Source organism: Peromyscus leucopus, chromosome 4, assembly GCF_004664715.2.
Source record: "Peromyscus leucopus breed LL Stock chromosome 4, UCI_PerLeu_2.1, whole genome shotgun sequence".
In the NCBI taxonomy this organism is placed as follows: domain Eukaryota; kingdom Metazoa; phylum Chordata; class Mammalia; order Rodentia; family Cricetidae; genus Peromyscus; species Peromyscus leucopus.
The window spans coordinates 103,448,666-103,569,833 of NC_051066.1; the positions used below are offsets into that span (position 1 = coordinate 103,448,666).

Below are 121,168 nucleotides of genomic sequence, written 5' to 3' on the forward strand. Positions count from 1 at the left end.
TCCTGAACCTCCACTCCCCATCATGGGCCTCTAACCCACCAGTGTGGACTGGAAAGGGGAGAGGTCCCCCATGGTCAGCCTGCCCGGGGAAGACTTACTTTAGGTGATGCCCTACCTGCATTTTCTGGGGACTTTATCTAAATGACCAACGAGTCAGGCACCATGATAGATTACTGCTGTGGGAGGAGGGGACTTGGCCATCTGAGTAAGTGTCAGGTAGCAGAAGTAGGAGCCCTATGGGTGTGGGTGCCCCCCTTCCCTGGCCCCTTTGCTCTCTACGCCTCTAGTGGCAAGAAGCTCTGAGAATCCCTGGCCAATTTAACATTTAAAATCACAGAAGGAATTAGTCTGTCTAAAATCTCAGGGATGAGTTCTGCAAAGCCGCCAGATGGCTGTGGCTGTGGCATGACTGGGGAGATGGGAGACTTGGGGGGAGGCTTTCTTTGGGGGGGTGCCAGGACCAGTCCCAGTGAAGGCTCAGGAAGGCCACTGCCTCGCTCAAGCAGGCTTTGCGCGAGCGGACACGATAGAATGGGTGTGCTTTGCCAGATGCAGGCCCGGCTCCTACGCTGGCCCTAGCTGGAGCCCAGGTGGGGAGGGGCTCAGGAGGAGCCTGTGACTTCCGCCCTTGGCCTGCTGCTAGGACCCTTCAGGGCTGGGGAGGTGGGTGGCCTGTCTTCAGCTGCCTCCTCTCGTTCTGTGGAGCCTCTCTCGGCTACTTGGCTGACGAGGGAAACAATGGCTGTGGAGCTTGTGGGTGCACATGATCACGTGGGCTGTGTGATTTTCCTGGACAGGCAGGGCTGGGAGAGAGAGGCAGACACAACCATTCTGTCTAAAAATCTCAGAGATGAGTTCTTCTGAAAAGCTGCCAGGGTGGCTGTGGCATCACTGGAGTGTCAGGAGACTTGGGGGGCATTCTTTCGGGGTGCCAGGGCCAGTCCCAGTGAAGGCGTCAGGAAGGCCACTGCCTTGCTAAGGTGAGCTTTGTGCTAGCCCAGGTGTTGCCTGGCACAGAGAACCACAACAGCCGGACACACAAGAATTCAGTGCAGCTGGCAGGCAGACGTTGCAACCAGTGCAGCAGACAGATGGGGAACCCAAACTCTGAGATGTCAGCTGACCTGCTCCGGACACAGTCACGTGGTGTTAGAGCTCTTCATGGCATCGGTTCCTCCATGCCCACATGGGAGTCACACTGCTGTAGATGAAGCTGGGCAGGGCTATCAAAGCAAATGGGCTGGGGTCTAGGTTGAGAACCAGCCAAGTCCCATCTCCCACGCCCCTCCCTCCTAGGCATTTAAAGTCTCCATCAAACTAGATCAGTGAACAACTGGGTATAAAGAACCTTCCTGTGGACTCATAGTGCATGTGTTGTATATGAAAGAAATTAATACTCTTATTGTCGGCCACTGAGATTCAGGAGATGTTTGTTACTACAGTTTAGCCTAGTCTATACTGACGGATGCACTCACAAGGATGGCCAATAAAATCCTCGCCTAAAACTTCAGAATAAGGCGTTCTCTGGCAGCTGGGCAGTTATTGTTTCCACAGTAGGGATACAGATACAGGCAAGTCATATTTCAGAAAAATGAATGAAGAGGAAGGTGAGTATAATGAAAACTGTGGAGAATTCCTGAACATTCATTCTCTTTCCACTGAAAGATCCGGACGGCTAAAAGCTCTTGTTCGATTCTATGAGCCATTGTCTCTTTTCTCATCCATGATGGGGCCAGTGGGGGCTGTTTTCATCTCTGTTCTGCTACAGGGTAAAGGGGACATTATCTCATGTCACTGGTGAGGTGTGTGGTTCATGGGTCATTGTGCTGACTAGTATTACGTCAATTTGACACAAGCTAGAGTCACTGGAGAGGAGGGAGCCTTCACAACATTGGGCTGAACACATCTCTGTTCTGCTACAGGGTAAAGGGGACATTATCTCATGTCACAGGTGAGGTGTGGGTTATGGGTCATTGTGCTGACTAGTATTACGTCAATTGGACACAAGCTAGAGTCACTGGAGAGGAGGGAGCCTTCACAACATTGGGCTGAACACATATCTGTTCTGCTACAGGGTAAAGGGGACATTATCTCATGTCACAGGTGAGGTGTGTGGTTCATGGGTCATTGTGCTGACTAGTTTTACATCAACTTGACACAAGCTAGAGTCACTGGAGAGGAGGGAGCCTTCATAACATTGGGCTGTAGGCAAGCCTGTAGAGCATTTTCTTAATAAGCGATTGATGGGGGAAGCCCCAGCCCATGGTGGGCGGTGTCATCCCTAGGCTGGTGGTCCTGAGTTCTATAAGAAAGCAGGCTGAAGCCGGGCGGTGGTGGCACATGCCTTTAATCCCAGCACTTGGGAGGCAGAGGCAGGCGGATCTCTGTGAGTTCGAGGCCAGCCTGGTCTCCAAAGCGAGTTCCAGGAAAGGTGCAAAGCTACACAGAGAAACCCTGTCTCAAAAAAACCAAAAAAAAAAAAAAAAAAAAAAAAAAAGAAAGCAAGCTGAGCAAGCCATGGGGAGCAAGTCAGGAAGCAGCACCCCCCCCATGGCCTCTGCATCAGCTCCTGCCTCCAGGATCCTGCCCTGTTTCCCATCCCGACTCCCATCAATGATGAACAGTGATGTGGAAGCACAGGCCTGATAAACCCTTTCCTTCCCAAGTTCCTTGGCTCCTGGTGTCTCCTCACAGCAATAGTAACCCTAAGACAGCCATCAAAGGACAAGTGTTCTCTTGTTCCCTGTCCTGGTAAGGTGTAGCTCTTTTCTTCCTCTCCCAGTTACATCTTCCCATACCAAGTGTTCTCACCACAGAGAAGCTGCTATGATCCAAAGGTCTGTGAACCCCCAGAAGTCACACGATACAGTCCAACTCCTTGGGTGGTAGTGTTAAGAGGTGGGACCAGGGGCTGGGGAAGTAACTCAGTGGTCGCAGCACTTGTCTGGCATGTGTGAGGCCTTGGGCTCAGTCTCCCGAACTATGAGACCAAACAGGAAGCACCCCAAGAACCGTCTGTGAGTATGTGGTGTGCACATACCGCTGTGCTCTTAGAAGAATGACATCGTGTTGTACCTACTTCCCCTAACATGTCCCTAGTCACACAGTGCTTTATTTGTTTAGACAGGGGCTTATACAGCTCAAGCTGACTATGTAGGTAAGGATGACTTGGAACTGCTGATCCTCTTGTCTCCACCTTCTGGAAGCTGTGATGAGAGGTATGCACCACTGTACCTGATTTAACCGTGCCAGTGAATGAACCGGCAGCCTTGAGCATGTTAGGCAAAAACTCGACCAGCTGTCAATCATCAAAATTTTTTTTTTAAGACAGGGTACATAGCCCTGGCTGGCACAGAACTTGTTACGTAGCCCAGTCTGGCCTGGAATCTACAGAGATCCACCTGCTTTCGTCTCCTGAGTGCTAGGATTATGATGATGTACATTAGCACACCCGGCCTAATTCTGTTTGTACCCAGCCTGGAGGAGAAGCGGTGAGGGAGAGCAGGGGCCACGCAGAGCCTTTATGTTCCCAGACTCAGAGTTAAGACCAAAGTCCAGCGGGCATGATTGAGTCTCAGCATTCAGGGAGGAAACTTCCAGCACACTACGAGACATCCAGCAGCCCTTCCAAGCAGCCGGTCCTAAGACCCTGTCTTAGATTTTTTCTCGTTGCTGTGATAAAAATACCCTGACAAAGGCACTTTAAGGAAGAAGGGTTTATTTGGCTTATAATTACAGGTCACAGTTCACAGCGGAGGGAAGTCAAGGCAGGAACTTAAAGCCGCTGGCTGGACTGCATCCACATTCAAGAACAGAGAGAGGGCAACGCATCAATGAATGCATGCCAGTGCTTAGCGGGTTCTCTCCTTAGTAATTCCAGGGCCCAGACCATTCAATAGCACTGCCCACGTTCAAGTTGGGTCTTCCTACTTCAATTACCCAGCTAAGAAAATCCCTCACAGACCAAGCCAATCCAGGCGATTCCTCACTGAGACCGCCTTTCCAGGTGATTCTACACTGTTCCAAGTCAAAAGCCACCTTCACAGGAGCCTTGGGGATAGCTCCAAGTGCCAGAGTGCTTGCCACCGAGCTCCAGGATATGATTTTGATCCCTGGGACCCACATGATAGAAGGGAGAACTGAGTCTTACAAAGTTGTTCTCTGCCCTCTCCCTCCTCCACAAAATAAAGGAATAAAAGTGTAATTACAAAGTAATAATAACAAAATCAGATCTCCTTCTTAGCTGGGCTAAGGCAACTGTGTTTTTGGCTTCAGCAGGCCTTGGGTGGAGTCTTCCCACAGGCTGTTAGCTCTGGGAGAATAGCTCTGACTGCATTCCTGCCTTCCATAGCAGAGCAGAGCAGAGTGGAGTCCCCTGCAAGCTGTGTGTGTGGCAAAGGATGAGACCCAGACTCTCAGGAGTCCTCACCCAGGCTGCAGCAGCCCTAACAGGCATCTCTGCAGAGGGTGAAGCAAACGTTACCCAACAGAGAGAAATCAGTGACCCCAAGACGGAGGACCCAGGGCTGGGGAAGGCAGGGAGCAGGGACTGAGTTTTCAATTAACAGCCTCCAGTGCTAGAAAGCAGCTGATTAATGGATCATCCGTGCTGGTGGCGTGACTGCCACCGCCCAGGGCTGGGATCTGGGGATACACAAGTTCTGGATTCCACTGGGAGAAGGAATCTTCTGGCTTCTGAACCTGAGGGAGCTGGAGAGCCCAGGAGTCGGCAGGAACATGGTGTGCAGGATGGAGGATGGGGGTGGGGTGAGCCAACTGTGCCCTTTTGGCGGAGATCTCTGCTCGGGGATGAGCTAGGGAGATGCTGGGGACATCACGTAGACAGTGATTTGTGTTTCACTTACAACTTGCACCTAGTTCCATGGTTGAAAATGCAAGTACAGAGGTGAGGGCAGGGACTTCGTGGGGACTTTAAAATTCAAATCTGCATCCCACTTCCCCCCCACCCCCCCCCCCCGTTTCTTCCTGTGCCAGGGAATGGAGAAGGGGACTGTCCTAGACGGCACTTTTGCCCAGCGAGTCCCAAGCCACTCCAGGGGACAGAATGTGTGCAGGTAGTCATTGATGAAGGTATGGATTGAGAGCTCTCATTTGCTATCTGAGGCTCTCCCCCAGCCTCAGTTTCTATATCCATAAAATGGGTAGGAATGATGCCCACCTTGAATGATGGTTCTGAGGTTGGATGATATATGAGTTGGCTGAAGGGTATTATGGGAGGAGGAGGAAGAGGAGGAAGAAAGAAGAAAAAGGAAGAGGGGAAAAAATAAGAAATGAGGAAGGAAAGAAGGGGCATAGAAGGAGCCACCACGGCCATCACACCTGTAGTTCCGGCACTAAGGAGGCTGAGGCAAAAGGGCTGCCGTGAGTTAGAGACCAGGCTGGGCTGCATGGCGAGAATTTTAGACCAGCCTGGACTGTAGAATGAGATGGTCTTAAAAAATGAAAAGAACAACAAGTAAAGAATGTTGCCCTGGGCAGAGGTCAAGAGCCACATCATTTGATACACCCCCATGAGCTGGCAGAGCTCTTGGAATGCTGAGTAAAGGTTCTCGGTTGTGCCCCTTGCCTTCGCGGATGGGCAAGGTCCACGGGCTGCTGGAGGTCTGTGCCTCACCAGGCAGGGTGAGCTGAGCCCGCGAGGGTTTCTTGGGGTTTGCTGGACTTCCAAAGGCCTTCCTTCCCCTGGCTCTCTGCAGCTCCAGGGGCAGAAGTACCCCATGTGGTCCATCCGCACACAGACTTCCTTTCTGTGGCCATCTTTCAGCAGCCTGACAGAGTGATTTCCTGCTGCTGCTGTGGGGTACCACAGGTGGAGTCATTTATAAAGACTAAAGGGTTCTGGGGCTCACAGTTCTCAAGACTGGGGAGTTCAAGACCAGTGGCCATCGCTGGTGAGGGCCTTCTCACTGGTACGGATTCTGCCATGTCCTAGCATCTCATCACAGGGTGAGGCAGAAATCCTGGTTCAGGTTCCTCTACAGAGCTTCAGTCCCACTGGATAAAACCCCAGCCTTGAAGTCTCCTTAAGACTTAATTTCGTCCCACCTGAAATGTCACATTTGGGTTACTTTTTCACCTTGTTGATGTCTATCAAGGGTTCCACTGCAAACGGAGGTGTTTTATTTTGTATGTGCTGGGGTGGGGTGGGGGGGTTGTTCACTGCTCTGCCCCCTTCCTGTTTCCTCACCCCCACCAATCCAGCCATAAACTGTCAGCCGGCTGCCTAAGAGGTCTGCTGTCTCCAAGTCCCAGGGCACAAGAGTCCCCCGGGGCACAGCTGCAGGAGCGGCTGTCCATTCTCACCTCTTTTGTTAGCCTGTCCCCTGCAGCTCCTGCTGGCTCTGCAGATCAAGCCTTTCCTTCCCCCCAGGTGATCTCATTTCTCCTGGAGTCTCTCTGCTCTGGTCCAAAGCTCAAGCCACTATTTCCTGCTCATTTTCCAAAGAGACAGCTCTCTCGCCCATTTTCTGTAGTCAGCACCCTGCTCTGCGTCCATCTGAGTCTTTAGAGGCAGAATGTTCCAGAAACAGCCTTTTAAATTCCCTTCTTGGAGTGTGCATATTCCACAGGGGCTCTTCCCCCCTCAACCAAGCAAGATCCCACCTTTCCCCCAAAACCAACACCCTAAGATCTTCCTGCCCACTGTGGCTAAGCTCTGGGCTTCTTTGGGAGTGGCCTTGTGCCCACAGAGGAGTCTGATTAGAACTCAGTTCTCAGGATCAGCAGGAGTCACAGATGTACCCCTGCTGATACCCCACAGCCAGAGGTTCAGACACTGTGCTACTGGCCACTGGGATACTCAGTGACTCTACAGGGTCATGAGAACAGGGAACACCCTGGGTGTAAAATGAGCAGCCGCTGCCTCCCAAGTCCAAGGCCAAGCTAACAGGACATAGCTTGACTCTATTGCAAAAAACAAAAGCAACGATTGCAAATGATTCACTGGTGTCTTTCTATCGCCCCCTGACTCCCTCCTCGTGCATGAGTCCACTGGCTGCCTGCCTCTCTTCACAGTCAAAAGAGCCTTGGGGTTGCTGCGGTCCCGTGGTTGATCCAGGATAACCTACCTCTGGGTCTGCACTGTGCATGTGTGAAGCTGCCATCCTGCTCCCACACTAGAACATCCCCCCACATCTGTTTTGTTGTCCTGTTCATCCTGTTCGGATCTTGGAGGTGACTGGTTTGGAGACATTGCTTGTTCTCCCTTCCCTTGCCCTATAGCATCCTGGAATTCGGATGAGGGTCGTGTTAGCAGGAATGGCACAGAGGCCTGATGGAAAAGGGTGCACTCAAGACCTCACCAAGCCAGTCCAAAACCTGCCCTCAAGGTCCCACACTGCAGAAAGTGATTTTTTCCCTTGAGAGACCAGGTGACAAACACCCGCCAATCAGAACAAGCAGAAGCTTGGGACTTCACGGGCATCTTGGAATGAAAGGGCTCCTTCTGGGGTACATGTTGAAGGCTCTAGAAACAGTGGGGGCTACTTTTGACACCCAGGGACAACCATCCTGAAATAGCTGACTTGCAGAGGAGTGGAGATTAAAACAAACCTGACTAGCTGAGAACATACTGCAGAGAAACAGTGCCAGCTCCCTCTGCAGTTCTGGGGTCTGGGTAGGCCTACCAGTTCCAGTTCCCTTTATGGGCCAACCCATTTGAACTGGACTTTTTGCTACTTAGAAAACCGAGATCTGAGAGGTCCCAGGGTGAATTTACAATAGTATTTGATCAGAGCACGGAACACTCAACATCCGTTCCAGCTGGCCACCCCTTGCCTCCAGTTCCGAGGAGCAGGCCTACAAAGGCCGACACCATCCTGATTCCAAAGAGGCCTCCTGCCTCAGCCCTCCCAGTGAGGAGCTGATATCTAGGCCGGCAACAGTCCCAGCTAACCCTTTTACCTAAGGTCTAATTGACTATCCAAGACAGTACTAGGACACATACCTCTCTTAGGAATCTAGGAAAGCACTTTGCCTCCAGAGGGAAGGAAGCTCAGGTGTGGAGAGGATAGAAGCCAGGGGAACCGGAAGGAGCATACATCTCCCAGGCCTGGGGTGGAGGCCTCCTGAGGGACCGCTTCCTTCTTGCTCAGTGGAACTGAAACAAAGAAATCCATCCAGTCTTTGTTTCCCTAGAGATAACTTGGTGATGTGTTGTAGAATATTATTTTAAGATGTGTTACATTTGTTTATGCTGTGGAACATTTGTTTGATGATGCAAAGATGTGTTGCATTTGATTATGTTGCATTTGTTTAACTCTGTGAAGCTGTGTTGCTTTGCCTGTCTGAAACACCTGATGGTCTAATTAAAGAACTGAATGGCTAATAGTGAGGTGAGAGAAAGGATAGGTGGGGCTGGCAGACAGAGAGAATACATAGAAGGAGAAATCTGGGAGGAAAAGAAGAGCAAGAGAACAAAGAGAAGAGGATATTAGGGGACAGCCACCCAGCCACACAGCCACACAGCCAGCCATGGAGTAAGAGTGAAAGTAAGACTTACAGAAGTAAGAAAAGGAAAAACCCCAGAGGCAAAAGGTAGACGAGATAAGTTAACAAAGCTGGCTAGAAACAAGCCAAGCTAAGGCTGGGCATTTATAATTAAGAATAAGCTTCCTTCTGTGATTTATTTGGAAGCTGGGTGGCGGGCCCTCCAAAAGAGCAAGAACAACCAACAACAGTGATGTCCTATCACCTGAGATCAAAGGAGGCTGAAATAAATCCCAGATCCCACAATACCACAGAGCACGCTGCCTCTAATGGACTTTGCACATTTCAAGTCCCCAAAGCTTTGATCCTCAGGGCAGCACCATTGAGATGCAGAGGGACATTAAGAGGCAGGGTCTGGTCTCTTTGGGTCACTGAGGATGTGTCCTTGAAAGGAGTTGGGATTCTGGTTTCTCCCCTTTCCTCTTTTCCTCCCCCTGCCCACGAAGGGGGTGGCTTGGGGCTCCTACTTTGCAGACTTGGCTCCAGAGTCTCAAAGATGGAAAGTTTGTCCCATTAGCAACTGGGATCTTGAAAACCAAGGCCAAGGACCTTCTCCCTCCTCTAAGCCACCTCAGGGGTTTGTTATGACAGAGGGAGAGGCCATATCGTCACCTGGCATTCCTGGGACCCTCATGCAGGGGTTCTATTCTCATCCTGGCCCCAGTAAGACATGGCAGAAAAGAAGTATCCAGAAAGAAGTAGTGTCTGCTAGCTGGTGACTCGACCTGAGGCAGCCATCCTATAATCATGAGGGAAATTGGTCTGAGCTGGTCCACTCGGGAGGGCAACATGGACCCCTGCTGATGTCCCTGCAGCACTGGACCAGCCCTGGGCCATCCTACCTCTGGACTGCCTGATGCAGGAGACACATCTCCTTTCATGTTTAAGCATCTTTGAGTTCAGCTTTCCTGCAGCAGGAAGCGTTGTATCCAATCCCCCGATTTCTGCTCTGCTGAGCCCCGCTCCAGTACACCAGCATGGACCAGCACCCCAACTCTGGGGAAAAGCAACACTCCAGCTCCCTTTCACAAGCCCTCAGGAGCTCAGCCTCGTGTGGCTGGCTGTTGGTTACATAACCACTGCAGCCCTAGAGAAGCCGAGGGCTGTGTTCAAAACCCCAGGTTGCAGGGGGCTGGGGAAGCTGTTATGAAAACTGCCCAGACCAGTGGTTCTCAACCTTCCTAATGCTGTGACCCCTTTAATACAGGTCCTCATGTTGTGGACCCCCAACCCATAAAATTATTGTTGTTGCTACTGTAATTTTGCTACTGCTTATGAATTGTAATGTAAACATCTGTGTTTTCCGATGGTCTTAGATGACCCCTGTGAAAAATTCATTGTGACCCCAGGTTGGGAACTGCTGGCCTAGAGGAGGGTCATTCCCACACCCTCAGAGCCAGTACCCCCTCCCTGCCGATGCCCAGCTTGCCTAGTGTTCTAACAATGCAGGCATGGGATGGAGGCAGGGCCTGGGCTGGGCCAGAAGGCCCTCATGGAGGGAGTAGGCTGTTCTGTGCTACTGCTCACATGCCCACTGTGGGGCAAAAGCAACAACTGATTATAGATATTTGCTTCTGAGCAAGTGCTCTCTTGTAATGCCCAGGGCCCCATGAGGGCCCTCTCCAGAGTTATTGTGTTTAAAACACACTGCTTTGATCCTGGGTGTTACTAAGGACAAAAACCAAACCAAAAGAACTCCCAGGACCCAAACAATTGAACCCACCCACCCTGCAAGCTTGTTGCTTTCTGGGAAAGGACTCGGGGTCAGGAGAAGGGCCTGGAAGGGGACATTAGGGACCTATATCACTGGACCCTAACCACCTTCCACAATGCTAGGTGGAGGGTCCTGAAAGTCCTTAGGACTGTCTTTCCTGAGCTAAGCAGACAAGGAACGTCCTTTGTGTCCTGTCCCACTTCCCCACCCAGAGCTCTTAACTCTGAGTGACTCTCCCAGTGTTGAGTCCTCTGGCTATGACCCATGTAGAAATGCTGGGCATGGTGACATGCACTCATAACCCCAGTGAAGGGAAGTAGAGATCAGTGGAGCCTTGGGGCTCACTGGCCAGTCATCCTGGCTAACTGGCTAAGCTCCAGCCTAGAGATCCTGTCTCAAAATACAAGGAGGGCCTCTCTAGAGGAGCAACACATGAGGTGGATGTTAGGATTCTGCTGCGCTCCAGCTGCGTGACCGCACATGCGCAGTTCAGGAGTTAAGCAAAGGGCCTTGTATCTCATGTCATCAGTGCGCACAGGCGACTATGTGCGTGCAGTGTGGTCACACAATCAGCACATGTGTGGTGTAGCTCAGTAAGCCCGCCTGTGCACGTTCACCGGGAACCCTGAAAAGGTCAGACACACACCCCACCTTCTCTCTCTGTTCTGCTCTCTCTCCCCACCCTACCACCGTTCTCTCTGCTCTCCACACGGCTCCTTCCCAGGCCTGGTTCTCTTGTACCCCACCCCCCACTCCTCTTCCTCCTAATAAAGCTCTGAAACTGATACTGGGTTCTGTCATGACCGTGACTTTCCCCGTGGTAACCAGCACCATTTATCATTCATTTCAGTGGACTGCTAGCCTACACACACACTCATACACATCCACACTTGCACTCACATATGCAGCCACATGAACATGCACAGAACACACACACACACACAACACACACACACACACGCACACGCACACGCACACACACACACTCCTTTCCTGCCCCAGCCTCTAAAGAACGAAGTGTGACCAGGAGAAAGTGGTCAGGGTGGTAGACACTATGAGCTGCTCTTCTTGACATTAATTCTCCCACCCTTTCCCACCAACACCCAAACTGCTGAGCCCTTCCTTCATTCTCAGCTATGGATTGCCACAGTGTTTAACAAGACCATATGGAAGGTTCTGGAATGAAGGAAGGGGTCTAGCCCAAGCAATGGCTACCCCATCAGGGTGGCTGTCCTTAGAGCTCCTGGCATAGGAGCAGAGGAATACGTCATATTGTTAATGAGGTGACGGTAGGTATACTGATTTAAGACCAGACGGCTGATAAATCCACCCTGCCTCTACCTCGTCTCAACCCTTGGAGGGTCCGGTGGTCTGTGTACATGGGTGAGAGCAACTGTTCTTCTATCTGCTCACACAATGCTCATCTCTTCTAGAAACACCCAGAGGTCAGATGTGAATGTGTGCCCCACCACAGGGAGGGAGGACCTTTGTTCTTTTGAGCCCTAGGAGTCAGGACCTTTGGGGCAGTATCTTTGTCCAGAGAGAGGTCTCCTAAGTTCATTCATGGTTGGGTGACCCCTAGGGTCCTGTCAGGCCATCATGGCACTTGGCCTGCAGGTCTCACCACCCTGGTGTAGCTCTGGATCTGCTACAGACCACTGACAGGATCTTCGGCACCAAACCCTGGTCCATGTCTACAGTGTATGCATCCTTCTATGCCCAAATTACAGCGCACAGCCATAGCCACCATGGCCATCCAACCTATTTATTCCTTCTAAAGCGGCAGTGCAGCTGAGGCCAGAACAAGGACAGAATTCTGCTAGATACAGCCCTGGACCTCTGCTGTCCCTACCTGAGGAACTTTCCAGTCCGGAGCAGCTGCCCTGGGCTCCTCCTCAGCATGAGGTCTCTCTGAGAGGGTGAGGGGATGCCTGCAAACAACCATAAAACTCACCTTTCTGTCTGGGTGGTGACTCTGGAAGACATCCAGACCTGCGCCTGGGGCAACTTGTTACTTCTAAATAAAGGGGCTCCCTTTGCTTGCTTTTTTCTTGTTTGTTTTAGAGTCTTGGAGTCGTCCTGCTGTGGCTTGTGCACTTTGATACAAAACAAGTTCACACGGGAGCCAGGTACAACAACTCAAGCTGGTAATCCTAGCACTGAGGAGGCAGAGACAAAAGGATCAGGGGTTCAAGGCCATCCTCTGCTACGGCAGCAGATTTGAGGACAGCCTGAGGAGGGGCAGAGCACAAATGGGACCCCTGTGTACTAGAAGAACATCCATAACCTGGTCGAAGTGAGTGGACACGGACTTAGGCCGCGGAGGACACTAAGTGGCACAAAGGAGGAGGCACAGTGCCTATGTCCTCAAGGACAGATGGACAGACGGAGAAGCAGGAATGAGAGCCAGCTCTCGGGGCCCAGCTGGGCTTCTATGTGGCTTTGCTTCTGTGGCATCCCAGGTTCTGCAACTGGAACCCAGTGAGCCGTCATGTGAGCTGGGGGCTGGGGCAGGGAACACCTTCCCCCCATTTATTTCAATATTGTACCACCTTTTAAAGTTATTTTAAAATTACGTGTATGTGTGTGGGTAAGTGCCTGTGAGTACAGTCACCTGAGAAGACCAGAAGAGGGTGTTGGATCCCGTGGGGTTGGAGTTATGGGCAGCTGTGAGCGACCTGAGGCAGGTGCTGAGCATTGAACTCCGGTTCTCTGGAACTGCTGAGTCACCTTTCCAGTCCTGTGTAGACCTTCCAGCTGCTGGTCTCTTTCTGGGTTGCTGGCGACAATGAAATGATGAAGGAACCCATATGGTCTCTGTGCCTTGAGTGCTCAGAGTTGACCCCAAAGCCAGGAATTACACAGCTGGCCTCATGATGAAGACAGTGGTCACAGGCTGCGGTCTTTCTATCTTTGCCTGTTGCTGCATCCACACACCTGACAGAAAGCAACTTAAGGAGGTTTGTTTGGGCTCACAGTTGGGGGGGACTGGGAAGGCGTGGCACCGGGAGCCTGAGGCAGCTGGCCACACCACACCCAGGAAACAGAGACTCGTAAGTGTTGGTGCTCAGCTCGATTTCTCCTTTAAAAACGCTACCTCTGTTTATTTTGTGCGTGTATGTGGAGGTCAGGGGACAAGTTCGGGGAGTTGGTTCTTGCCTTTTATCATGGGTCTGGCATTTGGTGCCCAGCACCCATGAGTGGCCACTTGGGGCTGTAACTCTGGCTCCAGGGGACACGATGCTCTCTTCTGGCATGTATATATATATGTCTCACTATGTAATTTGGGCTGATTTGGAACTTGCTATGTAGACCAGGCTGGCCTTGAACTCAAAGAGATCCACCTGCTTCTGCCTCTGAGCACTGGGAGAAGAGTGTGTGCCACCTCGCCCTTCCCCATTTTTTTTAAAGACTCCCCCTCCGGCCCTTGGGTCCTCTGCATCCTTCGCTTCCAGACCGGGAGGTCAAGAGGGACCCCCAGCACCGCCAGAAAGGCCTCTCCCCAGATCCCCTGAAACACTGGCACGGGCAGCAGGGATACGTGGTACAGGCAGGGAGGCCACGCTGCGCGTGCCCGACGTCCAGGGGATGGGGCTTCCGGCCCAGAGTAGCATGATTGGCAGTCAAGGCAGCGTCTGAGGCGCCTGCGCTGGCCGGCTCTTCCGGCTTCGCTGGCCCCGACACGCGCCTGTTTTGGCGGGAGTAGGCGGCGGGTGTGAGGTGAGCTTCGTGGGACCCGTGTGCTGGGCCGGGTCAAGCCCGCTGGGCTGTGCGGGGCTTTGGGTCAGGCGGGGACTGTTATCCGGCGTGGGGAACGCGGGCGGGCGGTCCTGTTGCTGGGCCTGTCACCCAGGCCGAGCCTCCCTCCCGGGCACGCGGCCTGGCTGGTGGCTCCGGAGAGGCCCTGTCGCCCTCTGCCTGGCTTCCGGCGCCTGAGACCCAGAGGACAGCGGCAGGGATGGACTTCCGGTGCTGCGGCTGAGACAGGCCTTGCTGTCCATCTTGGGTTTGGCCAGGGCCTTCCTTGCGGGCTCCGTAGGGGTAATTGGCCCCAGGAGTGAAGTTCTGTGATGCTTAGGATCGCCTACATTGTGGGGGCGGGTTTGCATTTTAGCCTTTGGGCAGAAGCTACACGGGAGCCAGGCACCAAGTGTCACCTGTGCAGGGCGGGTACAGTGGCCTCTGGGCTCCCTCCCCGCAGCTGAGGCCCTGTGGGGTATTTGCTCCGAGATGCCACCTCTCGAGGTTATTTTTACAGCAGCAGCTGGAAACCCCCGCTCCTTATATAACGAGCTCTCTGCTTTTAAATGTTGGCCTTAACGCTTAACATTTTAGCACATCATATAGCCAGTGGGAAGGTATATATGTGAGCTGTGTTTGGCCCCGGGGAAGGGTGCTCATCTATGCAGACCCGCCAGCGGCCCGCACTTAGGGAAGCTGGGTGCCAGACACATCTGTATCCTGGTGCTGGAGACACTGAGGAGGGGGATTGGAGAATTCAAAGCCAGTCTGGGCAACATAGCCAGACACTGCTCTAATGCAAGTGAGACATGTCCCCACACTGACCTGCATTGTGCGAGCTGAGTATTTGACTTAACTGGCTGGTGAGGACGGCTCCTTGCCTTGTGTTTTACTCTGTTCTTTAGGGCTAGTATCGGGGTCAGAATTTGAGGTTAGGAGTGGTCTGGGGCGGAGGAGTACCAGACAACTTCCTTGCAAACGAGGCAGGACCCGTTACCTTGCAGCCTTGATTTGGGGGCCTCCCTATGCTTAGGGTCTGAATGGGGCTGTGAGAACATTTTTCAAAGTAGGGAATGTATTTGAAGTGAAGTCTCCAGAGCCTGTGTGTACATGAATCAGGATCCGTTTACTGCTTGGCCTCCTGGTGCTAAAAAGCACCAAGGGGAGAGAAGGAGAACCCGAGGAATTCCTGGGAACTACTAAGTCATAGGCATCTGGCTCTCCAGATCTTCTCCATGCCCATGAATATTTGGCAGCTCTTGCCCTCAGGACAACTCTCAGATGATACAGAGGAAGTGAAATGGGAACCCTGGAGGCCTTCATGAGGCTGCTTTTCTGGCAGCCTTGGGCTCTGGAACTCACAGAAAAAAGTAATCTAGATGCATCATGACTTACAGCCCCAGCAGACTTTCTGGTCTCAAGACTCAATTAAGAAGGCACTCTCAGGCTGGCATGCAGCTAGTGTGACTGAGTGGGAAAAAGAATGTAAATAATTAGGCCAGTCTGCTCATCATGGACATGGTGGGAGATCAGGGTAGGGGGACCTTCTTGGGCAGGAGTCCCTCTTCCATAGACAGATAATAATCTGGTCTTCTGTAAGAGAGCAGCTGAACAGGACCTGGAGGTATGTAGAGAGAGTGTCCTGCTTCTTGTGGCTCCTCTTGCTGGTATAATCCAGTCCAACCAGGCTTTTCCTTCTGCACCGAGAGTCTTAAATTGCCATTACAACCCCAGTTGGTGTTAGGAGACATTTGGATGTGTGGATGGAAGATAGTTACTCCTCCTCTTGTCAGCCAGCCTCAGGGAGCCCCTGGTGAAGCTGCTGGTGTCAGGAACAGGGACTTGATGGGACTGAGCCTCCAGTTTCCTGTCAGTTGTCCTCATTGCTGCTGGCCTGGCTATTGTCTGTCTTGGGGTGGACTGTGGGTCACCTCACAAGCCCTTGGATTATGGCTCGATTCCATGTAGTTCCACCTTTTACTCTTTTTTAGGTCAGGTTCATGTGGAGAGAGGCAGAGTGCTTAGTTCACAGATCTCACAGACTTCATGGATACCATGTTGAAATCCAATCCCCAAACCCAGCAGAGGAGTAACCACAGTGATCAGGAGGTAGTGTGGGAATTCTCACACCCTTTGTCCTCCTACTTGCCCTCTTGGGACCGCCACTCCTGATGTGCCCCTCCCTCTGTCAATGGCCCTGTGTTCCCTCACCTCTCCTGTGGCCCTTTTCCAGACCAGCCTTTGGTCCTCAGGCTTTGGGATGAAGTTGGAGGCCATCACCCCATTCCTGGGGAAGTATCGCCCCTTTATGGGCCGCTGCTGCCAGACCTGTACTCCTAAGAGCTGGGTAAGCGATGGTAGGGATGGGCTCTCCCTTGCAAAGCTTAGGTTAGCTTAGTTCTGGGAGTGAGGATACTGGGAAGCTGCCTCCTTCATGGCTTTCCAAGTTTGAGCCTTCACCTGCACCATGCCTTTGCCCTTCAGAGGAATGGATGCATGGGGGTCTGTTGTTGGGATGTGGCTTGGGAGAACTGGGTAGGAAGCCTCAGGAGAGCGAGGCTGGAATCTACCTGGGTCTGCACTAGTTCTGTTCAGTTTGGGGACGATGTCCATTCAGACTTCACAGCACTCAGCATCTCTTACGTGTCCATATCACGTGCGGCTGCCGAGAGGGCTCAGCATTCTAATTGAGATTCAGGTTACAGATTCTCTGCTCTTGACAAGTGAAAACCCCTACTCAGAGGATTTTAATGTGCTTATCTCTAAGAGGGCAACTCCAAACAGGGGCAGTGGTTTCATTTTAAGCATGAAGCTTTTTTCTTTCTGAGCCAACATTGCGATCTGGGGTCAGACATCTGGGAGATGTACTCCATACTTTCCTTCTGGTAGACTCAAAGGGCCATCAGGCGGAGGCTAGATGGGCAGGGTACAGACTTGGCTTGCAAAGGCCCCCAGGACATGCTGTCCTTTCCCTCCTGGGTAGGAGTCCCTCTTCCACAGAAGCATAATGGATCTGGGCTTCTGCAATGTGATCCTCGTGAAGGAAGAGAACACCAGGTAGCCAGAGCTAGGGGTGCAGGGTGGTGGGTTACAGGGGCCCTTTGTGGTATCATTTTCTTTCTGCAATGGTAAAAAGAAGGACCCCGTCCTCTCCTGCAAAACCACAGCAAACGGAGGCAAGCTTTACTCTCCTCAAACTTCCCCCCACGAGCATGTACGGGTTGCCCACTGGCTGTCAAACCACTGTGCCCCCTCAGTGGGGAAGAGGGGTGGGACTAGGGTCCAGATAAGCAAGTGGTCCCTCCCTTTTTTTATTCTCTTTGGTGGAGCTTGGTCCTGGGGCATGAGATGGATGCAAGCCCTTCCTGATGAATAGACCTCTGTAGACCCTGAGGAGGCCTTTCTGAACTATCTTCCCCCAGGTTTCGGGGCTGGCTGGTTCGCAGGCTCTGCTATTTCCTGTGGTCCCTGGAGCAGCACATACCCACCAGCTCTGATGCATCCCAGAAGATCATGGAAAACACTGGGTGAGGAGGCAGGATCAGAGTCTGGCACTTGGAGGATACTTTAAAGGGTGACAAAGGCTCTGGGTCAGGATGGCCAAGGCTGGCTGAGGCAAGGCTTCTGGAATGTTATCTATGCTTGGGCCCATATCGGACTCCTGGCTATGCACTGGGAAGTGACTGGAGAGACCATTGGCATCTAGCCCAACACTGTTCTCCTAACCCCAACAGGGTGCAGAACCTCCTCGCAGGGAGGGTTCCAGGAGGGTCTGGAGAAGGCCAGGCACCTGACCTAGTGATGAAAGAGGTGCAGCGCATCCTGGGCCACATTCAGGCCACACTGTGCCCCTTCCTGCTCAGGTAACGACCAGATCTAAGTAGTTCAGGCTGCTCTGAGGGCAGTAAAACCAGTAGTCAAGTTTCAAGTGTGAAGTGGCAGCCTGATGAGCTGTGATCAGGAGCAGAGACAGCGTATCTGCAGAGCTGTTTGTGCCATTGAGAGATGATTGGCAGGCACTGAGAGGAGATCGGGAGGTTGAGGTGGTAATACTGGGACTCGTGAACAGATTGGGTGTTGGGAGGAAAAGAGAAAAACACAGGAAATCTCTGTTTCTGGCCTGGTATCTGGGGATGTATACAGAGAGGGACAGGCTTGGTCAGAAGGGAATTGGCTCTGGAAAGATGTTTGGATTGAGAGTTCCAGTAACTGACTTGAGGACTTGGTTGTCTGTAGGTCTGGGAGCTCAGAAGGAAGGACATAGATTTGCAGAGCTGTAGTATACAGTTTATGTTTAAAGCTAGGGGATGAGTTAAGGTGCTGAAGGGGCCTTAGGATTGTGTCAGGCTCAGCTTCTGGTGATCTTGACCAGTCCTCCATTGTGACAGTTCTTAACTCTGCTGAGGCTTTCAGGCCCTTGGCCTTCATGGTGCCCTTGTGTGGGAGTCCCAACACAAGTCTAGCAGGTTGCCTGCTTCCTTTACGCGCCTAAGTAGTCAGGTGGCCTTAGAGTACAGCGTTTATAGGTGTATGGTCTTCCCCAGCATGCCCACATATCGCTGCTGCTTAGGATTGCCCCCATTTAACGCTTCCATTGGGTGTGGACTTGCTTGTCTACACGTTTTCTTCTACCTACTTTGGTAGCAAGATGGTCCCCTACTGGGCATCTGAGCAAATGCAGTGAGCCCTGCTCTGCTTGTGTTGTCTCCCTTTTGCATTTTTCCTGGTAGTTGGTAAATAGAAGCTGACCAGGTTCTGTCTGGAAAGGGTCTGAGTCCTTTGATCTCCCTTTAGATGAAGAAGCAGAATCATGTCTGATGTGAGCCAGCCCCATCATGAGGGCTTGGACGGGTCAGGGCCTCACGGCTGCGGCACCCTTAGCATTCGCTGTCAGCTGTGAAGCAGGTTGTGACCTCTCCTGATCAGTGTGGGCAGTAATGCTGCTTGCCTTAGGGTAGTTCTGGGCAGCCTTGTGGGGTGCTGTGGGGCTGAGCCTTGCGGAAGGTGACCCTGCTGCACCTCAAGCTGGCACTGCTTCTAAGGTTGTTCAGCTGGGCACTGCTGTGGTTCCTGAACCGCCTCTTCCTGAATGTGCAGCTTCACAAGGGGCAGATGAAGATGGTCCATAAAGCTGTCCAGGAGGTAAGCCAGACCATACTGGATAGGTTTGGATGGCCTGAGCAGAGGCAAACCCAGGCCCCATCAGCTGTTAGAGAAATCCACAGCTCTTAGCCTTTCTGCCATGCTTCATAGTTCTGCTCCTACAGGGTTTCCTGCCTTTCCCTCAGTTTCCACAACTGTTAGGCCTTGCATTACCTTAAAAGTTGTGGGAAGGGCTGGGCTGTGGTGGCGCACGCCTTTAGTCCCAGCACTTGGGAGGCGGAGATGGGCAGATCTCAATGAGTTTGAGGCCAGCCTGGTCTACAAATCAAGTTCCAGGACAGCCAGGACAGTTACACAGAGAAACCCTGTCTTGAAAAACAAAAAACAAACAAAAAGTTTTAGGCAGGCTGCTCTACCTTTAGGAAATGTGCAGGGGACCCCTCCCCCCCCCAGGGCTGCCCTGGGACTTGGAGGTGCTGGGGTTTGGCTGTGTTTTCATGGTGGGTACTTCCTTCTGGCTGTCTCTGGAGCAGGGCTCGCCGCTTGTTTTCCTTTCTACACACAAGTCACTCTTGGACGGGTTCCTGCTGCCTTTTGTGCTGTTCTCCCAGGGCCTGGGTGTGGTCCGTGTGGCTTTGGACCCCCGCACCTGCTCTCCTGCTCTCAGGTAGGACAGGAGGGAAATCCCAGGCTGGAGCAGGGGGATGGAAGTTATTTTGCCTTCTTGGTCTGTTTTCAGCCATATGACAGGCCAGCCTGTAGACTTGGATGGTTGGCTATGGGTCCCTGGGCCATGGCTGCTTCAAGTGTCTAGACAGGCCTCTGGGCCCAGTCTCTCCTCCAGAGCCCCTGCTCACTATACTCTGTCCTGTACTCACAGAGCTCTACTGAGGAAACTTGGGGGACTTTTCCTGCCCCCAGAGGCCAACCTCTCCTTGGACAGCTCAGACGGCATCCTCGCGAGGGCTGTGGTCCGTGCAGTGAGTGCTCCCAGTGGTTATGTATTGGGTGGGCCAAGCGTACAGGGGTCTGCCTCTGATCTAGCCACCCTTCCTCTTCCCTTCTAGACTGTGGAGCAGCTGCTTGCCAGTGGGCAGCCTCTGCTCATCTTCCTTGAAGAGCCCCCTGGGTACCCAGGGCCCAGGCTTTCAGCCCTGGGCCAGGCTTGGCTAGGACTGGTGGTCCAAGTGGTCCAGGAGGGCATCATCCCAGATGCTACACTGGTACCAGTTGCCATTGCCTATGACCTGGTTCCAGATGCACCATGTGACATGAACCACGTGAGACCCTCTTGTTCCTGGGGACCCCAAGTGGACACCACTTTTGGGTGGTACAATATGTTCTATGATCAGGCTCCTTTAGGACTGAAGTCAAATTGGGATATGAAGTGTGTGTAAAGGAACTGTCCCTACAGTCACCACCCTGCAGTATCACCCAAGGTCTTTGCCATCACCAGACCCTACAAGGGAGGTCATGGGTGAAAAGACAGCTTGGAGAAGACCAGTGAGCAGTCTGGAGGGCAAAATGGGTAGCAGCCCTGAGACTGGCCAAGAATACACGTGCGGCCTCTCCTCTCCTGCAGGACTTGGCTCCCCTGGGGCTGTGGACAGGAGCCTTGGCCGTCTTTCGGAAACTGGGTAACTGCTGGGGCTGCAACCGTAGAGCTGTGTCCGGGTGCACCTTGCCCAGCCATTTTCCCTGCAGGTATGAAAGCAGCTGGGAAAGGCTGGGAGAGTCTTTGTGGTGGTTTGTTTGGCCTTCAAAGCCATTGTAGGGATAGTATTTCCTGTCTTAGATGGTCTGTGTGCAGGTTTCCTGGGGGGCAAGAGCAGACCACACGTCTTTATCCTGGGCAGGAATACGCCATCAATGCTAGAAGCTGCTGGGGTAGCAGGCAGACCCTGGAACACTTGTTACAGCCCATTGTGCTAGGGGAATGGTAAGGAGCACAGAGGTGTGGGTCTCAGAAGGGAGGCAGGCGGCTCTTCAACTGGTGGCCACTCCAACCATCCCAGAATATCAGCCCCAGACACTCACTTCCCTACAGTCTAAGTGCAGGATGGCACATAGGCCTGGGAGGGGAGAGGGTTCTGAGTTCTCCCAGGACTTGGAGAAACAGCTGTAGGTTTGGGAAGCTTTAGACTGACGTTTTGGTCTGGTTTCATTCTTTGATGTGTCTCTATCCAGTAGTGTTGTTCCAGACACTGAGAAGGAGCAGGAGTGGACCCCATCAACTGGCCTCCTCTTGACCCTCAAAGAGGAGGACCAGCTCCTGGTCAGAAGACTGAGCCGGCATGTCCTGAGTGGTGAGGGAAACCCAGATCTGCACCTTTGCGGTGTGGTTTGAACAGTACTTTATGTGGATTATATATAGGGCCAATTACCAGGACCCCATGGTTTTCAGCACCTGACCTCCCGACCTCCTTTGTGGCACACTTGGGACATTGGAAGAGTGGGGTATCCAGGGAGAGGGGGAGCAGATGAACTCAGTGTCTGAGCCAAAGGCAGCTGTGCAGGAGATCATGTCAGGTCCAACCCAGCCCCGCCTCAGATGCCCCTCAACTGGTGTCCTTAGCTGTAAGTGGGATGTGGCTGTGGAGTAGCAACGTGTGCCTGCAGAGGCACTTGCTTAAGGTCTGTTAATGCCTTCTCAGATGTCACTCTAGCACACTGTTTCGAGTGGGTCTGGTTCACAGCACACGTAATAACTACTTCCTGGAACCTGCTCTCTCTGCTGGGGTGGAGTTGGGGCTGTGCGGCTGGGAAGATCTGTCAAATGGTAGGAGAGATTAGGCCTCTCTAGGCCCTGACAGCACCCTGCATCTCCCCCTCCCCTCCTCCCCAGCCAGTGTGGCCAGCTCAGCAGTGATGAGCACAGCCATCATGGCGACACTCCTGCTGTTGAAGCACCAAAAGGTAGGGCACTGTGTGGTGGGGCCCAGGGAAGGGCAGCGTTTGGCCCTCTGCTCAGGCCTGTTTTGCCGCAGGGTGTGGTCCTGTCACAGCTCCTGGGGGAGTTTTCGTGGCTGACGGAGGAGACACTGCTGCGTGGCTTTGATGTGGGCTTCTCTGGGCAGCTGCGGTGCCTGGCCCAGCATACACTGAGCCTGCTGAGGGCACACGTGGTTCTGCTGCGTGTCCACCAGGGGGACTTGGTGGTGGTGCCACGGCCTGGCCCAGGCCTCACCCATCTAGCACGCCTGAGTATGGAATTGCTGCCCACCTTCCTGAGCGAAGCTGTGGGTGGTGAGTCAGTGGGCTCTGCAGGGTTGGGGTGAATGTGCAGGGGAGAAGGGAATGGTTCCCTCCTTAAGTAAGCCTCCTTCTCTGCCAGCCTGTGCAGTGCGGGGGTTGCTGGCCGGCAGAGTACCACCTGAGGGGCCCTGGGAGCTGCAGGGCATAGAGCTGCTGAGTCAGAATGAACTGTACCGCCAGATCCTACTGTTGCTGCACCTGCTACCCCAAGACCTACTGCTGCCCCAGGTCAGACTCCCCCAGCTCTGCAGGGCCCTGGGCCTTGTCCTCATGACCTCCTGTGGCCGTGGTCCTGGCCCCCAACTGTCTGGTCAGGAATCTGCCCCCCCCCCCCCCCCCGGGCACGCACGCTCTCTGAAGGGCGGTGGTGCTTCTCTTCCTGCAGCCCTGCCAGTCTTCCTACTGCTCCTGTCAGGAGGTGCTGGACCGCTCATCCAGTGTGGGCTCCTGGTTGCTGAGGAGGTATGCTCCCCTAAGTGCCAATGTCCGGGCTGCTCCTCTGGCCCAGCACATGGAAGCCTGTCTCCTCTACCCTGGGCTTACCTGTGTCACGCCAGTTTGCATGTGTGGCTCTAAGGGTCTCTTCACACCTCCTGCCTCCACATTTCCTAGTGAGCTTGGGTACTTGGCCCAGGTAGCTCTGGGCATCCTTTTGGGCTTCCCAGACCTACTTTCACCTGCCAGAGCCAGGACCAGGTGTGAGGGCTGTAGAGCTGACTCCTGCCCAGCCTTACCAAGGCCCAATGACTCTCCCGACTCCTAGACCCCGGGCTCCCGGCCAGCCTGTGACACGGGAAGACAGCACCTGAGCTCGAAGCTGCTGTGGAAACCAAGCGGGGACTTCACCGACAGTGAGAGCGACGACTTTGAGGAGCCAGGGGGCCGGTGCTTCAGGGTGTGCTGGGAGGAGCTACCTGGGAGGGAGGCAGTGCAGGCGGTGAGGTACCTGGGAGCCTCCTTCCTCACTCTGCTCTGTCTCCAGCTTAGCCAGCAGTCTCGCTGTCCTGACTTCTTCCTCTTCCTCTGCCGCCTGCTCAGTCCCATACTCAAAGCCTTTGCACAGGCCGCCGCCTTCCTCCACTTGGGGCAGCTGCCAGATTCAGGTAAGCCTTAGCCTTTCCCCCCTTGGCAGTAAGGAAGTACCCCCTTCAGGGTAAGGCTCAGTCCCACAGAGCTGGGGTCTAGCTCTAATCTCTCCTGCAGAGGTGGGCTACTCGCAGCAGTTGTTCGAGTTTTTACAGGCCTGTGCCCAAGAAGAAGGGATCTTTGGTGAGTTCCAAGCCCCATCCCAGGCTCCCTGGAGGGGATAGGTTTGCTGGTGACTGCTGCCCCCTGCTGGGCAATGGCTGCATGACTCCGTGGAAGAGAGCTCGCATTCAGTTACATGCAAGCCCTGGTTGGTTCTCCTTTAAGAGGAGGAAAGCCCTGCCCAGTGGCTCCTTGGTTTGCCTCAGAGCTTTCACTGTCTTTCTCTTCTTCCCAGAGTGTGCAGACCCAAACCTTGCTATCAGTGCTATCTGGACATTCAAAGACCTGGGGGTAAGAGAGGCATTATCACCAACCCAAGGGCTGCTAGAACTTTACACTCAGGCGCTGAGGCATCACTACAAGTTTCTTTGGGGGGGGGCAGGCTTGCCTTTGGGGCAGTGTCCCCTCAGCAAGGGTGCTTACAGTCCGTCTTATGGTTCAGGTACTGCAGCAGATGCCCAGCCCTGCAGGACCCCAGCTGCACCTGTCCCCTACATTTGCCAGCCGGGACAACCAGGACAAGCTGGAACAATTTATCCGACAGTTCATCTGCAGTTAGAACAAGAAAGTGGAACCTGGTGGGACTTGTCAGCCTAGAACTTAGCTGTGCCTCCTGATCAGGACCCAGCTAACCTGGCCTTAGAGAAGCCATGTTTACTCATCATTTGGTGTGATAAATAAAGACACTAGGTTAGGTTCTTCCCTAAGCCTGAAGTATGTGTCCAGTATCTACTTCCTTCCATACTCAGCCCTGTGAAAATGGTGCGCCTTCGGGGAAGAGTGTGTGTGTGTGTGGGGGGGGGCTAAAAGACAGGAGAAGCTGAGCTGCAACTCGAGAAAGTTTATTTCCAAGGTCCACCTAAGAGCGCCTCAAGTGGGCAGGCCAGTGGTGAGCTTTACGGGAGCCTCAAGTCCAGTGCTTACAGGGACGCCATCACACCACCCTGTTGATGATGACACCGATGTCTTCAATCTCACACTGGACTTCGTCACCCTTCTGTAAGGCAGCAGGCCACCAGGACGTCAGCCTTTGGCTCCTGAAGAGTCAGTCTCTCCCCATTTCACGCCTGTAGGCTGCTCCAAACCTGCCAGGCCTCCCTAGCTCTCTTTCCACCGTTCCCTCTTTTAAACTAACTTACCTTGAGAAAGACGGGAGGTTTCCTAAACACACCAACCCCTGGAGGAGTCCCGGTCAGGATGACGTCCCCCGGATAAAGAGTGACAAACCTAGGGGAAGCAGGGGGCCAGGTGAGACCGTGGGCTGAGAGGGGCCCAGTTTCCAGGTGTGCCATGGTGGGAATGGCCGTGATGGGCTCCACCCACTTACTGGGAAACCCAGGCTATGAGGTCTTCAGTCTTGAACACCATCTGGTTGGTGTTGCTGCTCTGGACTTCCTCCCCATTCACTCGACAGCAGATCTTTAAATTGTGTGGATCTGGAATTCAAAATAATACTGTGGGGTTATCCACCCCTACACCAGCCCCAAAGGAAAGAGGAAACTGTAAGGAGCATGTCTGCCCACCTTGGCTTAGCACTTTATACTGGGACTTCCTGTACAGACTGGAATTCCCTGAATTCCTGCATCAACAGCAGTAGCCCTTTAAGTGAGGAGAGGAGGGACATTCTAGACTCTGAACAGGGAGAAAAACAGCTGAGGAATTTGTCTTTAAAAAATGGGCACGCAGGCCAGGCAAGATGGCTCAGCAGGTAGAGGCACTTACTGCCAAGCCTGGGGACCTGGGTTTGATCCCTGGGACCCACACGGCAGGAGAAGAGAACCAACTCCCGAAAAATCTGACCTCTATCCAAGTACCATGGCATGCACATAGACATACACAAAAATAAATGTAATAGTGTTTTAAATAGTGTAGTCATGGTTATTAATTATACTATCTACATATTTAAAATATCTCAATAAAATAAAGTAGAAAAAAATCAAAAATAAAAAAATGAAAAAAAGGGCATCAATCCCCAGCAGAAGCTGGTAACTAGATCTGAAATGACTTAACATCTCCAGAGCAACAGGGATAACAGCAGCAGACAATGGGTCTACCCAAACTATCTTACACCTCTCTCAGAGCTGGAATACAGCTTCTGAGTCACTGCTGTGCTGAGGGGCTCACCCCCATAGCCATGCCACCCCCCAGGGATGAGTGCCCAGTGGATGGGCACGGTCCTGTTGGTGCTCTCCCATCTCCCTTAGGAAGAACGAACAGGCTTCATCACGGCCATTCTCCACCACGTTCAAGAGCCAGCCTTGCTTTCTCCAGCTTAAGGACTGACTATTCCAGATAGGGAAGCTGGAAAGCCCCCCACCAAGCACAGTGCTCTCTGCAGTTCATTTTGTGGGTGTAATTTCACAGCAGCTGTGGCTGTGTTCCCCCTAAGGGGCTCTGGAAGAAGTTCCCCATGTACTTGTAACCATAGTCCTTGCCAGAGCACTGTTTTCTCCTGACACTCGGGTACTGCACACGGGAGGGTACAAGTGGCAAAGACTAGCAACCTACCTGCTATGCTGTCCCTGGTAACCAAGGCAGGGCCCAGGGGGCAGAAAGTATCAAAGGTTTTTCCCAGTAACCACTGCTTTCCATTGCGTCTCATCTGCCAGTCCCGAGCACTCACATCATGAGCCACAGTGAAGCCAGCCACGTGAGCCATGGCATCTGTGGCCTGTTGGGGCAGGAGATTTGGCCAGACAGGTTACATCACAGATGACAATCCCTAGAACGAAGAATCTCAAAGCCATTATCACACACTAGCACCAGCGCTAGCCAAAGGCGGCCCAGTGTAAGAGCTGGCACCACTGGAGTGGTCAGTACCAGCAAGGGCAGGGTCGGGGCTGTTGCTCCTCCCCGGCCGGGAGCTCCCTTCCACCTCACCTTGATGTGCTTGCCTTTCTTGCCAATGATCACGGCCAGTTCCACCTCCCAGTCCACCTCCTGCAAAGTGGGAGAGGACAGGGAGCTGCAGTGATGTATGGCAGGCCCCAGCTTCCGGGACCAGGGTAAAGTGAATGCCATGTGGGTGTGACTCACTGACCGTAAGCTCTGGGCAGTGACAAGCGGCACCACTGGAGGTGACTAGGAGATCAACAACGTCTGGGGTTTAAAAGTCACCCTTGACACTTGCAATGAAGAGTGATGCCCAAGTGGTAACAGCAATATGTAACTCTACTGTGTGCCTGACACCATGTATGTGTTATAATGTGTTAACTCGTTTTAATAAGCTTGAGATCCCAGAATAAATTATTTAAGGGGCTTAAATAAGCAATTCACAAGGAAGAAATGCATGTGGCTACAAAGTGTGAACAAATGCCAGCCTCTCCCCAGTGAGCAAAATGCAACTGGAAAGAACTTAGAATTTAGTCTTTCCAGCTGCTTTCAATGGTAATGGCAAGAAGTGGCAGAAGTTCACCTGAACCCAGGTGCTAGCCTGAGCTACCGATGCACTAAAAGAAGCAGGCTTCTAGGGAATGGCTGACTAGTGTAGGAGACTACACAAAAGAGCCTTCAGTGAAGGCCACAACGTAAGGACATGCTCAAAGCAGGGTGGAAAGCACCAGGATGGTCCGCTGGCCGAGGTGGGTTCGTTCAAACTGAGTAAGAAGAAAAATGAAGACTTCCAGGGAAAACTAAAAGCACCAGGCGGGGCAGGGAGATGGCTCAGCAGGTAAGGGTGCTAGCCACATATGCCTGAGACCCAGCAGGTAGGGGTGCTAGCTACATACACCTGAGACCCAGCAGGTAGGGTGCTAGCCACATACGCCTGAGACCCACAGGTAGTGCTAGCCACATACGCCTGAGACCCAGCAGGTAGGGTGCTAGCCACATATGCCTGAGACCCAGCAGGTAGGGTGCTAGCCACATATGCCTGAGACCCAGCAGGTAGGGTGCTAGCCACATATACGCCTGAGACCCAAGTTCAGTCCCTAGGACACGTGTGAGAGGCTGGATGCAGCAGCACAAATTTGTAATCCCAGCACTCCTACAGCAAGACAGGAGGCAGAGAGAAGAATCATCCAGAAGCTTGGGAGCCAGCTAGCCTGGTATGCAGCATAGAAACGAGGTGAGAGCCAAGAGTGTGAGCGAGAGAGAGAGAGAGAGAGAGAGAGAGAGAGAGAGAGAGAGAAGAGAGAGAGAGGAGAGAGGAGAGGGGGGGGGGGGGGGGGGGGGGGGGGAGAGAGGAGGGAGAGAGAGGGAGAAGGAGGACAGAGAGAGAGAAGGGGAGGGAGGGAGAGGGGTGAGAGGAGGGGATAGGATGGGAGGGGAGAGAGAGGAAGGGAGAGAGAGAGGGACAGAGAGAGATAGAGAGGAAGGGAGGAAGAGATCTACTGACTAGAGGCTGGACAGGCCGCTCAGTTCCTTCAGGATCCAGCTTGGTTCCCAGCACCCACATCAGATGCACACAGTATCTAACCCCAGTTCCAGGGACTGCTACCTCCTCTTCTGGCCTCCACAGGCCAGCATGGCTGAGAGAATAAATGACCATCACAAGGACATGAGGCAAACTGAGCACAGGCACCCTAGGAGGAAACAGTTCTTCAGAAAGTTCAGGAAGGAAATGATGTGGCACCCTCAAATGTGTCAGGGAGAAGACGGATGAAAAGGTGTTCTTGGTGGAGTCCAGGACAAGGCGCATGTGTGGCAGAAATACAGCTGAACAGGTAACTGTGGGAAAACGTGCAGCCAGATGGGAACACCAGAGCATGGGCAGCAGTGTATGGACGGCTTTACCTAGTATATATTATTAGTACACTTTCACTGCAGAAAACGACTTTGTGATTGGGAAAAGATGTCAGTTAATTCCTCCTGTCACCCACACCGGGCAGTGTTAGTACAGTGCAGTCCTCTCTAGCTTCTGTGTGGTGCACTGACTAATGCTGTGACCCTTTTAATACAGGTCCTCACGTTATGATGACCCTCAACCATAAAATTACTTCGTTGCTATTTCATAACTGCAATTTTGCTACTGTTACAAATCGTAATGTGGATATCTGGTATGTGATCCCTGTAAGAGAGTCATTTGACCCCAAAGGGGCCGTGACCCACAGGTTGAGAACCATCACTCTAGGGGCCTAACCCTTATGGAGGACCACAGCCACCTGGGTGGTGGGAAGCACTGACCTCGCTCTCTGGTGGGAGGATGATCTCATCATAGGGCCCCACAATGGAACTGGAGAACTTGCTGAAGATGATGGGCTCCTTGGGCACCCGCACATTCTGTTCTTTGCAGTGGTCTGCATAGTTCATGCCCACACATACCACCTTGTCTGGCCGGGTGACAGGGGCCAGGAAGGTCACCTGCGACCGAGGGAGGATTGGCAGCTGGGTAGCCAGGGCTCTGTAGAGACCAAGCAGGAGAAGGGCTAGCAGGGAACAGATTGGGAATCCCAGGGCAGCTGGGAAGGGCCCACAGCAGTTATGACTTGCTTTTTGCATTGTCTAGATCTTTCACCCAGGGTAAGACTCAAAGCCACCTACACAGTCCTTTACAGCAAAGCATGGTGGTACTCCTCAAGTGTTTATTTCCCGGGTAATTCTTGTTCATTTAGAAGCATATGAGCGGTACAAGCAGGGTTAGGTGGAAAGGTCTCTCTCGCCTCTTCTGGCCCCTCGTGTCCCTCTCTGGCGACAACTCCTGTCTGTCCTGGATAGCTTGTACCAGCCGCAGTGGAATACCCGTCTCATGTCATCGTTTTGTGTATGAACGACAGAGTACAACATGGAGTTTACCAGCTGACCATGTATTTGGTGTCCCCTAGAACAGAGTCCCTCCTCCTCATGGCTGCTCTCCTACACTGCTGACACACTCTTGGTTCCTAATAACAGGAAAGGAAGCGGTTTCTCCTTTTTAAGAAAATGACCATTTGGAACCATAGTGCCCCCGACACTGGGCTGTCAAACGTTTCTATTTCTGCCACTCTACTGGGTGAAAACTCCTTCTTAAAGTGCTTTTAATCTACTGTTCTTTGAGCCGGGTGGTGGTGGTGGTGGTGGTGGTGGTGGTGGTGGTGGTGGTGGTGTGGTGCACGCCTTTAATCCTAGCACTCGGGAGGCAGAGCCAGGCAGATCTACAGAGTGAGATCCAGGACAGGCTCCAAAGCTACACAGAGAAACCCTGTCTTGAAAAACAAACAAACCTACTGTTCTTTGACTCTTAGACGATTCCACAGCTAGTTTCAGGGCCACTCCCAGTTAATCTAGCACAAACTTGGAATCTGTCCTCTGAGGGTCTGAATCACACCCGAATCTTCCCAAGAAGCCTTTCTTGGGACCTTGTTGCAGGCCCCTCCAGTGGGAGGAACTTAGCCTCTCAGGAAGGCAGATAATGAGGTAAGGTCCTAGCTCCACAACCAAATGAATTCATCATCCTCCCTGAGCCTCAGTTTCCCTCTGTGTAAATTGAGGGTGTTATTATACAAGACTTTAAAGGCTTCTGCTGGGTATGGTCATATACACCTGTAATTCAGTCTTAGCATTCAAGAGGCTGAGGCAGGAGGTTCTCTTGTTCAAAGCCTGCCTAGGCTACATAGCAAGACCCTGTTAGCTCTTTACTAAAAGAACAAGTCAAAAAGAAAACAGTGGGCTTTCTCGGCTCCTCTGCTGATTCTAACTCTCAGGGCAGGAGAGAGACGGGAGGAGGGAGAGGGACCAGGTCAAGATGGCCTACTGACTTACCTTCTTGCCACTGAGAGGCTAGTCTCTCCCTGCTCCAAGAACTGCATCATTGTCTTGGGGAGTGTGGGGTCAAAAGTGTTTAGGTCTACAACTCCCCCACCAATCCCTGACTCCAGGCCCAGGTGAGGCTCCTCCAGGTGGGGTGTCTGGAACTGTACCAGTCTCATATCTCTAGAGGGTTGACAAGGCCTCTTATGAACTTGCAGCAGAGCTGAGAACAGCCTCCTCCTACCAGAGCTCAGCATCAAAGCCTAAAAGGAAAGAAGCCAGCCCCAGGAGACAGAAGGACTTTAGATCCAGTATGAAGATCCCTTAGTTCTTTTGCCCCATCAACCATTCCCAGCATGCCACTTGGGAGGTGCTCACATAGGTCATTTTACCCTGTTATACTTCAAAAAGTCAGAGTACAGATGACCACGCCGGGCCTTAAGCTGGCCCCAGGGATCCCAGCCTTTCCTCAACCAGTGTTTCCTGAGGGGTCCTACGCTGGCAAGTGGGGGACACACAAGGCCAACTCGGCCCTGCCATCCTGCATGCTGGGAGACAGATACCAGCGACTGATGTTGAGAGGATGCTATGAAGATGGCCAGGCACCCCCTCTACCTAGCTTTGAGAGGAAGCCCTCCAACCGTGGGCTAAAATGTGCAGGACTAGGAATCAGCCCCAAATTGGGCAAATAGCTCCTCCTAGAAATGGCTTCACAGCCGCTTCATACAACTTTTAGAAGTACTAACTCGATCCTGTTGTCCTCTTGTTGTGCCCAGATCGTGACCCCCAGAGAGACCACCAAAGACGAGCATGCGAATGCAAAGCAAGTTTAATCGTGGATATCCAAAAGCAATACAAGCTAGGCAGGGACTTCGTCCATGCATCCAACGCAGTGGAGGCTGGAGGAAGCGCCCACCTGTCTGCAAGCTCAGTTTTTAAAGGGAAAAGTCACAAGGTTACATCATTTAGGGGTGCTAGTACGGGTACAATTCTGATTGGCTCGCTTCTAGGGACTTCTAGAATTACTTCTAAGGAGTGGTTGCCCGCCACCATTTTCATTGGCTGCCTCAGGTGAGGCATTTCTGTGATCATTACCTGGAAACCAGGGAGAGGACATTCCATAGTCTGCAGCATTACCTCGTGACTATCTTGTGGCTCTGTACTTTTACACTTCTGGTTTCTGGAATCTGAACTGACTGTCTCAGTAACTTCTGCCTGTTCCAGTACTTATGGCCTGTAGCTAAAAGAAGCAGTCTTAGGCTTTAGTTTTGGGGTGAGAGCATTTTGTCTTATTTTGGTTCACACTCTGACTTAAACACTTTCCGCTGCTCATGTGTTCAAGGTAGAACCCCTGCCAGTCTGCTCTAGCCTAGGAGCCCTCCACCTCCTCTAATAGGCACCCGTTTTCTACTGCTGGAGCATGGGGAGACTTGGGGTTACCTAGAGGCTGGAGACCTGGCCTTTCCACATTGCTCAGCTATCTCCCTGGGTTCAACAGCTATGTTTGTTTCTTTCACTTCTGGGCCTAAGTGCTGCTGCTGCTGCTGCTGCATGTGGAGCATAAGCTTGCACTGGTCTGTTCAATGAAGATGCAAGGGGCTTGACTTTTCACTTCCTGGAAGAACCTAGTGATCATCAACTTTGGGAAGTGGCTGGCCATGCCTTCCTTCCTTGGATCCAGATCTCTTGGAAAATAACAAGGTTCAGAACTTATTTTGAGTTCTAAGCTCCACCTAAAGATAAGTCTCATTCTTGTTTCTTTTGTTTTTATGATATGGGGGCTAGGCCAGAAGGGCACATGCTAAATTGACCTACACCTCAGCTAAACCACACTCCATCCCCACCCATTCTTATTTTTGTCTTAATCTAGGTCTGGTCTTCATTCTTTATCACACAGTCGTTCCCCTTCAGGGTATCTTGCTTTTAAAACCAGCATGGGGCTAGGAAGCCAGCCCGGCTGGTAAGTGCTTCCCTTGAACGCATGAGTTACATCTCCAGAATCCACATGAAAGTTTGTACACAGTGGTTCATGCTTGTAATTCCAGTAATGGGAGGTGGAGACAGGTAGATTCCTGGGCTCAATAGCCAGCCAGTGTAGCCTCACTGTTGAGTTCTAGGCCAATGCGAAATCCTGTCTCAAAAACTAAGGTGATGGCACCTGAGGAACACTCAAGGCCCAGGTGTGCGTGCCCTGTCTTTATGCGAACAAATGTAGAAGCCGCTCTCTCAGTCCTAGGCTCTTGGTCCTCACCTGGTCAAGTCAACCTACCTTGCTCAGGATCACCACAGTGCCAGCTCGCAAGTCTGGCCAGAAAACCAAAGGCTTTCCATTTTATCCTCTGTTGTCTTATACAAGCACCACCATGCCACAATCCAAAGGCTGTCCCAGCACATGTGGTCAGTCACGCCACACTAAAATGACAGTAACTGTCCCCAGGAAAGGAAAGCCAAGCGTTCCACCTGTGATGTCTGATTTAATTCTCTTGACTGTGGCTGGCAGGTACTGCCGGGCAATTTTACAGATGAACAAGCCAAGGCTTAGGTAGGTAAAGGGTTTGTCTAGGGTCCGAGGGTCATACAACTAAAAAGCGCTGGTGTTTGACTCCATATCTAAATGCTACTGAAGCAAGGTACTTCCCAAGCAAAACAATCAGGTTTCATCTTGCCTGGTCCCCTCAGGCCCTAACTGCTACCAGCCTATGGTAATCATTCATGCCTCTGGGCGTCCAGTGACTGGGACCTAAGAGATAAGGCTGGGCGGCTGCTCTCTGATAACCCCAAACCTCACGGAATGTGCTGGCCCCTCGTGACAGCGCGCTCAGCTTCATTCCATCTTTGTAACAATCCCCACTGACCAGAAGGCAGCACTGAGGTCAAGCCACCCAGGTGGCGCTGGTGTTTTTGTAATCATCACTATGCCTCACAGCACAAGGGTCCCTTAGCAAACAGCACAGGAATGGGCAGCTTGAAGCGCAGGACCGCGTGTGCGACCCTGCCAAGCTCCACTCTCCAGGAACCGAGGTCAGCTGCTTGGTTTCCCAACGCCGGGTCCACCTCCCTCCCGCGCTGGTCTAGCTTCAGCTTACCTGGCTGCTGCAGCCGGACCCGCCCGGCGCCTTACGCTGTCACCTGACTCCTGCGAGGCCGCAGGTCAAGAGCAGCAGGCGGAGAAGCCACAGACAGTCACAGTTGCAAGCACCCAGAGGTTAGGGGAACAAGGGACAGCGGTCGCGGTGTGATGACGTCACTAAGCCACCGCCAATAGGAGGATTCCTGCTTCCCCCGGAAGTTCCCAGCTCCGTTGCTAGGTACTTCTTGTAGCGGGCGCCTAGTGTATGCGTTTAAGGAGATTCTCGCTGGCTCCAGGGTGATCCTGGGCAGCCAGACCCGGAGAGAGCGCATCCTAGCTTGAGCTTCTGCCTCCAGTCCAGGCACCCCATAGTGGTACAGAAAGCATCCTGGTGAACGGTAACCAATAGTTTTTGTCCTCTGCCGTTGACATATATTTGTTGTATTCGTGAGGAAAGCCTAAAGGCTAGGAGTGGTTTTGCCCAAGATGACCCTCTCAGTCCTGGCAGACGTGAAGATACTCTGTAGAAAGACACGTGTCCTCTTCAGCTACGGGGCTTTTCTCCAGGAATCTTGGGCTGGGGGAAGGAAAAAGCTGAAGCCTGTGCCAGCCAGAAGAGGAGTTTGTCTCCCAGGAAGAGATATCACACAGTTCTACTATCAGTCTGGCAACTGGTCAGACTATGTAGCGGTAACGCCCGCGTTACCGATACCCGTTCACCATGTCTGAGCGAGGGGCTGCGGATTAAAAAATTGAGACAAGAGACAGCGAGTCATTCGCCATGGCTGGAATGCCAAATGCCAAATGCCGTTTATTGATAGAGGGAGGAAACCTTAAATACAGGCTTACAACACAATGGAAGATCCCTGGAGGGCAGAAGTTCGCTACCTGCTACTGAATGTTCTACATTCTTGCATCTAAATTGTTTACACCAAATGCAGGATACAGGAACAAAGAACCTCCCCGGTGATCTCTCTGGTGATGGTTAGGTGAGAAGGAAACCAGCAGGGAATCTGAATAGGGAGGACATCTGGTCAAGGTCGGCAAGCAAGGTGGCAGCCACTCACAGTCGGGGCCCGGGGCCCACAAGACTACCTTGTAGTAGAGACTGGAGCTGAGGCAATGGTGGATTAGTAATGTGCAGGACCATACCCTGGCCAGGACTGCCTAGGTACACATACCATGTGCCTTCAGTTTGAGAACCTAAACCTCACGGGGAGTCACCGGACATTGTATGTGTTCTTCCTCCCAGTGTGGCCACATTGGAGAAGTCTTACTCTGCATTTCTTTAATTGGCACAGTGAGGGCAGATATGGACAACTCTAGCTTGTTAGGCATGCAGGGCTCAGGCTCCGACCTTAACAGCTCCGGTACCAATTTCACCTTCTCTCAGCAGCACCTTTGTCCCATGCCCTGTTTTAGGAAAAAGAAGGGAGTGGGGTAGGCACGATGGGGTAGTGAAGAATAATCTCAAGTCTCTCGAGCAGGCATTTAGATGGAAATGTTCACACAACCACACCCCGAGTCCTCTGGCATATGAAGACATAAAAGGCTCTGAGAAAGAGGTTCCTAAATTAATTAAGGTCCAAATAGATCATCAGAGGCTTTAGTTGTCCCAGGAAGAAGTACTCTGGGCCTTGTTTTAGTTATGTTTTCTTTACAGATTTTTTTCCACTGAGGCATTTTATTTATAAGAAAGTTTTACACCCCCAGAAAAAGAACCTGAGGGTTTTCCTTCCCGTGCGACTTCTTGTCTTGCTTCTTCACAGTCCATGGCGCTGGCTGAGGTTGTCAGTGCACTGGAGCCAGACTGACAGGATGTGAGCAGATTGCTCTGCCATGTTCTAGGTCTTTGAGCTGCACATCAGGTCTGGGGCTGACTACTCCATGTTTGCTTAGCCTGCTTGTGAGGCTGACAGCATTCTTCCTAGCTCTGTAATCATCAACAATTCCAAATTCCTGGGTATAACCAGGCTCCATCCTCACAGTTAGAAACCAGACAATAACTTGGGAACATGCTGACAAGGAACTGGCATTAGCTTCTCTCTTCAGTCTGTTGGTGCTCTTTGTTGTGCCCAGATTGCAGGGACCACCAAAAGACCACCATGGAGACCAAATCCCAAATGTAAAAGCAAAGAGCCTTTATTTCAAGCTCAGAGCTTTGTCTCTCTGTCTGTCTGATGCAGCAGTGAGAGCAGAGAGCCCCGAGCCTGGGGAAGATAGTTTTTTTTTTTTTTTTTTTTTTTTTTTAATCATAGCAGAGGTTCGGGTGAGGGGATTTTCAGGGTTCAGGACTCTTGACTGGCTGACATTTATCTAGGCATATAGGGGTATGCTGGGAATGTTTGAAATGTCAGGTATTTCCCCTTAGATTCAGGCCCTCCCTGGATGAGGTCAGCATATGGCTTTTCCTGGATCCAGGTGTTGCCTGTCAGTAAGCCTGTCACAGAAGCTGTGTCTGGACTTCTAAGTCTGTCATGGCAGCTGTGTGGTCAAGCTGTTTTGCCCCCCCCCCCACTCTTGAATGTATCATCCAGGACACCCATGTGTACTGTTGTGGTGGTATGGAAGAATGGCAGAAAGGGAAAAGGAGGAGGCGGGCAGAGAGATGCTTCACTGGTTAAGAGCAACTGCTGCTCTTTCAGCAGACCTGGGTTTGAGTTTCCACACCCACATGGTATCTCACAGTCAGCCACCTGTAACTCTGGTTCTGGGAGATCTGATGCCTTCTCTGGCCTCTCCAGGTAGCAAGCATGCATGTAGTGCATGTAGGCAGACAAAACACCTATAATAGGTTTTCAGCAATGAGATAATAGGTTTCTCCGCTGACACAGTGAGCCAGATCAAGCCAAACTGAAAAAGTAAAAGAACAGGTTTATTTGATCAAAGCAACTCCCGGTGAGTCCTCCAGTCCCAGAGATAGGGGCCCTGAGAAGTCACATGCCCAAACTAAAGCAGGGAGCTCATACACCTTGTCGGCGAGGGGGTGACGACGTGTCCTCCACAAGCTGGGGTTGTGCCCATGTATGGTCAAAAGCTGAGCACTTTAGGTGGGGTCTTGGGGCTGCTGGCAACTTCAGGGGAAGAGCTGCCACAGCCATTAAGAATGAGGAACTGGGCTTTTTGGTGCCTTTGTTGGAGAGTCTTTGAGAGGGTGGGCTTGGAGAGGGGAATGGGGCTTTCTGGATCAAGCAGGAGTGAGCTGGAGGTTCCAGCTGAACAACCTACACATGTAAAATAAAATAAAAATGTGCAAAGAGAGACTGGGAGGGGTGAGTTCATCGAATGTCCCTACAGCAAACTAGTTGACATAAAACTCAGGCAGGAGGGGGCACTTCAGATCACCATCTGAGGACACCGGTCACCACGGCGGGGAAAGAACGGTGGCAGAAACCCGAGAAAGCTGCTCACACTCTGTCAGCAATCAAGCAGAGAGATGACGGCGGGTCCTCACCTTGCTTTCTCCTTTTTATGTAGTCCTGGGCCTCAGGCCATGACATGGCATCACCCACAGTTAGAGTGGGTCTAGTCAGCCTGACTTGATCTTGATAATCCCTGACACACGTGCCAGAAGTTTGTCTTTTCAGTGATTCTAGAACCTGTCAGACTGACCATCAAGATCTAAACCCAGGCCTTATCTAAACACACACACACACACACACACACACACACACACACACACACGGAGCCATTGGAAGGAACTCAGCAGAGGTGTCGAGAGCCGGCTTGCATCGGAGAAATCTGAATCAAGGAAGGTTGTCCGGGCAAGTGTAGAACAGGTAGGAGCGATGGGGCTGTGCTGTGTGGTGGGGACAGCAAGGGACCAGGAATGTTCAGGAGGAAGAACTGGCAGTCCTCAATGACAAGAAGTCGACCTGAGAGGGAAGACTGTCGTTCTGATTCCTGGGTTTTAGCTGGTAGAGCCTCTGCCATCTGTGGAGATGCAGCTTCTGTGGGGACTGGGGTTGGGGAGAGGATGATGAGCCCAGTTTTGGATAGGCTGTACATCATATACCTGAGGGACACCCAAAGACACTTCAGGATTGTGGTTCAAGACGGGAATTAGAACCAGGCATTTCAGCCTTTAAGCTTAGCTTAAAGAAGCCAAGCCTAGTTCTAAATGGAACCTGGGGAGGTATTTGAGATTGCCTGTGTGAACAGAACCGCATACAAACCTCAGACAGAGTCTTGGCCCAAAAGATTCTGAAAATACAAACTGTGGAACAGAAGGAAACATTTGCAAATCAAATATCAGACAAAAGGCTTGTCTCCTGACTATACAAAGACCTTTGAAAAGTCAGTGAGTGAGAAAAGTCAAGTTGAACGCATTATTGGACAAAAGACTTATACAGATAACTTCACAAAATAGGACACACAGAAAATTAGGATGGAAAAGATATGGAAACACACTGACCATCATGAAAATGTAAAGTACGGTCACAGTACGCCATCACCAAGCACCTACTAAAATAACTGAAAATCCTTTTCAAGTGTCCACAGGATTTGGAAGGACTGGGACCCTCATGTACTGCTGATGACATTATAAACTCATACAAGAACTCTTTGTTTGTTAGATACAGGCTCTCTCCATGTAATCCTGGCTGTCCTCGAGCTCACAGAGACCTGATTCCCTGAAACTCCCAGTGCTGGCATTAAAGGCATGCACCAGCACACCTTGCTCCATCAAAAGACTCTTGAAAAACATACGCCACCCCACCACATGATCTTGCAGTTTCTCCCCTGTGTACTGATAATATGGGATTTTACCTTTGCTCTGCACTTCAAGAAACAGGGACACTAACCCAGGGCTGGAGAAATAGCTCGGCAACGGGGAACTCTCGAGGATCTGGCAAGTTCAGGTGTCAACACCTGCATGGGCTGGTTCACCACTGCCTGTGACTCCAGCTCCAGGATATCTCATGCCTTCTGGTGGCCTCCACAGGCACCAGCACATACGTGCACACGAACATACAAAAAGCCCTCTCCATTTTCTGTATCCCATAAAGCAGCTTATTAGAAAGCGCCATCATGTGGGGGGTCCGCCCCCAACTTTTTCCCCCAGGTTACTCTTGAGGAGTAAAGGATAAGAGACTTAGATAGAAATATAGAGGGGAGAGAGACAGACAGAAACACAGGATAGCCTCAGGAGGGCCCGGATCCTAATACATGGGCCCTTCTGTCTCTTCTAAAGGGCTTTCTAAAGGAACACCAAGGGGTGGGGCAAAAGACCTCCCCCAGCACAGCCAAGTGCAGACCCTTCCAAACACCTAGTAACCTTGCATGCAATCCATGCCCCCATGCAGCCCTGCTGGGTAAAGCAAGCTCAGATCTCACTAGGAAACCCCTGTGGGCTCCCACACCGTCATACTTGAATAAGACTCTTCATGCTCTCGTGTACCTGGGACCAGGGTAGACACAAAGACTCTTCATGCTCTCGTGTACCTGGGACCAGGGTAGACACAGACCTTTCAGATTGCTGTTGTGCTTCCCCCCCCCCCCCTTTCCGAGCCCTGTGCACCCTTTGTGTCCTTTACATTGAGTCGGTAACGTGCTTCCCTCGATTCTGAGTCACTCAAGCAAACTGATCCAACCGGAGGAGGGATCAAGGGTCCCCTGGTCAGACGTGTAAGTAAAACCAGCTTGGGCTCATGATTAGCATGGGAAGTTAAGAGGGACTTCCTGGGAACCAAGACCCCACCCTTTAGACTCTGGTGCTAATCTTCAGATCGTGTCAGACTGAATGAGGATCCCCTGGATGGTGTCCACTACTGCAAACTTGCTTGCTTGTTCGGTGTGTGAGAAGATCCTCCACAGACCAGAAGTGATCTGTGTTGTGTAGCAGGAGAATCTGAATCAGAGTTTCTTTTCTCATGATAACATCAGTCCCCAGAATAGGTTGTTGCCAAAAATATCTCGTGAGGTCATAACAGCTTGTATATAAAATCAACGTGGGAAGGAGAGAAGAAGTAAACAGCGTCATATCCAAATAAAACATACACTGCAAGCAATCCAGCCTCCACCTTCCCGCTGCTGGGATCATAGGTGTACATCGCCACACCGGGTTTGTGTGGTGCTGGGGATTGAACCCAGGCCTTTGTGCACACTAGGCAAGCGCTCTACCAACTGAGCCACACCCCAAGCCCAGAGATACTATTTTCTTTTAATACACGAATATTAAATATTAAATAATAAATACAATGTGCCAGAGTGGGACTGGAATAATGAACTCTGCAGTGGAGATGCCTCCTGCTCAGCCAAATCCTGTTGCTTCCCACATATACGGGGACAGAGAGTGGACAGGGGAATAAGTCTGAGACCTCCACGTCAACTCCCCCTCCCCCATCTCTCTCTCCTCAAACCCCGCCTCATCTCAGAAAACCCACCTCCCCAGAGATGCTCAAGACGACTCCCACAGGGTACTTAAACTGCCCCCTAGAAAACAGATCCGTGGTTTCTTGGTCTCTCTTCCCTGTCTCCTCTCTGGGGGTCTGGAAAATAATTCGGTTTTATTCGGTCTGATCTTGATTGCGGCATTGGTGGAGAGGCTTATCGGGGTGCAGAAACTTTTCAAGACCAGCCCCCTTCCCGCTGAACCACGTTTGCTGGACCGAGGAGAAACTTCTGCTCAGGGCTGGGAAAGTTTGTCAACAAAGCAGGACGACTCCAGGGCTTCAAAACTCGGTTGGCTGTCAGGAACTAAATGATGATCTGCTCTTCAGGGGCCTTATTTTTAGTTTCTGGATGTTTTACTGTATTTGGTGATTTTTCAAAACTGGGAAAAAGTGATGCCTCACGAGTGAGCTGTGTACTGGAGAGGAAGGGCAGGGAGGAGGGCTGGACTGGGCTTCCAGGGGAGGGTGCTGAGGCAGCTAAGCCCAGCTGTAGACGCAGCCCACTCTTTCGGACTTGATTCTGCACAACCTCATAGCTAGTCCTATGATCTGAAAATTTCCGGACCGGAGCAGCTGGGCCTCACCCTGGAACTCTGCCCGGGGCTCCCTGGGCCCAGTGCACAGTGCACAGTGCCCCCCCAGTCCCACCCCAAGCTTCAGGTGTGCAGCATTCACTGCCTCTGGGGTGTGCCCACATCACGCTGGTGGTCCAAGGCCCCCTCCTACTTGTAAGGCATTCCATCAGCAGAAGAGCTGGTCTGATCCTCCCCCTCTTGAGTTGGGCTGCAGGAGTCTGGAAAGCACATTGACCTTGACATTAGCAGTTGAAAAGTTTCCAGCTAAGAGCTGAACGTCCAGTTCCGAGAGGCTGTGTCAGGCTGTGTCGCAGGGTGGGTATTGGGAACTCTTCTAGGGGCTTTTCTAAGTGGAAAGTCCAGACACTGAGAACAAGCACTGAAGGTACAGTTTGAACTTCACCTCAAAGGGTTAGGCACCCCCTTTCCTTCCTCTCCTCCCCTCCCCGTGGGACAGTACCTCTTCCCTCACTGGCTCCGTTCCCACTGGTGGGAAGATGGAATGGCATGATCCGCTACAGCAACAGCTTCCTTTCCCAGCATTCCAGCTAAGGGTTACCTGGGCCTCAGCAGCTGTCATCACTTCAGGCACTCATGCCTCAACCAATCACAATGGCCCAGGAGAGAATGCACTGATTGGCATACGCCTGACCTTGTTCTCCCCTGGAATGTGTCCTACAGCAGAAGGGATTCCCCTGTGCTCTAAGCTTGCACCACAAATACTTCCTGTGCTGAGGGAGGCTCCACTGTCTCTAACTTTGAGCTATTTACTAATTTTATTTATTTTTGTATATAAGTGTGTGGTGCATGCATCCATGTGCCTGGGGACATCAGTGGTCGGCATCAGGTCTTCCTCTACCACTTTCCATCTTTTGTGTGTGTGTGTGTGTGTGTGTGTGTGTGTGTGTGTGTGTGTCTTTGGAGCCTTTCCTGGAACTCACTCTGTAGCCTAGGCTGGCCTCGAACTCACAGAGATCCACCTGCCTCTGCCACTTGAGTGCTGGGATTAGAGGTATGCGCCAACACCGGCCAGCAAGTTTTTTTTTTTTTTTTTTTTTTTTTTTTGTTTTTGTTTTTGTTTTTTTCACGTACAGGAAACTGGCTCTGTCAAACAAGTCAGTGTTCAGGTCCCAGTAACTGGAAAAGCGAAGTGAGAACTCAGGGCTTTCGCCCTCAAGGTCCACATGCTCTACTCCTCCCCATCCCATATGGCTGCTGTGACTGTAATTAAATAAATCTTCATTCAGACAAACGCTCTGACTGAGGCCAGTTATACAGTTTTAGAAACCTACGTTCCGAGCTTCACAAACGTGAAAAATTTAAATTCCCTTATTCTTACAGTATTGCTTCAGTGAAACTCCCGGATTACCCGAAAGAGCATGATCCTGGTGCTTGTCACAGAGATGCTTTGCCTGAGGGGAGGGGACAGTCAGAACTTGGTGCGGTTCCTTTTCCCTTTTCCTAGCACTTAGTTGGCCCATCAGGAAACACACTTGTGTTCCTATCATTTCTGACTTTTAGAGCTGGGTGTGTTCAACTGTGGACTTATAAAACTGTAACACAGTCTCGGTTACAGGATGCTCGTTCTCGGTGGAAGACAAGGGCCATTCACAGAAGAAAGACTGTGGACAGTGTCTTCAGTGTCCTTTAGATGTGTCCTTTTTTAAACATGAAGGTGTTTGTTATATAAATGTCCTGAGCACGAAGTTCTGGCAAAATAGTCCCTCACTCAGAGAGTGTGCTCTGCTGGTAGAGAGGCATATGAATTAGAAGCAAATGGGACATGAAGTTCCTGGGACATTGTAGTCAAGCAGAGTGATGTCTAAGACCTACGAGGAGGCAGTAGCTGTTATGAATATGGAGAGAATTTTCAAATCAATGTTTATGAGTTAGTTTTGAATATCTAGTTTTATTGGAAATTAGGAAGAGAGAGAACCAAGCACAATTTCTAGGTGACTTGATTAAATGTCACACTGACTGCAAGAGTCCCAAGAATGACAGAATACCTGAGGACAAGTTTGGGGATCTACTTCATTTTTTGAGACAGGGTCTCACACTGAACCTGGATCTCACTGATAGGCCAGTGAGCTCTCGCTATCTTCCTGCACTGGGGTCACATGTGTGTGCCACATGACACTTTTTATGTGAGTGTTGGGGATCCGAACCCAGGTCTTCATGTTCGCACAGCAAGTCCTTACCTTTAGACCCATCTTCCGGGTGCCTGCTCTTGTTTAGACATGGCTCTTCGGGAAGGCAGGACTCCTTGGATCCTCCCTCACACTCGTCATCTCCCACCCTGTGGCCCGGGTACCATCCCATCACCCAGCCTTGCACTTCTTTCCTGCCTTCCAGTGTCTCTGTGAGACCCGAGTTTCCTGGTGGCAGAGAGTGCTTTGCATCCACCCTGGTTTCCTCAGGCTGTGGCCTCGTGTGTGGATGGGGTCTGGAAACTAGCTCAGTGTCTCCCTTAATTTAGGTTTGGGAACGGCAGCTTGACAGGGCTGGGAAGGAGGCATGCGGAGGAAGGAAGCAGACGCCAGGCAGAGCAGACCAGCAGTGGAGAGACCTCACCAAGAGCAAGCGGCCCTGCTGCTGCATAGCCTCTGAGGGTGGCCACAGCGGCGGTAACCTGAGTTTGGAGGACAAAGGCTGGAGCTGATGTCTCTGAAGGTTCCAGGTCACCGAACAAAGATCAGACTCAAGAGTCCTGAGATCGCACAAAGAACTCTGCCTCCAAGGGGGAGGGTGCGGATGTTCTGAAGTTCAGTCCCATGAGAAACTGCCTTTCAGCTCTTCCACACTCCTTCCCAGGGTTCCCGCAGACCTGCCTCCTGAGGCTCACAGGGGGCCAGATGTCAGTCATGAGGGAGATTCTTGAGATATTTTCCCCCCAAGGTAAGAGAAGGCCAAGGGGTTATGTGTGTGAGGGGTTCTCTGTGTCCTGGCTAATAAAACAGGACACAGCTATGTCCCCCCCTCCCCCAGGTTGGTTTACTCTGGGTGCATTTATGGAATTATTTCTCGATACACTCCATGAGTGGCGCTTTTTATTTTTTAAATCCCAAGAAGGATGAAGTAGAAATAGGAAAATGTCTTTGGTCCTCTGAAGGAAATGACAATTTTCCTTCCAAGTCTTCCCCTGGGACCTCGAGTCAGAGCCGCTGAAAGGAGAAATGGCGCCGTCTCCCCCTGGTGGTCAGTAGGGACAGAACACTAGGAAGTGCGACCAGATTGCAGGTTGTGTGAACAATCACGGGGAGAAGCCTCTCAAAGGCTGACTGGCCATTTCTTTGGGAAGCTGTATAGCTGAGTGCCATGGGGGTGGGGGATGAGGTGGGACCTCACTTCCCCCATGCTGTGTTATTAAGGTCATGAGAGGTCTACTTCATGGGGCCATGGTGGCAGGGAGGTGACAGGCTTGCTCTGGGTCCTCTTTCTGTTGGACTCAGATGATGAGGTGGGTGGTATAAGGGATGGGACATGTGGATATTAGATTTCTGGCTATGGTCTTACTGGTGTAGACTTTCCCACCTTAGCAAGCTGGTCCCCACAGGAGGTTTGGGGTAACCAGGGAAACTGAAGACCATCACAATGTCCTTTATCTGATGACTTATCAGTGTGAGTTGTGCTACTATAGAATGGGAAATAATATATAAAAATGTCAGCATGTAGGAAGGCCTCTGAAGAGGAGGCCAGACTGAGTTACGTAGTGAGACCCTGTCTCAAAACAGACAGACAACCTTCAATTGTCAAAGTATGAATCAAGGATTTTTTTTTTCCAGATAAGGAAATTGAGGTTCAGTGACATTATATTCAGAATGAGGCAGAAAGTTCCCGAGTGGAAGCATGGGACCTCTGCCCATGTCAAAGATGTCAAAGGCCTTCGGAGGCATGGTACCGTGTTAGGAATTACTGGAACTGTGTGTTGGAGACATTATCCATCTCTACTTTCAGGGTAGGTTTGCAGGGATAAGATGCTCTTGTTCAGAGACCCACACCCACCTCCTTCTTGCCCAGACCCTGTGCTGGCCCGTGAATGGGGACTGTTGGCCAGAGCTGCTTGGATCAGCCTTGACATCTGTCCCAATGAGCCGCCAATCCACAGGCTGGTAAGAAGCTGGACAGAGGACTGAGCAGGAAGGACAGTTTTTGTCTTCCTGTCTGAGACAGGTCTCATTGAACAGCCCAGGCTGACCTGGAAGTCAGTGTAGCCCAGACTGTCCACAAACTCGTGCATTAATCCTCTTGCCTCAGCATCCTAGGGGCTGAGATGACATGTGCTAACTAGCACACCCAGAAGGAAGTGCTTAGAGCAGTTGGTTCCTCTAGGGAGTGTGTCCTTCAGAGACAAAGAAGATCCCACGGGAGCAGGAGGACATGGCTCACAACAGAGAGCAGAGGCAGAGAGGAACCTCGTTTCATGGAAGCAGCCTTTGGAGCCTCTGTATTCCAGCTCACAGAGAGGCCTGAACCCACTGTCAGGTTGAACATTGTGCTCATGTAAGCCTGAATCTGCAGTGTAGCACAGTCTCTGTCTCTGTCTGTCTCCGTCTCTGATTCTCTGTCTCTCTCTCTCTGTCTCTGTCTCTCTCTTCCTGTGCCTGTTTCACGAGGGAGGAAAGTGAAGCACTAAGATCTTGTGACTTGTCCTGGTCACACAGCCGACTGACTCCATAGCTGTTGCTCCCAATGAATGTCACGGGGTGCTACTGGCTGCCTTGTGTGGTTAAGGATGGCTCAGGACCCTCTGGGATTATCTTACAGTCCTTGTCTTGTTCTGTCACCCATTCATCAATCTTCTGTCCAGTGGGGCCACTTGCCAGGTACTATACCCTCCACCCCATCACCTCCCTGCTCCAAGCATCTGTCTGTTCAGTCGCAAACAACCACCTGGTCACCGTGCTCCAACCACCCCTGGGCAGGAGTGAGTCCTCTCTCTGCTATTCGACACACGAATCTACAAAGTCTCATGTAGCCCAGGCTGGGCTCAAACTGACCATGCAGCTGATCCTTGATCCTTCTGCCTCTGCCTCCTGAGGGCTGGGATTACAAGCATGTGGTACCGTACCCAGTTTACCTGGGGTTAGGGATCAAATCCAGGGCTCTATGAATGCCAGGTAAGTGCTCCGGTCCAAGCTACGCTGCCATCTCTTTCCTGCTTCCTTTCCACATGGCCTGCCTTCCCTTGCCAGAGGACACCCAGAAGTAACTTTCTGGAATCGGGAAGAAAAATGATCTGGAGATGAAATATAAATGACCTCGCAGAAAGCCGCTGTGTCCTACAGTCTTGTGTGTTCCCAGCTCCAGGGCTGGAACAGATATCCATTGGAGGTCCCCAGGGCCCTTGGTGTATGCCTTTTTCCCTCTCCTGATGTCACACTGGGAATCGGAGGGTTTCTGGATATTTCCTCCCTCAAAGCCATCTGTCAGCGTTCACCATCAAGCTACTGGGCAGGAGCTGTAGTTAACAGCAGCAGGGAGAGACCGACTGACTGACAGTTCAGATAAACCCGAAGAGAGTCCATCTCCTTTATCAAGTTTATTTTATTAAAATATATAGGACTGGATATTGGTGGGCGCTGAGACAGGAACCACTCTCCCAGGCTGCACCCAAGGGAGACACTTCTGCCATGCAGACATGCGGCCAGTCTATGTCCCTGCCAGGGGGACAGACCCCTCCTAGTTGGGCGTGCAGCCAGAGGCTAGGAGGTGGGGTCAGTTAGAGTGGTAACCTTCTCCTGTGGCCTTGGCTTCTCACAAGCACAGGAACCCCGTTGGGAAGGGCCAGGCTGGGGTAGGGGAGGTCCCTGAGCCAGGGAAAGCTGATGGTCTCTAGATGGGGTGATGGGGGCCCCCAGTCAGGATGGATATGGGGTCAGTGCAGCCCTGAGATGGGGGTCCACCTGTGTATGGGGGCCACTGTCACCCTGCCTTTCCTCTAAGGACCTCCCTTATCCTGGGGCTGGCCTTCTGGGGGAACACCCACGGACTCTCAGGGCTGGGCCTGAGCAGAGACTGGGCTACAGCTGATGGAATGTATTTTTGGGAATGTTCCATTGGGGAACATGCTACCTGGGACATGGTCCCTTATGGGGGAGGCCTGGGCAGGCAGGAGAAGCTCTCCTCCCGAGGGCCTGTGGACCTGCTGCCTGGTCACAGGTCCCCATCCCTTATGGCTAGCTTCAGCTTAGAGCTGACGGGGGCTCCCATCCCCGGGGTGCAGCCCAGGCAAGCACGGTCCTCGGGGTTTGTGCTTTAGAACGTTGGCGAGCCAGGCTGGGAAAGAGCTGTGAGACCCCAAGGCTTCGAGGCACAGGATGGATTCCGAGCATCTTCCTCAGGCCACTGAGTCAGGGCTGCGGGGACCCAGGCCTCCCCCAACCTGCTTCCCCTTGTGGGCATGGCCTGATCTGCTAGGGTGTTTGTGCTTTTTGTATGGGTTGGGATGAGCCTGTTCAAGGGCCGCCACAGAGCTATGGCCGATCCACTGTGCCAAGGAACTGGGTGGCAAGTGGCCAGGGAAGAGGAGGGGGATGCCCCCTACCAGGCCTTTCCCATTACAGTCCAGCTCCCTAGTTATCAGTCCCTGAGCCAGGTGACCTCCCCCTAGAACCAAAAGAGGACCTTGGAGAGGCCAGCCTGGTGCTGGGAGTTGGGAGACCTCTGCCCATCACATTCCCATGGGCCAGTTGATGGTCTGGTCCATCACCCAATAGTGTGGACAAATTGTTCCCCCAGCTTCTCCAAAACTCTTGATCCTGCCCTGCTCTTAAAGGACATAGCCCAGTGGCCCCTCACGATCGATGCTCACCCCACAACAGGTGGCCTGGCACTGGGGTTCCGGGACCCCGGACGAGCATAGCATGAAGCTACAGGTTCAGCTTCTACCATTATTTCTCCCCTCCTCAGACCTCTTCTCTCTTGGCCCCTGCAGGGTTTCTGGGAACTTCCTAGGGACATGGGTCCATGGGCAGTGAGTAGCCTGGTCTCCCAAGTGGTAGAAAGGACACAAAGGACCTTCGCTTTGTAAAGATCAGGCACTCTTGGACTCTGAGCTCCTTCTGGGTAACATCCAGGGCTGGCCACCCCAGAGGCAGCCTCATCTATTGACCTGGGAATAGCCGAGGGTGCCTTCTGACTGTCACCTCCTCTGCCAAGCCAGAGGAAGTGTGTGTGTGTGTGTGTGTGTGTGTGTGTGTGTGTGTGTGTGTGTGTGTGTAATGGAGGGACTGTGTCTGTGTGTCTGTCTTGGGAGTAAACTGCTCAGTTTTTGCAAATATATTAGAAAAAAATGTTTCTCATAGAGGCTGCTCATATGAGGCAGGATTGAGGCTTCTCCAGGCTGAGAAGCAGTGACCACCCAGGGTCCCCTCCCATATGTCCTAGATGACGTTCTCAAACAGCTGCATGGAGCTCATGATGTTCTCATCCTGTGGGAAGAAAGGAGAGGCCGGTCAGGATCTGGGGCAGGGCCGTGGTATTCCCCAGCCCTGACTGACTGCAGATTCCTGTCAGGGACCACGTCTCACTGGGTAGATGGAGCACCGAGGAGCAGAGAAGAGGGGAGCAGCTGGTCCCAGAGTCCAAGTGGCAGGGTGCAGCCTGTCATCCCTAGGGACGGATAGCAGGGTCTGGTCATCACTGATGCACAAAACCCTCCTGGCTCCAAATCAGGTCAGGGACCGGGGGCCATCAAGAGGCAGGAGGCAGTGGCGTGTGTTTCCTGTCCCCAAGGACTCAGAGGAGGGTCAGCAGCAGGGCCAGGAAAGCTCTAGGTACCTCTCCCTTAGTGTGAGTCTGTCTGGGGGACGGGCACTGGGCTGATCACCCTCCTGCTGACTGCACATTTGCTCTCTGATTGGGGATACCATGAGAAAAGCCGAGAGAGGGGGGTCAGGACTGGGTGAAGGAGGGGACAGAGAGGAGATGGACTCAGGAAAGATGGAAGTTTCCCAGTAAGTGGAGCCTGAGGATAGCTAATGGCATCCTCCCCGTACCCTGGCAGGAACAGGATCCTGTGTGTGAGGAGGGAGGGAGGGGAAGTGAGAGAAACACACACACACACACACACACACACACACACACACACACAGACAGACACACAGACAGACAGACAGAGACAGAGAGACCACAGAGGCTCCAAGCCCAACATCTGAAGCCACCTACCTTCTGACAGGTCTCCAGAAACTCGTCAATGGTCACCACTCCATCCTGGTTCCTGTCCATTTTCTGCAAGCCATGTCCAAGGTGAGCCTATCTCCCTTAGGGCCTCCCCTAGTCCGGCCTGAGCACACTGCGGGGGTGGGGGGAGTGCCTTCCTCCAGTTCTCCTGGCCCCTCTATTTCCCACCCTTTCCAGCCAACCTTACCCTTGGTGACTCCTCAGGTGGCCTGCTTAGGGGGCTCCCTGCTGGCTCACCTTAGCTTAGCTTCCCAGCATTCCCTCTGTGCCTGTCTAATCCCTCAACTTTGGAACAGAAGCCAGCACTTCAGAGGCACTGGATGACCCCCGATAAAATGGAAACCATTGGTTCCTTCAGCCCCTTCAGAGTGGAGGCAACTTCAATATTACTCAGGTAGGGTGGCAGGAGGAGAGCCTGCTCCAAGTATGTCCCAAAGGCACTAAAACACTGGACCCTGTGTGGGTGCCAGCTGCCTCTGCACCGAGGAGCCCAGAGGACCTCATTTTCCAGAGGAAGTTCCCTGGGAGAGGGCCTGGGCTTCATTCATCCCCAAGGGACTCTGACCATCAGCTTGGGTGGGGAGCCCAATCCCATCTCTTCACTGGCATTGGCTGAAGGCTCAACCAGGGTAAGAGGCTCACTAGGGTTGTCCCCCACCCCATCAAAGGTCAGGGCTCACATACCTGGAAGAACCTCTCCACATGCTCCAGGGGTGCGTCTTCCCGCAGGATGGGGTAGGTGTGGCGGCCCATCATGTCGTAGATGGATTTCATGATGGCCAGCATCTCCTGGAGGACAGAGGGCTGCATGAGCTGCTTCCACTGCGCCTGGGGGTCTCGAGTGTTACCTCCAAGGGCCAAGCTACCACTAGGGCAGCGGTGAGTGCATTTGAGGTGCCTGGGAGCTACAGAGATGAGCTGGCTCCTCCTATCCAGTGACTCCCAGGAGATTTTTATGTACCTGTCTCCCAAACAAGAAGCTATAGGACTGTTTGACATAAAACTGTTTGGGCCAAACCAGACTGTCTGTGGGACTGGGTGGCAAGGTCCCAAGGCAGGGCTGAGAGTCACCAGGCCAGTGGCATCAGGAGAGGAGGGACGGGCAGATCTGCCAACCCAGTACCTCTTTGGTGATGTAGCCATCCTTGTTAATGTCGTAGAGATTGAAGGCCCACTTGAGCTTCTCATGGACTGTCCCTCGGAGCAGGATGGAGAGCCCGACCACAAAGTCCTGTAGAGGAGAGGGAGGGTGAGCAGCAGCCACGGCTGAGGCTCCCTTTCCAGCTCACCACGTGACTCCCACTGAAAGTCACCTTCCTTCACAGGAGGGTCTTCCACGGTCGAGTGGCAGATGTGTCCCTTCAGGTGGTCAGCATGTGAGTATGTGTGCATGTGTGTGAGGTTGTGTGTCCTTATGTGTGTGAGCACATGCATAACTCTGTGTGTGTGTGTGTGTGTGTGTGTGTATGTGTGTGTGTGTGGTAGTCAATATTGAGTCAAGCAGAGACTCAGCTGTTGGTTTGGTGGCTTGTGCTCATTTCATGTATTTCTGCTGTCTGGGGTGCCCTTCAGCACAGGGGAGTGTTTTACTTTAGTCCACGAAGCGTCTACAAGTCAAAGGTCCTTGAACCCTTTTAACTTAACAAGCTAAGTTCACAGTGTTCAGTCTGGTCGGCTGCTGTCACCTGTGGGATGTGACAGATAACATGACAAGACGCGAATGTTCACACAGTTGCTGTGTACAAATTCCAGCTGGAGGCATGAGAGGCAAGCCCTCTTCCCCTCCCCACCACGGGGTCCTCTTTGGCTCTTCTGAAAGGAAGGGATATCCTGGGGAATTGCCAATGGAGGCTGCAGAGGGACAGGGTCAAGCCTCAAAGGACCCGGTCCCCACTCCCAGGTTAGACTCTCTGGTCACAAGGAAGCCCATAGGACAAGGAGAGACCAAGGGAAACAGAATAGCCATTTGTAAGGAACAGAACATTCCAGAAGGAATAAAAAAAAAAATAACAAAAACAAGGAGATACAGAGGTTAGAAACCTGGCATGCCTTACATAAAAACATAAGACACTGTTTATAAAAGAAGACAGAGGAATAATCCAAGACCAGAAAGAGCTTGCTGGTTGGTAGGGATTAAAATGAGAAAAGGTTTGGAGGAGCAAGTGGGGTCTTCCAAGAAGTGCACGTGTACACATGTATGTACACACACACACACACACACACACACACACACACACAGAGAGAGAGAGAGAGAGAGAGAGAGAGAGAGAGAGAGAGAGAGAGAGAGAGAGAGAGAGAGAGAGAATCAATCCCGGGGGACAGTCAGAACCAGAGAAAATGCAGCAAAGTGAGTCAGAGAAATCAGGAAAGATTTCCCAGAAGGCAAAGCGCTAAGTTCCCAGGCCCCACCCCCACCCTTCAAGTGGCACAGTGTGAGATCAGCGACAGCTGAACCCATGGCACAGGAGTTCCTGGGGAGGCTTAGCAAAACTGCCTGCCAAGAGAGGGTTTCCAGAGAGGCACACAAAGCCAACTGGGAGAAACCAATCAATATCAATCATCCATCCTTGTCAATAAGGTCCCACACCTGATCAGAGTCATCTGATGGCTTGTTGAACAGTAGCCCTGGGGGAATGATGCCCGAGAAGCGCCCTCCCTGGAGTTCTTTCTATCCATGCAGCAGGCGAAAGAGAGGAAGGGGAAAAGGTATTTCCGGGGGATACCCAGTGGCTATAAAGTCACTTCCCACACATTCTTTCCAAGGAGCTGCTGGGAGATGCACCCTTGAAAAGAGAGCAAAGCCAGGGAGAAGTTAAGGGAGGTCCCCAGTCCAGGGGACTTGACCTGGGGAAGGGGAAGAGAAAGCAGGTCCAAGGCGGGTCTGATGGAGCTGGAGATCTTTCTCTGAGTCACACGACAACCTGAACCCTGCAGTCCGGTGTCAAGAGGAGGAGGGGAAAAGTGTGCGCTCAGGGAGGCTTAAGACACCAAATCTAAACAGGACAGACCCGAGGAGTTGTAAGCTTTTGGTGTAGGGGGTCACCCAGTTTTCCCAAAGTCTGCCCTGTCAGTCTACTGGCCTTAGAAGTCATGAAAAAAAAATTCAAAGGAGAAACGAGGTGGTATTTCTTACACTTTTAAGCTTGGGAAAGTGTTGCTGTGGTTTACCCAAGCAAGGAAGATTCAAAGTCATCCCTGAAGCCTTGACAATCCACCTCCACATTGTCCACTCCACAGACCTTCCCTCTAGGAGGCTGAGAAGTGTGGTGTCTAGTTTGGATGCGATCCTTCTCAAGTAGACCACAAGGGGGCGCAAGCACCCTCCTATCTTCTCTATAGAAACCTTGCATTTAGCCACACAGCCCGCAGCTAACAGAGGACTGACAGACTGTCCCTGCAAAGCCACCGGAGGGCCTCATTTGTCAAGCAGCATAATTTCACGTGTGATCACCACCAGTCTCAACTCCAGGCTCCGAGGTGTAAGCTCCAAAGAGGCACCCAGGGCTTATTCAGGTTTCCAAGTCAAGATCCCACAGATGAGCATAAAGAAGCTGCTAAGAAACCTGAGACGACAGCTCACACCATATTAGGGAAGCCAACTTGGTCAGTAACGTGGAAGCCATTATGGGGTTGGGGATATAGTACAAAGAGGTGGCCCCACCCTCCAGACACGTGAGAGCTCCGCTTTCCAACCGAGCAGCTTGTCCAATGCCATTTCCAAGCTGGGTACCCGGGAGTCACCCACAGTTACTGAAGTGTTTGGTAAGATAAACCAGCTGAATTAGAAAGGTCCTTCGTGGCATGGATTGGTAAAGGCACACCCACGTCCAGTCCAGCACTGTCCACAGCAGGTGGAAGGAGGGACCTGGGACCACGTCCGCTTGGCTCTGCTGTGGCTGGCCAGTTTTGCTGCCTTTGTTGCTGTCCTTCATTGCGTCAAGAGTGAGAAGTTTTATATATATAATTATTATTATTATTATTTGCAGAGGGAAGGTTCTGAGATGTTGAGTTGGGCTAAGTATCTTCCAGAGCACTGTCCACCCACCTGAAAAGATCATTCTAGACTCCTGGGATCCTGGCCCGGGGGCACACCGAGGATGGAGCAGTGGAAATATGTGCGGGCCCCCCCCCCTTCCAGTAGTAGGCTTCCCAGAATGCCACAACCAGGAAGTTCCTCAGGGGACTGAAACCAAAGGGATTCATTTCACACACAGACAAGTGTGTGGAAGGCTCTGGAAGGTATCAGTGCTGAATGACCCGAGAAGGTATCAGAGGTCCCATCTCAGCCACTGACATGCCCTGCTTCTCAGACACACCACCTACCCCCAGATCCCTCTCTGTCATTTAGGAAGGGTCCCCAGGGACAGGAAGTGATGCTCACGGGAGGGGGCCGGCGCCATGACCTTCCTGGTCCGTGGACTCACAAAAGGGTCCAGAAGCTGACCCAAGGGCTTGTTGACAGATAGGTAAAGCTCTCCCACACGGCTGTGGCTGGGACCTCTCACTGGATTCTTTTCCATGCTTCTCCAAGAGGCTCTGTGGTCCCAGGGCAGAACCTCAGGAACTGGCTACAGGGGAAGCCCGGGGCGGCCACGCAGTTCCCGGCTGGCCCCCGGTTCTCATTGTGTTTTCTCTGTGCAATGATGCCGGTGCCTCAGGTGTTAGTGGAAATTAGTGGTAACTATACCGGTGTATACAGAGGGACTGGCCCTTCTGGTGAGCGTAGGGGTAGGGGCTGTGGTCACAGAGCTGAGCCCAGGCTCCCAGGCCCATCCGGTGTACCACTGTGGCTGGTGCTGTGTAAAAATAACCCAGTGGCATTATTGACGAGTTATTATTACCCCGGCCTGGCTGTCCATGGCCTTTCGGAGCTGTGTGCTTGCTAGACCGCTTTCCTGCTGGCCGTCCTTGGCCTTGGAAGCCAAGCTGGGGCACTTATCGATCAGGCTAGCTCTCAGTGAGGTCCTCTCCGAAGAGGTTTCAGCTTTTCTCCTGCGGCTATTTTTAGGGACCTGGGCTCCACAGATGGGGCCTGTCTCAAATGACTGCATGTGGCCAGCCCTGGGAGGAACCCATGACGCCACTGCTCATGGGGAGCCCAGGCTGTCTGGAGCGATGTGGGGGCTTCCGGCTTCTCCTTCCCCGCTCCGAGCAACACTGGCCGTCACTCATGGTGTCTTGCTGGGGTGACAGCCTGGAGGCTGTCATGTTCTGAGTGTTTCCGACCTGCTTGCTTAGTAATAAGGTCAGGGAACGACGACTTGAAACCCCACTTTGAGCCATGTGAGACCCGGGCGTGGTAGCTCATGGCTGTGTTCCCGGCACTCTGGAGGCTAAGGCAGGAGGATTACGAGTTTGAAGCCAGTCTGGATTAGTACAGAGAGACCTGGTTTCAAAGAAACAAAAACAAGGGCTGGTGAGCTGTTAAAGGCACTTGCCGCCAAGCCTGATAACCTGAGTTCGATCCCCAGGACCCAAATGGTGGATGAACGCCGACTCCTGAGAGTTGTCTCTAACCTCCACACACTTGCTGTGGTGTGTGCCCCTCCCCAAATACATGATGACTACATTTTTAAAAATCCTTGACCTCAAAGGTGTAGATTTGCGTCGGGTCACTGCTAGCTGAGGGTGTCCTGGCAGCTTCCCTGGCTGGCTTAACTAAGTTGGAGGCAAACTCCCAGCATGGAAAAGAAAGCTAGCCAACTGCCATCGGTCTGCTTGTGTCCTGAGTGACATGTGGAAGGCTCTGCCCGGGATCGAGTCTGACTCATTCAACAGCCCTAAGAAGTTGGTACTGAGGGAACCACTCCGAAGACCACGGGGGCAGGACCCAGGGGTCAGCGGGGACCTACCTCGAAGTGGATGGCCCCGTTCCCGTCCGCATCGAAGGCGTTGAAGAGGAAGTGTGCGTAGGTGGTGGCGTCTGGGGGGAGAAAGGGCCAGACTAGAGTTGGGTTATCTGGAAGTCTGTTCCGGTCTCACACAGTCCTGCCCGGAGCTCATGCCCAGTGGGGGGTCCCCTCTGATAGGTCAGAGCAGCATCAGGCCCTCCAAAAAGGAAGGGGTGGCTAGGCAGGTGGGAACGGTCCCCAGACCCCCTCCCCAGAAAGGGGACATGATCAGGGCTTGGAAGCAGTCGGGGAGGCCCGGGGTTTGGACTTACCTCCCTGCGGGAAGAACTGTGAGTAGATGAGTTTGAAGGTGTCTTCGTCCACCAGGCCCGTGGGGCACTCCTGCAGGGAGAAGTCGCACCTCTCAGTGGCCTGGGCCACTTCTGGCTCCATGCCTGACTCCACAGGGCTGACCTCTCTCCACCCTCTGGAAGGATGAGGTGCCCATTGCCTGAGGCACAATGTGCCCCTCTGAGCCCCGGGCTAGGGAAGCCTTTGGTAGGGCAGGCAGATGGCAGGGTAGACGGGGTTGCGGAGGCTGCTCCCTTCATGCCAACGCTGTCCCGCCTGGTCCAGCATTGGAGGCTGTCACAGAAGGGCATGGTGGCTTTCACAATATCCATGCTCAACCCCACCCCCCAAATAGCTCTTCCGTTACATAGGAGCCCTGCAAAGACCCCATTTCCTGGGTAGGAAACAGGAAGGTGGGCCAGGATCTCTCTCGAGGCTCTGATGGGGACTGGGGACATGGGGGCACTCACATTCTTGAAGCCTCGGTAAAGGGACTGCAGCTCCTTCTTGGTGAACTTGGTCAGGGCCTGCAGCTGGTCCAAGCCCTCCGGCTGGTGGCGCACGGTGGACAGCTCCAGTTCACTGTCACTGCTGTCTGGAGGAGGACACAGACCCAGCAGGCAGAGAGACATGGGGTGTGGGCAGGAACCAGGACACAGGCAGAAAGAGAGGGAGGGGGGCTCTCCTTGTGTGACTCCCCTGCACCGCCATGCTGGCTGTGCATGGCCGGGCGCACAGATGGAGAGGGGAGTGGGAGGGAGACACGGGAGAGATCTCACGGCAAGATACCATTTTTAGACTGTCTCTTCCTGTAGCCCTCCTTGACCTCACAGGAATGGGGAAGGCACCAGCCTTGGTCCACCCCAGCCTGAGGAGCTTGCTGGATAGGGCAGGGTCTTTATTTCCATTTCTGTTCAGTCAAACGAACAAAACGACACACCAGAATGTGTGCCAGGGCTGCCTTGGGGGGTAGACTGAGACTTCCGGTGACATTTCCTAACGACCAGACCCTCCCCCATACATTTTCTCGGGAGTGGCGTGCATCTTGCTCACAATGCACAGTAGAAGCTCTGGGCAGGAGAACTGCAAGTGCCCACCCCTTGTGGGTAACAAGTTCTCAAAGTGCTTGTCATCCGCAGACACGGGTGTAGAAGATCACGGGTGTACTACAATCACGTCTCTGCCAAAACGGTAGGTCAGGAACTACATATAGCCTGCCTGGAGGGCCTCAGGGCAGCCGGCACACGTGGGGCAGCTGGCACACTCGGGTCAGTCTGCACATGTGGGGTAGCCTGCACACTCAGGGCGGCCTGCACACATGGGGTAGCTTGCACACTCAGGGCAGCCTGCACATGTGGGGCGGCCGGCACACTCGGGGCGGCCTGCACACTCAGGGCGGCCTGCACACTCAGGGCGGCTGGCACACATGGGGTAGCCTGGCCTCAGAAGCACCCGCTGTTTCCCTGGCCAACCACATACCCTGGTCCCAGGTGAAGACGTTATTGCCTCTTCCTTCTCTTATGTTTCTGGGCTTCTGCTTCATCGAGAGCAGCGGTTCTCTCTCGACCTTCCTAACGCTTCGACCCTTTAACACAGGTCCTCACGCTGTGGTGACCCCCGACCATAACATTTTGTTGCTGCTTTATAACCATAAATTTGCTACTGTTATGAATCATAATGTAAATATCTGTTTTCGGATGGTCTTAGATGGTCTTAGGAGACCCTGTGAAAGGGTGGTTCCATCCAAAGGGGCCATGACCCACCAGTTGAGAACCACTGATTTAGAGGCTGTACTCAAAGGCAAATTCCCCAAAGTGCTTTCCAGACCATCTACCCGCCTGCTTCCCTGTTATAGAGCATCATTTTAAGGGGTGTTACTTTTGTTTATGTTGCATTTGTTTAACTCTGTGAAGCTGTGTTACTTTGCTTGTCTAAAACACCTGATGGTCTAATAAAGAGCTGAGCGGCCAATAGTGAGGCAGGAGAAAGGATAGGTGGGGCTGGCAGGCAGAGTGGATAAATAGAAGAAGAAATCTGGGAAGAGGGATTGAAAAGGAGGAGCCAGAGAGGGAGGAGGACTCCAGGGGCCAGCCACCCAGCTACACAACCAGCAGTGGAGTAAGAGTAAGATTTACAGAAGTAAGAAAACGGGAAGAGGCAAAAGATAGACGGGGTAAGTTAAGTGAAGGGAAGCTGGCTGGAAACTAAGCCAAGCTAAGGCTGGGTGGTGTTTATAAGTAAGAATTCATCTCCGTGAGACTTTTTTTTGAAAGCTGGGTGGCAGGCCCCCCCAAAGAGTAAAAGCAACAACAACATTTCCCCTCCTGCTCCATGATGTGGCACCTGTCCCTAGTTAAGGTGACCCCTCCCGTGTGGGCAGTGGGTCCCAGTCCTCAAGCCCAGGCGCTCCTTCTAGTTCTCTTCTCCATGTCTTTCCCCTTCTCTCTGGTCATTCCCATCTTCATAGGGACATCCCAGGCTTTTAACATTTTTGTGATGCTGAACCTGAATGCAGCGTGAACATTGAATGGGTGAGTATTCCACCACTAATCTGTACTCAAGCCCTGGACTCCTGGTAAATCTGGCTACCTATCAAATGAAGCCCTGACAAGCCACATGTGGCCTGCAATGCCACTCTGGCTGGTGTCCCAAGAGGATTTGTCTCCAGACAGGGCCACCTGTACAAGGATGCTCACAGCAGCAGTGAGGTTTTTTTTTTTTAAATAATTTATTTACTTTTATTTCATCTGCATTGGTATTTTGCCTGCATGTATGTCTGTGTGAGCATGCCAGATCTTGGAGTTAGAGACAGTTGTAAACGTCCATGAGGGTGCTGGGAATTGAACCCAAGTCCTCTGGAAGAACAGTCAGTGCTCTTAACTGCAGAGCCATCTCTCCAGCCCCGCACAGTGAGGTTTTTTTTTTTTTTTAATCTTTCTTTTTTCTTTTCTTTTCTTTCTTTTTTTAAGATTTATTTATTTATTTTTTTAAGATTTATTTATTATGCATACAATGTTCTGTACTGCATGTGTCCCTGCAGGCCAGAAGAGGGTACCAGATCTCATTACAGATGGCTGTGAGCCACCCATGTGGTTGCTGGGAATTAAACTCAGGACCTCTGGAAGAATAGTCAGTGCTCTTAACCTCTGAGCCATCTCTCCAGCCCCACAGTGAGGTTTTTGTTTGTTTCATTTTTTAAAAATGAGATGGGGGCCGGGCGGTGGTGGCACACGCCTTTAATCCCAGCACTCGGGAGGCAGAGCAAGGCAGATCTCTGTGAGTTCGAGGCCAGCCTGGACTACCAAGTGAGTTCCAGGAAAAGGCGCAAAGCTACACAGAGAAACCCTGTCTTGGAAAAACAAACAAACAAACAAACAAATCAGATGGGGAGCTAGAGACATCTTTGTCTCTCATAGCAGGATGGGCAGACAGATGTGGAGGACACACCCCAGGGAGGAGCCTTCAGTGTGAGCTGCCCAGAGCAGCATGGATGCCGGAAGGAAGGGGCTTGCCTTCGCGAGGAGGGAGACTTTTTAGACTGGGTTATAAAAATGCCCAGTAACATGCTTTCAACAGAAAAGATATCCTGAATACAGAAGCACAGGCCGGGCTAGAATAAAAGAGGAGAGAAAGGATAAGAACCTCAGAAATTCCATGATGAGAAGATTATTTTATCCTGAAGACAGGACAGAACAATACAGAATATATTGCATCACTTAAACATAGCTGTTAAATATCTGAAGCAAAGTAAATAAGTAGATAAAAAAATCAGAACCACAGGAAGGAACAGATACAGCACAACCATAATTGAAGATACAAACATTCTTTTTCAGCAACTGGCACAAGTAGATATAAAAGATTCAGAAGCCACTATCAACCAATTTCATCTAATTAATATTTATAGAACACTATACAGAGATTGTAGAACATACATTCTTTTCAAAAGCCTACCCTGTGGTTGCCAGGATATACCAGATACTGGTACATAAAATGGATCTGACCATAGCAGTAATAAGTTAAAAATCCAAATAAATGTTTAGAAAAACCTTAAGTGTTTGAAAATGAAACAATACACTTGTAACGAGCCTACACATCAGAGAAGGCAAAGTTTGAACTGAGTGGTGGTGAAGACATGGGCTGTCAAGATCTGCTAAGTGTGGGTAAAGTTGTGCCCAGAGAGAATATCATAGCCCTTAAATTCTTCTATCAGGCCAGGCATGGTGGCGCATGCCTTTAATCCCAGCACTTGGGAGGCAGAGGCAGGTGGATCTCTGTGAGTTCGAGGACAGCCTGGTCTACAAAGTGAGTTCTAAGACAGCTAGGACTACACAGAGAAACCCTGTCTCGAAAAACCAAGAAGAAAGGAGGAGGAGGAGGAAGAGGAAGAGGAAGAGGAAGAGGAGGAGGAGGAGGAGGAGGAGGGGGAAGATAGGTACCCAGGTACAGTGGCTCAGGACTGTAATCCCAGCATTCAGGAGACAGAGGCAGGAGGATTGCTATGAGAGTTCCAGGCCATTCTAGGTTAGAGTAAAATTCTATCTCAGAAGGAGAAGGAGGAAGAGAAAGGAGTTCAAGGCTATCCTGGTCTACAAAGTTAGTTCCAGGACAGCCAACACTACACAGAAAATCCTGCCTAAAAAAACAACCAAACAAAAAAATCAATCAACAACCAAAAGGAGGAGGAGGAGGAGATGAGAAGAAGGAGGAGAAGGAGGAAAAAGAGGAGGAGGAGGAGGAGGAGGAGGAGAGGAGGAGGAGAAAGAGGAGGAGAAAGAGGAGGAGGAAAAGGAGCAGCAGGAGGAGGAGAAGAGAGCTGGATGAAAAGCAGTGATACAGACTCTTCCACGGAAGCCTTTTAGGAGCTGGGAAGGTACCTCAGTTGGTAACCCTTGCCGTGAAAACATGAGGACCTGAGCTCCTTCTCAAGGTAAAAACAGATGTGTGGGGCCAGTGAGGGGGTCCCCTGGGTACAGGCACTTGCAATGCAAACCTGACAACCTAAATTTGGCTCCTGGGAACCCACATATAAAGTCAGATGTGGTATAATGTTCTTCTGTAATTCTGGCGCTCCTATGATGAGGAGGTAGGGTGGTGGTGGAGACAGAACTGCCCGGAAGCCACGAACCTGTGTACGGTCCTGATGTACACAGAGCACAGGAAAAGAGAGTGGAAGATGAGAACTGACTCCCACCAATTGTCCTCTGGCTTCTCTACACGCACCATGGCATGTGTACCCACAAGAAAACACACACACACACACACACACACACACACACACACACACACACACACACGTATAACGAAATAATTTAGAAATTCAAGGTAAACAGAAGAAGGGCCATTAACAAAAATATAGTAGCACTTGAGCTGAGCCAGGCCTGGTGACTCACAGTCTGTAAGCCTAACACTCGAGCCCGTTGCAGGGGATAGTCCCCAGTTCAAAGCCAGACTAGGCTACAGTTCCAGACCCCGTCTCAAAACAAACAAACAAACAAACACAACAAACACAACAAAAACAACAAGTGATAATGGACAGAGAAAAATAAGAGTAGAGCTCAAGAAACAATTAAACAAATAAATACAGACAAAAAACTATAAGGCCATTAAGAAATCCAGTAGGAAATCACAGGCTGGGAAAACATATTTCTAGTGCATATATCTGATGAGGGCTCATCTCCAGAACATGTAACGAAGTTCTGCAAGTCAATGATAATATAACTGATAACTCCACCTTCCCCGAAAGATCTATAAATGGTCAGTACAAGAAGGGCTGCCCTCAGCACCAACCCATCAATCAAAGAAATGCAAATGAGCCAATGTAAATGGTGATTCGTCCAATCATCTGTCATGCCCATGAGATGGATGCGGTGAATGATGGTGAGGGTGTGAATCTCCTGGGAGCTTGTGTACTGTTATGGCAAGTATATAAAATGGTATACTCAATGGGCCACTGCTTGGCAATTTCTTAGGAAACACTTATCAAACTTATGGCCATAATCACATGGGGTAAATGGGGATTCACAAAGTCTACAGGGAGACTTATGCACGGCTATTCAAAGAAGCCTTATTCTTATTAATGTTTTCAGCAACAAAACTGAAAGCCGCCCAGTCAATAAAAGCATGGATATGTGGCCCATTCATTATAAAAGAACAATATTCTCTATTAAAAACAAACAAGGATCTATTTGTCCATAGCAACACAAAGCCATCTCAAAATGTTAAACTGAGGCAGCTTTTTCTCAACTCCACATTTAGTAACATGACCCAGTATGAGCTGTGAGCCCCAGTTCAAGACAATTTGCTCTAGACCAGTGGTTCTCAACCTGTGGGTCAGATACCCTGTATTCAGATATTTATATTACAATTCATAAGGGTAACAAAATTATATTTAAAAAGTAGCTACAAAACAACTTTATGGTTGGGGGGATCACCACAATATGAGGAACTGTATTAAAGGGTCGCAGCATCAGGAAGATTGAGAACCACTGTTTTAGGTCTAAGGAAGAGTAAACGCAGATGTTCATGGACAAAGCCTAAAGCTAAGTCTGTGAAGACCAGGTCTGGGACGATCTGCCATGTGCCTGTGCATGTGTGTGCCATGTGTGTGCAGGTGCCCACAGAGGCCAGAAAAGGGCCCAGATGCCCTGCAGCTGAAGTAACAGGTGGCTGAGGGGAGGTGAGGGACAGGGAGGAGAGAGAGAAGAGGTTGAAAATGAACACTTTTTTAAAATGACAAAGCCAGGCATGGTGATGTGTGGGAGAGTGTGCAGACTGAGGCTGAAGGGTTGTGAGGGCCAAGCAGGAAGACCGAGAGTCCAGGGCTAGCTCGGGCTACTCGGTGAGACTGTGTCTGGAGAAACCAGCAGCAGGGGACAAAGTGTCCCTGACCCTGCCACTTTAAAAGCCAAGCAGTCAGTGTTCAAAGGACCACCAGTGATCCTCACACCACCCATCAACACGTTAATCTTGGTCTCCAAACCTTGTAACAGCGACATCAGGAGAGAAGTCGGATGCTGTTTCACTCTAGAAGACAGATACAGGACCATGACCCAAATGTTAGCCAACTCCATTGTGGTTTATTTTTTTCTTTAAGTGTATGATAATTAAGATCTGGGGATTATAAGAAGGGAAAATTTATGAAAATCTTACTGATAACCAAATGTGGTGGTGTACACTTGTGATCTCAGCACGCGGGAGGCAGAGACTGGAGGATTAGGAGCTCAGGACCAGCCTTGGCTACATAGAAAGTCAAGGCCAACCTGAGCTATGTCAGCCCATGTCAAGAGAAGGATAAGGTGGAAGAGAAAGAGGAGGAAGAAGATGGGGAGGAAGAGGGGGAGATGAATTCATGAAAAGTCAATAGCAGCTCTCTGCACCAGTAATAGCCACCGTGAAAACACACTAAAAACAACAGGTGACACCCACACAAGCAGTACAACCCAAAGACAGTGAAGCAGTAAGGGAGACTTAAGGGACCTCTACAGACAGATGAACGTCCATGCTGCATAGCGCCACTCGATAGTAACATCATATTGTAGAGATGGATAATATTACAAACACGCCATTTCTCCTTCAAGTCATATACATGCATAGTCAATGAATTCCAACAAAAAGTCCTGGGGAGATGCCTCAGTTGGTAAAGTGACGACTGCTTTGTCCCCAGTCCCCGCATAAAGAGACGAGTGAGATGGCTCACGCTTGTAACCCCAGTGCTGGGAGGGGGAGACAGCGGGATTCCTGGGACCCCCTGTCCAGCCAGTCTAACCCTATCTCAAAAACAAGGCTGACCCCTGAGGAATAACATCTGAGGTTGTATGTGTAAAAACACACACACACACACACACACACACACACACACACACACACACACACACTGAAACCCAGTTGGATTTTTCTAGAACCTTGATAAACTCAGTCTGCGTAAGGAGTTTTTCCTATTACAGATCTACCCTATCTGTGTATTGCACAGCCACTACAGAGAACACTGTGTGGCTGTGATGTGGGTGAACCCACTCACCAGTTTCCCAGGGAGCTCCGAAGAGTTAAGGGGATTTCACAGTTTGTTTAGTAGGGAGCATTAGAAACTGGGTATCCATATACAGAGAGCAAAGCTACACACCTCTGGATTCTAGCACACAGCCAGATGACTAAAGACCCAGGGGTGAAAGGGAAGTGACAGAGTTAACATTGAAGATGGAAATGGACCAGTGATGTCGCTGCACATCTGAAATCAACACTAGTTGGGGCAGAGGTCTGGACCCACACAAGGCAAGGAAAAACTAACTCCTGCAAATTGTCCTCCAGATGTGAAAACACACACACACACACACACACACACAAAGGGAGAGAGAGAGAGAGAGAGAGAGAGAGAGAGAGAGAGAGAAATCCTCATGCCGTGGCTGACTCCTTTCCTTCTCTTCAGAATCCCAACCACCATTTTCTAGGTAGGCTGCTCTGCCTTTGACCACGCAGCTTCTTCTTCTTCTTAGGATGCCAGAGGAAGCTTCTGGAAACACATTTGTTCCTATCCTGCCTCAAGCCTACTACAAAATCAGTTGGTGTCCCCTCTGAGTACCCCCAGCTCAGATTTCACCTCTGACATCTCTCTCCCCTCCCCTCTCCACTCAGCTATACTGTCCCATGCCCATAAAACCTACCAGGCACCCTACCCCCACTGGGCCTCTGCTCATATGCCAGTCACCTTCTCAGAGGGGACGACCCCACTGCTCTCTACCCCATCCCGGTCTTACACCTTGGGTTGGCTGTGACTTGCTGGCATATGTCTATTTCTGCTTTCTGTGTATGGACTGGATGCTCTACCCAAGCCCTAATGCTCTATGTGGCCAGCTTTGGAGACAGGGTATCCTGGATATCATTGCTGTGATTTAGATGAGTGCCCCCCAAATGTTTGGTCCAAACAAGAAATGTCAAGAAGAAAAAAGCAGTTCCCAGCCACTAGATGGGCCAGGGTAGGGGAGGAAGAGCCTTGAGGTTAGGGTTACTCAGAAGGACAAGCATATAGCCACATGGGTTTTGTGTCGTTCAAACTCCAGTGTCTCCCCCCACACTGCCCATCAGTGCATCCACTGATGACCAGAGCGCCAGGACAGCTGGCATCTCTACCTCTGCCCAGCAGGCCTCAGTAAACCTCAAGGACCTTCCTGTGTCAGCACTGGGACTCATGCTACACTGCTGAGCTTTGTGGGTTAGGGAACTGAATTATTTGAAAACAGGGCCTCATGTTTTCAGGTCAAATACTTCACCAGTTTCCCTAGGGCTGAAGCTTTTCTTCATGTTTTAAAAAGTCCGGAGTCCCGTGGCACTGGGACCGAATCGGCATCTGAAACATTGCAGACTGGGTTTTTTTGAGAGCTTGTTTGAAGGTTCTAGAGATGAATGCGGCTACTTGTGTGCCCTTAGCTAAAGATCATTCCTCCTCTATTTGGTCTGAGGCTATCCTCTCAGGCCAAGCACACAGAGAGACACATAGAATTGGGAGGGAGGGAGGGAGGGAGGGAGGGAGGGAGGGGCACCTGCCTAGCCAGCCAGGTCAGTCTAATCAATGCTGGTAATCAATAGGGTAGCAGATGTTGCAGCCAAATCACCCTCATATTCAAGCTGGGCTTTCTTACCAGTGCACAAACAGCACAGAGCAGGGGCCTGCCCTGCACTCCACATGCCTCCCTCTGTGCATGACCCACTTGTAGGGGCTGGAGAAACATGGCTTAGATCTTGGATTCACTAAGGGGACCTACACAGGGCCCAGGGAAGGGGCCTTCTTGGCCTGCTCCAGTAGCTGAACACACCAAAGCTTCCTTGTGGCTGACGCCTCCGAGCAGCTGCCCTGAAGGCCTCCTGCGTCTTGCCACAGTATGAGAGGAGGCAGAAACAAGAGTAGACTGCCCCCTTAAACCTCCTCTAGAGTGGGCTGAGGACCCCAAAGTTCCTTCTTTGTAGAAGACTCCAGAAGCAATGCTGTACTCACCGGCTCCAGGCCCTGTGAGCTCAACCTTTCCGATACTCTGTCCCCACCTCCTCCCCAGTACAGCTGAGTTAGGGCCCCTCAGGGTGCAGCAGCACACTCATGCATCCCACAGTCACCACTGTGTCACATTGCCTGGCCAGAGTGAACAGACGAGTCCCCTCAAGTCACCAGGGACACCTGGCATAGTTAAGATGGAATCCGGCACTTTAAAAACATCTCTGTGGTCAAGGGGAGAGCTCCTGGGCTCACTCACACCAGACTGTTGGATACAAAGTTTAATTCCACTTATTTTGGGATGTCCCAGGACCACTAAAGTCCTTAATATGGTCCCACACCAGTGACTTTACACCAGCCCAACCAACCCATGGGGCACATGAGTTTGAGGATAACTATGAATGTAGTCCAATACAAACATTGCAAACTGACTTAAAACATGAGATTTTTGAAGTTTTAAATTTTTTTCTTATTATAACTCAACATTATGTTGTAATGTCAAAATGCTAGACACACCTGTGACCTAGACCCTGTGGTCCCACAGAAGAGTCCCAGTGACATCCGTAGAGGGAACAGGAGGCACGGGGCAAGACTTCCACTTTAGTCTGAGTTGTCTCTTTTACCTGTAAAGGAACTCTGGACCTTAAGGAAGATTTCTGAGTTTGTTAGCTTCCCATCACTGTAACAAAATACCTGAGGTAAACAGATTACAGGAAGGAAAGTTTGTTTCCATCAGGGTCTTAGATAGTTCAGTCCACGATCTCCAGGTCCTTTTGTTTTGGAGTAATGTCCACCTAGCACATCACCACAAGAGTACAGGGTCCCAAAAGCCTGCTCCTCTCACTGGGGCTGGGATATGAATAGAGAAAAAGAATCTGGGCTCTCAAGGAGGCTGGGGAGGCAACTCAGCCAATAAAGTACTTCCCATGCAGACATGAGGACCTGCATCCAATTCCCAATGCCCCTGTAGAAAAGCTGGCTATGGTGGTTTCTTGTAATTCAGGTACTGGGGAAGCTGAGACAGGAGGATCTCAAGGAATTCACTGGCTGGCCAGCCTTGCTGAATTGACAAGCTCCAAGTTCAGTGAGTGACTCCATCTCCCCAGGGTGAACAGCTCCTAAGGAATGACATTCACACATAGTCCCCTTATGGGCTTCCAGTGACCCAGCTTCCTCCCACTAGCCTCCATCTCTTGACAGTTGAAACATTCCCAAGAGAACCACAGGTTGCTGCCACATGCCTGGTCTCAGCAGCTCTACGCAACAGTGGAGGAAGATTCCACAAACCCTTTACTCATGTGTCCTTCTTGACTCTAAATCCAGAACCACAAGGATGACACTGCCGAGTGCGGCTGCCCACTTAGGGTAGAGCCTGGTCCCCGAAATTTGCAGCAGCTTTCCTTTGCTGTTTTGTATTTGGAGCATAAAATACTTTTGGTCTTTCCTTTGCACAGGTTGGAAGCTTAGCTGGGCGGGGTCTCTGAAGGCACCTCCTCTTTATTCCATTTTGGAACAAACCTTTCTTTAATTTTCTAATCTCTTTCAGCACAAGCCTTGACTCCAACATTAAATTTTCTGCTGCTCCTTTTCACTTTAAACTGTACGTTTTGTATTTCTTTTTGCCTTGCTTGCTCTTTTTCACTGTAGACCTTTGTAACAATGATTACTAATAACCACACAACAGAGCCAACATTAGGCTGTACTGAAATCTCCTCTGCCAGGGAAATCAGTAACAGCCTCAGAAAGACTGTTTTTTATTTTTTTCAAGACAGGTTTCTCTGTGTATCCCTGACTGTCCTGGAACTTGCCCTGTAGACCAGGCTGGCCTTGAACTCAGAGATCCACCTGCTCAGGCAGATTTTTAGTACAAAGGCAGAAATCAGCCACATTCTTTGCCAAAATATCACAAGAATAGTTTCTAGTCAGTTGCTAATATTGTTCCCCTCTGAAACCTCTCGAGCTGGGCCTCCATAGCCCACATTGTACTGCCTTCCATGCTCCTACTAAGATTTCCCATTAAGCCCTGCTTATAGCACACAACAGCTTTCCTAGTCCAAAGTCCCAAGGTCTTCCACATGCTTCCAAAAGACAGCACGGTCAGGCCTGTCCCAGCAATGGCCCACTTCCTAGTACTAACTGCTGTCTTAGTTTTCCATTGCTGGGGTAAGACACCATGACCAAGGCAACATATGGAAGAAAGAGTTTATTGGGGGCTAATGGTGTCTAAGGTTAGAGTCTGTAATGGCGGAGCAAGGGCATGGTGTCAGGAACAGCTAAGAGCTTACATCTTGATCCAAAAGTTAGAGGCAGGAGAGAGGGTGATGGTGGTGCAAGTGTTTGGAAACCTCAAAGCCTTCCCCCAGTGACACACCTCTTCCAATAAGGCCACACCTCCTAATCCTTCCCCAACAGTCCCACCAACTGGGGACCAAGTATTCAAACATATGAGCCTCTGGGGACCATTGCCATTCAAACCACCACAACACCCACACATATAAAAGAAAACTCAAAATAAAAAAATTCAGAGTACTCAAGACTGGATACTCGATGAAGAGATCTATTGGCTCCCAATTCTGGTAACTGAAGGATCTAAATGGGATGGCTCCTGGTGAAGGCTTTCTGGATGCATCGTGACATGGTGGAAGCCATAGAGATTAGAATCAGACTGGCTTATGTTTGTTTCTATTCTTTTGGGAACTAACCAGGGTCCCATCAAAACTGCATTAATCATTTTCAGGCTTCTGCTGGTGAAATTTAATGCCCATGGTAAGAAAGTAGGAACTGAATCCAATCTGGGTATTCTGAGAGGGAGATTTTTAGGTGGTGATTGGTATTAGATAAGGTGGTCAGAATGGAACCCTCATAATGGAATCTTGGTGGCTTTGTAAGGAAGAGACTAAAAGAGAAACACAGGTAAGTTCCTTGACTCTCTCCATATAATGCCTTGCACTGCCCAGGGGATGCTCCCAGCGAGAACCCATTACTAGACAGACCTGAACCTAGAAAGTTCAGAACAGCAGGTAAAGTCAGACTTCTGTCTTTATAACTTCCCCGGTCTGTGGAACTGTGCTATTGGTGGCAGACTCTAAACTAATCCACTCAACACCTGCTGCTTGCCAGGTGGTCCTGGGCAGGCTGAGGCTCTTAGTGGAGAGCCCACAGCTGTGTGTGGACAGGAACACAGGAACTTTGAAGGTAGTGTCCTCTTAACATAATCCCTGGGGTCATGCGAAGGAAAGGTCGGGGATATTCCCAGGGGAGCTATGCCCCTCTCTGAAGCCCTCTCTACAGATGAGCTGGCTCAGATTGGAGCATCTCACTGCTGCTCAGAGAGCAGTGGCCAGCGTTCTTTCTAGAACCACATCTCATCTTATACCCTGCTGCCATCTGGTCAGAGGGTCTGTCCTGTGAGTGGCAGGGTATGTAGTGGCCTCACTCGACGGGAAGCCAGTATCACTGCCAAATCTCGGGGAGGAACATGGAGGGGGACCAGCTGCTAAAACTTAGGAGGTCTGAACTGAGACACAGCATCAACGCCAAGCCCTGGGCCATGGAGGTGGACAAAGGGCAGGGAGTCAGGCTCTGTCAACCTTGCCCCCACGTCCCCAGGCTTAAGGCCCGGGGACCCTGGCTCTGAGTTCTCACCTCCACTCTTTCAAAACATTTTAAAGCTCACCGCAGCCCAGTGAACCACACAGGCAAAGAATCTCCTGTGATTCCCATTTCAAAGACCAGCAAACTGAGTCTTGAGGTTAAAGGCACAGTCACACAGCAAGCTAATGAGCCAAGTAGTTCAGAAGGGCCTGGAAGCTAGAGAAATACCCAGCCCAAACAGTGCCGTGGGGGGGTGGGAGGGGGTTGGGAGGAGTGTGCTCTGGACACTCAGTGTTAGTCCAACATCTTCCCTCTCTTGGGTTCATACCTGACAGGAAGGCCTTCCTGTGGAATGGGGGTGTGCATACTAGACCATGGCAGTGTCCACGGAGAGTCCTGTTTCTCTGGGACCTATCGGGCTCCAGGTGCAGGGGAAACACCTCTCCTTCCCCTTCCTGGGAGGAGTCTCTCTCTCCTCAGGGCTTCTGCAGCTTGGCCCTTCTGTTGGCTTGATCACAGAGCTCTCATTTTATTTCCATTATGCTGGCTAGAATACACCTCATGCCCCAGCAAGAACAAATTCCTGCCAGCTGGGAGGCTCTAACGCCCAAACATTTCCAGGAGCTCACAACTGACCCAAGTGGTGGGTCCCAGATTGGAGTTCCAGGTCTAGGAAACAGACTGCTGGAAATCCTCAAATCACAGACTGGACAGGCCACACCCCTCTTCAGTCAGGGATCTCCAGTGAGGTGCTGAGACTGTATCAACTCCACCCCAGGACGCCTATTCTCCTGGACTGGTCTGGCCAATAGATGACATCCGCTGAGAGTCAAGAGTTCTCTGGCTAGGCCAACGGGCAACAGGATGACCAGGACTGAAAGGCAGAGGAGGCGGGGGCTGAGCATCTCAGGGACAATGGGAGGTGCTCCAGCTGGTGATGGGGTGTCATCCACAGATGACAGAGAGCCTCAGATGTACATGGGGCCCCCCATACCCACCTTGTCAGCAGCGTCTGACCTCCCTGCCTCCTCCATTGCTCTGAGCACTGTTTTCCTCTAATCTGTCAATGGCAGCATTAGCTCAGCCCTGGAACCTGGTTCCTTATTGCCCCACATCCTTAGTGATATTCTAGTCTCACACCACTGTGTCCTCACCACGTGCTGATAGCAAACCTCCCTTCAGGCCACACTGCAGATGGGTGCAACCTCTGCCTCCTTCATGATTCCATGTGGGTCTTTCCCACCATACCCTTGTGCTAGGCAGAATAATGGCTCCCTAAATAGGTCCAAGATCAACGCCTGGAACCCATGGTTTATCTGGCCACACGGCAGAAGGGGGATTCCAGCCGCAGATGAAGTTAACTAAAGTTGCTGCTCAGCTGACCTTAAGGCCGGGATGCACCCTGGATCATGCAGGTGGCTCTCGGGATAAAGTGGAAGGGAAACTGGAAGAGAGGCCGAGACAGAAGGCTCGGTCTGGTGTTGCTGAAATGGAGGAGAGACCATGGACCAATGAGGCACCCCAAGAAACGGGTAAAGGCAAGGGAGCATTTGTACTTGTATTTGTAAAAGTACACCTTTACCTGGGTACTCTGGAGGAGAGAGGGATAAGAGATTTAGATAGAAGGATAGAGGAGAGAAAAAGACAGACACACAGGATAGCCTCGGGAGGGCCTGGGTCCTTATCCACTGGCTCAGAATTTTATTCAAAAGGGATTTTTATAACAATGCCAAGGGCTGAGGCCTAAGACCTCCTCCTGCTAGATACAGCCTGGTGCAGACCCTTCCAAACACCTGGTACCCAGACCCGTGGTCCAGTCATCCTCTTATGCAGCCCTGCTGGTAAAGCAAGCTCAGATCTCACTAGGAAACCTCTGTGGGCTCCCACAAGTATTATTCCCAAGAGCCCCCAGGACACCTGTGTCGTCTTAGCAGGGAGACCCGAAAGGCTTACAGAACTGTAGAGCAATAACCTTCTGAGGGTTCCAGGTATTTATGATATAAAAAATATGCTCCCCCCCCAAACTTACCAGGTCTGGTTGGAAACACAGCATCCCCACAAACCTGCAGCTTCCCCCCTGTATTCCAACCCTCATGCCCCAAGGGTAGCCCTACCTTCCACCCCTTGACCATCTCTTCTCATAGCAAGCTCTAGAAGCCCTGCCTTGGACATAGTTCGAATCTACCCATTTCCCCCAGTCTCGTTGCCCCCCTCCAGGGTGGCCGCAAATACCTCCAGGAGGACCCCGGGTACACTTGGAGTCCCAATCCTCCTTCTGTCTGCTTCTGACAGGGAAGCCAGGAGTCTCGCTAAAGTTCCAGGCATCTGCCTATACCTGGAAATGTCCTTGACTCTGGATGGATGTCAACGTCCCCACAGAAGACCAGGCCCCCCAAGAGCTGTGTCTTCAAACTGGGGCATGTCACAGTGATCTCTGGAGATGGATAAGAGTCAAGCTGCTGGGTCCCACATCCAGACACCATAGGTCTAGGAGGACCTCAAGATACAAGTGTGTCTGTGTCTGTGTTGTGTTTGAGATTGAACACAGGGCCTTGCACACACTAGTCAAAACACTCTCCTATCGAGTTGTATACCCTCAGCCTGTTTTTAACTTTATTTTGAGACAGGTCTCATCAAGCTGCCCAGTCTGGCTTTCCACTGATTCTGCAGCCTTGGCGGTCCTCAATGTTCCTGCCTTTGCCTCCCCAGAAGCTGAGACACAGGCCTGGCTGGACGCTCATTTCTAATGAGTCCTGGGGAGTGTCCCTGCTCCTGGCATGGGGACACACTGAGAAGCCCTGAGTGCTTGCTTATCCCTGAAGGTCTTACATCTGTGTGTTCGGCCCTGCCGGCCCCTGGGTGTCCAGAGTTGGAGTTCCACGCAGAGATTCCAGACCTCTCTGAGAATAAAAGGCCAATATCCCTAAAAGGGAACATGCCTAGAGGCCTCAGGCTTTTGATGCCTGGGGTGGGCATAGTAAGTGTGCTTTCTGAAGCCCCCTCGGATAGTACAATGAACAAGAACCAAGGTCCCGTCCAGCCAGGGTAGTCAACACACCTGTAATCCCAGTGGTAGAGGGGAGGGGCCAGGAAGATCACAAGTTTGGGGTCTGTCTGGGCTACCTAGACGGACACTATTTAACACCTCTCCCTCAAATACCAACAAATGCCCTATAGAACCCGACCAGGCCCCCTACGCTATGTCCCTTGCTCTCCTTCCCGTCACGCCTATCCCCACCGACCCTGGATACACACCATCTCGCAGCCTCTGCCCACTCAGCAGCAGACCTCACTCCTGGCAACGAGAGGCCCCTTCATGAACAACCTCATCAGTATCTCTCCCAAGACCCAGCCTTAGGCTGGGGGCTGGGGCAGCTGGAGCTGGAGGTAGATAGAAGGCCCCAGTTTTCTCTCCTCATTGAAAAGATTCCCTCACAGATTCAGAGAATCCCCACCGAGCTGCTGTCTGGTACAGGCATGGGTGCCAGGCACCGGAACTCTCGAAGCAGCACACAGCCACGCCCCCACACTGCTAGCACCTGGCCGAGACAAATCACAAACTCACAAAGGAACCCCGACATCCAGCACCTTATGGTGAGTGTGGGGCTGCGGAGAGACCCAGGTGTATGGGAGCTGAGGCTTCTGCAGGGAAAAGGCAAAGAAGAATGTCACATTACCAGTACCTCAGAGACAGACGGCAGAGCCGCAGCAACTGGCGCCCGGCACCCTCCCACTGATCCTCCAGCAAGGGTCAGTGAAGAGCCTGGGGCAAGACTTGGGACTCTCCGTGGAACTAGACGTCAGCCAGCCAGGGAAAGCCGCCACCACCCCTGCCTGCCATGTTGCTTTAACTGCAGGGGCTTTATGGACTCGCCAGACCCAGGACCCACGTGCCAGGCAACCAGTTCGAACAAACGCTGCTCCCTCGGCCCAGTCCCTGCAGGGTCCTGGTCCCAATGCCAAGACAGGGTCCCCTTCATAAGCCTCTGAAAAGCTCCAGGCTCTTCAGTTCCCTAAGTCCCAAAGGACTCATAATTCTGGTTTCTTACAAGTGAAAACCACGGAGGCTCAGAGAAGACAAGAGAGATGGCCAGTTTGCACATGCGCACATGCGCACATGTGGCGGGGCCAAGGCCCAGGAACTCCAGCCGCTTTTCACCCCGGCAGCATACAGAACAACTCATACCCAGTGGGATGGCTGGACTCGGGCTCCTCATAGCACACCCAACAAACAGTCCCTTAGCCGCTGCTGGCCACTAAGGCGCTTCAGGCCCTTAGCTGGCACCACTCCCCATCACCACAGAACATCTAGAACTTACAACTCCCCCGCTCTGACCCAAGAAGGGGGGGGAGGGAAAGCTGTCTACACAAGAGAAATGTGCTCGACCCTGAATCACTCTGTTATTTCTAGTAACCATCCCTTGCTGGGTGCTGGTGATAGCAATGGTTCCTGGGGAGCAGGGCACGGACCTTAAAGCCTGTCATAGCACTGGGGTGCAGGGGTTAAATCATCAGCCCCTATTTATAGATGGTGCAGCGGAAACCCCACATGGCTAAGAGGCTTTACAGTTTGTAAGGATGACAGGATCCCCTCTCAGGCCTCACTGGCTCCAGCTGTGTGCTCCCTCACCTGCATCAAGACTCCAGAACTCCCAAAGGCCCTAGTGGGCTGGAAAGGGGGACGTTCTGCACTGGAAGGAGACTGGTTAGCAGGTCGATCATACACTGTCTTAGGGATCCTGTCTACCTCAGAAAGATGGTCCTTCTCCTGAGAACTCACAAAGTCAGCCCTTAGACTGTCCCAGACCTTGGCCGGAGTCACCTTTGTAGAGCTATGGAGATGAGGCTGACTGGTGCTTCTGGGCATGGGCAGGAGTGAGGGTCCAGGAGGGCCCGGGAAACAAGGATTTGCAATGGAATGGTCATGACTTCCCCGGGCATCACACCTCCTCACATACTCCAGGCTGCCAATGCCAGATGTACAGAAGAAGGTGGGTACAGGAAGTCTTCTGGGGGTATGTGAATCCCTCCCCATGCCTGCTCCAACCCCAAGCACCCTCACATGGTTCCCCACCAAGTTCATTGCCAGGGTGCATCTCCAGCCAGGCAAGGCCTGGCTTGGGTAACTTTCCTGCCCACTAAGAGCCCGAGGTGGTGGTGATCTAAGCAAGCTTTTTCTCTCCAGTCTTCATTCAAATTTAGAAAAGAGGCATGAGGGATCCCACGACATCTGTGGCGAGTGTGTGGTGATAGGTTTCAAGGAAAGAGCCAACCCTGGCCTTGGGAGCAGAGTAATGGATGGCCTAGCATCCTGGCCTGCCCTTTCCGATCCTCATGAACCCATCCCTATGTCTAAGAGGATGCTGGACAGCTCAGAGACAGGAGCATCCTCCCTCCCACAGTCTCTGGGTTCCATTCCCAAGAACTGGGGCCTGGCAAGGTCGTTATAATGCTGAAGCAGGCAGGATGCCCATCCCCCCTTGAAGCAGCTAAGGAACCTAGATGACCCGAAGCCAGCCCCCATCTCTCAGTTCTGAGAAGCGGGGCTGCACCTGAACATTTGGAACAGCTGGCGAAGTTCTCTCTCTGGTGTTCCCTTCTAATCTTAGCCCAACTATGTGTCTGGAGGAGACCCCTCCTTCTAACCTGCCCAGAAGTGGGAGGGCCCTGTGGCTGGTATTCATAACCAAGGATATTTGTCAGGGGTCCCAAAGAGATGGATAAGACTGGTTTAAGGGTAGTCTGTTAATATTTTATTAGGACAGAAATGTGGCTGCGGATTTGGTTACTGATCTCAGGGACAGGAGCTTTGCATGAGAACAGGGAACTGGACGCCAGATGGAGGGCGAAAGGGACAGTCCCACCGTTGGCAAAGATCTCAAACCATTCGCCAATTACAAGCACCTGGGGTTGTGGGTCTTTCCTGGCACCTTCACACTGGGTCACCTTGTCCCCCAGGTGGCCCAAGACAGAGGCAGCTCGAACTCGCAGGCCTGGGTCAGCTAGGAATGCTCATTCAAGATGTCCCCCTGCCCATCTCTCCCATCTATGCCAACACTGCCAGTCGGGTTTGGTCTGTCCAGCCTGAGCTCTCTCTGCCCTCCTAGTCCCAGCCCCAGCCCTCCGCAGCCAGGAGGGGGCGGCGTCTAAACGGATGCAGCTATCCTTCCACCGACCCCTGGCCTCCCAGGGAAGAGCCACAGAAGGGCGGGCGGCCACACGTTACCTTCCATGGACATGGGTTCCAAGATGCCGAACTGCTTGAGGACGGCAATGAACAGCAGCACCACCACGGCCATGGCGCACAGCTCCATACCCTGGATGCCCATGGCTGGGACCAGGGCGCACCCTTAGGCCGAGCGCTGCCTGCAGGCGCCCAGGCCGGAGCCTCCCGCCCGGCTTCAGAGGCGGCGGCTCACATGCCCCGGACAGGCGGAGCTACGGGTGTTGGTGGAGCCAGGACCCCGCCGAAGAGAAGGCGACAGTGAGAAGAACTGGCCGTGATGCTGGGAGCCCGGGCGCAACTTTCCAAATCAGCCACCAAACTTCGAGGCACAGCGGCGGTTGCAGTGCGGGGCGCAGCTCCCGGCACCGGTGTGAGCCAGCAACACCCCCATGCCCCGCACAGGGCACCAGGACTCTGCCGCCCCCTGTCCTGCCCCGAGGGCTCGGGGCCACACCGGCGGGGGTCCGGGGCGCTCCGGCCGCCCCAGGCTCCATCGCGGCTCCCCGCGCGCTCATTGGCCTAGGCGCAGCGACCACTCCGGGACTTGTCCCCTGCGGCCCCTCCTTGCCAGCCCGGGAAGAGGTGGGAGGGATGAGGCCCCGCCTTGCATGGTCCAGCTCCAGACTAAGCCTGGCGCGTTGCCACCGCTGCCCCGTCAGCCCTGGGGAGGCCGCGCGGTCTGCGGTTTCCCCACCCGCTGGAGGGAGCCTGGTGCCCAGGAGGAGGGGCGCGGCGGCCACACTCCCTGCATGAGAGTCAGAGGGAGGGGTGCCGAGGATCCGGGAAGCTCTGTTTCTCCGGGCTGTTTCCTGCAACTCTCAGCCCACAGGCTGAGATTCAACTGGATCCCTCTTTGGAGATGGAGAAGTTGGTATCAAGAGTTCTCCAGTTCTGGAAACCTGCTTGCACTCCTGAGGCTTTGTGAGGAAGCTTCGGCTTTGGCACTGAAGCCTACTTAACCGAGTTCAAGTTCTGACTGCTGTGTGACCTTGGTCGTGTCTCGGACTTGCAGCCTTCTCCATAGAAGGCCGATTTGCCTTTCTGGCTGTCGAGAAGATCTAAGCTGTTGCTGAGAGCTGTGTTAATTAGTTTGTGGATGGCTTTCTTCCCTTCGGGGCTCTCGGTAGGGCCAAGGAAGTCACGGAAAGACAGGAGGAGGAGAGGGTGGGGAGTGGCAGGGCGGAGCCGCAGATGATCCAGCCGGCGAAGCTCCAGCAGATGCTAGGCGCCCAGGGCAGACTCTCTGCTGCTCTCCAGCTGGTGCAGCGCACCGCGGGAGCCCTCGCCCCGACCCAGAGGGACTGGGAGGGAAGCGCTGCCGCCGCCAATACCAACCTTCCCTGCTAAAATAGCAGGAGAAATTGAGCGCTGCTTCACGCCTAAGAAGGCTGTTCCCTCTTTCAGCCCGAACAACCTCAGCTTGCCTTTAGGAGTTCACCACCTACTCGCCCACTCATTCAGAGAGCATCAACGCGGCATTTAGTTCCAGGCACAGCTCTACACTCAGGTGTGTGGGAACCGCAGCAGAGACCCCACTCCCATCCCACCTGCGCCGGAGCTCGTCTATCTGGGCCATACCTTTGGATATATTTGAAGGGTTCCTCGGGTGGGCATTTCTCGCCTCCCGTTTTACACACAAGGAAAGTGAGGCCCGGGGGATGAATTAATGGGGCACAGGTGCAACGCTAGCCCGTTACATTCTGGACCAGCGCTTCAGTGATGGGCGCCGCACAGCCTCCGGCCTCACTATTTTCACCTTCTTGGTTAAAAGCCAGAATCTGGGCACTTTTAAGGAGCTGTAAGCACGAGGCTTTAGCGCAGCTGCAGTTTCCACTGACCAAGGCCGGAGGGCTAGGCAGAGAGGCCAAGATCACCAGACAGCTCTGCTGGAGAACTCCACATACTGAAAACGTTTAAAAGGCCAGAACGTCAAAGGTCTCCTGTGACCTATAAATTATACACTCAAGCACTAAGAAATACCCAGCCTAGGTCCCAGTTAGAGTCCATATAGAGTAAAAGTCCTGATGGGCATCCCAATAGTCATAACCTCTGTAAGGTTCAGTTTCCCCATCCATAAAATGGGGTGGTGACTAGCCTTTCGCGGGGCTCATAAAGGATCCACTATGGGTGGCGCTTGAGTGGGCTCTGACCCTCCTCACCCCCCCACCCCATGATTTACACCCAGCCCAGCTGTGCAGGAAGACCAGGTGAGGCAGAGAACCCAGCATGCATAAGAAACCATCCCTGGGAACTTCTGAGGCTGCCACCCACTGCTGACTCCCTGCCTCAGTTTTCCTTTGCTCCTGAGCGTCTTCGGATGTCAGTGGAAGCGTCAATGACTGCCTATAAGCAGGGAGCTATAAGCGAGTCATCGATCCCCTGACAGTGCGGCGTAAAATATTAACGACGGCTAAATGGATCACAGGCCCAAGAGCGCAGTGGCCCCGCAGTCTGAACAGCCTGGGCTGCAGGCCTAATGCATGGAAGTTGACTCCTCTGCTCACTCGGGCCCTGCCAGCCCCAGGGCTAACCAGGTCCACTGATGTTAGGCGAGGATTCTCTCACATCCTTCCTCCCCGGACTAAGCAGGGAGCCCCCAAAGTCCTCTCTCAGCCAGGAAATGTCGGGCTATACCCTCTTGGCGGCCACGCCCCCGGAGGGGGCGTGCGCCGTCTGCTGTTCCCACCCACATTCTGGGAAGCTGCAGCAGCTTGCTTGGCCTTTGGGGAAAGGACAGGAGGGCTAGGGTACTTGAGGGGAAATCCCTGTAGGGGAAGACGAACAGGAAGCTGTAGAGGAGCTGCCCATGCTTCCTGGCGTGCTGGATGGGAGGAGCTCAGGTCCTCATTTGCAGGTCTCAGGATGCCTGGGGCACTCAGGGGTGTCTGGAAGCCGGGTCTAGGGAGTTATCAGACAAAGCAAGTTGGGTCCAGAAGCTTGCACTTGAAGTCATAGTGTCCTTTTGGCCTAGAGTCTTGAAGCTGCTTCTCGGTGCTGTCTCCAGGAAGCTCACCAAGATTACACCAGCCCTGCTTGGTGGCCTTCCCTGGACGTCCTTTGCTGCCTTTCTGGCCTGTCTCTGCCTCCTCTATTCTTTGTCTCTTACTTCTCACATAGCCCTGCTGTTAGTTCCTCAAGGCTGGGGACCTGGGAGTTTGACTGACATGGTATATACTATTTCCTGCTCCAGCACCAAGCTAGCCCAGACTCCAAAGATTCTGACTCTGTGCAATCTCAGGGACCCACTCCCTGGGAACAGTTCAGCAAGCTGTACTGTCCAGCTCTCTGGGGAACAGACCTCCCTTGGTTCTAGTGCGTTCTACTGGGCAGAACAGGCATCATTCAGTGAACTGTTCTTCTCGTGCTTCATAGAGACTCACAAGCTGCCAGGAGTGAGTGGAATCCCACAAAGAAAAAGTACCTCACACCATGTTTCCCAGGTGTCTCAGCACCCCCAAAGCTGACCTCTCCACCTCCTTCAGCCTCTGTTGCCCCCAGTCTTCCCCCCTGCCCCACCCTTCTTCCCATCTACCTCCATGGCACGTCTGTGCTCTGGCACCATGCCTCCATCCCTCTCTGCTTGACCATCAGGAGATCAAGCCACACCCCATCCCTCCCTTCTGGACTCCCAACATAGAGCCCCCAACCCCCTCCCGGCCCCGACTGCTCCATTCAGCCGCCATCTCAAGATGAACATGGGATTCTGTCCCTCTGACTATGGCTCTGCCTCAACCCAGGCCGTGCTTGGCTGCTCACCATCCCCATCCAGACTTGGTAACTGCACCCCGATCGCTTTTGCTGGGCTCTTTGCTCCTGAAGCCACAGCATGGTTGGTGGCTTTGGAGATCTGAATGGAACTGGCAAGCAGCCCTGGTTCCACCACTACAGTGGTCAGCTCAGGCTGAGTGTTAGATGGGACCAGGACCATGAGAGCCCTACAGGAGACTTATGGAGTCAGTGGGTACTCAGAGGTGGGCAAGAGGGAGCCTGAGAATGCTGTCCCCTCAGGAGATAAGAGGGAAGAGGAGACCAGCTGTAGTTACTGTGTGCCTGGATCCAGCTTTGCCTCATGGCACTTCTAAACAGCTCTCTTCCAGTTATATGAGCCAGCAAATCCCCTGGTTATTGTTTAAGCCAACAGCTTGAGATGGGTTGCTGTTTCTTGTAACCAAGAGAGTCCTAATTAATACATTATTTATTAGTTATGAAGGCTAGACTCCCATAAAAGGGGCCGGCAAGAATACAGAACTAGAGGTCTAGGGCTCAGAGAGAAGAGAGCTGATGCTCAGCTGGCCTCGTCCTCTGTTTTTATTTATTTAGTCAGGGCCTTCAGTGCATAGGATGGTGCTGTCCACACTCAGGGTACATCTCCCCTCCTCAGTTAAATCTCTGGAAACACACACACACAGGCACATTCACAGGTGTGTCTCCCAGGTGATTCCTAATCCAGCCCTGTTGTTGACAATGAACATGAACCAGTACAGTAGGTGACTCTCCCTCTGAGATTTCCCACTGGCTGGACCCTCACATGTTGAAGAAGGGCCTCAGACATGCAGATCAATCAGCATGAGATCCAGGGGAGTGGAAGACAGAGCCACAGGGCAGAAAGGATCTCACTAGACAGCGGCATGGGCAGGGCCCTAGTCACCTGGGATGCTCACTTGAGTGTTCAGATAGAAAAGCCAATACACTCTGTGTGTGTGTGTGTGTGTGTGTGTGTGTGTGTGTGTGTGTGTGTGTGTGTGGTGACTCTATGTGTGAGGTTGATGTTAGGTGCCTTCATCCAATGCTCTCCATAGTATGTTTGAGACAGGGCATCTCCCTAAACCTAGAGTTGACTATTTCAGCTAGATTGGCTGTCCAGCAAGCCTCTGGGATCCACCTGTCTCTCTCCACAATGTTGGGGTGATTGTCAGCTTTTATGTGGGTGCTGGGGATCCAAACTTAACTCATTATGCTACCACAACAACAACTTTGCCCAGCAAACTTTCTCCACAGCAGCCCTCAAATTCATCAGTCTTTATAGGGGAATAATTTAATGCTAGGCCTCTGTAACAAATCACAATGTTCAGCAAGCAACAGAAGATCTCTAGATATGAGAATGAAAAGGTTGCTGGTCATGATGTTGACTCAGAACCCAGAGATGCCCCAGAGGCTGGAGCTAAGCAGAAAAGGATTTCAAAATAGCAGATTAATATGTTTTTAGTAAGAGCAAATCAGAGCTCTGAAGAACAAACTGGGGTCTTTCTTTGTTTCTGCCTAGTGACCATGGACTCAAATCTCCAAAACTATGAGCCAAATAAATCTTTTTCCTCATTAAGTCACCACAAGTATGTTGTTACAGTAATGGAAAGCTGATTAACATTTTGTCACTGTCTCTGAGCATATTGTTCAAAATGCTGAGAATTAAAACTCTGAAAAGAACCCAGAAAACACACATGACCTGGAGCAGGAGATGATCTCATAGCTGGGCATACGTCTAGATCACTACTCAACAAAGAATTATAATACACGCCAGGAAACAAGGGAGCATAAACACAAGACATGGCAGTAAAGAGGAAGAGAGGACACCTAAGACAGGAAACAAATAGAAAATTTTCAGTTATCGGTCCAACCATTTGAGGGATTACATTAAATATAAATGGACTAAAATGAATAGAAGAAAAGTACAAAAGAATGTAAGACAAAGTTTTTAAAGCCTAAAAAATGTATAGTTGGAGTCTTAGAAGAAAAGGACGAAAAAACCCTAGAAAAATAATATAAAAATAATAACAATTTGAAGAAATTTCCAGTAACTGTCGAAAGATATCAAACAGATTCAATAAGATGAACAAATCCCAATTGAGAAAAATATGAAGAAAAACCACAAGTAGGCACAGAAAAATAAGAAGAAACCAGACTACAATAGATTAACATTTTTTAAAATTCCAAGGAAAGAAAAAATGAATGGTCAACTTAGAATATCTTCCAAGAGGAAGAGGATTTCAAACATGGTGGTACATGCCTGTAATCCTATCTCTCAGGAGTTCAAGGTCAGCCTCAGTTATATGAGACCCTTTATCAAAAGGAGAAACAGGAGGGGGAATGATAGCCGTTTCCTCATTCCAGCATGTGTCCAAGGATTTCTATTCCAGGGGTAGACAGGGCCAACAGCCCCAGTCTCCTTTGGCATTTCCTCAAGATTAGGAAGGAAGAAACCCTTAAATGAGGAATAAAATAGGAACAGGTGTAGAGACCCACAGAGGTTTCCTAGTGAGAATTTACTCGGGGTCTGAGAATTTGAGCTTGCTTTACCCAGCAGGGCTGCATAAGGGGATGATTTGACCACGGGCATGGTTACCAGGTGTGTGGAAGGGTCTACACTTGGCTGTGTGGTGTGCTTTGATCTAGCAAGGGGGAGGTCTTTTGCTCCGTCCTTGACATTGTTATAAAAAGCCCTTTTGAAGAGACAGAAGGGGCCGTTGGATTTTGATCCAGGTCCTTCTGAAGCTATCCTGTGTTTCTGTCTGTCTCCTCTCTACTATCTTTCTATCTGTAAGTTTCTTGTCCCTCTCTCCTCCTCATAGGAACCCTTTAAAAGGTGGGGGCTGGTCTCCCACAAACAGGAACACCCACATGGATAAGAGACATAGGCTCTTAGAGGCCTTAACTCCATAGAAGCTGTTGTCTTCCTTTGTCAACAGTGTGCACACCTTGTCATATAGGAAGAACCTGCCAGGCAGCAAGATAACATTGCATGTCTCCAGAGACAAGCTGGCCATTGGTCTATAGATTAGGTGGGAAAACCCTCTTAGTTCATGAGGAAACTCTTCTAAAGTCATCTTCATGGTTAGAATTTTATTTTATTTTATTTTGGTTTTGCCTCAGAAAGTAAGAGGTGAGTGCTCCCTAAGTGAATCTGGTCTTCATGCTTCTCATGGCCAAGAAAGACCTGGAAGAAAGTCCTCATGGGAGGACTGAATGATTTGGCCGTGTAGGCATATCCCCAGTTATCACTGTGCTTCTAGGGCCATCACTGACAGCTTAAAGGAAAATCCTCTCATTGTCCACTGTGCTAGTTAACATTAACTATTAACTTGACACAGCCTAGCATCACCTCAGGAGGTAATCTCAAGAGGTGATGAAGGTTTCCTTGATGGTTAATTGATGTAGGAGGACCTAGTCTTCTGTAGGTGGTGGCATTCCCTAGGCAGGTAGTCCTGCGCTGTACAAGAAAGACATAAGAATGAGCTTGTGAGCATTTCTCCATGGTTTCTGCTTCAGGTTCCTGCCCTGACTTCCCACAATGATGGACTGTGACCCGGAAGTGTAAGATGAAGTAACCCTTTCCTCTGGAGTTGATTATAAGTCAGAGTGTTTTTATCACAGCAACAGAAAGGAAATGAGAACACCCAGTGTCCTCTCTGACTGTCGCTTGGGCAAGCAGGAGAGGATCGCTTTAGGTCTCCATCCCCAGCAAGACACATGCAGCCTCCATCTGTCTTTATGAGAGCCTAGCATTACTGAACAGGCCATAGGGGGAGTGACTTGAAGTCCGTTTGTCCTCCCGGACCCTGTGGTGGAGACCCTCCCATCCTCTCTCACTGAGGGACTTCTCATGTAGGGCAACGAAACAGCTCCAACAGGACAGGGTCGGAACAGCCGTTGCTCTTCTCGCCAGCCTCACTTTGAACCCGAGTCTGTACGGTGCTCACCATGTTGGTCTGTGAATTTCCTTCGGTAAATTCCTGTCCCTTGGGTGAACTTGGCTTTCCCACCTCTCTGCTGGTTATAGACAATGATCAGTCAGGAGAGCAGAGCCATGGTGACCTAGGCTAAGGTCCTCATCTCCTTCAGCCCCAGCCTCCTCATCTTCAAGGCTGGGGAAGCCCTCCTTAGTCCTTTCCACAAGCACCCCGGCCTGTGCCAGAGTCCCACAGAGCAGCAGGCTCCTGCTAACCAGTGCAGTGTTATTTTACCCCCCCTTGGATCCAGGCCAGAGCCCTGGGTGCCCAGGAAGTTAGAAGTTCACTGGCTGGCTCAGGGTTAGCTTGTTGCTGCTGGCACTCATCCTAGTCACACATTGCCATCCATCCTCACGATGATGACATCAACACAAAGTGCTCTCAAGTCCCAGCCTTGTGCTGATCTGTGAAGATGTCCAGGGCATAAGCGTTTCTTGGTTGGAACTGAAGCCCAGGGCCCAAGGGTGTCTTGGGGAATTTCCATCCTGGATCTTGGTGCCAGCCTCTCCACCCCCACGGTGTCTTCTGACAGCTCAGTGAGGTATGCCTAGTACAGATGACCTGCCTCAGCTGGAGGCAGCAGCAAGCAACTTGGCGATCAAAACCCCCGGCTCTTATACAGGGAGAAGATGCCAGAGAGCGCGCACTGCGGGTGAGCAAGCCTTAGGTATGGGTACCACCCCTGGCCCCAGATGAGCTGAGAGGCCTCAGCTAGTGTCCTATCCTCTCTGAACTCAGGGTAGTGTGGAAGATAGACAATAGCAATAGTGGTGACAGTTCCGTTTTTTGATTGCCTACTAATTATATGTCCCAGGTGCAGTCCCCAGAATGCACGTACAATAAATAGATCAGATACCAGGCACAGCCTCATTCACACTCCTTCTAGGACTTGCCCTGAACTGTTCCCAGAAGCATCAGGTTTGGACCATCACGTTCAGAGAGGTGCCTTAAAAACACCAGCACACCCCCTTCCTCAGAGCTCAGGGGAGCTGCCAAGGGGACTTGAAAGGACACCAGGAAAGCAGAGAGGCGACAGTTGGTGAAGCCCAGAGAGGAGGTGGTTTTAGATTTCTTCTCTCAGTCTACAAAGACGCAAGGTTCCAGAATCTTACATCTAAGCACATGCATGTATTCCTTTAACCGATATTTGCCGGGTTTCTTCCAGTGTCCACCAGACACGGCACTGAGGGTGGCAGATCCCGCCCCAGTCCCAGAGGAATGGCTCCGCTCCAGAGGAGACCGACCTTAACCAGTCATATCTGGACATGGTTTGCTTGTGACAGAGAAGGTAGGAGAAGCTGCTGTCCCAAACTGGGGCTAGAGGAGGCTCATGGAGGGGGCTGGGAAGTTTCCATGCTCAGGATTGGGGGTCAGGGATGGCGTAAGGAGGAGCCCAGGTGCACAGGACAGGGACCTAGTGAGAGCAGAGCAGGCTGGGGACTGACAGTCTCTGGTACTGAAATCACAAATGAAGAGGAGACAAAGGCAGGAATCTCATCCAGAGGTCCAGGTGGTTTTATCCCCAGGGCCGTGGAGCATTCCTATGGTCTAGGCATTGCTGTGGGATGTTCCGTATGTCAAATGTGTTGCCCTGATTGGTTGATAAATAAAACACTGATTGGCCAGTAGCCAGGCAGGAAGTATAGGTGGGACAAGCAGAGAAGAGAATTCTGGGAAGTGGAAGGCTGAGTCAGAAGGACACTGCCAGCCGCCTCCATGACAAGCGAGATGTAAGGTACCAGTAAGCCACGAGCCATGTGGCAAGTATAGATTAATAGAAATGGGTTAATTTAAGATATAAGAACTAGATAACAAGAAGCCTGCTGCGGCCATACAGTTTGTAAGCAATATAAGTCTCTGTGTGTTTACTCGGTTGGGTCTGAGCAACTGGGGACTGGCGGGTGAGAGAGATTTGTCCTGACTGTGGGCCAGGCAGGACCAGGAAAACTCAAGCTACAAGGCATTTCTCTTTCTTTCTTTCTCCCCCCCACCCCTTACAATGAGACATGATTCTTTGTGTAGCCTTGGCTGTCCTGGAACTTGCTCTGTAGACCAGGCTGGCCTCAAATTCATGATAGACCCACCAGCCTCTGGCTCCGAGTGCTGGGATTAAAGGCGTCAGCCACCACTGACCTGCTTTAAGTATTTCTGTTTAACAGTCGCTCTAATGGCAGTGTGACCAGAGAGGCAGCATCTGCTGTGACTGCCCCTTGACTCTCATAGGCCAGATAGGACCAATGAGCTCCAGCCAGGGCTGTGAGGTCACAGAGCAGCGTAAGAAGGACAAGAAAGAGCCCGCGTCTCTCCATTCCTTAACCAACCCTGTCCCACAGCTGCACCCCAGTCTGACTTGGACATTTAAACATTATCTGTAGGCAGGGATGGGGTGGCCATGCCCACAATCCCAGATCCCAGCAGGCTGAGACAGAGTGATTGCCACAGTTTGAGGTCATGCTGCACTGTAACATGAAACTTTAATCTAAAAAGAGACAAAATCACAAGGCCAGGGCTGCGGCTCAGCTGTAGAGTGCCTGCCATGCATGCATGAAGCCACATGGCTTCTAAGATATCACCTTATAAACTGAGTGTGGCTGCACACACCTGGAATCTCAGACTCGGGGGTGGGGGGGGGGGTGGGGGTCAGGGCAGGAGGATCAGAAATTCAAGGTCAGGCTAGAGAGATGGCTCAGCTGTGAAAAGAAAATCCAGCTCTTCTTGCAGAAGACCTGGGTCGGAGTCCTTAGCACTCACATGTTAGCTCACAGTCGTCTGTAACTCCAGGCCCAGGAGAGCCAATGCCCGGTTCTGGCCTCTTCAATACTGCACGCATGTGGTGTACAGGCATAGATGCAGGCAAAACACCCCCACACATGAAACAGCCTCAAAATCCTTAAATAAAAAGTAAGCTCGATATTATTCTTGGCTACACAGCAAGGCTGACGTGAGCTTGGGCTCCATGACATATTATTTAACCCCACCCACTCAGTATAAGAGACACCAACTTGAGGCATAGGGAGAGAGGGCCTGTGCCATCCATCATATTCCTGTCCCACAGTGAGGGCGAAGGGCCTCTGACTGCCAGGTGCTGTCCCCTAGGGTTCGGTGACAAGCACACAGTGATGTCCTGGGATTTTCCTGAGGCAGGTCCTCCATCTCTTTTCACCCCTCACGTGCTGAACAAATACACGTGCTCTGGAGTTCAGTTTGTAAATCATGCATGAGAAGTTGAGTCTGTGCAGCTGCCCACAGCAGCTGGAGGCTGGATGATTTATTCTCTCTCTCTCTCTCTCTCTCTCTCTCTCTCTCTCTCTCTCTCTCTCTCTCTCAAGTCAGAAGATGGTCAGGAATGCAATTGTGACTATAATTCCCATTTTACAGATGAGAAGATTAAGGTCCAGAAGTGCAGTAAGAAAATCTTTCAAACACACAAAGAACCTACAAAAGTTCAGAATTCAGAGCGGAGTGCTTCAGGGCCGGGGGCTTCATGTTTTTTCTCTCAAACACTAATGGTTCTGAGAAGCCCTGCTTGTAGAATTTGTCCCGCTGCATCCATTGAGAACTGCCAGATCTATCTGACCACAGTGGCCTTCTCATAAAACCCAGCAGTACTCTGGGGCACAAGGCAGAGAGACACTGTTCCACCATGTGTGTTTTTAGGGGACATGTCACCTGTCTCAGAGTGACCCCATGGAAACAACCAGGCTTTAGTCCTGACAGCCCTCAGCCATAGCCTCTGTCCCTGCAGGAGCTAGAGAAATCTCAGTTTCCATCTGTCTGTGGCCTCATCTGTAAAACGCACCTTCTTTGGAGAGAAATTGAGAAAGAGGACATTGACCTCCATAAGCTCATATGCACACAGGTACCTGCCCATCTGCACATACATGTAGACATGTGAACTAGTACGTACACACACACACACACACACACACACACACACACACACACACACTATATCTTTCTTACTAAATTTCTGAGACAGTTAAATGAAACACACTCCTGTTTTTTTCTGATTTCCCTCACCTGTTTTCTTTTAGACAAATGTTGAAACTGCTTGGCTCTCCTCTGTGACTTTAGAATTCTATTTATTTAGTTTTTTAATTTTCATTTTATGGGTTGTTTCGAGATATTTAATTATACTTTGTAAAGATATGTCACTGTGATTGGTTTAATAAAAAACCAAATGGCCAATAGCTAGGCAGGATGTTCAGGGCAGAGAGAATGCTGGGAAGAAGAAAACAGAGTCTCCAGCTAGACAGAGAGGAAGCAGGGCATGAGGAGGACAGGTAAACACCATGAGTCACATGGCAACAAGTAGATGAATAGAAATGGGTTAGTTTAAGTTATAAGAACTAGTTAGGAACAAGCCTAAGCTATCGGCCAAGCTTTCATAATTAATAATAAGTCTCCATGTCAGTTATTTGGGAGCTAGCTGGTGAGACAGAAAAATTCACCTATACTAAGTGTTTGCCTGAATGTATGTATGTGCACCACATGTATGGCTGGTGACTGTAGGAGCCATAAAAGGGTGACAGATCCCCTGGAACTAAATGTACAGACAGTTGTGAGCTGCATGTGGGTGCTGGGAACCAAACCCAGGTCCTTTGCAAGAGCAGCCAGTGCTCATAACCACTGAGACACTTCTCCAGGCCCACCCTTTGAATTCTTCATGTGCATCTGTTGCTGTTGCTGCCTTGAGACAAGATCTCGCTGTGTAGCACAAGTGGACATTGAATCTGCTATGTAACTTGTTTTGATCCTGAACTGGTTGGTGATTATTCTGTCCCAGACTCCTGAGTGCTGGGATTACAGATGTGGGCTACCATGCCTGGATCTTAAATTCTTTTTTATATTTTTGCCTTTATCTTTTAGTCCAGAACTTGATGGAATTTCTAGACTATCACAGTCAAGGCCATTAATTTACTTTACATGGTAATAATTCTGCATTACAGCTCATCTATGAAATGTTCTATATTTCAACAGCTAGACTGTCACTTCCAATATTGCAGGGTTTTTTTGTTATATGTATAATGTGCTTCTAGGTCTCTAAGGACATTCATATTTATTTCACTCTATGGTCTTTGTATTTTTTCTACATTCTTTTGTCTCCATGACTGCCTCTTTGTGTGCCATGTCTTTATTTGACTAAGCCTAAATAGTATTGTTGTTTTAAGACAGGATGTCTAGTCCAGACTTACTTGGCACCCACAATGTAGTCCAGGCTAGCCCTGAATTCATGACAATTCTCCTGCCTTAGCCTCCCAAATGTTGGGCTTACAGGTGTGGCTTTAAAGATTTTTTATACATTTTTCCTTGGGTGTTGGTGGCTCCTGGATAAGTCCAGGTGTAAAAACATCCAGTTGTAGGAAATGCAAATCAAACCTACTTTGAGATTCCATCTTACACTTATTAGAATGGTTAAGATAAAAAACACAAGTGATGACTCATGTTAGAGAGGATGTGGAGCAAGGGGAACACTCCTCCACTGCTGGTGGGAGTGCAAACTTGTATAGCCACTTTGGAAATCAATATGGCAGTTTCTCAGAAAATGGGGACTCCATCTACCTCAAAATCCAGCTATACCATTCCTGAGCATACACCCAGAGGACACTCCATCCTATCACAAGGACACTTGCTCAACTATGTTCACAGCAACTTTACTCATAAGAGCCAGAAACTGGAAACAATCTAGATGGCCCTCAACTGAAGAATGGATAAAGAAAATTTGGTACATTTACACAATGGAGTACTACTACTCAGCTACTAAAAACAATAACATTGTGAAATTTGCAGACAGATGGGTGAAACTTGAAAAAAAAAATCATTCTGAGTGAGATAACCCAGACCCAGGAAGACAAACATTGTATGTATTCACTTATAATACATGATATTAACTGTCAAGTGAAAGATAATCATGCTATGGTCCAGAGACCCAGGGAGGCTAAGTAACAAGGGGTGATTAAGGGGGGATGCAAGGATCTCCCTGAGACAGGGTAATAGAGAAGATTTTTCGGGTGGACTGGGGGTGGGTGGGGTTGAGAACAGGAGGGATCAGGTGGTGAGGGAAGGAGAACATACCAGGAGAAATGATTGGAATTGGGGAAGTATTTTGGAGGCAAGATGGAAATCTAGTGCAATGGAAGCTCCATGGAATGAATATACAAGAGTAACCCTAGCAGAGACTCCCAGTGATGGGGACACGGAGCCTGACCCGGCCATCTTCTGAAACCAGGCAAGGCCTCAAGTGGAGGGATTGGGACGCCAACCCAGCCACAAAACCTTTGACCCACAGCTTGTCCTGCCTGCAGAATGTTCTGGGACAGGAACCTGGCAGAATCCTCATCAGAGACCAGAGAGACTTTATCCAGCAACTGATAGGTGCAGACGTGGAGCCCCACAGACAAATGTTAGGCAGAACTCAGGGAGTCCTGCGGAGGAAGGGGAGGAAGGATTGGAGGAACCAGAGGGGACAGGGACACCATGAGAACATGGCCCACAGAATCACTGACTGGGGACTCGTCGGGGCTCACAGAGATCAAGGAGCCTTCAAGGTTCTGACCTAGGTCCTCTGCATATATGTTGTGGCTAAGTAGCTTGGTGCTCTTGTGGGATTCCTAACAGTGGGAGTGGGGGCTGTCTCTGATTAATTTGCCTGCGTATGGGGCCTTTTTCCTTATACTGGGCTGCCTCTTACAGTCTTGATGTGATGCTATGTGCCTAGTGTTATTGTAGCACGTTATGCCATGTTTGGTTGATGTCCCTGGGAGGCCTGCTCTTTCCTGGGGGCGGTGGGGGTGGGGGCAAGAGGGGTGTTGATCTAGGGGAGAGGGGGGAGGCATGGGAGAGAGACTGGGGGGAAGGCAGAGAGGGGAAACTGCAGTTGGGATGTAATATATGAGGGAAGAATAAAAAAAATGCCCTGTGGCTCTAAGCCGGCAGAGGGTGGGAGGCAGGTAGATGGGTGAATGGGTGGTATGTGCTGCGTGCCCATGGCTTATCTTCTGGGACCTAGAAAGATGGAGGAAGGGGGCCTCCCACCCACATGCTGACCTTCTGAATCTCTGTCCCTTCCGCTGTCTGTTGTCACCTGCCCGCGTTCAAAGGCTCCAGCTTTCTCTGGACACCTTAGATCTGGTGTCCTGTTCACCGTTCAGTGTGACCCCGTTATCATTTCACTCTGTGGATCTTCTTTCCCATTCTGGCCACAGGGTGGGGGTGGGGCACCACCTCCTCACCCCATCTAGTTGTTTGGTCTGTCTTTCCTAGGAGCTGGGAGGTACCCCTGACATTTCCTCCACCTTCTCCAACTCCCTCACCCAGTCCATGCCCCTTCTCTGGGTGGACGTGCAAAATAGTCTCAGCAAGTTGACTCACTGAGCCGTGTGTGTGTGTGTGTGTGTGTGTGTGTGTGTGTGTGTGTGTCCCAAGCAGAGAAGATGTGACTCCACAGGGCCCTGTTGTCCAGTTTGTCCATTTGTGGAACTGATATACCAAATAATGGTCCTCACAGAAGTTTGAACTCAGAGTTCAATGGGAAGAGAAACATCTCAGACCCAGAACCTTGAATCCCAAACCCACACCCACTGACTGAGACACAGACCTGATCCATAAATCACTGCTTCCCCAAGTCACAGAAAAAACCTGGAATTCTCAGTGGGACAATCAGCTAAAAGGGAAAGAAAGAAAAAGAGAGAGAGAGAAAGAAAGAAAGAAACAAACAAACAAACACACAAATAAAAAATCCTCCATGGAGAACCCAAAGGAATACATTTACACATTTTTGGATTAGAATAGCATCTAATCGCCACCATGGCCACATCCATCTGATCTTAGAGGGCACTTATATCACATGCCAACCCTAAACCTGCTCCTGCAATCTGGTGTTGGCTTTAGGAAATCCCAGTTAACCCTTGAACTCCTGGCTGCCTGAGCTCTGAGAATATGTCCTTTCCCATCAGAACAGCTGGATTAGGGGCCACTTCTTGAGCTTGCTCAGTCAAAGGGGTTTACTAGACTCTAAATCAAGCCATGGAGGGAAGGGGACTGGTGTCACCAAAAAGTGAGCCCTAATGGTCACCTCCCAAACACTGACTTTTTGCTTATTAGCTTCACCCTTCCTCAGTGGAATCTTCTGCCTGTCTGGAACTTGGGCTACCAGACCTGCGTGTCGTGCCCTCTTAGCCCACATTGGGCCTACTGTTGTTAAAAAGTCTAAAATGGAGGGGAGGGGCCTGGAGAAACCGCTCAGTGGTCAAGAGCACTTGATGAGCTTGTAGAGGACCCAAGTTCCGTTCCCAGCACATACCTGGTGGCTCACAACTATCTCTAACTCCAGTTCTTGGGGATCCAACACCCTCTTCTGGCCTTGGCAAGCACCGCAATGCACACGGAACACAGATGAACATGAAGGCAAAGCACACACATACATAGAATAAAAATAAATCTTAAAAAAAAAAAAAGTCTAGGAAAGGACCTCATGGTGCCTGCCCAGCCCAACATGGGCAGTGGAGTTTCTGCCATGATGGACAGCCCTTCACAGGGACTGGGGATCATCACAGTGTGTGATCCTCAGTGTTGGCCTCAGCTAGGCCTGGCCTCTTGCCTATGAAGATTTCACACCTCCCAGGAGCTCTGTAGAAAAGCACAAGAGAATCTTCCATGATCCCCCCTGCATTACCCTGCTGGCTGCCTGGACAAGGAAGCAGAGCTCAGAACGGAGCTGTGGATGACCCCTGCTTACCCTGCATCGGGGGCAGGGTTAGGGCACCATGCCATTCCCAGGCCGTTACCCCACATGGAGATGGGAATAGCCCTTGGAAGGCACTGGAGAGCATCACCCACCAGGAGAGGGGCAATATGTACAGCGTGATGTCAACCCCACTCACCCCCAGGTGTGGCAGGTGTACCATTGGCTGGAGGCCTGGCTCAGTGCCTATTCAGCACTGGTTTCCCTTGTCACCCTACGGTGCCCCATGTCTTCTCCCTACCTACAGCTATTCACAGTGCCCCGGGAGCCGCAGCTAGGACTTCCTGTTGCTGGCTCCTCTGCCTTTGGCCCTGGAGCTCAAGTGTACTCCGTTCTCCTCCTGGCTTCAGCACAGTGCAGGGACAACATCAGACCCCAGCAGGTCCCAGACCCTTCCCCAGTGTGGCCAGAGCCAGGGCCAGATCTGTACCAGCAGAGAGGTGAGAGCCTGGAGGGACGATGGGAGAGGACCAGGGTGGGGACGAAGGCCCTGAGTTGGCATTTTCAAGTTTGCGTTTGGAGACAATTAGGAGCTGAATTATTAAAGCCGCTCAAGGGGAGAAGCTGTTTTTAAGAAAGCATGAGTAAGCAGGGCCATCTCACAGCTGCGCACAGGATCGAAGGCGATCAATTGCCATAATGGCTGTAAATATTTACTCGGTAAAATGTGTGAGCCACCCACATGCTCTACACAGGGGTCTGTATCCAACCGCCCATCAGGCTTACCAGAGATGCCCAGTTCCAGTTCCTCCCTTCTCCCCACCATGGCAGCCAGACCAGTGCTGTGTGAGACCTGTGAGGAGGGTCCCTGTGATACAAGCTCCCTAAGGACTCAGGTGGGGGTCAGGCACTGCTTGTCTAGAGTAGCCTGATTATGGATGGATGGATGATGGATGGGTAGATGGATGGGTGGGCGAGTGCATGGATGGATGGATGGATGGATGGATAGATAGATGAATACTGTTAATCTCCCTTGGCCACAGTCCTCACCTATAAAATGGGCTGATGATGCCCACCTCAGTGTTTGTGAGTAAACCTGGACACTCAGTAATGTAAGCCATGCTGGCCTGAGGGCTGGCAGGGGCCACAGGTGGACACAGATACCTGGCACTCTGGTCTTATCCCAGGTCCTGGGCTTAATTAAAACAGAATCTACTTACATCTCTGTAGAGGGGTTCTCTCACTCAGAGCCCCTAGGTATGAGTTGACATGTGTGGGCTGCTCTGAGGCTCAGCCTTGACCCAGGAGCTGTGGCATTTACTGGATGCCTATTGTGAGCAGATCCAGTTAATCGTTTTTATTGTTAACACGACACAGTCAGCTGATAAGAGGGAACCTCAACTGAAGAACTGTTCTCCTCGGAGAGGCTTGTGGCTGTGTCTGAGAGAGGCTGTCTTGATCGATAATGACGTGGGAGGCCCCAGCCCACTGTGGACAGCACCATCCCTCGGCAGGTGGGCCTGGGCTGTGGGGGAACAGCTCACTGTTAACCCAGTGAGCTAACCAGTGTTCCTCCACAGGTCCTGCTTGAGTTCCTGTCCTGACTTCCCTCGACAAGAGATTGTGACCTGGAAGTGTATGCCAAATAAACCCTTTCCCCGGGGGAAGGCTGGTTAGAACGTTTTATCACAGGAACAGAAAAGCAAACTTGGACATGTGCCGAGTACCCTGGATGACTGTTACGTCTTAATCCTACCAGCAGCCAGGGAGTTTGCGCCTTCACAGCCCTCCATCCTAAAGACAGGAAACAGAGGCTGAGGGATGAAACCGCTCACTTCGGGTCACCTGGACACAGTTAGGACTCTCCAATCCTCTCTAGGAACCCTTGGGCTAACCCCAGGACCATCCATTCCCTGCTCTCCGATCCTCCTCTGAGCTCCTCTTCTTTTTCCTCTCAGAAGTAACCCTTCTCTAGCCCACATGCCTGAGGGTCTATCCAAGGACTGGGGAAGAAAGGGAGCCCGACCTCCATTTGTGCCTGCAAGGTACTGCCCCACAGCCACCCCTGACTCCTGGTAATAAGGGGCCCATCCAGGCCAGGTTGGTCCTGTGTCAGGCAGCAGATCTCCAAGGACCCTTCCATCATGGGCTGATAATGCTGTCACAGCAGGACCTGGTCACAGGCACACGTATCACCAAACCTGTGAAAGTGATGAGTGTGAGCATGAGTGTGTGTGCGTTCTAGTGCACCTGCACATATCACAGTCCTCGTGTACACACACACACACACACACACACACACACACACACACACACTGCGAAGTCTGCCCACAATGCCTTCCAGTCTCCCCACAGACTCACCTCAACCAGTTTCCTTGTGAGATCCGTGTTTAGAAATAGCTCAGCCACCCACCACTGTACACTCACCTCCCCCACCAAGTGCTGAGATGGAGTCCCTAGCTTTTCACCTGCACCCCTTGGATGCCACAAGCTGCGACACCAAGGCCGAGAGAGCTGTTCAGAGGAAAGAGCACTGTCCTTGGTGTTCCCGTACATATACACAACCTCAGGCATCTCTCGGTGCTGCAGGGCTGAGACAAAGGTCCGGGAGTCGGGAAGGGTGGATGGAGTCGGCTGCCATTGGGCATTTCCCAGTATCAATGAAGCTTGCAAAGGGCAATACATAGGGACTTGAGATCCCCACAGAGGGCCAAGGGATAAACTCTACCTAAGTCAACACCTCTGCCTTCCTCCTCCAAGGGGGTTTCAAAGGATGGGGCGGGGGGCCTCTGTCCAATACAGCTGGCAGCAAATTCCCCAACCACAGTAGGTTTCCACAGGCATTTTGGGGTGAGAAAGTAACCTGTCTGGTGAAAACTAGCAAAGGAAAGGCTTCCCTGGTCCCTGTGTTCTTAACCAGCCTCAAGTCCTACTCTGTGCCAGGCTTTTGTGTAGATGCTACACAAATATTTAGTGAGTGGGTGGGCGGATTGATGGATGAGTGGATACGTGAATAGGCAGATGAGTGGAGAGATAGATGGGTGGACACATGGTCGCAAAGATAGACGAGCAGGTGGAAGGATGAACTGACGGATGGGTGTGTGTATGGAAGGATGGATGGACAGACGGATGAGTGAATGGATGGATCAACAATTTCCTCTCTAAGCCTTAAGCTCCCCCCATGGAAGGTGGCAGTCGTGGTGGCTGGTGGCATGGGTGTGGGCACCAGTGTCTTCTTGGCTCAGAGCAAGCACCCAGCTCACTCTTCCCACCGTGGTCAGCCCCTCTCTCCAGCCAGGAGAGGTGTTTCAGAGCCAGGAATCTTCCTCTGTGTTGGGGGCAGAAGACGATGGCTTCTTGGGTCCCTAACTCACCCCTTGGCCTGAGATCCTCCCATGCTCTTAGAGAGACCTTAGGCTGCTATTGGCTGGTGCCTTGGTTCCTGCAAATTCATCCTGTCACTGGGCCCTTCTTGAAAGTCAGAGGCTGTGTGGCATGTTCATGGGCTTTGGGCCCTGCTGAACCTACCAGTACATCTGCAGCTATCTCCTGTCCATCCTGGCGGAGTTCCAGTGGATCCCTGCCGTGATTCTGGTCACTGCTTAGGCCTGGGTCCTCACTCTGTCTTTGTTTTTGGGAATGGGGTGGGGTGGGTATGCTGACTGCGGGGGAGGGGCCATGGCTGTCACCAGCCTAGAAATGCCATGAGCTCTGCAGAGGCTCAGCTTGTCTTCTGCAGCCCCTGGCCGGGAAGCCTCCCTCATCTCTCCCCGGCTGTTGCCTGTCACTGAGTCAGTTCCTGGAGCTCACTTCAATCTCCTGAACCAGTCTTAGCCAGGCAAGGGGCTTGAGCTGTGGTCTCTGGGCTTTCAGAAAGCCCCTTCATCATTTCCTTCCATGCTGGAAAAGTCCATAAAAGTGCCTCCTTTGTCTGAGACGTGAAGTCATTAAAACTGTTTCTTTGAACCTGGTGTGTGCTGCATGCCAGTACTCGGGAGGCAGAGGCAAGTGGAACTTTGTGAGTTCAAGGCCAGCCTGGTCTATATAGTGAGTTCCAGGACAGGCAGAGATACATAATAGAGAGATACTGTCTCAAAAACAAAACAACAAAACAAAACAAGACCCCAGTTACTCACTGTCTTCCACATTATTTCCAAAGAGAGCAAGAGCCGGGCCTTGGGAAGGGAACGGATTTAGTTCACTACTGAAGGACAGTCCTGTTCTTCTCTCCACATTTCACTTCAGAGACCCCTTGGTATAAGGGCTGGAGGTCAGGAGCCCTGGTCTGTGCATCCAGGGAGGGATTTGTAAATGTAGATTTTCCTGTGCCCCCTCCCTGACCCTTTCCGCTCCATTCCCTCTCTGTCACCTGAGCCTGCCCACTTATTCACACTGGAATGGGGAGTACCACAAAAGGAGGCTTTGAAGGCAACATCCTAGGACCCACCCACCACTGAAGCCTCTGGAGTGTCGCAGGTTGAGGCCACTGCCATTCCAAGGAACACAGAGTCCTAGCAGAGATTTCATGGATAACTAGGGATGGGTGGATGACCAACTGGAGGAGGCACTTGGTCTGTTCTTGGCTCAGCTCAGGGAATTGGGAGGCAGGATGCAGCCTGAAAGAGAGCTAGAAGCCCAGAAATACCAGGTCCTGGGCCTTTAATCCTCTAAGGTGTGAAGTGGATATGTCAGAAGAAATGAACAGCCTATGTAAGACCTGTCTTCGAAAGGTTAAACCTGCCTGCTGCCCCGGCCTCTGCTGCCCCCTGGTGGACAGATGGAGGAATGCCTACTAAGTGAGCTCCTTTGGCAGGAGTTGTGTGTGGTGGGAGGGGGAAGCGGGGCTGGAAGGGCTTGGGAGCGCTTTCCTGAGAGGTGTCCAGGCTAACTGGATCCAGGCTCCCCTGTCCATGAGCATCCGCCTAGCAACAGTAATTGCAGCCACCTCTCTGCCACAGCGCTCCTGCCTTTTCCCAGAGCAGCCCCACACACGTTCTTTTCCATTCTGGAACAACTGAAAGTTGTTCCGGTCTCCCTTTCCTATTATATAAAAGAATCCTCAAAGCCTTTCACCTTGGAGGCAGAGAGACCCGGGCCGCTTAGACCCATGCACGCCACGGTGGAGTCGGGCTGGGAAAGTGGTGAGGATGCCCAACACATCTTTGTAGAGGATCCCCGCCCATCTCGTCAGTCGGCTCCAGCACGCCCTTCCCTTTCTTCCCATTTATCTGGACACACAGAGGGCAGAGGCAGAGTGGGCAGAGGTTGGAGCAGGAAGGGTCCCGAAACCATTGCAGCCTTATCAGTCTGAAAACCACCTCTCTCTGAAGAAAGATGGCCGCACTGCCCAGGGCGGGCTTTAGGCTCCGCCTCGCTAGAAAGAGCCTGGGAGAAAGTTCTAGCAGGGCCACAGAGCGATGATCGAACACAGGAGCTTCCAGAACTCAGGCAGCAGCGGCCAGGGGCAGGGCTACCAAGAGATGAGAGGTGGGAGGGCAGCCTTCCAGTGAGGGTCTGGAAGCTACAACACCCCCAGGAACCTTCCCCCGCCCCCCCACACACACACACACACACACAGAGGCCTTGCGCCCGGGCAAGTGGAATGGGGAGAAGTCACAGCTGGTTGGCTTTGGAAAAGTCATCCTCCACATTGCCAGTCGCAGACAAGGGAACTAACTTGACTGACAGAAAGGAAGAAACTTCAGCTCGGGCCATGAACTCAGGTCCCAGTACTGCCTGCCCAGCCACTGCTGTGGTCCTTTGCAGATGCTGGTGGGGTCCCAAAGAGTGTGTCCACGTGATCGATGAGTCAACTGAGGGGCCTGCTCAATGCCCAGCCTCAGTACAGAACAGAGCCAGGCCAGGAGCCCGCCCAACGACAAGACACAGGCAGGAAGCCACCCCCGGAGTGGCTCCTTTCCCACACCTGACACAACCATCCCGGTGACCTCAGTCTTACATCCATTTCATCCTTCACATGAAGAAACTGATGTGAGAGGCTGGAGCTTGGCCTGGCAGATGGGGCTGTGTCCACAAACTGTGGAAATAAAGGCTAAGCTGGCCTGCACCCAGCCTGTCTTCAGCATCGCCTGACTTGCCAGGGAAAGCTGACTGATGCTGTGACTTGGTACACAGATGTGCATGTCTAAGAAGGCCCCTCTTTTCTCTGACAGAGAAGGTGCCCTCACGGGTGGCCGCTCGCTGCCTCTGGTCCTCTGTTTCCCATCACGTGGGTATAACTGAGCCGTTCTGCTTGGGCTCTGTGTGTTTGAAGCTCTCCCACCTCCCTGGGTTTCTTACTGATTTGAATTAGCTTTGTCATGCGGCTGGCAGCCTCATTTAGGAATTCAATGGAACCTGGGTATATGCTTGTGTCTATTTGTAGGAGAATATTTTTAGTACATCAAAATGATACTTGGATAAATCAAGCCAGATGGACTTTGTGACGGGGCAGGGATGGCCTCTGCTGCTTTAAGCTGGCAGCCCTTCCTGGCCTCTGCCCTACACCCACCTTGTCTTGAGGGGCTCTGGGATGGGCGGGGGATTCACAGTGTTACTCTCTCAGTCTCTGGGCTCTTTGTGTCTTGCCCTCTGTGAACTGGGACTTTCCAAAGGACAGCACAAGAGGTATGACTCTATAGGTCCCACCCTGCTCTGGGACCTCCTTACAGTCTAGAAGAGTATCTTGGGAAAGGATGGGCTGTTTTCTCCCCCACCTTCAGTGACCTGAGTGGGTCCCCTGGAATTTGGGATGTGAGATCAGGGTGAGGGGTCTGACCCACACCTGGAGTAGGGTCAAGGCAATGGCTGTGGCGACCCTGGCTTTCATGGGTATGACCTGGATACCTGCCGCCACTCTCCAGCCAGAGGGCATGTGCTACAGAGCCCTTGTGTACCTAGGGGAAGAAAGCCAGAATCCCTCTTCCAAGTTTCACCCACTCCCCTCAACATGGCCTGGAGAGGGAGCAGCTCAGCGCCTAGAAGGCAGGACCACAGGGCACCACAGTTGCCTCTAGAGACGGATGGATGGCATTGGTCTGGGATAAAATTCTATCTAAACAGCTTCAGTTCTGCTCTCATACCTAGCACCTTTCTTGCCCGATTTCTCTCTACATTGATCTGCTGTCCCCTCTAAGTTCTATCTTAGTTCTGCCCCATCTAGGTTCTCATCCATCTAGCTCTTTCGCATCCAGCTCCTCTCTCATCTCCTCTCTCTCATCTTGTTCTTCACCATCTGGTTCTTTCTCATCCTCTGTCTTGTTCCTCTAGTCTCTCTTCTAGCCCTTCACTGTTCTTCCCCATCTCAGTTTGTTCCTCTCCAGTTCTTACCCATCTAGTTCTTCCATTCTCTTTTTTCTTTTCATCCGTTCCCCCCAAATCTCTGAGGTTTACAGTTACATACCCATGCAATAGCAATGCTCTGGTTAGAACAAGGTCACCAGGCTTGAATTCCCTAAGGGTCAAGAGGAGGTGGCAATGAGATCCACACAAAAGAGCAGTAACTGCCTGCCAGCCATCACCTGCAACCCAAAAGGGAAGTGACTAATGGGGAATAGAATCAACTGAGGGCTAAATTCGGTCAATATCTGAGCAAGGGATTTTATGTGCTCAACTATATTCTTAGACGTGGTTAAAGTGTTAGGAGTCTATCAGTGACTAGTGAAAATAAAACTGCCTTATTGCTGGGTGGTTGTGGTGCACGCCTTTAATCCCAGCACTCGGGAGGCAGATCTCTGTGAGTTCGAGGACAGTCTGGTCTACAGAGCAATATCAAGGACAGGCACCAAAACTACACAGAGAAACCCTGTCTCGAAATGCCCCCCCAAACAAACAAACAAACAAAACAACAATAAAAACCCCAACTGCCTTGTTTTCCTTTGGCCCCTTATCTGTCCAAGCTCTCTTGGCTACTGCTTTTCGGCAGGGCAGGGGGAGTGCACTCGGTGGCTGGGCAGCCTGAGTCAGCTTGATGGACCTGTAAGCAGAACCCTTCAGGTCTGGGTTAATAGTTAAAGGTAGATCTAAAATTAGAGATAAGACTTTGGAAAGGAAGAACGTTAAGTTTAATTAGCACATTCACCAGGCCTTCTCAAACAGAGTCTGGATGCTTAAGTCTGTTCTTAGAGAGTATAGAGGTATCTCTGATAAGATACTTTCATCCATCTGGGAATGGTCCTGGCCAGATGCTGCTAATGACGATAATGACGGAAAGACCTGAAATTAGGAATCTTGGCTGTGTTACTGCGCAGAAGGTTATCTAAATATTCCGTTAGTAGAGGGGAAATTGTGCCCAATGAATGATGGAAAAGTTATAATAGCACACAAGAAATTCATAATAGAAAATGGCTGATAATCAAAAGCCAACGTCACCAAGACTCCTTGAGCCTTGGCTTGACCTAGGGAAGGCCCTTGGCTTCTTCCAGGTGTTAACTTGTCATAATCAGCTGAAATCCTACTTCATGTATTTTTGTGGCTTGCACCGTATAAGACTTTGAACTCTCACTAAGAAAAGAGGGAAGGACAGACAGACTTCTAGAGGAGAGAACAAGAGAGGGCCCAGGAGCCTTCTGGTATATTGAAATGTACAAAACCACCAGTTACCAGGCCATACAGATGCTTGTCTATTGGCAAGGAAGCTGGTCACCTCCTTCTCCCATAGGGCAGGCATTACTGTATGCATTCTGGACACGAACACACACACACACACACACACACACACACACACACACACGTATGTCAGATGAGGGGCCAACCAAGTGTAGTCAGGCAAGAGCTCAAAGCCCCTATAGACAGCAGGAACAGCGAGGTCCTGAAGCAGAATCATGGCCAGTGTCTTGGTGGCTTCCATTGTATCCCTCAATCCCGGTCCTGGCTCCCTGGAGTCTCTCCTGGGGCTAGTCTGGTCTTGCCATCTTTAATTCCACCCTCCTCTCCAAAGATCTTCTGGAGAGGAAAAGCCACCAGATGACAAGACATCGAAAGATTCCCCAGAAGGCTTGCTAACCCTGGGCTCCTAGGTCTGCCTCCCGGCCCCGCGGAGCTGCCTATACTGGCCCAGACTCTGACCTCCCTCTGGACCCCTCGATGGTGGCAGACTTCTGTCCTTTCATTTCATTCAGTTCTGGTGTTCTAAGCCATCATTGCCCCATAGATTGGGGGATGGGCAAAGCTACTGCATTTCCTGTCTTTGTTCTTAAAACGTTCTTTGTGGGCAGGGGTGGGGGATATCTCTATAGGTAAAAGCCTTGCCACATGAGTGTGGCTTCCCGAGTTCTATCCCCCGGGACTCAGGTTAAAGTGGAGAGAGGGAGCTGACTCCACAGCGTTGTCCTCTGATCCTTATGCACAAGCCGCAAGACTGTGTGTGCACACACACGGCAACAATAAAATGCTCTTTGTTAACCTGACAGCTTTTGGGTGTGCCTGGCTCTCATGTAGGTGCCCGGACTGGGCAGGAGAGAAGACAGGCAGGCGACAGGGTCCACCCCAGAGAGTGAGGTCGACTGCTCCAGTCTGGCTGCTGGCTGCTAGCATATCACCCCTCCAGGCCGCTGACATCTCCCTGAAGCAGAAGGCTGCTTTGTGTGTCACATGCCTGTCTTCGTTTGATGGGTTTAATAAGTCTCTTTGGGGAGTCATGTGACTACTTTATCCTAGGTCCTTTTCTTCCAATAACGGGATAGGACAAAAGAGCCTGGGGGGTGGCTGAGCTTCAAGGTCTGAAGCTCTCGCTATTTCGTTTCTCAGGTCCCCATCTGCAGGATTCCCTCCCCTTCTGGGTCTGGAAGTGCCCACTGCCAGCCAGCAGGCCCTGCCAAGCCTGGATGAGAAGCAGAGGAAGCCACACAGCTGTGGCCTACTCTGAAACCTCCCCCACCCCCAGGCCGGATCTAGGACATAGGCCGGACGGATCCCCCTGCCTCCTGCCAAGGCTTCCAGATGAGTGGGCTTCTGAGGGGCTGAAGAAGGCTGTCATTGATAGACATCTTCTCTACACAGTCACACACTGGCTCCTTTCTTCTCCTCTGCATGACAGATCCATATTGTCTCTGATGGGAGAGGAGTCCTCAGGGAGGAAGGGAGCGGAGGACCATTCAGGGTAGGGGAGCCTTCTTGTGCAAGGCAGGGAGGGCTCTCCAGAGCAGATAGGCAGGCTTGGGTTTGTACCCACTAGGAAGAAGAGAATCGCCCCCAGCCAGCCCATCTCGCTCCAGACTTAGGAGTCCGAGAGCCTTGGCTTGGCCCTCTGAGGGGCAGGGGTCGCTATGGGGACGTCCAAGGCTCAGAGACTGATCCTGCTTCCACACCCCCAGTCCTTTTATCCCTGCCCCCAGAGGAGGGGCCACGGTCCCCAGTCCCCCCCAATGGCATCTTCCAGCACCTGGTTTCCCTGTCCCAGCAAGGCAACCCTCACCTCGAGCCAGGTTCCCGGAGATGAAGCGGAAGAAGAAACTGATGAGGTCACCCAGGTGCTTCTTACAGCCATGCTGACACTCCTGCAGTCTCGGGGAGCAGCCCTCGCCACACCCCGACATGGCGCTGCCCGGGGCCTGTTTCTCCTTGCCTCTCCCAACCCTCGGCTCAGCAGCCTTCTTTTGGGAGGAGCCCCCCCCACACACAAACACACTTCTAGCTTGTCTCTCTTTCAGTCTTTCAATGCCTCTGTTGGTCTTCGCCCATCTCTTGGCCTCTCTTGCTGTCTGTCTCCTGCTCTCAGGAAAGCGCCCTCGACTAACAGCCTTTCAGCCCTCGCCCAGGGTCTGCTGTGTCTCCCCGAGCCTGAGCCTGCGTGGTACCTGAGCTTTATCCCCTCAGTCCCTAGGACCCAGGAGCTCACTCGTGCCCAGATGAGAGTGTCCGCAGCTGCAGAAAGCCTGGCTGGGGGTGGGCATCTGCTCTGGCACCTTAGGAGGAGGTGGCACCAGTGTGACTCGCAGCTCAGGGTGTGAACCTCACGGGCCCAGGGATTTTCGGCAGCCTGCTCCCGCCCTGCCCCAGCCTTCGGCCTCCTCTTTACTCGTGGCTTCTACTTACTAGCCAGGCTCCCATCCGACCTGAGTGTCTGAGAGGAAGACAATGGAGAGAGGAAGCGGTCTCTGTGATGAGGACAGGGGACGATCGAGAGCATGGCCGGAGCAGGAACTTCTAACTCCCTTTACTGGGCACCTAGTAAATGCCAGACATGCTGAGATCCTCTGGCTACCAAGGAGGCACCCAGTCATCCAAATGGCCCTGTGAGCGCTGTGTGATCTAGAGTGACAGTTCTGGGGGCCTTCTCTGAGCTTCTGCTTATAGACATCAGGATCTGTCAGAAGGAGACATATGCCCAGTAAGAAACTGCTCTTCTAGGCCTGGGAATGTAGTACAGTCAGGAGAATGCTTGACTGGCATGCATGAAGCCCTGGGTTCAATCCCCAGCACCGGAAAAAAAAAAAAAATAGATGTGGTGGCTCACACCTTTAATCTCATCACTCTGGAATTGGAGACCAGAGGATCAGAAGTTCAAGGTCATCCCCGACTACACAGCAAGTTTGAGGCCAACACCGAATAGCTGAGATCCTATCTCAAAGCAGAATAGGAAAACAACAGCACCATTCTTCCATGTTCCTTGCAGTCTGTGTGTCTTAGTTCTGACCAGTGAACGCAAACAGTCTTCTAGAACTCTCTGCGCTTGTCTTACTTTACTGACACAAGCAGCAGCACTGTCTCCTTCCACGGGACGTTTCCTTCCCGTTGCCTGGGATGATGTCATAACTGCGACTGAGCAGGGAAGGGCTGAAGAACCAAGCTTGCTGACTTTGGTTACTCCCGAACTCAAAGGGAGCCACTGTTCCTCGGGGCTTCTGTTACAGACAGATGCAGGCGAGTCAAGTCGCCTCCCGGAAAGTGAAAGGGGAACTGTCGTGTGTTGCACACTCTACCAGGCGAAAAAAAGCGCAGTATTTGGTGACACTGGTCGTGTACCTGCTCCTGTATGCTGCTCCGAGCTGTGGACTGAGCACACACGAAGGCTTCGCAGCAGGCCCAGCAGGCAGTTCTAGCCTTGGGTGGGTGTATGGACCCAGCATATTCAGTAACTGCAAAAACTGTGTCTAAGGCAAGTTGTGACACCCTCGGGGACCATGCAGGTCCCAACAGGAGAATGGCATGCACTCAGTTTTCCAGAAAAACATGTTTCTTTGACAATATTTTTTTTCCCTTTGCATACAGCTAGTTGCTGGCGGCCGGGCTGTTGTAGAGACGCATTGAAGACTGTAGGTGCCTGGGTGCCGTGCGCTCTGGCTAACCGCCAGGAACTGGGCATCTACCTCTAGTCCCAGGCCTAGTGGGTTGTGTGTGCATCTCTTTATCACCACGTGTACTGATGTGGTGAGGTCCGAAGCCAGGGCAGACTATGCAGGGAGTGGAGCGGACAGGTAGGCAGGCAGCTCAGCCTACTGCCGCTTTGACGATTTCCCACAGGAGTCTCTTAGACTGTTTAAGGAGGGAAATCACATGTGATTGACAGGCAGAGGGGCAGGAAAGGTGCCACCAAGCAGTGAAGCCCCTCAGGGCAAGGGCAGTGGAAAGGGACATCTTCCCTGTCTCCGTGGTGGTGGGGAGAATGCTGTGCACAGCTGCTTCGCACGCGGCTTCATGCACTGCCTGGAAGGAGATCTCGGCGGCCTGAGAGGGTGTTTGCCATTGATCATGGCCTGTGGTTAACCATGGGGTCAGGTGTCAGGGAGGTAGAAGGGGCATGGTCGGAGAAGGACCCATTTGGGGGATGAATCCTCCCTAAATGCTCTTGAGAGGGTGCCAGGGCTTGGCAGGTGCCTGGCAGCCTAGGAGCCAGGTGGCATCTCCTTCTAGCCACTTCAGCACCTGCACATAAACAAAGTACCATTTATCCCATTTGACTTACATTACTCGGCATTCAAGAGAAGAGCTGCCTCTTCCTGGCAGCCGTGGGGGCTGCAGCTGGTGTCATGTGCCCAGCCAGCCGGCAGGTGGCAGCCAAGCTCAGTTGCCATCTCTCGATTGTAGACAAGGGGCCACTCTTAAGCCTCGCTAGGGTTGCCTAGCCCCTGGTTACTGACCCTCCAGCACTCCCGCTGCTGTGCATACCACACACAGAGGTCACATACGTCACTGTCATTGGCCAAGGGGTTTGCTCTTCCATTCTTCCCCTCTCGCCACTCCTGGCACAGCTGGAATAACAGAGGTGCCTACTAAAGACTAGGAATGGCTGAAAGCTGCTGCAAGATTCAGGCATGGTGGCACACGGGATCTACCTCTCTGTCCAGAAGGTGGCACAGGGACCAGGTGAAGCCAGGAGGTGGTCCTTCAATCACCCTACCCACTCAGTACCTCCCTTGTCTCCAATTCTTTGGGTTCCAGGTGAGAGAATTTAGATTCTGGAGGGAGAAGCCCCAAGGGGAGATACCCATGGGGCTGTTGCCCCAGAGGCTGGGATGTTACCTGGCTCTTTTGGGATACTCCTATCAGTTAGAGTGTATGGGCCAGCTACACAGAGTAGCAAGGAGGGTAGTGTCTCAGCTCAGCGGCTTCTCTGGGAATCCCAATGACACTCATCGACGGGGATCACAGTAGCTCCAAAGCGGGTGTAGTCTTCTAAGGAGTGAAGGCTTGGTTTGCTCTCTTGAGAACTCTGGGACTCTGGAGTGGATTTGAGTGGATTAAAGATGGCCACTCAGTGCTGCCGCTCAAGGAGCATGGAGTCCATCTGTCCTCTCTTGAATCTGAACTGACCCTGTGACCTGAATGGCTGATGAGCCTGTGGGCCTACACTCCAGGGGAGGGGTAGGAGCGCGTATGTCCTCAGTTCCGTGAATGGCGGTGTTGTGCGGCAGGGAAGCAAGCCCCGCTCATCACGGGGCTGGGGGGGTGGAGGGCATTTCCCACGGGGGCCGCTGGGCCTGAGCTGCTTCACACACTGGTTCCCTGCTCCTCCAGAGCTGCTGTGACCTTCCCCAGAGCCAGGGTCTCTGCCCTTCTGCTTAACTCAGGCTGCCAGGACCCCGGGGCATTCTGGGAAGGAGTTTATTCTAAGTCAGATAATTGAAGAAACCCAAATCTCACAGGCCTCCTAGGGAGGCAGACTGGAGAAGCAGGTCCGTCCAGTGGGTGGCATCAGCTACACCTGAAACCATGCCTCAGAAGGCACTCGGCCAGGAAGGGCCACCCACAGAGCAGGCCAGAGTCACAGTTCTGGCGCACGGAGGAGATGTCCCTGGGGCTCTGGAGTGGGGATGGGTGCTTCTGGGTGGGGAGGTCAAGCCGCCTGCCCTACCCCACCCTCTGGGCCCATGCATCTTAGAGACCACTGCTGCTGTCCCCCCTCCTAACTCCATCTTGGGCAGTCCCCCTCAGGGCACAGCCACAACTGGACCAGTCCTTGTACCACCACCTTGAGGTCCCTGAGTCTTGCCCATTCTGTGTTCAGGTCCCAACTCACTCAAATCTTGGGGACGCTGTGCTGGGCCTTGACCTCCACTTTTGGTCATCCCAGATATCTGTTCTTCTGATCCTACTGCTGAATGGAAAAAACCAACAACAAGGACAGTGTCTGGGCCACTGGGCTGCCACAGGCACCCGATGCTCAGGATACCGTGGCAGGCCTCCCTGGACATGTGACAGAGATGCCCTGAATGCCGCTTATTGTTCTGTGCTGCCAGAGCCGAGAAGCCGACTCATCAACCAGAGCACGGCGTTTCACATGCACGAAAACCTCCAGTGCGGACACACCAATGGCGTCCTCCTTAAGGGACGCAGATGGATGTGTTTAGACGAGTAACTGAGGCCCGCCCAAGGGAGGCAGGACATACGGGGTCTGATTCCTCAGTCTGTGGTATCCCTGTTCCAATCTCTGGAGAACCCGATGAGCCGTTTAATCTCTTTTAGTACCTGTGGACTCCTAGTAAAATGAAGCAAGAGATGGGCTGCAGGACCTGCTTCCTGTGGCTTGCTTCCCATCCATCATATCTCCTCTCAGTGCCCAGCAACTTCTGATAAACATGCCCATCCATGCAAACACAGGCTGGGCTGGACTGGTCCATGCTGTCCTGGCCCTACCCACTACTGAGTACCTTTGAAGGGAGTGACTGGGAAAAGGCCCTGCCCTTTAAGAAGCCACCCTGAGCTGGGCGGTGGTACACACCTTTAATCCCAGCACTCAGGAGGCAGAGCCAGGTGGATCTCTGTGAGTTCAAGGCCAGCCTGGCTACAGAGTGAGTTCCAGGACAGGCGCCAAAACTACACAGAGAAACCCTGTCTCAAAAAACAAAACAAACAAACAAAAAACAAAAAACCCAAAAACTAGAAATTACATATAGGACTAAATAAAAAAAAAATCTTTAAAAAAAAAAAAAAGAAGCCACCCTGCCCTTGGAGTGGCTGTTCCCATCCTGTGGTAACCGCGGACACACCCTGCTTGCTTTCTCCACCCAACTCATCATGCATTGCCATCACAGATGCTGTGTGCACATCTGGATGGTGTGTGCACATCTGGATGGTGTGCCGCCCCATCCAGAACCGCTACTGCCCAGTAACCAGTCTGCGGGTCGAAGAGGTCATCATGAAGGAAAACAGAGGACTCCAGCAAGCCCTTGATTCTAGCTGTCACTCAGGATGACAGATAGTGGGGGGACTCTGAGTTTGAAGGGGACAGAAAGATGAGCCATCTAGGGGAGAGCTGAGCCCCTTGGACACACTCAGAGGCCACACAAAAGTGCCACACTGTGGTGGTGCCCACTGTGGTGGAGGATGGGAAACACTTCAGCCCAGTGCAAATCACACAGCACTGTGAGGGTAGACTCAACACATTCTGCGGCCCGCGGGTCCACAAAACAGCTAAGGGGGGACATGAAGTCTCCCCACATGTTCTAGTGCTTCTGCAGGAAAGGTTCAGGGACAAATGTCAGCTAACAGTGACAGAGAAGCACACAAAGGCTCTTGTGTAATGGAATAGAGCAAAGAGCTACTTGGGGTGGGCTTTGCAGATAAAGATGGAGTCTTGGGACGCAGCAGCCCTGTTCCCCCATGCAGATGCATGTGCAGGCCACTGTGCTTGCTACCTCCTTCTAGCCTCGTGAGCACCAGCCAACCTGGGAGGCTAGGAACACGGACTGTGCCCATTGTCTGACAAAGAGACTGAGGCTCCCTGGACTATCACACAGCAAGAGAACTAGTTGAGTTCTTTAAGGAAACGTAAAGCAGGTCTCCTGGCCAAGCACGCACCTTGTCCCAGTGACAGACTCTCACACACGCATCTGCGCCATCAAATACATATGTGGTATGGGGAGGGACCTTGCAACTGATCCTGGCATGCTGGTATGGGGCTGCACTTCCACTTGCATGGTGCATGTACACACTTGTGTATGCACACTCACGTGTGCAAAGGTGTGAGTGTATGTGTACAAGAGACTGCAGGGGCCCTGTGAGATTGTCTCTACATTTTCTATACTATCACTCCTGGCAAATACCCCAAATAGCCGTGAATAAGCACAGTACAGTTCTTGCTGCCAACCCCAACCCCATCCCCATACCATGAACACTCCAGAATGCCAACTGCAGTTTCTGGGTGCATGGGGCAAGAACCAGGAACAACTAGATTAAGGTATTTTACAGCTCTGCCCTGTGGGTGGGTCCAGAGCCACCCACAGGTAGAGAACTTAGAAAGGGCGTGTGATATGTTCAAGCCAGCTCCACGGGTGAGTGCTGGGTGAGGCAGAGCCCGGCTTCATAGCCTCCAGCCTGCCTCCATATTCCAGCCACTCTGTGGAAAACCTGTGTATGATCCCAGCCCTCAGTCTCCATGTGCTGTGGTTCCGCACTACAGTCCCGCACTAGAGCTCAGTTCTGTGCAAAACAAGGCATCGGTGAGAAGAGGATTTGAATGAACAGAGACACTATTTCCCAACAGAGGTGGAGGCGGTACGGTCCAAGGTGGCCTCTGCGGCCTCAGGAAGGACGGGAACTCAGAGCGATCTATATACCCTCTCTCTCTGGATCCGTCATGCTTGTCCTACCTGAGCCTTGTGGGGCAGCACTGGACAGGATCCACTTGATTAAGCAGCAACGCATCAGGGCCTGGCGGGTGAACCGTGGCCTCTGCCACGTGATGCCTTCCTTTTTGCTCAGCGGTATGCGCCCGGGGTCTCCAAGGAGGCTGCCATCTGACGCCTTCACTGCTTCCTGCGGAGGGAAGAGACGTGGAGGGGTTAATGCAGGCTCCCCGTGGGGACCCCAGAAGATCCTGTAGCCCACTCTGATATCCTGGGGGAGGCCAGGCCTAACCCCATCTGGAGCCGGGGCTACGGGCAGTGGGGGCCACAGCAGTGCTGGTTGGAGGACCCCCTACACACACACACACACACACAACACATACACACACACACACACATACACATACACACACATACACACATACACACAATAACACACACAACACATACACACACATACACACAACACACACATACACACATACACACACCACACATACACATACACACATATACACACACATACACATACACACACATACACACATACACACACATATACACACATACACACATACACACACATACACATACACATACACACACACATACACATACATACAAACACATACACATACACACACATACACATACATACACACACATACACACTACACAGAGAAGAGAAAGAAGAAGAGAAAAGACGCTCTGTTGCCCACCATCGCTTCATGGTTTCTTTCCATTCTGCACTCAGGCTCTGGCATAGGGTGGGTCCCCAGGAGAAGGTTCCAGAGAAGTGAGCTCAGACTTGTTCATCTTAAGCTCGGCCCTCCACAAGCTAGGCTGCCAGAGCTGAATAGTTCCTTAGAGAAGAGAGCAGGTTCACACAGGAGCCACAGTGAGGTGGGTGCACTCCCTTTCTCCTAGCAAAGGGCCTTTCGGGGGCCTGAGTTTTCACCTGGAAATGAGCTGAGGGTAGATAAAAACCTGTGTGACCACCTGGAACACCCACCAAACTCGATGACCTAAAGAAGCATGCCCATGGCCGGCTGTCTGGCCAGCCAATTAGGGGGCTCTAGGGGTTGTTGAGAGATAGTGGGAACTGAATTTGAATAGGCGTGAATCAGAAAAGGTCAGCCTGGAGCCACTGTGGAGGATTCAGAGCAGAGACATTTCTTCGCCTAGAGCAATACTGCCTTTCAGTCCTGGCTGTTCAACTGTCTGTCATCATCAGTCCCTAGTGGTGGCAGGTGGCAGCCATGACAGCCCCTCTGGGTGTCTGCTTTGCTTTGTCTATGCCCTATCTCCTGCAGTGGGACAGGTACGGTCTTGGCTCATAGCAGTATCATACCCTCAGCAATACCCTGACATTCCTCCCCTTCTCCAAGGCTCACTTGGCAGTGAGGAACATTGGTGTGAAGGGAAGGGGGTGCCAGCGATGTGCAAGGAGGCATCTCCCTACACATATTGTGCTTACACACTTGCATATTCAAACACACGTCTATGTACTCATGGACGCATACACAGACCCACACGCAGGCACGTGCTCACACACACCATGCCCTGGCTGGGTCAGAGGCACCTTCTACATTATTAAATATCTCATTCAGGAGAGAAATGGCCTCGATGAATAAAATCGGTATGTTGGTCAAGGAGCGGGGGCAGGGTGGGTCGGGCAGCTGGTGTTTCATTATTTCATGAATTCACTGCTGAGGACTCTGCACTGGGGAGGGGAAAAGAAACTGAGATCCTCAAAACCGCTAACAGGGTTACTCTTACTCGTTATAAGCCCACCCCCACCCACCCCTACCCCCACCTGAAGCGCTGGCACCTGTAGATTTTTCTCTCAAATCCTAGATAGGTGTGGTGGACCCTGGGATTTCTCCCATAGGGCAGGCTGAGACCCCTCAGTGCATGCTGGGCTGAGCTCAAGTCATCTTGTCGTCACAACCCGGACAGGTGGCTCGCGCCACATTTTTTTCTTCTTTTTTTTTTTTTTTTTTTGGTTTTTCGAGACAGGGTTTCTCTGTGTAGCTTTGCACCTTTCCTGGAGCTCACTTGGTAGCCCAGGCTGGCCTCGAACTCACAGAGATCTGCCTGGCTCTGCCTCCCGAGTGCTGAGATTAAAGGCGTGCGCCACCAATGCCCGGCTTCGCGCCACATTTTTACAGGCAAGAAAACTAATCCACGAGGAGTGTGGGGACATACCACACTGTAACATGGCATTCTGACTCCAAAGTTTGGGTAATCTTGGCCACGGGCTTCCAAAGGTTCATGGGACTAGGTCCCCGGAGAGATTTCAGAAGGTTTGGCTCCCCAAGCTCCCTAATCAGATCTATAGTCTCCAAAAGAACGCCCTGGGCTAGGGGGTCATGGTGCCATATTTCTCCCTGGCAGAGAGTCAGAGTGATGTCTGGACACCTGGACTGGATTCCTCTCTCTGGATGGGTGGCCAGAATTCTTTCTTTGAGCCTCTCTGGACAAAGGCTGTGACAGTTTCCCTTCTTGAGGTAGCAGAGATCTCTGAAGAGAAGGAAGAGCAGAGGAATGGAGCCAGCCTGTCCATACCTCCCCACAGAGGAGTCAAGCCTGTGGCCTGGGCCCAGCACACTGTGAGGGAGCCAGGATCAGGGAGGGGTGAGCACGGGTCATCCTCATGAATATTTGACACTTGTCTGTCTGGGAGAGGGTCTGATTGAGCTGCCCAGGAATGAATGTTAAATAGCTCTTCTGACACCCTCTTCTTGCCTCCCAGGCTCAAAGGCATTGAGGGGAGGGAGGTGACCCCACTGTCCCCTCACCTGTCCAGACTTCTGTGAGGGGAGGGGACAGAGTGAGGGCTGCTGGGTCAGTGAGGACAGTGAGGCAGAAGTGAAACATCTGTTTGCCCCCCCCTCCGCTTGGAGTCCCTGATGGCTTCCTGTCACTCTACAAATCAAACCGTGTCACGTGCCTGCCCCCGGCTCACTCTGCTCCTCACAGATTGCCTCTCTCCACAGCTCTGCCTGGGCATCTGCGGATCCCTGCACTGGACACTTGTCCCCTGGATGCTCAAGGCCACACTCAGGGGTCAGGCCCCTGGAGCACTGTTCTAACCAGGTCACTTCCATGTGCCTCCATCTCAGTCTGTTGCTACATCTCCCTGCAGCAACAGAATATATATGGACTATAGCTTATTATTCTGCCTTCTCAGGTCACTCCAGAAAGGTCAGCTCTGAGATGACTCCTGTGTGTGTGTGTGTGTGTGTGTGTGTGTGTGTGTGTGTGTGTGTGTGTACACCTGTGTAAACTGCTCTTTCTGTCATAGGTCCTGGTACCTGGAGCCCTTCACTTTATAAACTCCACTGTAAAAGACAATCCATCCAGAAGAAAAATGCACAGACATGTCACCAAAGGGAACAGAGATGGCACATAGCCCCTGGGGAACGCCATCTTCTGCCGCCAGGGACATGCCCATTGAAAACCACCAGGAGAGCCAGCGGGACAGCTCAGTGGCTCCAGTACCTATAGCACAAGCCCGACGCCCCGAGTTCGATTCCTACAACCCACACAAAGGAGAGAACAGACTCCACAGATTGTCCTCTGACACCTACTTACACACACACACACACACACACACACACACACACACACACACACACAAACACATTAAAAAAATCATGCCTGAAATAAAAGAATAGTGACCACATCCAGAGCGGTGCAGATGGGGACCTGGGCCGCTGCGGCCTGGCCGCTGGGAAAACAGAATGCTTCAGCCGCTCTGGAGAACAGCTCGAAGGTCCTTGGCCAACGGAGCGAACACATAGCCTGGCAATTACACGCTTGGGTGTTTGTCCCAGGTGGTTGAAAATTTATGTTCAAACAAAAACTTCTAACTGAATATTCATGGTAGTTTTATTTGTAAGAGCCCCAAATTGGAAGCAGCCAGATGTCCCTCAGTGGAGGCACGAAGAAACCAAGGTGCTAGAGCTGTCCCAGAAATTCCAAACCTTGGGAAGAGAGGACCTGGACACTCATCACAACTCGGATGAAGACTCAGAATTAAGCTAAACAAAAAAAGCCAATCCTGAAAGGTCACATGCCGCGTGAGTCTATTTACATAGCGTTCTGAAGTGACAGTCTGTTAGCAATGGAGAGCAGATTAAAAGGCCAAGAATCGGATGGGGAAGGGCAGGGGGGAAGAAAAGTGTGGTCACAAAAAGGTAAACCAGAAGGACCTCTGGGGACAGAGCTGCCTTGTTGCGTGGTTGTGTACCTTGATGGCAGTGATGTCCATATCACGGGTAGGATATTATGCTAGTTGGGTTTTTTTTTAAATAGGGTCTCACTATTTAGACCTGGCTAGCCCCAAATTCACCGATTCACCTGCCTCTGCCTCTTGAGGATTAAAGCCTTTGATATACACCCAGCTTGTACTAGTTTTTTTTCTTTGTTTTGCTTTTTTTTTTTTTTTTTTTAAGTCAGGGTCTCAGGCTGGCATCAAAGTCACGGTTCACTCCTGATCCTTCTGCTTCTACCCCCCAGGTACCGAGATCGTAGACATGTGCCACCAGGCCCAACATGGTATTGTGGCAGTTTTCTCTAGGAAAAGTGGACGTGGGGTCTCTGTCCTTTCTCACTGTACTTAGCTCAGTAAAAGCTTCCTTTGCTGATGAGACAGCTTAGTGGTGGACGCACTTGTGGCCAGTCCTGGGGATTTGGTAAAGAAAAGAGATGACTTCCAAAGATGGTACCCTGACCTGTGTACCTGTGCATGTGGGATGGAGTGGAGAGGTGAATGCCAGATGTTTAGGATGTGCTGAGGTGTGGACAGTGATTTTAGGATCAGAAACCTGTTCCCATGGAGACAGAGGGAGCAGTATGCCCCTCATGCCGTTATCTACCCTGATGGTGGTCCAGCTAGGCACTAGATCTCGCCACATCAGCCCCTTGACCCCAATACCCTACTATGTGGGTCCTCACCCCACACAGGTTCCCTGAAAGCTATGGTGCCCATGGGGCAGCTGCCCTGCACACTGCTTATGATTTTCAGGGAACACCTTCTCCTGTGAGGGTCTGTCTAACAAGAAGATGGAGTCAGACTATTGGGGTGCCCAAAGGTGAGAACTTGGCAGCTAGTATAGTCCCTGGCCCCAGAGAACCCCAAATATCAGCCTGGAAGGATTGGTAGAGGCATCCAGTGGGCATAGGCTAGCCAAATGCTGCATATCTAAAGGCTGTGGAGAGTTCTGACACATTTCTATTACAATATCTAGCAGTTCTCCAGAGGTATATCTTAGGCATAAATGTGCATGCAAAGTGCATTCACACACACACACACACACACACACACACACACACACACACACACACCACAAAAGCAAGCTCACTGCCTCATGGGTGGAAAGAGCAGTGAGAAGTTTTCTAAAAGCAACCAGGACGCACTGGATGCTGGTGCAGAGGCCACACCTTGCTTTGGGCAGGTGAGGGGATCGGGGACAGGCTGGAGTTATTTCAGGGAGCAGAATGCAGATGGAAGAGGCCCATGGCCAGTCAGCCAGAGACTTGGATGCTGGGCCCCCATGTCCTCACTGGGTGATCCTGGACCAAGTACCCTAAGCCTCGGTTTCTTCATCTGCAGATAGGGATCACGGTATGCCTTCCCGGAAGAAATATAGGTGAGGTAATGCACACAAACAAGCCTCCCCACCCCACCGTGGCAAATACCACTGTCTTCCTGGGTCCGAATTAGGGGCTGTGTTGCTTGTGCAGGGCAGCAAAGAGCAACCCCCAAAACCTAAACTCAGGAACATTGTGCCTGGAGAGCTAAGTGACCATGCCTGCCTGGTCAGGAGGGGTCTGCTGCCTGGGGACCGCATCGACTGGCTGCTCGTTTTTATTAAAAACCAAACAACCCAAACCCCCAAACCTCTACTCTGTAAATTAGAAGTACAGCTAAGGGTTGGAGTACTCATTCCACCAGACAGAAATTCCTGGGCCTTGACAGGGGATGGGTGTCCAGATTCTCGACCCCCTTCCTTTCCATGAAGACCGTCCCGAGGCCAGGGTCTGAGACAGGTGTGGGGTGAGCCTGCACCCCTCCTTTTAGAGGGACTGCCTAGAATGCATGCTGGCTCACCCAGCATCCACTGGTTGTTTGCTCTATTTCCATCGAATGGGACAGATGGCAGCAAGCAGTGGTGGGTGATGTGTCATGCAGGCCCCCCGGGACTGGGAAGCTCTGAGAGCCTAAGCTCTCCGCCCACTCCTGGGCACAGACAGATGTGAGCCAGGTAGTTCATCCTGGCAGGGGAGGCTGAGACAGTCACATGGCCCTGTAGGTGGGAGCGTACACACACATCCTGGGAGGTACATACCTGCACATGTGCACACATGTGTATGTACAGATCCCCGGGCCTTAGATTCAAGGTGCTGCTGCAGCAGCAGAGGACAGAACTGAGCTGTCCTGGCCTTGTGTCTGGTACCTGCTAACTTGCCAGGACAAGAGCTCCCCCGTCCTTGACCATGAGGACACTCCATTAACTCGGGTTGACTTAAGCTGCTCATTGGTAACCCGTCTCAGTCAGGATGCCTTCTTAGGTTAAACTCCAGCAACCAGATAGGCAAGGTCCAGGCTACATGTGTTAGTAAAAGATTTTATCCGTCTAGGAGATTGGTGATATGAGAACTGTGGCACAGAGGGGCTAAGTAACTTGTCTGTGATCACACAGCAGATATATGAAGGAGCTAGAGCTGATCCCAGGCCCATCTGATACAGAGCCAGGGCTCACAGACCCCAGGGGCAGCCCTGAGCCCTCACCAAGCCACTTCCTCTGCAGCCAGGACTCTCTAGTACCAAATAGTGAGGATCGGTGCTGACTGGCCAGTGGCTTTTCTATATACTTACGGGACATTGGGCAGAGTTGCAGTATGTATTTCCAGTTGCCCATTGGACAACACAAGGGCCTGAGCCCATCTGGGCCCAGGCAGTGTCTATGGGCATAGCCTAGTTCCCAGCGGGAAGTTGGAGGCCCAGAGAAGAGGAAGTTTGCTTCAGTGGCATGGGGACGGAGCCCTAGCTAGAACTGAGTTGCCCGGGACCACTGCCCTGAGAGCCTGTCTGGAGAGAGGCTTTTACCACAAGGCCTGGCATGGGCATGGCACCAGGGGAAAGGATCTCCTCTTTGTCCCAGAAGTCACCCATAGGCTAGGGGCAGGGAAAGGCAGGGGTGACAGGGCGGGAGATGATGCCTTCTGTCTAGTGTCTCCATCCTGCCTCACGGAGTGTGAGTGGAGCCCAAGCCTGATGGAAGGGCAGCTGGGCAGAGTGCTGTGACAGGCCAGGGGTGGGAGAGCGGAGGGACAGGTCCCTCTCGGCCGGCCCCGGCCTTGCCAGCTCCCCTGCCCCCCCCCATGCGCTCCAGCTCTGGCACTGTCACGTGGCTGCTCTGTGGTGTTCTGGGGTGTGGGCTGATCACAGCTGACAGATGCACCTGTTCAAGGGGGGGGGGAACATCAGTCATCTGGGGCTGGGAGCTGGGGGAGCACTCTGAGTCACCCACACTGTGCGCACTTCCCGACGACCGGGCAGGGCTGGTCAGGGCAGAAACTCTTCCCCTCCTCCTCCTCTGCCTTGGAAGCCCTCACAGAAGCCATATCTGGGAGCCTGCAACTGCTCCTGAGAATCCCAGTGAGGGCCAGGGGGCCGAGGGAGCAGAGGGTGCCCCTAAAGCCAGCCCGAGTGAGCTGAACAGCTCTCCACTTTTGAGGAAGGTGAGGATAAGGGACGGGGACTGGGCTGAGGTGAGCTAAATTGCTAGAATGCTTAGCCTGGTGTGGATGAAGCCCTGGGTCTTCGCCCCTGTGTGAACTGGGTACAGTGGCGCACATCTGCAATCCCACTGCTCAGGAGGGAGAGGCAGGGGATCAGGAGTTCAAGGTCATCCTCTGGCACACAGCAAAGCCCCCTTGGGCTATAAGAAACAGAAAAGAAAGGAGGGAGGGGAGCTTGGGTTCTTTCAGTCACACATCTGGATCCACAGTGCTGAAAGGGGAGGGAGGGGCTCATGCAGGTGTGGGTCATGGCTAGGGCAGAGTCGAACTTGTGCCACTAAGTAGCAGGCTAAGGGTACAGACAGGTCACAAACCCTAGAGTCAACCTCACTGGCTGCTTGGATAAAGGCGCGCCCCTCTCCCCTGGAGTCTTTTCCTGCCTCCCACTCCCACTCAGTGCTTAGGGCATGTGCTGTGGCAGACAGAGTTCGAATCCAGTTCCAACATGAACTACAGGCTAGGACCCGCCTCTGTTCCTCCCCTGTCGAGTAAGAACAATACCAAGAACTACTTGCTGGGCTGCCTGAGGACATTGGCTTAGAGGGAAGGACAGCCCTTCAGGGCTACTTCCTCCCTACCCTCTCTGGGTTCCCAGTGATTGTCCTTTTCAAACAGGACAAATCAAAGCCCATCTTGCAAGATGCTGGAGAGGCGCCCAGGGCCAAAGTGTTCTATGAGGACGGACACCTTGCCACCTCAGAACCTGGATGCTGTTGGCTCACTCCGCCTGACCCAGGGTTTGGCTCAGGAGGCTTGGCATTGTGGTCAGTGCCCACTTCACCCAGGACCACCATCTCTGTGGACCAGGTTATGCATAGGAATCCAGGGGCAGGCATGAGATGATGAGCTACATGGGTTCCCAGGAGCCAATTTGGGGCATAGTACAGGTCACAATGGCCAAGAGAATGGCCAGATGGACTGCGGGACTCTGACCACTGACTCTGCCACTCACTCTGGTAGTTAGGAGACATCTGGAAATTAAGAGCCACCAGAGAGGGGTAAGGAAAGGGGGCTGCCCCCTGCTGGCAGACAGAGCCAACTGTGTGCACATCTATGTACACAAGGCTGTAGAAATCCCTGTGTCTGTGGACACACAGGGTCCCACCGCCTGGCGCTGGGGGCGGGCGGCAGTCACCGGGTATACGTGACTGTGCTTACATGTCTGTGAGGTCTGCGCTCGCACCAGTGTTTGTGGATGCACACAGCCCGTGCTGCATGCAGTACGCTTGTGATCTGAGTGTGCACATGAGTCTGGGGCAGAGGGCTGTTGACGCCTCTCCCCTGCCAGGCCAGAGGTTGCTAGGGACGTGTATGACAAGAGAGGAAGTGTACCTTTCAAGGTGCCCTGCTCCGGGGCTCAAAGGGCTTTGTGTTTCATCTGCTCACTCTTCTGGGTATCCTGGGCATTGGACCAGACAGGACAGGGATGGTATCCTGGACTCTGGGGTGGTACTGCCTGAAACTAGTCCCCACCCCTCTCTGGGCTGCGTGTCCTCATGGGGAGTGGGGGGCAGGAAGCCATCTCTTGGGAGGAGAGACTGCCAGATGCCAGGCCAATGTCTATTCCTTCTTATAAGACCTTGATGTCCTTATTTGGGGTGTTCAACTGGACCTGGATCTGGTCCTTCCTCCTCCTAAGCAAGACCATCCTGGACTTGTGGGCAGCATGCTGGGCTCCAGGCCAGACTCTCTGAGGGTCAGCGCTAAGTTGGGGCACAGCTGATTTTTCTTGGCTCCATCCTTCCCCTCGCCTCGAAACTATTTCATGAACTGTGTCTGGTGCCTCTTTGCCTCCCCTCTCTCTCAATCTCCCAACAGCCCCATGGCTGCTTGTGGCCTTATTGGGGGGGTGGTGTCTCACGCCACTTTAAAAAGAAGGGGGTCTTCATTTACTACCTGAAGGATAATGAAATCCTTGAAAGCTTCATTCATTGGCTACCCTCCCCCCAAAGACACCCCTCTCCATGCTCCTCTGTCTTGTTAAGGACTATGAAGCTAGGTTCAGGGTCAGCGACCCTAGCTCCTCCTCCAGGGACCTACTTGAACAGGACCAGTCACGGAACTAACCTCAAGCTTCTCTTCTGCCTAAATCACCCAGCGCTTCTTGCATCCAAAAGAGCCAGCCACAGGACTCCAGCCTCCCAGCCAGGATGCTCCCAACCATGACTTTCCCTTATTGGGGTCAGCAGGAGTAGGGACCAAAGGAAAAAGGCGCCAGTGTCAAGACACTCCCTAGTCAAGAGCAACACCCAAGCACCAGATTCCCCCAGGTCCAGGCAAGCCCCCAGCCCCTCAGCGCCTACCTTGGCCCTCTGCATCTCCGCTGCTGAAGGGAACAGTCACCAGCCTTCCCGCTTTGCAGCCCGAACAAGCCAGACTGCCTGGTCGGGCTGGCAGCTGCCTCATGCTTGCTTGGACCCAGACGCAATTGTCACTGGAGGCTTCTCCCCCGCCCCCTGCCCACTCCTTCCACCCTCCCTCTTTCCCTCCCGGTTCTTAGCTCCACCTCTCTGCCTCTTCTCTCCTCCCTCTTCTCTCCCCTCCCTCCCTCCTTCCCTCCCCCTGTCCCTCCACCCCCCCAGTTTCTTTTTCTCCAGGCCTCCGAATCCTGGCCTCTCAGCCTCTCAACGTCCCTGTCTAGCGTTAGGGGTCTGTTCCTGGCTCTCATCTCTCTCTCCAATGCATGGTCCGTTCCCACCCTTCTTAGTCACAGGGGAAGCGGGGAGGTTACCCCCTCACCAGTCTCCGCCCAGGACAAAGAGGGGAGCCCTTGGGATTACATCACTAAAGTGACTCCCGGGGTCCTTCCACTTCTTACTGATCTCTCCCATCCGTAGTCACCTCGGTGAAATCCCTCATAGGCCTTGCAGCATGGAAACCTTCCTAGCCGGAGCAAGCACTTCACGCTTCTCCAGTTTTACGGTCCTCTGGCTCTGAGGCTGGGGCCAAATTCAGGGATTCTGGGCAGCCACAGGACCCTCCCCTAGATCTCTTGGATGGAAGAAGGGATCAAGGGTCCTGCGCATCCCCGGGAAGGCTCCTTCCTGCCCTACAGGAGACAAGCTCTTGGGCATTTTTTCATCTCCGAGGAAATCCACCAGGAGCCAGGTGCCGAAACCTGCGCCAAGTTTCCCTTTTTGGCGCCCTGAGGAGCCTGCCTGTGCCTGTGGTTCCCATGGAAACAGAGCCTGCGCCAGCCCCTCCTTCCCAGAAGGCCTAGGAGCCCTAGCTTGCCCTCCCTACCCCGTCCCACCCCCTTTTTATTGAGTCAGCCAATTAGCTCCAGCTGTCAGACCCTCAGGGGCAAAAACCCTGAGGCTGTTGATCCCCAGAGGCAGGAAGCCTGTCCCCAGAGGGGAGATGACAGCTCTGTCATCTGTGCATCAGGACTTCAGTCTGGGTAAAGGATGCAGCAGACCGAGGGCTCTCTGGGAAAGGGGACGGCAAGGACCAGAGGCTTCCAGGTCAGGGCCAGTCTTCCCAGCTGTCTTCCTGGCATTAGGCAAGTTTCCCCGAGGAAGGGCAGATTGAGGTCTTGGAGTCACAAGTGGGTTCCTGAGAGAAGGGTCATTATCTCAGTCTATGTTCATTTACCATCACTGGTAACACTCAGAAAAGCCGAGTCTTCGCCTGCCTGACAAATCAGCCATCCAGGCTGTTCCTTCCACTCAGAGCCAGTTCTGGGAGAATTTTCTACCCACCCATTATATATGTCCAAGAGTCAGGGGTCAACTCGGACACTGCTTATTACACAGCCCAGGCCTTACTCATGGCACTCTGAGGAGGCAGGGTCTTCTGAGCAGCCCAAGTCTGTACCTCCCGCCGGAGAGGCACAAGTCTCTGCTTGGTACCCTTGGCAAAATTCCACTCCTCTGAGATGCATTCCTTGGGAGTGACAGGCTGTGGCAGAGCGAGCCTAGAACAGAGTCCTCCCCTCCTGGGCCTACCATGGATCCAGCAACCTCCTCCTACAGTCGCTACCCAGCAGGTGCCCCCCATAAAACACAGGCACTAGGCGTCTGTGCCCTGCCAGGAACCTGGAGTGACTTGACCCTCTTTCTTCCTTGGACTCTCTTAGGGACTTAATCAGTGCCCCAGACATTGCCAGGGCCCTTCCAGGGTCTCTGGAAGATGGAGGAATGAAAAAGAGCCAAGGCAAGCCTCCTCAAGTGGACCCCAGCCTTGCTCCGCCACGTGGACACGGGCTGACTTTCCCGAAGAGATTCTTTGGACCCAAAATCGTTGGACCCAAAATCGGTTTAGGATGCCAAAGGAGGCCCAGTGTGGTTTGGCAATACTTGGGCTGATGGGTTTTAGCAGGGCTTCTTCAGGTGGGCCCGGAGGTGTGGTGGTGGGGTAGTTTGCAGGAGGAAGAGGGAGGGATGACTCCAAGTTTCAGGAGGCTGTTTTCTTCTTGGTATTACACTTGAAGACACAGCCATGGGCCACTTCAGCCAGCCGGGGCCCTTTCCTCCTATCCAGAAGAGAGGTTCACACACACGACTACGATCAAGAACCTTGGCCGGAGTCTTTCGACCCATCCTCAGTTCTTGCTCATGACCTCTCCATACCAGGCTCAGGTTTAATTCTTTCCTCCCCGGGCCCCTCAGACTTAGCTCTGAGGAGCACCTAGCTTCACAACTTTCCCTCAGGACCCTTCTGTGTCTGGGCCTTGCAGAGGGACTGGGAAGAGCGGGTAGGGACATCTCTCAGACCCCACTGGGCAGAGGTGGGTCTAGTCTCCCAAGAGCTCCAAAAATGTCTGTCGCCCTAGAAAAGCCTTCCTCCCATGCTGCAAATCTCTGAAGCGGACCCAGCCTGCCACAGCGAACACCTGGAGTCACTTCCACGCTCTTCCTCAGATCCTTGAAATCTCTTTCGCCACAAGCCACCTGGGAACCCGGCAGGCCCAGGACACTTCCTGGGAGGGGGACAGAAGCAGTTCTTGGTCCCTTTAGGCCACACCGCACAGCTGGGCCTCTCCTTTGGCTCACTCGGGTCGGCACACCTGCCCTGAAGTGGAGGTCCCTGGGGTCAAACTGAGCTTCCGAAGGCAGGAGGCCTGCTCCCAGGGAGGGTGGGTGGTCAGCCTCCAGATCAGCGTCTTTCTGGGTTTGGTGGGGTTACGGCTCGTCCTCTTTCTGTCGTGGGCAGCTCCAAGGGTCCCCAGGGCCTAGAGTTCTAGTTCCTAGTTGGCTTTCTGTTGCTGTAGTCAACAACCACACCACGCCCACAGGCAACTTGTGGGAGGAATGGGTTTATTTCAGCTTATGCTTCATCACGAAGGGAAGTCAGGGCAGGCACTGAAGCAGAAAACCAAGGAAGAGCCAGCATGGCTTCCTGGCTTGCTCTGCCTGCTTTCTTATACAAGCCACGCCCACCTGTCCAGGGCTGGCACTGCCCCAGCGTGCTGGGCCCTCTCACGTCAATCACGAATCTAGACAATGCCCTACAGACTCACACCCAGCCATTGTTGGCGACCTTCCTTCCGACCGCATCGGATCTTCCA

At 52.0% G+C, this 121,168-nt stretch overlaps 3 protein-coding genes and 1 non-coding gene across 11 annotated transcripts; 1 reads left to right on the forward strand and 3 right to left on the reverse strand.

The window, feature by feature from the left end:
• Positions 1 to 13,881: 13,881 nt before the first annotated feature.
• Gpat2 (glycerol-3-phosphate acyltransferase 2, mitochondrial) lies at positions 13,882 to 24,283 on the forward strand. The gene is given in 24 exon segments (XM_028892736.2): positions 13,882 to 13,942; positions 15,955 to 16,072; positions 16,197 to 16,310; positions 16,947 to 17,020; positions 17,386 to 17,490; positions 17,698 to 17,826; positions 19,006 to 19,105; positions 19,600 to 19,733; positions 19,947 to 20,046; positions 20,134 to 20,346; positions 20,649 to 20,727; positions 20,730 to 20,770; positions 20,923 to 21,005; positions 21,254 to 21,372; positions 21,912 to 21,982; positions 22,054 to 22,312; positions 22,401 to 22,549; positions 22,707 to 22,749; positions 22,752 to 22,783; positions 23,085 to 23,216; positions 23,304 to 23,424; positions 23,525 to 23,590; positions 23,805 to 23,860; positions 24,012 to 24,283. Coding segments are annotated over 23 exon segments (2,400 nt in total). The 5' UTR covers positions 13,882 to 13,942; positions 15,955 to 16,009; the 3' UTR covers positions 24,129 to 24,283.
• Positions 24,284 to 24,395: 112 nt separating this feature from the next.
• On the reverse strand, positions 24,396 to 33,482 carry Fahd2a (fumarylacetoacetate hydrolase domain containing 2A). Its single transcript, XM_028892729.2, has 8 exons — positions 33,322 to 33,482; positions 30,248 to 30,498; positions 28,694 to 28,910; positions 26,450 to 26,509; positions 26,078 to 26,240; positions 24,897 to 25,005; positions 24,709 to 24,796; positions 24,396 to 24,566 (listed from the first exon to the last, which is right to left on the reverse strand). Exons 2-8 carry the CDS (start codon positions 30,490 to 30,492, stop codon positions 24,504 to 24,506), a joined length of 945 nt encoding a protein of 314 aa, XP_028748562.1. The 5' UTR covers positions 30,493 to 30,498; positions 33,322 to 33,482; the 3' UTR covers positions 24,396 to 24,503.
• Positions 33,483 to 39,370: 5,888 nt separating this feature from the next.
• Trnat-agu lies at positions 39,371 to 39,443 on the reverse strand. The gene has a single exon. It is a non-coding gene; the product is annotated as a tRNA-Thr (tRNA).
• Positions 39,444 to 45,796: 6,353 nt separating this feature from the next.
• Kcnip3 (potassium voltage-gated channel interacting protein 3) lies at positions 45,797 to 118,787 on the reverse strand. 8 transcript variants are annotated; one of them, XM_028892742.2, is made up of 9 exons: positions 118,501 to 118,787; positions 107,872 to 108,037; positions 55,106 to 55,230; positions 54,617 to 54,686; positions 54,306 to 54,397; positions 49,577 to 49,684; positions 49,138 to 49,242; positions 48,439 to 48,501; positions 45,797 to 47,702 (listed from the first exon to the last, which is right to left on the reverse strand). In XM_028892742.2, the coding sequence occupies exons 1-9, from the start codon at positions 118,516 to 118,518 to the stop codon at positions 47,655 to 47,657; spliced, it is 795 nt and encodes a 264-aa protein (XP_028748575.1). In that variant the 5' UTR covers positions 118,519 to 118,787; the 3' UTR covers positions 45,797 to 47,654. The 8 variants fall into 8 exon arrangements, with proteins under 8 accessions (XP_028748575.1, XP_028748577.1, XP_028748578.1 ...); XM_028892744.2 differs by having other exon boundaries at positions 54,306 to 54,376; positions 118,501 to 118,781; XM_028892745.2 differs by lacking the exon at positions 118,501 to 118,787 and adding an exon at positions 117,963 to 118,117 and having other exon boundaries at positions 54,306 to 54,376.
• Positions 118,788 to 121,168: the final 2,381 nt, after the last annotated feature.

Bases quoted from the DNA above. Each gene is read 5' to 3' on its own strand.
- Fahd2a (XM_028892729.2), bottom strand. From the start codon at position 30,492: ATGCTGAGCTCTGGTAGGAGGAGGCTGTTCTCAGCTCTGCTGCAAGTT. The intron at 26,510-28,693 runs GTCAGTGCTTCC...CCCACTTTGCAG, and splicing joins TCCTCCCACCAGAGAGCGAG to GAGGTGGACTGGGAGGTGGA. The intron at 26,241-26,449 runs GTGAGGTGGAAG...CTGCCCCAACAG, and splicing joins AGAAAGGCAAGCACATCAAG to GCCACAGATGCCATGGCTCA.
- Kcnip3 (XM_028892740.2), bottom strand. From the start codon at position 118,065: ATGAGGCAGCTGCCAGCCCGACCAGGCAGTCTGGCTTGTTCGGGCTGC. The intron at 55,227-107,871 runs GTAGGACAAGCA...TCCTCCAGACAG, and splicing joins TGCTGCCCCACAAGGCTCAG to CAGTGACAGTGAACTGGAGC. The intron at 54,398-54,616 runs GTAAGTCCAAAC...ACCCAACTCTAG, and splicing joins ACAGTTCTTCCCGCAGGGAG to TCTGGCCCTTTCTCCCCCCA.